Source organism: Anopheles arabiensis, chromosome 2 (assembly GCF_016920715.1).
Source record: "Anopheles arabiensis isolate DONGOLA chromosome 2, AaraD3, whole genome shotgun sequence".
NCBI lineage: Eukaryota > Metazoa > Arthropoda > Insecta > Diptera > Culicidae > Anopheles > Anopheles arabiensis.
This window is the reverse complement of record NC_053517.1, coordinates 62301162-62445340: the sequence shown is the minus strand read 5'-3', so window position 1 is coordinate 62445340 and position 144179 is coordinate 62301162. Positions and strand designations below refer to the sequence as shown.

Sequence of the window (144179 nt, the reverse complement as noted above, 5' to 3'; positions counted from 1 at the left end):
AAAAATAACATTTAATATGCAGTATACAATAATCAGTGATGTGAAACAATTAGAAAATTACTCCTATTCCACTCTAATTATGCAAGTACTTGTAATATAAATGAATGATGACGAAATTTATTTCCCATCTCGTGGGCGAATAATTGTGTTAGCATGCTGAAGGGTTATTATGTTTAATAATTGCCACTTTTTTTCTCATACGATTTTATGAGAAATGCATGAAATAATATTAGACATGTGAAAAAAAATACTTAATGATGATTTGGAAATAGTTTGTGGTTCGCTTTTTATAGCAAATGTTAAACACATTGTTATCGTTTGAACTGTTTCATTCCTCTTACAATCTGTAACTTGTAGACAGTACATTTTAAGTCTCATATAAGATTCGCATCTTACATAGGAATGCGCGAATAGAGGTCATTTATATACACCATTCATAAAACCCAATAATTTTATTGCGTTGTGAGCGGTTGGTGGTACAGTATAGTGAAACAAAATCCTCCAAACCAAAACTGCCATTTATCTATATATTCGACTAGCACTATCGACACAAACAAACCAAACATACTTACATAATTGTTAAGTAGATTAATAACATCCTTAATTACATGGTAAAGCGTTCCCAAATTTTTGTTTTTTTAGTGATACCACACTCATCGAAGAAAAAAATTTACAAATGAATGTATCATAAATTAAAATACCATATTTTAATACAAAATGCAGCTTAGTACAGCAACGTATATTTATCAGAATACTAAATCTGTATTTTTCAGTTTATATGTTACATTTGCTCAACTCCCCATATATTTCATTTTTGTCTGGTGATAGAGCACATACAGTAAGTACTGTACTGCTCAGTGCTAATAATAAATCTTTCGAATCAGAAAGTAATGTAAGTATCGCTAATTTTTCAAAGCGATAATCTTTTGTAAAATACTACCGGAAAATAAAAGTTATGTTTAGTCATCACGCATAGTGAATAATAATTATGAATTATTTGGCTTTAGATTTATTGTACAGCTCTGAGAAAAAAGAAAGATTAATCTTCAAGTTGTAACTGCTCTTTATTTCATTATTCCTCTATATTTTCTGAGCAATTTAAGCCATCAAAAATAAGGTTTTTCACAGAAATATGTAGTCCACATTCAATTTGTTCAGTCATTTCATTAAATTGTTTAAAATTTGATCTTGATATCAAAAGATATAAGATAACTGTAGCAGGGTGGCCACTCAACCGGGAAAACCGGGAATTAGCCGGGAATTTTATTTATCCGGGAAAACCGGGAAATCCCGGGAAATTCTCCAAAAAAAATCGGGAAATTATTACAAACCTTTGCTATCACTGTTTACCATCGTACTAAGTGCATTTTCAATTAATGTTGAAATATGTTTTGTATATTGTTCCCAACTTACCACAGACCAGCAACATCACACCTATGTGTAAGGACAACATTTTCCATTTCTCACATATGGTATTATATAATACCATATGTGCAATATATGTACTATACTTCTCATACGCACTGGTGCAATACTTACGTTCACCGATAATGGCTCTTGCATATTTCGGGTGTGGTGTGAATATTCGTTCTACCTTGCACTCGTCTTTTGTTATTCAACTCTCGTGAAGTTGCGGTCGTGTCGAATTTCACGGTGGATTTAGTGGGCGATCCCAATTTTTGAACATAACTGATAATTTTTGTCCCCTTTAGCAATTTAAGGTTACCCAATCACACATCGTCTGTACATTGGCATTTTGCAATTTGGTTTCGGGCCTCTACCTTCATTCCTCCCGGGTGACTGGGTTCCCACACTGGCACTGATGGTTGAAGTGGCGTCGCTTCTGCAGTCCTATCGTTGTTCCTTTGTTTTGTTATCACATAAAGTGCACTTCCCGTAAAACATATTCAAGAAAGTGTCCCAAAATTAAGAAACCCACTGAAATCTCCTGTATCTGTTCGTGAGGTCTATCTTCAGCGTCGTGTGAGTAACAGCAAAATGAATGGCTGCTATTTAACAGGAAATCCGTTCTTCGCAGATTTGTATGCTTTCTTCAGTGGCTGGTTGGTTCATGACTTCAGGTTACCCTTTTTTAAGGTTGTGTGATGACATCTGTTAATCAACAATTGATAACAGATGAAAAATATCTTTGCCACGGGGTAAAGTCTTTACACGTTAGTGTCATGATGCTAAACCACCAAAAAGCAATATTTTTAAAGCTTTTTTTGTCGTTTTTTCATCAGTTGTTTGTTTTGTGTTCTTTAGTACTATTGCTTATTTATTAACACATTAAAATACAAATTATGACAAACACTATGACACGTTAAAAAGGTGGTCTGCTCGTGTCCTGCACCGCACACACACCTCTACAAGCACAGTACAACTGTCATTGCGAGCCGTCTTGGTACAGCGGTACAGGCACAGGGTGGTTGCCAACATACCCCCTTCTTAATACTGCCGGTACGCTTCCATCCACGGTGGCGTTCTTCTGACACGCGAAGAGCGACGTGGAGGCTGCATGGGTAGAGATAATATTACGTCATTCGTCGCAACCTCAGAAGATTCAATTGGCTCCGGACAAACATTCACAGAAGACGGTAAAACTGAAGATGATAACATTGATGACGATGACGATGGCTGTGTTGATGTTGTTGCTGATGATGATGACTGCGATGCTGCAGTTGATGACGATGATGACGGTACACTCAAGGATGGTGCATCTGATGATATAGACGAATACAAGGACGGCTTAGGGTTGGAACAGGTATCAGGTACTGGTGATGAGGAACAACATTGACTAATACCCCAAGCATCTAACAATCCATTGAAGAACATTGTAGACTCCATTTCATCTTGTTGATTATTTGTGTTGTACCGATGACGCAGCTGATTTATGTGTGAACGGAGCGTTCAGCCAGATGTGGTTAAAACCTTAAATATCACACTTCCGATCTGCTCATCAATCACACCAGGAACCCATCTCCATTTGTTAACTTCATAAAGCTTCGCATATACAGGATCACCAGCGTTGAACTTTTTGGGTTTATGCTCAGAGGTATACGTGCTTGGCGAAGGTCGCAGTGGTGGTCGTAGCAGCTATAAGGTTGTGCGTATACTTCTGTTGAACATAACATCCGCTGGAGTTTTCTGGTTTTCTAACAGCTTATTAGGTGTACTCCTGTAAGTCAGCAAAAATACATCTAACGCTTCTTGCAACGAGACCTTCCCCTTCCTGATTTTGCTGAGTGCTCGTTTGAACGTGTCCACAAAATGTTCAGCCTGGCCATTAGACTGCGGATGGTACGGTGGACTTCTGATGTGCTCTATGCCATTACTATTACAGAAATCTTCAAATTCCCAGCTCGTGAACTGTCGCCCGTTATCACTAACGATAGTGTTCGGCATACCAAAACGAGAGCAAAGTCCACGAAGCATTTCTACTGTGGCCTTTGCAGTAATTCTTGTCGTTGAAATTATCTCAGGCCATTTGGAATAAGCATCGAACACTAGTAGAAAATACAAGCCATCTATTGGTCCAGCGAAGTCCATGTGGACTCTTTGCCATGGAGCGCTGCACTTAGGCCAGGGTATTGGAGCGTTATGAGGCTGAGTTTTCGCGGCAGAAGCACACGCTTTGCAAGATTTGACCATTTCAGCTATATCTGAATCAATCAGGGGTCAATAAACATAACTCCTAGCTATTGCCTTCATTCTTTCGATTCCGGGGTGCACATTATGCATCAGTTTCAACACCCGACTACGTAGACATGCAGGAACAATTACGCGTTCACCAAAAACTATACAGTTGTCGATCATTGAAAGGCCCTCACGCCTTGCGAAAAAACATTTCATCTCAGGACTTTTCACTTCCTTTTTTGGCCAACCATTCTGAATGAAGTTTAATAACGATCGAAGCACCGGATCTTTCTGAGTTTCTCTCATTATGTCGCAAAAAGCCAGATGTAAAGCATTTGTAGCACTCTGCAAAATAGCTGCTGTATCATTTTCTAGCTCAATGCTTGTATTAACATAATCTTTCTCTGGTTTTTCATGCTTGTTGATCAAACGCGAGAAAACATCGGCATTCCCGAATTTATCTGTTTCCACATTCTCTATATCAAAGTCATACAAGAGCAGAGTTAGTGCAAATCTTTGCAATCTATTGGCCATGTAAATGGGAATTCCTTTTTTCGATCCGAAAATCCGTAGAAGTGGTTGGTGATCAGTTTGCAAGCGGAAATGTCTACCAAAAAGTATGCGATGGAATTTAGTAACAGCATACACGACGGCTAAACCTTCGCGATCTGGTTGGCTGTACCTCTGTTCAGTTGCTGTCAGAGCACGCGATGCATGTTGTACTACCTTAACACTCCCATCTGGCAACCTATGGGATATTGTAGCACCAATTCCGATGGACGATGCATCTGCTGAAACAATTATTTCCAATCGCGGATCATAATGCATAAGTAGAAGATCAGACGACAATATATTTTTAAATTGTAGAAAGGCATGCTGACACTTCTGGGTCCAGCAAAAAACATTCCACTCTTTAAGCAAATCATCTAGGGGCTGCCTTAACATTCGCATGTTCCGCACAAACTTGCCATAATAATTGATCGCTCCCAGGAAAGATCTCACTCCTGAGACGTCAGTTGGAGGTTGAAGTTTTGTGATGGCCAAGATTTTATCTGGGTCTGGCCGCAACCCTGTTCCATCAAGCAAATGACCTAAATATTTTATTTGGGACTTATGGAAACTACATTTCTCAGCCCGAATGGTAAAACCATACTCCTGAAGTCTAACCAGGACAGCTTGAAGGTTCTTTGAATGGTCTGCGTTGTCTTTGCCTCCAACCACAATGTCGTCTAAATACGCAGCAACTCCTTCAAGTCCAGCCAACATGGTATCCATCAACTGCTGGAATGCTCCTGGTGCAGCTTTGATACCCGGCGGTAGCCTGTTATACCTATATAGGCCTCGATGCGTGTTCACCGTCAGCAATTCACGACACTTCTCATCAATCTCAACTTGGAGGAAAGCATCGGACAAGTCGATCTGACTAAATACGCAACAACTTTGCAGGTAATGGGTATTGGTGAGCCATCAATGCATTATTTAAACCGGTGGAATAATCCCCACAGATACGGATACATCCATTTGCCTTACGCACAACCACAATCGGCGCGGCCCATTCGGAATATTCTACGTGTGTGACGATACCTTCTCTTTCCAATCGTTGAAGTTCATCATCAACCGCTTGCAACATAGAATACGCCACTGGCCTTTTAGGGCGAAAAACCGGAATGGCTCCTTCCTTCAACACTAGCTGCACCTGTGTCTTCATGCATTTTCCCAGACCATCAGCAAACAACGCAGGATATGCCTCTTTCAGCTTCTCAGCATCCGTTACTGCATTCGCAATGCGCCGGCAGATTGATGACAATGGCACATCCCAAAGACCAAAAATGTCCATCAAATCCGCACCTAACAGCAACAAATCAGCTTCTGCGACGTGTATAACACACTGGTGGCACTGGTCTACAATCTTGGCTTCACATATAAAATTGCCTAAAAGCTTTAAGGGGTCTCCGGATGCCGTTTTAGCCTTTACCTTTGTAGGCTTTAATGGAGGTCTTCCTATGCGGATCCACTCCTCATGCGAAATAATACTGATATCGGCACCGGTATCCACCATCATCCGGACAGACAGACCATTTAGCAAAACATTCACGCTATTGCGGTTCATACACCTTAGGCTGTTAATGCAAACAGTACTAACACGCTTGCGATTTCGATTCTTATACCATCGACCTGCACTGGCACAGAAACCTTGTATATGACCGAATTTATGGCAGCGATTACATTTACGGTCCTTGTTGGTGCATTTGTTAGCGTGATGCCCTTCTCCGCATAACCAACATTTAATAAAATTTCTTTGTTTCTGACCATGAGGATTAAAATCGTTAGCTTTTACCTTGCCTTCATTGGATTTACGGTGATATGAATCTACACCTCCGGATTTAATTGCCAACACCCTTTCACTAGCTTCAGTCGCTATCATCGCACTATCTGCCTTAACGCGTACCAAAAGTTGGCATTCATTTGCAAGCTGCTCTAAAGTTGCACTATTTTTCTCCTCTATCAGCGATAAAAGCTTCAAACGTAAATCGCGATCACTCTCATCCTTTAAACCGCATACCATAACAAGGCACTTAAACTGATCTTCTGTCATCGAAGTATATTCAGCATCAACACACGCTCTATTCACACGACACGTGAATGCAAGTAAATCCTCCGAGCGTTGCTTTGTTATGGTAAGGCATTTGTATCGCTTACTCAGGATCGATTCTATTTTGCCAAATAATGCTTTTAGCTTCAACACAGCATCGGCAAAGGAGAGATCACGAGGAGGACGAGGCAAAATAAAGTTGCAGAAACGGTTATGCTCAACAACGCCAAGCAGACGAACGCGAGCTGCATCTTCCAACCGGGAAGCATCATGCTCGAACAGGTCTTCGTAACGGGCGTACCACGCCTCGAATGTAATACCCGCATCCGCATCGTACTGGAACTCATTAATATTGCTTGCAAGTGCATCTAAAATCAACTCAGGATTAGTAGGTTTGGTGAGTACCTGTTGATCTGGCTGCTGCTGCGAAAATGTTGCAGGATGCGATTGCTGCTGCTGTTGTTGTAGTAGTTGGCCCACCAATTTCATATGTTGTTCCATTTGTTTCTGCTGCATTTCCATCTGCTGCTGCAACAAATACAAAACGGTATTAAAATCATTCGCGGTGTCTGTCGTAGCTGCTTGGGTTGGAGCCGCTTGCTGCGATGGCGGGTGCTGCATAAAAGTTGCCGGAAAGTTTGCGCCATTTTGCGAGAGACGTCGTTCTTCCATCGTATGGTCTTCGGGGCTCAGCATTCTCCTCTTTTTCCGATGAATTTTGACGAATGAAATTACCGGTTATCGTTGGGATCGTTTTGTTCTCGTCGCCACTTTTGTGTTCTTTAGTACTATTACTTATTTATTAACACATTAAAATACAAATTATGACAAACACTATGACACGTTAAAAGGGTGGTCTGCTCTGTCCGGACGGCCAACGATCTCTCTTCGTAGAACGATCTGTCGATCGTGTCCTGCACCGCACACACACCTCTACAAGCACAGTACAACTGTCATTGCGAGCTGTCTTGGTACAGCGGTACAGGCACAGGGTGGTTGCCAACAGTTTGCTCATATAAAACTTCCGAAAATATAAAGAATAAGATCCAAAGTAGCCAAATTAGATCCACAAACGAGCACACGATTGAAAATTTGTTTGTACAAATTTGATAGAAATTTGTGAACCGGGAAAACTCCAAAAATTTCGAGAAAAACCGGGAAAAAACCGGGAATTTAAAATCCTGATTCGAGTGGCCACCTTGCTGTGGCAGCTTACGGCAGTGTAACTCAAGACGTGAAATTATGCAAAAAAGTGGTATAAAATAACTCAAACCACAATTATGATACAATGATATCATCGTGTTATTCATATACAAGGTTTCACGTCATTTCATAAAGTATTTTTCAAATTATCAAATAAAATGTGAATAGCTCTACATTTTTCGGACGATTTGCTGTCAGCCAATAAATCGGCAGGTTTTGTGATTAAGAGAACAAGAATAATAAACCAGTGAAACTATTTTTTTATGGTTTTATGGTTGCAAAATTAACTAAATTAAATTCTAACCTGTTTAGAATTTGATAATACTAGTAAAAATGGCCGGGTTACAGGGCTATGCAACGTTTATTGGTGGGCATATAAAAATTGCACTTCAATCAACCATTTTGTTTTTAGATCCGTTGTAAAATATTTCTGTGTGTGCTTATATTATTAAAAACATACATTGCAGTATATAGAATAATGATTGACAATTAGAGACAACTCAGACCTAATAGCGCTGCAAAATTTACTCTCCAATTTTCACCAATGGTGCGTCTGTAATCATCTAAAACTTTACACATAAAAGTGTCGTGTCATTGCTTTTACGCGCGCTCAAGAATGTGCCACACATCTGTAAAATGGATGGTTATGCGATCGAACATACCGACCACATTAAGGTCCTTGGAGTCATACTTGATTCAAAGTTGAATTTTGAACGGCATATAAATGAAGAGATTTCCAGGTGTAGTCAACTGCTGGGGTTCCTAATCCGTATGGCAAAATAATTCAAAGACCCAGTTTGTGTTAAGTCGCTATACTGCAGTATTGTTCGTCCTGTAATGGAATACGCGTCGGAGGTTTAGAAGCCAGCAACCCTACGACAAGCTGAGAGACTTAAGTTTGTCCAGCGAAGACTCTCGCGCTTCGCGATCCGCCATCTACCTTGGTCGCCAACTCCCACCATATAATTCGAGGCTCTTGCTTCTCGGTCTCCAACCATTCTCCGTTCGTCGCCGCATAGCGCAACAACAATTCGTGACTGTCCTGCTAACGAACAATATCGACTGCCCATCCTTACTCGGATACCTGAATTTGTATGCGCCCACCACCTCCCTATGTTCTCGGCAATTACTCTCCATGACTCGACGGCGAGTCCTGTTGGCAGTGTTGTAGCAATACCTCGCTAATACGGGGGTGAATCCGTAGCCTCTAGAACAGCGGTCGGCAAAGTCCGGCTCGCGAAAGGATTTGCCTGATTTTGAAAGATGGCAAGAAACGATTCGTACACAAATTACTGAAGATCTTCTAGTATACCATATTAAACCATCGTACTTTTTCAACTTTTTATTAAAGATACTGAACGGTCCATCATTTCATAATTTTTATGGTTTGCAACTTATTACTTATTTATTTTACAAATTAAATATTACATAAAATAGACGCGTTTACAAGACACGCACTGTACAAGATAAAACGGGACGAGCACGCGCTACGTCCGTCCGGGTCGGCGGATAAAAGATGAACAGACCGATCCCGAGCCCTTCATTCCCGAACTTAGTCGAGCAGCGCCGACAGGGTTGAGTAGCGGTGCTGCGCTCAGTTTTCCCAACACCTCCCCCTTTTAATTCAGCCGGTACGCGCTGAACCTACGAGGCAGTCTTCTACTCCTAGAAGAACGTCGTGGTAGTCGTGCCTGCTGGTGGTTGACGTCCTCGACACCCAAGGATGGATGTGCTGCTTCCCGAAACACAGGGGCTGCCGGAGATGATGCTGAGACATCCGGCTGCGATGTGGGCACAGGCGCTGATGGCTCGGACAAGGGAGTGGAGCTTTGTTCCGTGGGCAAACCCCACTCCTCTAACAGGATCTGTAGCGGCAGATTATCTTCATCCCGCTCTCCTTGTTTCCTAGAGACTGTAGTACGACGACGGAGCTGATTCACGTGGCGCCGAAGCCTCCGTTGCTCCGTTGTGATGACTTCGTACATTACGGTGCCGATGCTGCGGATGATCTCCCCTGCAATCCAACTCCATGAATTGCCGCGAAATGTTTTGGCGTAAACCAAATCTCCAGGACGCCATTTGGGGAAACCGCTATTCGCTGAAGACTCCCGTGATGGTGAGGGCCGCAGCAGATGATGAACCGTCCGCGTCGCCCGGTTGAACATGACTTCGGCAGGCGTGCGTTGGTCCAACATTGGATTCGGGGTGGAACGGTATGTTTGCAGGAACAGATCCAAAGCCTCCTCAAGCGATGCCTTCTCGATTCGAATTTTCTTCAAGGCCCGCTTGAAGGTATCCACGAACCGCTCGGCCTGGCCGTTCGATTGGGGATGGAACGGTGCAGTCGTGATGTGTTCAATGCCGTTAGCGTCGCAGAACTCCTTGAAGACTTCACTGGTAAACTGAGTCCCGTTGTCGCTGACCAGTGTGACTGGTGGTCCGAATCTGGCAAATATTCCTCTCAAAAGAATGATTGTGGAATGTGAGGTTATACTTGCAGTTTTCACGATTTCGGGCCACTTCGTGAAGGCGTCAACTGTGATCAAGAAGTATGCACCATCGATTGGTCCGGCGTAGTCGATGTGCACTTGCTGCCAGGGAGCTGATGGTTTTGGCCAGGGTGCTGGTGCAGACATACGTGGAGACTTTGCTGCGGCCTGGCAAGCATCGCAAGTAGCGACGCAGCCAGTGATGTCGTCGTCCAATGATGGCCAGTAGACGAAACTGCTCGCTATCGCCTTCATCCGCTGTATGCCTGGATGTCCCTGGTGGAGCTGCTTCAGGCACCTCGTCTGCAAAGCCGCGGGGATGACTACCCTCTCCCCGAACAAAATGCAGTTCCCAACGGTTGTTAAGGCGTCGTTCCGGCTGTAAAAGCGTGCCAGATCCTTGCCGAATGTGACGTTCCTTGGCCAACCGTCCGTGACGTACCGATATACGTTACGAAGTAAGACATCGTTGCATGTAGCCTTTTCAACTTCTCTAAAACGAATCGGAAAAGTGTTTAGTGATTTTATGGCTACAGAACTTACAGCTTCCTCAAGCTCATATCATCGATCATATATTTTGAGTCCGGCTTAGCATGCTTGTCAATAAGCCGGGATAGTACGTCTGCGTTGCCGAATTTGTCCGTTGGTATGTACTCGATGTGGAAATCGTACAGCTGCAATGTTAGTGCGAATCCTTGGAGCCGATTCGCTGTGTAGACAGGGATTCCCTTTTTGGAGCCAAAGATTCGTAGCAGGGGTCGATGATCGGTTTGAAGCCAGAAATGTCTACCGTACAGCATTTTATGAAAACGCGTCACCGCAAAAATGATAGCCAATCCCTCGCGGTCTATTTGGCTATATGCTGCTTCGGCTTTTGTTAATGCACGGGACGCGTGTTGAACCACTTTTGTTGACCCGTCTTTAAATGTGTGACTTACTGTTGCACCCAGTCCGACGGAGGAGGCATCTGCGGCTACGATGATTTCAGCTCTAGGGTCATAGTGAGTTAAAAGCAGGTCAGATGTTAAAATACGTTTAAATTTGTTGAAGGCCTCCTCGCACTGCTTCGTCCAGAGGAACTGGTTACCGTCCTTTAGTAACTCGTCCAGGGGGTACCTCAAATCCCGCATCCTGGGAACAAATTTGCCATAATAATTTATAGCACCCAAAAATGAGCGAACCTCCTGTATGTTTGTTGGTGCTGGTAAATTATTAATCGCATTTATCTTTGTCGGGTTGGGTCTGCATCCATTACGATCGATTATATGGCCGAGGTATTCGATTTTCTGCATCTTAAATGCACATTTCTCGGCACGGATAGTGAATCAAAACTCCCTTATGCGTTGAAGCAGATTGGCCAAATTTGTATCGTGCTCTATTTCGGTTTTGCCCCCAACGACTACGTCGTCCATGTAACCTGACGTATCGTGCAGACCGGCGAGCATCGTGTCGATGATTTGTTGAAACCCGCGGGCGCGATTTTTATGCCGGGAGGCAAACGGTTATAATGGTAAAGTCCCCGATGCGTGTTTATCGTCAAGAGAGGTCTGTAACACTCCTCGATCTCGACTTGCGAAAAAGCGTCCGACAAATCTATTTTGCTGAAATATTGGCAGTGGGCTAATTTCGCAAAAATATCGTCTGGCAATGGTAGGGGATACTCGTGAGGCTGCAACGCATCGTTTAGCCCGGTCGAATAATCACCACATATTCGAACGTTACCATTGCTCTTACGAACGACGACGATTGGAGCGGCCCAGTCGGAGTAATCAACCGGCGTTATTATTTTAGCTTTTTCTAGCCGTTCGAGCTCACCGTCGACTACTGCCTGCATTGCATATGCAACTGGCCGTTTTGGACGGAAAACGGGTCGACTATTTTCTTTCAGCTGCAATCTGATTTGCGCTTTCGTGCAGAGCCCCGTGCCATTAAAAACTTCCGAAAAACTTTTCTGCAGATTCTGAGGGATATGCGTGTGAGTAGAAATTGTAGCACAAAACGTATTCATAGGAACTGATGCAAGCTCGAAAAGATCCACTAGATCTGCTCCTAATAAAAGAAGCTCACCCGGCGCCACGCGAATGATCGCTGGTTTTGTGACATTATTTATTGAAACTGTTGATGAAAATTCCCCCAAAAGCTTCAGTTCTTCGTTAGAGGCAGTTTTCGCATTTACTGAAGGCTTCACCAATGATGGTTGCCCTAATTTCCTCCATGCTGTTTCGTCTATGACGGTTATGTCAGACGCTGTATCCAACTGCAGGAGTATGACCGTTCCATTGATGGATACATTGACGAATTTGCGGTTTGTTTGTACGCTGCACATCCTAACGGTATTAGTAGAAAAAAATTGATTTCTTCCCCGGCGAATACCTTTTCGATTGCGACAGCGATTTTCCCGATGACCAGCCTTGTTGCATACTCGACACTTTTGTGTAGCTTGCGGACAATCTTTTAAACAATGCAGTTCACCGCACAGCCAACAAGGATTGGACGGCTTATCGTTTCCTGATCGGCCATCGTGATTTCCCCAGCGCGGGCGTGATTCCTTTGCGCGAAAATTCGGCTTGTTCTGCCGATCGCCATTTTGTATTGCATACACTTGCTCTCCCTTTTCGCCCACAATCATTGCATTGTCGAGTTTTAAATTTGCAATACGGTTGCACTCCGCCGAAAGCTGCTCGAGTGTTACATCAGCGCGCTCTTCTATGCGAGTGAGCAATTTGAGCCGAAAATCTTTATCCGTTTCCTCCTTTAACCCACACACAAAAATGAGACACTTAAGCTGCTCTTCGCTCATCCCTTTTAGCTGGAAATCGACACACGCTCGATTGACACGACCCGCGTACACCAGAAAATCTTCGGAACGGGATTTATTGAGCTGCATGCACTTATAACGCTTACTTAGTAGCGATTCAGCCTTGCCAAAAATTGATTTTAGCTTCTCGATTGTGGCTTCTAGCGTAAAATCACGAGGATAACGGGGTAAAATTAACGTACCTTTCGTGCTCGATTGCACCCAGCTTACGCATGAGCAGCTTCACCTTTGCGGAATCGTCAATCCGTGCAGCATCATTGATGAATAAATCCTCGTACCGTGAGTACCAGGCCTCGAACGTGATTCCGGCTTCGCCTCGAAGCGGAACTCGGTGATGTTACTGGCCAATGCATCAAGGATTTGCTCCGGGTTGGGTGGACCCGGCTGGAGCTGCTGCTGTGTGTGTGATGCTGTTACCGGTTGTGATACCGGCTGCTGCTGCTGCATTAATTTTGTCATCAACTGTTGCTGCATTTGCTGCATTTGCTGTTGCTGTTGCATTTGATGTTGCAAAAGTTGCATTAATTGGATCATTGAGGGCTCACCGTTTGCGCATGAATTCGACAGCGATGGCGGGTGCTGGGTTGTGGCTTGCGGGAACGATTGCGCTTGCTGGCTTGTCGCTGGCTGGAACGATGGCGCTTGCTGGCTTGTCGCTGGCTGGAACGATGGCGATTGCTGGCTTGTCGATGGTTGGACTCCCGTGGGCTGATCCATGGCAGGAGCGTTGGGCAGGAGGGGCTGACCATTTACCGGTTGCAGAAACACCGGTCCCGGAACCTCGAAAGTCTTCGCTGCTCTTCATCCATCTCGATGTCTTCCGGACTCGTGTCCTTTCGGCGCCGTTTACGCGTTGACGGAATTTTGCACACGTATTACTTTACACTTTTGTCACTACTAATGTCTTTCCTTTTTACTCGTCGCCACTTTTATGGTTTGCAACTTATTACTTATTTATTTTACAAATTAAATATTAAATTAAATATTAAATATAAAATAAAATAGACGCGTTTACAAGACACGCACTGTACAAGATAAAACGGGACGAGCACGTGGCGATAGGGTTGAGTAGCGGTGCTGCGCTCAGTTTTCCCAACAATAATACTTTAATTAAAAGTTGAAAAGAACGATTGTTCGAACTCGAGGTCAATATCCCCGTAGCTTTTGCATGAAAAAATATGCCATTTTCGACTGGCTGTAGAAAAAAACTAGAAAATATAATTTCTTTACATTTACATCTGTTCAAAGGGAATTATTTCAGATCACTTGCACAAATATGTTCAAAACTTTGCGAATTGCCTTTCGTCAGTTATTAGGAATTTTCACCATGGTGGACGAAGACATGTATGATTTAAGTTCTACCTTCGATTTTCATCAATTCCTCCTAAGTTTTCGCTACAAAATTGTTAGAGTAGAGTTTTTGCATCACGTTGGCGTAAAAAAATCGATGGGACACAGGTGACGGATGTTGGACCAGTTTGCGGACTATGGTGTTATATCGAAATTCTGTCGAAATTCACCTGAAATGATTGCATTGAGTTTTTGCGTAATTGTTTGCCACTGCGAAGCCAGTGGATGCGATTTCTAATTCCTGATCTGTTTCTTCATGTTTCCCAGGTCCAGCTAACGCAGTAATGTAGCCACTTGACCTGACCCTCTGTCTTTATTTCAGCTTCATTTGAAACCTAAAAAATGAACCAGGGCTTTCTTTCGATGCTTTGATTGTTGCCTAATAGTGCCAAGATGTTGGCAACCAAAATGCCAAAACGGGTATTACTTATTATATACGACGTCCACAAACTTCCGCACGGAGTCCATTTTGGACGCTACGGGGTGCCATTCTTTGATCGCGCACGCATTTGATTCACATTTTTGGCCATCATGGTTAGAGTTCGACTGATAGAGGTGTCCAATTTTGTCTGCTAACTAATGGGATACTACTACTCAAAGTACAATTAACGTTTTGTTAGTGCGGGTCAAGATAAACCCATGCAAAATCGACAATTGTTGTTTATTTTTTAATGTAACCGTTATGTAATATTAAAATTATTTTAATACCACAATAAGACTATCGGAATGAAGGTTTTGATTTTTGTATATTAATTTTTTTTATAGTAGGTATTATCAATTTTAAACCATTCTTGGATGACGCAATTATACGAAAACAGCAATAATACCAGTCGTATTGTTTGATATCATTAACCAATTATTTTGTTTCTAAAACTATTTAATGTAATAATTAAATCACAATAATAGAAAACCCGCTTCCTCCTGGCCCGCGGCTTTAGATCATTTACTAAGTTTGGCTCTTTGCCTCAAAAGTTTGCCGACCGCTGCTCTAGAAGGTTAACATAGGCTCTCCACCCCCTACCCTTACTCAATACGTTCCCGTCGTACAGATGTCCCTCAATTATTCAGATGTCCAGATATCCAGATGTACAGATGTCCAATGTCCCTCAATTATCCAAGCTTGGGTATAAGGGGAAACCTAACCCCTTGGGCTGATGGATTGCATGGCTAAATTAAGAGGAGGGTAGATGATTGATCTTCATGACTCTAGCTGGGAGCGTCTGTTCTCCATGTCAGGAGCGGCTTCCCCCGAGCGTATGTCTCTTCCCGAAGGGGTGCGCTGGCTTCTTCCGTCTTGGCTCGCTGCAGGACTCTAAAAAGCCAACGAGCGTAGGCCCTACGACGAGACTGGAGGTTAAGGGATAGGGATATAGGCCTTGCAAGCCACCCTCGTAAAATCATAAACGCAACGAACAGTCAATATGAAGACGCACCGTATCGGACCAATCGATTCATTCATTCCCACGCACCAAAAAAGGACTTACGGTTGGAAGCTCGGGACATGGAACTGCAAAACCCTCTCATCGGATGTGAAGACTCGAATTGCGTTCGATGAGGTCTGAGCCGCGGTTTCGAAATAGTAGCACTTCAGGAGGTATACTGGAAAGGCGTGACGGTGCACCAGTAGTAATTGCCGTAGCAACTGCACGATCTACCAGAGCGGTGGAGAGACGCGCGAGCTCGAAACTGCGTTCATGGTTTTGGGGGCGATGCAACAGTGAATGGTCAGGTGGCGACCGGTCAACGAACGGATGTGCAGGTTGAGAATTCGTGGCAGATTCTTCAAATAAATGTGCATTCATTATAAATGTGCATAGTTCGCCACTCCGGAGCACCTATGACGAAAACGAGACAATCTATACGCAGCTGGACAAGGAGTATGACCGCTGCCCAAAACATGACGTGAAGTTCGTCATTGGAGACCTAAACGCTCAGGTCGGACAGAAGGAGGCATATAAACCAACGATTGGAAGCTTCACCGTCTTCCAGCATGCACACCGCCTTACCCAAATAACTAAGATACCAAAAACGCTAACAATTTCCTGTACTAAAAATCCAGTTGCATCGAACAAAGCCAAAAAACTGTCAGTTTGGTGGGTTAAACCACACATTTACAGAATCGGTCACTTCAATGTTTGTTACAGTCAGTTTTTTATGCACGGGTAATTCATTTGCTCAACATGTATCACCCAAAAATGTGTTTAATTGTGGAAAGAAAGCAATAAAACTTGTGTGGCTTCATTTGTTGTTCATTTGTTGTGTTACACAACACATATGTTACACAACATATTTGTGTAAGATGTGAATGTTTGTTTACTTGCAAATGGACTCTTTCATTTCGCTGGTCAGTGCACAGTTTATCTTCTTCTATATATATAAAAATCTCGTGTCACGGTGTTTGTCGCGAGCAAACTCCGAAACGGCTGGATCATTTTCAACGAAACTTTGCACACACCTTATGGTGGTATGAGAATAGGTTTTAAGACTTAAAAATCGTTCAGATGTTACACTAAACTTAATTTAAAAAAGATTTTCTAACTTCCATACAAAGAGAAGGATTGTTGTTGTGTTGTATACAGCACTTTGACACTTGGTGTTAGGTTTCCTGGCGGTTTACACTCGATGATCGGATCCTGAGGGGATACGGGCACGATACAACAATCCGAAGTAACAAAGCAATAATGGAATATTTGTTTTTTTTTTTTGTTGAATAACTAAGTTTGTCGGGCCAGCTAGTATATTAATAATATTGCCGAAGTTATGCTGTGATGTAAGTGAATGAGTTAAAGTAATCGATGTGTTAAAATCATGTTCAGCATATTGACCTTAGCCCGCACTTGATCCATCTTTTTCTCGTCAACATGTTTCGAAAAGGAGGACCAAGCGTGGGCAAGGTCAATACATCTTATTAGAACTGACAGCTCCAATTGTTCTAAAATTTGGTGGGTTAACGACTGAATCGACCACCACTAACCGACGTGGGTTTGAAGTGGCTTTACAGTGGGTTAAGGCCGATTTGGTTATTTGGGTAGTTACACCTGGCGACACCCGAGGGGTGATTCAAAATCCCAAATCGACCACGTTCTGATTGACGGAAGGCACTTCTCGGATATTATCGACGTTAAAACGTATAGAGGCGCAAACGTCGACTCGAACCATTTCCTGGTCATGGTAAAGCTGTGCCAGAAAATCTCTGTGGTTAACAACCAACAGAGTCAGCCCACCCCAAGGCTCGGAGGAACGGTGGAACGAGCCATCAGCACTGCAGCCGAACACAATAGCCGGCATAGCGAATAAATGAACTCTTTTTAACAGTCGTTTAAAGTTCATTTTGGTTAAACCGAGTTCATTTGTTGTTCATTCATGTTAACACTTTGATCGCCGGCCTGACGTCACAGTTTTTGAGTGAGCACGTAGCGCATGGCAAGAGAGCGATGAGAGCGACAGTTTCTCGTGCAATTGTTATCACTCTTTTGTTTCATTGCGATAAGCGGCGTAGCACATGTCGTTCTCGTTCTCTCTTTCCTACCTCTTTCGTTCTCAAGAGAATCACTGAGCGTCAGATAGAGAGCTGAGCGGTGAACAAAGCCGTCATGCGATTTCATATGACGCGGCGCTTAAAGTGTTAAAATAAACGACCGTCAAAACAGTTAACGACTGCTGGTTAACGACTGCTAACGATATAGGCAAACACTGGGAAAAATTCGAGCGGTATAATTAAACGACTGTTAATTTGTATCGCATACGCTCTTGACAGTCGTTTGTTTAACGGTGGCATAGGACCAGTCGTTAAAATTAACAAATGAAACAAAGCACCATCCGAGAAGAATGCAGCGCTCGCCCGCATGCTACGTCCCGCTGTGCAATGCGACGGAAATCATGGCGTTCGGAGAATTTTCACATGCCTTCTTTTTCCCTCCAAAGGGTAAATTTGTCAAGCAGCTTGTCGAGCTACCCGTCCCTGGTTCCGCCTCATACCCCTCGCCTGAGCGCGCTGTCGAAGGTTTGGATGTGTTGGTGCGTCAGACGGCCAATCGCTGTCAGCCGTCGTCCGTGCTTTTTCCCTCCATAGCGCTATCTCTTTCTCGCGTGTGGTCAAAGCTCATGAGTTGCTGTGGCGCTTAAAAAAACCGTTAACAAAAATTGCGGCGATGAAGTTGCATTTTCACAAATCAAACCCAAAAAGCGCAATGAGTTCAAACGCTGTCACGTAAAAATGACTAAGGAATCGCTAGTTTACGCTGGAGGGTTGGCTGTGCAACGCACAGAACCCTAATTCGCATTACCATGTTCATCCCGGCGCTGATTTTCATCAACTTTCCTTTCCGCCGCCATCTAGAACGCAAGCTGATTGTGAAACCGGTATACTGGAAAGTTCGCTGGCAGTCCCTGGGGCCTGCCATCGAACTGAACGTGTTTAGCATTAAACATAACTTTGTTACACTAAGCTTTTGCTTTCGTATGGTGTAGATTACACAGATATGCTGAGCTGTCTGCGCATCGGTGTGAGCCTGCGTGTGTGTGCACAACTGTCGCCAAATGTGTTTTCTTCCGGAATGTTATGATCCATCGGTCAGAGAAAGGAAGGTGTTCATGAAAGGCGGAAAGACGAATTGAGGCCCCTGTCAATGGTAACTGATGACCGGGAGGAGGGGGTACTGACACACAGCTGTTGGGAGATTGAACAGTATACTTAAATTGTCAGCGGAGGGAGGGAGGTGGGGTGGGCTTCGGCCAGGGGACCCCTGATCATCGGTCACAGGCCCTAAAACTATTGCCGGCATGGAGAAGGGGGTGGGGGGCAAATGGTTCTCCAACCACGGGGCCCTTACGATCATCTTTTCGGGGGCCCTTGTCGCGGTGTTTCATGACGGTGTTTTTGTGGAGGTTCATTCCCCGCGTATGCGTATGCACCGGGCAGAAGACAGTGTGGCAGTATACAAGTTGCCCGCTGGATAGGAGCGGTCCCGCGGCACCTTCATCATTCCTCACATCTTAACAGCATGCCCGTCATGGGTTCTAACCGCGTATGAACTGTTCGCCGTACCAAGGGCTGACTACCCGGCTACGCGCTACTCAAGACTTGAAAAGGCCGGCATGATCGCGTTGGCTATTACGCCAATAATAATAATAATAAGAAAAAAACTTAGCATTGCAGTCGACACTCGGGGAAGGTTTTTGTGTTGACTTTGGTGCTGCCGGGTCTACCGCTGTGGCCCGACAAATGCACGGAATGTACCCGACCAAAACATGAACCTACCGATCCGAACCCATTCCAATGCATTGCCGGTCAATCGGCGTCATGATAACTACTCCAAATCAACAAGCCACCAGATTCTGGCGTTGTCACTTGCGCCCGCTAGCTAAATTAGAAATAAATGTGCAACATATCACACGCACGTTTGCTTAGATTGTGTGTCTTTTTAATACCCCCAACAGCAGAGCCGATCGCAAAGATGCCAATGCCAATGGTTGTGTTGTCTCTCAGGTAGCGAGATCGAAAATGCATGGACTTTGTAACCGCAGCGGATGAAAATGTACGCATCAGAATCAAATAGTTTTGGGGTTTCCGCACGCACACACACACACACACACACACACACACACACACACACACACACACACACACACACACACACACACACACACACACACACACACACACACACACACACACACACACACACACACACACACACACACACACACACGCATTCGAGCACGCACGCACGCACACACACGCATGCGAGCACGCACGCACGCACACACACAGACACACACACGCATGCGACCACGCACGGACGCACACACACGCACACATGCAGGTACGCGTGCACGCGGGCACGCACCCGCGAAAGCGCGAACGCAAGCACGCCCTACGCTTGTTTTAAATAGGCTTCGTCACCCTCGATTGCCATGGACATCGAATGGTCTCATCAGCAGCGGCACGAAATAAAATAAACCATTAATACACCGATAACACTTTGTATCCCAATCCAGCTTCTCCCACAGCGTCTCAAGGTCACACACAAATTAATAAATGCCAACACCCACCAATAATAATACACAACCGCAATGCACATATATGAATCAACGCATCCCGTCAAACATTGCGAGGGTTGTGAATGATATCATCTGCTCGAAATCTTATGGTATTTTAAATAATCTTTGATTTTTATTCATGGATTATTTTTTTGCGGTAGTATTTCTCGAAAAGATCACTATTTAAAATTTTTAAAATAAAATGACAAAATTCAGGTGTTTAGTATGCTACAATTTGCAATGTTATACCTGCACTTGGGGTGCTATAATTATAACTGCTAAAACTAGCGGGTAAAAAACTGCCTAGGCTCGCAAGCTCTTTAATGCGAGGGCTCTGGGACGGTGAACTTGTATGGCGTGCGAGCCCTCGCGCGCCCTCGCAAATCGCTGTCAATTGCATGGCGGGGTATCATCTGCTCGAAATCTTAAGATAGTTTAAAAATATTGTAAAACCTCGAATTTTACCAATTTGAATTAAACGTTCAAGTTATAACAAAGGCACAAAATCGCAAAGTAGAAGAATAAACAGAAGGCTGAAGGTGTTGTCAGTACAACGATCTGTAAACGAATGATCTTTATTTTGACATTCAGATTATCGCACAGTTGTCACGGTGATGGTCATATTCTGATCCGGCATATTGGGCACTATGGTCTTATCAGGGGTCAAATCTCCAGGATATAACAATTTTTTAAAATATTTATTTTTTATTCATTTATTATTGTTTTGCTGTGTGATTTGTCGAAAAGATCACTATTTAAATTTTTGTAGATGTTTTCAAAATAAAATTTCAAAATTTAGGTGTTTAGTAAGCTATAATTTGCAATGTTATACCTGTTCTCTCGTCAAACAATGCGAGGGTTGCGAAAGATTTCATGTACTCGAAATCTTATGGTATTTTAAAAAATCGTTGATTTTTATTCAAGAATTATATTTTGTGCGGTAGTATTTGGTGAAAAGATCACTATTTAAATTTTTGTGGATTTTTGAAAACTAAAATGTCAAAATTCAGGTGTTTAGTATGCTACAAATCGCACTGTTATACTTGCTCTCGAGGTGCTATAATTATAACTGCTAAAACTAGGTGTGAAAAAACTACCAAGGCTCGCAAGCTCTTTAATGCGAGGGCTCTGGGGCGGTGAACTTGTATGGCGTGCGAGCCCTCGCGCGCCCTCGCAAATCGCTGTCAATTGCATGGCGGGGCTCTATAATTGTGGGGTGCTATAATTATAACTGCTAAAACTAGCGGCGAAAAAACTACCTAGGCTCGCAAGCTTTTTATTGCGTGGGCTCTGGGGCGGTGAACTTGTATGGCGTGCGAGCCCTCGCGCGCCCTCGCAAATCTCTGTCAATTGCATGGCGGCGGTTATATTAGTATAAAATAGCCAGAAACAGTCCGCACTCACATTAATACTCTATTGTTAGAATTAGTATTAAATTACTCAATCCTCATTTCGGAATCATTCCCCGACAGTACGTCGAATAAAGCACAGTAAAACATAACACAGTTTTGGCGACGAGGTAAAAGGTAAATGTGTGAAACCTCTCTCTAATCAGTCGTTCGTTTTGATCAACGTCGGATCAAATCGTTATCAGACGGTCAATAAGTCGATCAATCTTGTGTCTGAGATTAGTGCCTTGTAGTGTTGTGTTTGTGTGCAGAGGCAACTTAGGATGCCCAATGGGGAAGAGCCAAAGCCGTCAACGTCAGGCTTAAGGCATATGAAAATGGCAATGCCAATGTTTGGCCACATGGAACCGTTCGTCGTTGGTGAAAATTTCGACGAATATGAAAATCGCCTGCAGCAGTTCTTCATCGTGAACGACGTAGAAGAAAGTAAAAAAGTGCTGATAGATAGAGAGAGACAGGACGAGCGTGAAAGATCATTCGAGATGACAGGAAATGCGAATAAACGACAGTCGTGTTGGATTTATCAACGGAAGAGCATGACACCGTGTGTTACTTAATTTCTTGAATCCGAAAGGTTGCTTTAAATAATGGCGGGTTGGCCAGATCACGACAATGGCGCAGTTAGACGAATCTACGCATGGTAAATATAAGGATTTGGTTGGTTATTGTGGGTATTGCGTATTTTCCGAAACAAGTGAGAATATGGATGAACGTGGTGGGTATGTGTCAGTGACATAGTTTATATCAATGAAGAAGATACGCACACTAGCAAGTGTTGAACAATATAAACGATTTAGACGTTCCTGAAGGGGTCTGTAATAAAAAATGAAAAAAGTTACTTGAGGAACACGTTGTAAGAGATTAATGAGCATTAATTACAAGTAGTATTTACTATCAAAGTAAAACAAGACATAAATTAGGAACAATGAACAAAATAAAACACAAAATAATAAATAACTGTATGAACTAAGTCAACACTTCATAAATAAATCAATAAATTATGTCTTCTAAAATGTTAATAAGAAATAAAATAAATAAAGCGATTTGTAAAATAAAACAAAATATAATAAAACGAGTTAATACGTCACTATGATCCTCATGAGTCTAGCTCCCATCCAAGCAACACATATCAGCAACGATTAAATTACTCAAAGGCTAATATCGTCGAACTGGAGGAAAGAATATTTCTATTCGGTTCTACTTTTAACTGCTCCAACTTTCCATCTGTTGACGACGCTGTTCATGCCTTCACGATTTTCATGAAAGATGCTCTACAATCCTGTACGCCAATTATGCACCAGAAACGCTCTCCAGCATGGAGTAATAACAGGCTTATCATCCTCAAACGAGCCAAAAACAAATCCATTAGTCGACACCGTTTTTTGAGAAGTAATATCACTAGGGAAAATCGTAACAACGCTTTACATGCCTACCGTCAGTATAACCGATCAAGATACAAGCAATATATATCTTCAATCGAAATGTACCTTCTCCGACATCCCCGAAAATTTTGGCGCTTCATGGACAGCAGACGACGCTCAAACGTAGTTCCAAGCACAATCAAATATAATGATTCCGTGGGCACGTCACCCGAAGATATTTGCAACATTTTTGCTGAACGATTTTCCGATGCCTTCTCCACCCCAATTGTAAATCAAACGGTGATCTCAAGGGCCACATCTTACACACCTCTAAACATGATTGATTACACCATTCCTACGTTTGATATACGCACAGTAGAAAAGTGCCTTAAAAGCCTTAAACCATCTACAGCTCCTGGTCCCGATGGCATTCCGAGTTTCATCATCAGTAAATGCTATCAGTCCCTAGCACCTGTATTAACAAACATATACAACACGTCACTGAGTTCCGGTATTTTCCCACGCTTATGGAAGACCTCGTGGATGGTACCAATATTTAAAAAAAGGGATCGCTCATGTGCTTCAAACTATCGCGGTATCACATCACTTTGTGCGGTGTCAAAAGCTTTTGAGCTTCTGCTTTATAGCCCTATGCTCTCCGCTACATCGAATTACATTATGGATAACCAACACGGGTTCGTACCCAAACGTTCAACATTAACGAACCTCACTGAATTCGTTAGTTTCTGCAAACGTAATCTCGACTCCGGAGGTCAAGTGGATGCTATTTACACCGATCTCAAAGCTGCTTTCGACCCCATCTCACACGACATTTTAATCGCCAATTTGCACAAATTAGGGGTTTCGGAACAAATAGTTAAGTGGTTGCATTCCTACCTCACAGAACGCTCATACAAGATCAAGGTAAACGATCATACATCTAGAGAGGTGATTGGCACCTCAGGGGTGCCTCAAGGCAGCAATTTGGGCCCGCTGCTCTTCATTCTTTATATAAACGATGTAGGGCAATTGCTAGCTAAACACCGTTTTCTTCTGTTTGCCGATGACGTTAAGCTGTTCGCTCCTATCAACGATACCAATGACTGCATCAATCTTCAACACGCCATCAACCTGTTTAGCATATGGTGCCGTGATAAAGCAATGGTGCTATGTATCGAAAAATGTCGTGTTTTGTCTTTTTACCGTTCTCGGTCTTGCACACGATTTAACTACCAGATCGATAACATATCCGTTGAACGCACCGATACATTCCGCGACCTTGGGATCATTTTCGACACACGTTTAACATTTAACGATCACCTAGAGAATATAGTGTCTAGAGAGAACCAACTACTGGGTTGGATTATTCGATCAACGCAAGGTTTCCGTAATCCTATGACCATAAAAACCATCTACTGTGCCTACGTTCGATCTGTGTTAGAATATTGTTTTGTTAGTGACCCCTGTACCGAGCAATGGAGTAATCGAATCGAGGCCATCCAAAGAAAAGCGACTAGATATGCTGTAAGACTCTTACCATGGCGACAGGGCGATGTGTTACCGTCATACCATTCCCGGTGTCTGCTTTTAGGGATTCAGTCGTTGAAAAAGCGCCGTGAGATAGCTAAATGCCTTTTTATATCAGGACTACTTTATCACATTGATGCTCCTCCTCTATTAGCTACGATAGAATTTAACGCGCCATCTAGGAATCTACGTACACGTCAATTCATATCCGTCCCTCGTTATAGAACTCGTTTTGGCCAGTTTGATCCTATGTCAGCTATGTGTCGATCTTTCATAAATAACTTTGATTTATTTGATTTCAACATGCCACAGAATGTTTTTAGAGATAGACTCAGGACACAACTTACGTAATAATTTTATTTTTAAAATACATTTTCTATTCTTGTGTACCTGTTCTCCCCGATCGATTTATGTACCTTACATAGTCTATGAGCACTAATTTAAGTACATTCATGTAGGATCTTCAATATCCCGATGGATTAATCAATAAACATATAAACATATATATATATATATATATATACATATATATATATATATATATATATATATATATATATATATATATATATATATATATATATATATATATATATTGTAGCGACCTCGACTGTACCACAGTAGATGCCACGAGATCGACTGCGGAGATCTCGGCCGGCTACCATAGCAAATGGATTGAGGAGATAAGGAAGAGTGAGTAGCCGTGCGGATAAGAGCAACGACGAAGAGGCGAAAAGATGCGAGAGTGAGTGCGGATTAAGAGCAACGACGAAGAGGCGAACAGATGAGAGAGTGAGTGCGGGGTGCGAGGTGCGAGAGATCCAAAGCACAGATGCTTTCGGTTATTCGTAGATTAGCTGTAGGACAAAACGTGTGCGGTTTAGATTGGATAGGGTACAAGGCTAGCTGCGTTAGGAAATAAAGTGTGTAATTGTTCTAGCTGTATAAGTGGTTTTCTTGGTTCGTTTTGAGTGCGGTAAATTTAAGTGCTAATTATTTGTTGTTTTAGATAGTGTTGTTCTAATTTACGGTTCATGTGGTGACAGCGGAAAGCAGTGCGTTATTTAGCCTGTGTGGTGCGTCTTTTCTGACTGGTGAACGGTGCTATTACCTAGCTATTAGTGTTAAACATAGCGTAACGTTTACTTTTAATTTTTTATTTAGACTAAACAAAAACGAATACATAGAAGTAGATAAGTACGTAACTTTCTCCTTCTCTTCATAGAAGTAGCAGTGATAAAGGAGCTAGCATCATCGTTGCAATGGCGGCAGTGAATGATCGAGAGAGTCACTAAAAGTAGGGTGTGGTGTATCGTCAGTGTGGTTGTTTGCCAAATGTTATCACAATTTTTATATTTATTTAATTGATTTTTTGTATTTATTCATTTTATTAATTGATAACAATTATTGTTGAATTTTACTAATTTATTGTCTACTTTTTAGGTCATTCGAATCGTCGTACAATAGTTTACTTAAGTTTTGTATTGGTTAATTGTATGTAGTAGAGATAGAGGTAAAGTAAAATTAGTGATAGATTATTAGAGATATAGATTATAAGTGATATAGATTTTCAGTGACATAGTATTAGTGACATATTAGTTGGGTAGGGTCATTGACTTTGGCATGACCGAACGAGTTTTAGCACTTAGGAGTAGAGCAATCCAGGTAGCAACTGGTAGCTTAAATAATATAAATTATATCGAATCCAACAAACTAAATTCAACAACGATAAGTGAGGCCAGTTGCAATCACAAAGAACGAATCCGCAGGTTGAAGCGGGAATTACTTAACCAAAGTTTTGAGCTGGACAGGTTATTAAACGGCACCAACGCCAATATGGCTTACGAGTTCCCCATTGAAAACGCCATGAAGTTTATCCCTGATTATAATGGTGCGCCGAAGGAATTAGATGGATTCCTCTATCAGATCGATTATTTTGCTAAACAGATTCCTGATGGACATTCGGAAGAGGAATTAATTCGCATAGTAATGTTAAAATTGAGGGGTAACGCTGCAGGATATTTTAAAAGAATAGTGGCTGATACATGGGATGAGATTAGGAATAACCTCGTGAATGTTTTTGGAGAGCGTTTTCATTTGGAAGCCATTTTCCATGAAGTAGAAACTCTACGACAGGGGTTTCATGAGCCATATAGTTCCTATAAAGAAAGGGTTTTGATGTTAAAGGAACATATTATGAGTAGTGACACAAAGAATTCGGAAGATTCCTATGCAATTAAAAATTTAAAAATTCATTTTTTAGCAGGATTGAAGAATCCGGAATTGCAAACCTTAGCACGAACCAACAAACATTTAGATTTTGATCACCTTTTAGAATACCTTGAAGAAGAAGTTGTTCAGCTGGAGCACATTCACATGATAGAGGAAAGATTAAGGAAAACTGAAGCTTCTAGTATGAATGATGGAAACACACGTTATAACACCTATTCAGGAAACCAAGGAAATAGTTGGGAAAGAACTGCCTCAAGAATCGATGGCCCGCATTCCTCAAGGACATATGCACTGAGAGGAAATAATCAGTTTAATATGTCAAATGCCAGCATCAATGGTTGTGGCTCACCACAGCAGAACAGCACAACTAATTTTAATAGCTCCAATAATGGCCAAGGGAATTTAACGCAATCGTACAATCAAAATAATTTTTCTAGACAACCGCGACAACCAAATAATTTTTCAAAAAACGAATAGCTGAAGAACTAGATGATAGCGATGGAAACACTAGCTCTTCATTAGATAACAACAATTTTTATAACTTTCAAACTTTAGTCGAGCAAAATAATCTAGATAACGTTAATGGTGATACTGTTGCCTCTAGATACGAATCACTTGAGTTAAAGGTCACTGATGGAGGAAAATTTACTGTGGAAATACCCTCAGTTTACAAATTGTGTCAAAATATAGAATACATGATAGATTCTGGAGCATGCGCTAACGCTTTAAGTTGGGAATCAGCCAGGCAGTATGGGGAACAAAATATTGATTATGCGGACCAAAAAACATTTTCAGCGTTCAATGGAACTTTATCAAAAGCTATAGGTTCCATTTCTCTTGATTTACATGTGGGGAACTCATGCTACATTGTAAAGTTTTATGTTTTGGAAACCCTAGACTTTCCGGGAATAATTGGCGCTGAATTTTTAAGAACGCATCTGGGAGCGGTAGGAGAAAACTTTAAAACCATTTTCCTAAAAAGAACTACCCACAAGCCATCAGCTCTGGCCAAGACAGTTGTACAAATTTTGTTGATAATTTACACCCGGGCGTTGGCGAAACCAACAGCGAAGACATTTCATTTGAATTAAAAAATATGAATGTAAGACAGGAAAGTCAAGAGCTGCTAGTAAGTATTGAGGATAAAAACGTTGATTTCGATTTACTACAGTTGCGTAATAGCAAAATGATAACTGGAAGTGAGCGGCTAAGGGAAATAATGACAGCAATTAATTTAGAGCACCTAAATACTACAAGCAAAAACACAATGGAAAGCATTCTAGAATCGTTTAATGAGATTTTCTTCTTACCAGGGGATACATTAAGTTTTACGGAAGCAGCGACTCACGAGATCGAAACAAGTTCAAACATTCCAATATATAAGAGGCAATATAGATTCCCAGGATCCTTAAATAATATCATAGAGGAAAATATTGAAGAAATGCTTAAGCAAGGCATCATTAAACCGAGCAAAAGCCCGTGGAATGCCCCGGTATTGTGCGTTCCGAAGAAACAGGAGGAAAATGGCAAAAAATGTATCGTATTGTAGTTGATTTCCGAGCACTTAATGTTATTACAAAACCGTTCGTGTACCCAATACCTAGAATCGAGGATATATTGAGTAGTATTAGCAATAGTAAAATATTTTCCACTATTGATTTAAAATCGGGATTCTTTCAAATTCCCATAGAACCTAACGATGCACAGAAGACTGCTTTTTCTACCTTACGAGGGCATTATGAGTTCACAAGGATGCCTATGGGCCTGAAAAATAGTCCATCTACTTTCCAAAAGTTGATGAACGCTGTGCTCTATACCGTTCAACCAGTAAAGGCCTTAGTTTACTTAGACGATATTATTATTTTTGGGGAGACGGAAGAAGAGCATAATGCAAACCTGCTTAAAATATTCAATGCCTTGAAACAACACAATTTAAAGATCGAACCAAAAAAATGCAAATTATTACAAAGCAAAATAACCTACCTTGGACATACGATCAATGAGAAAGGGATCAAACCTACTTCAGCTAACATTGAAGCCATTGTGAATATGCCAAAACCTAAGACGATAAAACAACTGCGTTCGTTCCTGGGCACTATTAATTTTTATGGTAAATTTATACGTAACGTATCAGATATTCGAAAACCGTTACATGACCTTTTAAAAAGGATGTACCATTTATTTGGGATAGCAATTGTGATGAAGCATTTGAAACGCTAAAACAAACTCTTATTTCTGAGCCTCTACTGGTTCGCCCGAATTTCGAAGATGTTTTCGTTATAACAACGGACGCCAGTGACTACGCACTTGGTGCCGTTTTATCAAACGAAAGCACCATAGGAAAGCCAATCGCCTACGCTAGTAGATCCTTGTCCATGCCTGAGCGGCGTTACCATCCTATCGAAAAGGAGTTATTAGCAATTGTTTGGGCGACAGAATATTTTAAACATTACATATATGGACAGAGGTTCATCATATATTCAGATCATAGGCCTTTGGTTTCCATTTGGCGACTTAAAGAAAACTCTGCCGTTTTGACGAGGTTACGACTAAGATTACAAGGGATGAATTGCGAGATAAGGTTTAAAAAGGGAAAAGAAAATGTTGTAGCAGATTTTCTTTCTCGCCTTCCCGAAGTGAAAACGAGCGAGGTCAAAGAAGGATAAAAAAGAAGGTACACTGGCAGTCGTTACTCGACAACAGAAAGTAAAAGAGCAAACTAATGCCATTGGGAAAGAACGAAAGACTCCGTTATTAGAACAAGTCGGAGACTTTCCTAATAGTGAGGAGATGGCGACGGTGGATTTAAACAGGAGTAAAGAGGACGTCGAAAATGATTGGAAGGACTTATGCAATATGGGAATAGAGTATACATCTCCAGAACAGGAAGAATTGCGCAAGAAACGAAAAAACCAAGTTCAAAGCATAGATATAACGAAATTTAAAAATTATTCGTCGGATTCAGAGAGAATAGAAATCAAAAACGAGGAGATCAATACAGTATTAAACGAATTTCACGATGCTCCCCTAGGAGGTCACGTGGGGGTACGACGGATGAAAAAACGTATAAAAGAATTGTTTTATTGGAAGAATATGAATAGTGATATTGAGCGCTATGTCAGAAATTGCCGGTCTTGCCAAATTAACAAAATAGGCCGCTATAACAAGATACCCATGCAAATATCCACTACCTCATCGAGGCCATTCGAGAAAATGTTTATGGATATAGTAGTACTCCCCGAATCTAGTCAAGGTCACAAATATGCTTTAGTAATCCAAGACGATCTTTCGCGCTATTTATTGGCACTGCCTATGAAGAACCAGGAATCGGAAACGGTGGCCAGAACCTTTGTAGAAGGTGTTGTGTGTGTAGTAGGGTCACCGGTTCAACTCGTTACAGATCAGGGTACCAATTTTATGAGTAAGGTTATGAAGGACACGTGCAGAATATTAAAGATAAAAAAGATAAATACATCGGCTTATCACCCTCAGGCCAATTTGGTGGAGCGCGCAAACAGAGAACTTAAGATTTATCTGAGGTCATTTGTGCAAGGAAATCAGGAAACCTGGGATCAGTTGTTGCCATACTTTTCATTCGAATATAATACCAGTACGAATTCATCAACAGGATTTTCTCCTTATGAATTAGTCTTCGGACGGAAAGCTAGGCTACCTACGTCAGTGTTTAACCCGAATAGCGGGAAAATACTTTACGAAGATTTTTGCGAAGATTTAAAAACAAATTCAGCGAAATGCACTTGGTAGCGAAGGAAAATCTGGTAGACTCGAAGGAAAAACGGAAACTGAGATATGATAAAGATGCTAGGCAGTGGCAACCAATGTGGGGAGAATTAGTCCTGGTAAGAAACAACCCCACAGGAGTAGGTCAAAAACTACAAAGCTTATGGAGGGGCCCGTACGAAGTGGTCGACATTCCCAGTGACCAGACATGCGTACTAAAAAATGGCAAAAGGTTGGAGAAGGTACATAACAACCGACTGAAGAAGTTTAACGAATAGTAAGAGTGAAACGAAAGAGCAGCGGTAAGAGCGGAGCGTGACTGATGCTTCGGAATGTATATGTTATGATAGGATAGGATAGGTATACATTAATCTTCGGCTGCTACAACCCATTTTGAAATTAGGTAGGGTAGGTAGGGCAACGTAGGGATTAGTTCTAGGGTAGGTTACATATATATTATAACGTTTTCAAAAAAAAAAAAAAAAAGAACGATTACACAATTACACACTACTCTAATAAACCTTTTCAATCTTACTTCACACGCTATCGCAGAAGCACAACACGGCACGGACTGAAAGCGCGGAAACACATGACATACTGGTGAGCGGCTGCTAAAAAGAATTAGGCTCGAGGTGACAATGACGGATGAGGCCGGTAGAGAGGCTGCGCAATGGCGGATGAGGCCGGTAGAGCGACTGCGCAAAGAAAGAAGCGGCATGACCGGTACAACTCGGAAATCGGTGATTCGGTGATTCGGTGAATCTTGGAAGGCAAAAATCTCTATCTGCGGCTCGAAAACTTGGCGAAATTTATGTGAATGCGTAACGCGATGAGATTACGGCGCATACAGATACGTACATTTACACCACAATGAAATGTCAGGAATGGGGAAGAGACAGGAGCATTGCAAAGGGGCGCTGTTAACATGTTGGTGCACGATTCAGCTAGACGAAGGGTTGGCCTGTTTAGATGTGTTAAGAAGGTTAGGCGTTACCTTGAATCATGTACACGGAAAGACATGAATTGGCCATCGTATCGTCAAAGTAACGTAATGTCGCAGAAGTTGCGTGGAAGCGTTATTAGCTCATGCGTTGATAGCGATATCGTCAATAAGGCAGAGGTGAACCGATAGGGGCAACGAACGACTTGTTATTTGGTGCAAAAAAAAAAAAAAAAAAAGGGAAAAGCCATGTAGCGACCTCGACTGTACCACAGTAGATGCCACGAGATCGACTGCGGAGATCTCGGCCGGCTACCATAGCAAATGGATTGAGGAGATAAGGAAGAGTGAGTAGCCGTGCGGATAAGAGCAACGACGAAGAGGCGAAAAGATGCGAGAGTGAGTGCGGATTAAGAGCAACGACGAAGAGGCGAACAGATGAGAGAGTGAGTGCGGGGTGCGAGGTGCGAGAGATCCAAAGCACAGATGCTTTCGATTATTCGTAGATTAGCTGTAGGACAAAACGTGTGCGGTTTAGATTGGATAGGGTACAAGGCTAGCTGCGTTAGGAAATAAAGTGTGTAATTGTTCTAGCTGTATAAGTGGTTTTCTTGGTTCGTTTTGAGTGCGGTAAATTTAAGTGCTAATTATTTGTTGTTTTAGATAGTGTTGTTCTAATTTACGGTTCAATATATATATTAGTGATGGGCAGTTAATTGATTCCGTCTGGCTTGCACCCGACTCCGGGTCGTGTCGCGAAATGAATCGTATGACCTAACACTAATATATATATACAACAAAAATAAATAATACTTAAGTTAAGTATTATAATAATAAAAATAATAATAATCAAATAATGATGATCGATACAATATGTAGGGTTAGCCCACGTTCATGTTACACACGGTGGTAAAGGTTAAGTTTATCATCAGCGAACCGGTTCAGATTAGCGGTTTCCACCGTTTCTGAAGGGAGATCACACTTGATGGTGTGAGTAATGTCAAGCGACGTGGTAAAATGGCGGAAACGTGAATCAACGTGTTAACTGAACAAAGGTTCCTGATTACACAAAAGTCGCGTTGTTAATCTACTTGCATATTGTTTCATTACGGCTTGTCAATTAAACTACGAAGATAACATTTATAAAGTTGCAATTATGCCAAGAAACTTGCGGGATTCCGGGTGGTTGGTGGAGGATGACGTCGAGCATAGTGTGCGTTCGTCCAAACCAGGAATAGAGGAAGCTTCAGCATTTCCCTTACTTTCATTTACTTCGCTACAATTTGGGGAATGCAAAGCCTTAGACGGAGAGGAGGAAATTGACAAAATTTCCTTGAATAGATGGCGTGAGATCCTCGAATCGGGTATGGCATTAGCAGGAATAAAGGAAGATTCGACGAAGGCAAACATTTTTAAAATGAAAGCGGGCTCAAAATTGCTTGACATCTTGGACAACACATCTAATAAAGGCGGTCCTGATGCACTTACCCAGCCATATTCCAATGCAATGTATCGCCTTGAGGAGTATTTTGGTTCAAGGGATTATTTGCTATTCCAGCGGCAGAAACTTCGATCGTTGCCGCAGAATAAGGACGAATCTGACCTAAAATATGTGCGTCGTGTGTCAACTATTGCCAAACTATGCGGTTATGTTCATGACCAACTTGTCGAGACTGTAGCAGATGTTTTACAGAACCATGCCAGAAACCGTTGTAGCATATCTGCTATACAGAACTTATTATAATACACACTATCAGCTATAGACACATTGTAACACACTTCGGAAAGCCAAATCACATTATTGCAACACATTCATTATATTACATCTGCAAATCAATCCACACCATAGCAACATACCTAGACCATACCATCCATAGAAAAAACCATTGAGACATTTATCGAAAACAACCGAAACGCGCAACATAAGCAATTCAAGCGTTACTGCAGCAAAGTGGACAAACAGAGAACGCATAGCAACTTATTGCTAAAAGCGCAGTGTAGGCAATGATCGACGAACGCACTCGTTATTTGGCTAGAACTGTTGAAACTTTCCAGAACCTTTGTAAAAACACTAAAAACGCAGCATAAGCACAAAATTGACAGACACCTCACTCCAATATAATGTATAAATTGCACCTCATATCAATAACCTTTAATTAGGACAAAACACATTCCAAAACTAAATGTACGAAACTTATTGAGTATAAATAAAACCAATTCCGACCGTGGCAAGTCAGATTCGTTCGGACTGCCAAGATAGGACGTTACGCTTCCTAAAAACTTCGTGTACCAACTTATTTCAAGAGTTTAGTTATGTCCCCCTACCCAAGGTAAGGCTTCTAAACTCCAATATTTCCAGTAAGGGAAACTCCTTCCGGGTTTCCATGATCGCCTGGACGATCAAATCAGTCCACTTCGAATAGTTCGTTCCACCTCAGCTCATGTCAGTAAAGACTGACTCCCCGCAAAAACGGTGCACGACGGCCCCGCGTACGTTCGATCACATTACATGGCGACCGTGACCTTAATCTGCAATCGACAGGCAGAAGTATAAGCAAATTATTTTCAAGTAAAATGTGATAAGTACAACGGTAACGTAAAACGTAAGTGTCGTGTAACGAACCAAAAGTATTGTGACCATAACCGGCATTCGACGGAACGTGAGACAAAAGTGTCAAATGTGCATTTTTTTAGAGAAACATTCAACAACGCTGCTGGCACAAGTGACCCATATGTTATAAATAAAAGAACAGCCAGAAGCAAGTGCAGTGCAGAATAAAAAAAAAAAAACAACATTTTGTGTAGTGCAAAAGGAATGTCAAATTGATGAACATCACAGTGTTGTGAGAACTTACCCCAATGTGTAAAAACGTAACGCTTATGCGATCGATTTACCAAGTAGAGTAACCTTAAAATGGGTAACGACGCATCAAACCCTAAAGCTAATGTTAATGGTGATAATGATCTTACCATTATTCAAACACAAAATGTTCACTCAGAGCAGCATGAAACCCATGAGTTAAAACTAAACATTGTGCTGATACTTCTTGCTATCATACTCATGCAAAAAGTAATTAAAACCATTTTCAAAATATTGAAAACTCTAGCAAAACGTGATACAATCAATAACATACAACTGCCTATATAATGTAACTCATTTTGGTAATCTATACGATTCGTGGAGCAATTGATATGGGACAATAAAGTGCATAGCGAAACTACGGTTCACAAGCAGCGATTGAATGGAACAACCTTTCCCAACGTAGAAGACGAAAATACAAGACGAGCCCACTGCCCAATCTGGATTGGCAGGCAAGAATAGACAAGTGTCCCGACAAGACATCGAGCGACGACTAATCGACGACGTCATCGTAGAACTTCACATCAAACATCGAGTATGCACCAAATACCGATTAAACACCCAGCACCGGTATAGATTCAGCGTAGCATCATCATCATGAGTAGCGACAAAATGCACGACATATCCCGTTAAGGTATTGTAACTTTAGAACATAATTAAATAAGTTTTCAAGCTAGGAAATGAGTTCTATAAAAAGATTATATGAAAACATACAAAACAGGAACGATTACTATAAGCGATAGAATTGAAAATTTGAAACATATCTTTAAAAAAATACAGGACCCCAATCAAAGGACTTGTACGAAAACACAACTCAGAATACAAGCCGAGGAAACATTTAAAAAGATTCAAAAAGAGATAGAAAAAAATAAATTCAAATACACCTTTAACAAACTATTAGAAATAAGTAAAATTTCTAACGCACTAATTCATAATATCATTGCTATGAGCACATCAAAAACCAACGACGACTCACATAACAAGACATCTGATTGCTCAACAAATAGCTTAGAGGACAAAAATACCAACTTAACATTATTGACAACCAATAAGTTATCGTTCAAACTCTTAGCACAGACCATATCAGCCTTTCTACAACTCCATAAAAAATCTAAAATGGCTTTCGATCTTAATAGCGTAGGGTTCTCCGTACTCACGGGCATGCAAACGTTTGAGGGTAAAGCATCCGAATTGACTAAATTCATCGATACAGTCAATACAGTAAAAAGTATGATCAGTTCATCAAATTCTCTTATAGCAATCAACCTCCTACTCACAAAACTAGGAAAAGAACCTAGGGAATTGTTTAAAGAACTGCCTAAATCCTTCGATGAGATAATTGTTACCATCAAAGGAAGGTATACGAATACCATCTCAGTCGCCAAAATTTACAAACAATTATGCGACAGAAGAAAAGGTAAATTTGAAAATTTTAACACTTTTGCAAATAGCCTCAACGAATTGGCTGATCAACTGCAAACATCATATATTCAGGAAAACATGACACCCGACATAGCAAAGACACTAACACAGCAAAACGTCATAATAAAACTAAAAGAAGCAGGTATCAGTAGAGACAGCCAACTAATTTTAGACATAAAAGAGTTTTCAAGTATCAGCGACATGCTGGATACAGTGAAAAGGTATGAAAGAAAAAACCCGCCACATGAACAGAATAGTCGCACCACAAACTTTACACCGAACGCAAATCGTTCGACACAAGCGAAACCCCGATATGGCCCCCAGACCAACGGGACAAACAGAAACGCAAATGCATTCAAAGCGGCACACAGCAGGGTTATGCATACACAAATTCAAACCAACACACCCGCCAAGAAAAAAGAAGAGGAAGGGGATCGTTTTTTAGACGACGACCAAAACCAATACCCACAGTAGTTTTGATGACAGGGATAAAAACAAACAACTTCATAAAGGTTAAATTGAACATAGCTAACGGGAAAAACACAACATTGGTCATTGACTCCGGAGCTGAGGTATCACTTTTTAAAGCTTCAAGTTTAAAGAAACAAATCTAGTTAAAGAAAAACAAGGAACTCACACTCATAGGTATCACAACAGATACAATGAAAACAAAGGGATACACTCAAGCAACCATTCATTTTGGTGACAAAAATGTCGAGCATACATTTTTTATTATAAAAGACCTACCAACTCAAGCAGACGGAGTATTAGGAATGGACTTTATCAGTAAATTCCAATGCGACATCCTTTTTTCGACTTGGATGTTACAGTTCCGTAACGGAAATGATATAATTGAACACCCCGTTGATGACAGCATCAATGGAATTATTGAAATACCACCAAGAAGTGAGGTAATTCGCAAACTCACTTTAAAACCAATAACAGAAGATTTAGTCATTTTTTCTAAAGAAATAAAACCAGGAGTGTTTATCGGTAACACAATAATTAGCAAAACTGATCCAAATATCAAGCTTATCAACACAACTGAGTCAACAGCCTTTATTAATACAGGCACAATCAGACCACAAATAGAACCTTTAAAAATTATGAAATTTTCTTGGCAAATAATCATAATACCCCAGAAAGAACTAGAATAATTCAAGATAAAGTTCATATAGAACAAGTACCAGAAATAGCAAAAGAAATTTAACAAACCTTATTGCTGAATTTTCAGATATATTTTGTCTCGAAAATGAGCCTATCACTACAAATAATTTCTACAAACAACCAATAGAACTAATGGACAACATTCCATCATACATACCTAATTACAAACAAATCCATTCCCAAGCAGATGAAATTAATCAACAGGTCGACAAAATGCTGAAAAATGATATAATTGAACATTCAGTTTCAGCTTATAATTCGCCCATTCTCTTAGTCCCGAAAAAATCGATTGACGGAAGTAAAATGTGGCGATTAGTAGTTGACTTCAGACAACTAAATAAAAAAAATCATGCCGGATAAATTTCCCCTCCCTAGAATAGATACAATATTGGACCAGTTAGGTAGAGCGAAATATTTTAGCACACTTGACTTAATGTCAGGGTTCCACCAAATTGAGCTAGAACCAGCATCAAGAAGATTCACTGCATTTTCCACACTAACAGGTCATTATCAATTTACGAGAATGCCTTTTGGTTTAAATAAAAGCCCAAATAGTTTTCAACGCATGATGGCAATAGCTATGGCAGGATTATCACCTGAGCTAGCATTTGTTTACATCGACGATATAATCGTTAAAGGGTGCAGTGCACAACACCATATAAGTAACTTAAGTAATGTTTTAAACAAATTAAGAAAATGCAATCTTAAGTTAAATCCAGGAAAATGCTGCTTCTTTAAAACAGAAGTAACCTATCTAGGTCACAAAATTACAGACAAAGGTATATACCCGGATGACTCAAAATACGAAATAATAGAAAAATTTCCTGTACCCAAAAATGTAAATGATGCCAGACGCTTCGTAGCATTTTGTAATTATTACAGAAAATTTGTACAAAATTTTGCAAAAATAGCCAAACCTATTAATAACCTTATTAAAAAGGACGTAAAATTTGATTGGAGCAAAGAATGTCAGGAAGCTTTTGAAAAACTTAAACAAAATTTACTCTCACCAACAATACTACAATATCCCGATTTTACAAAACAGTTCAACAGTATAACAACTGATGCATCGGATACAGCATGTGGCGCTGTATTGTCACAAATAACTGACGGAAACGATTTACCAGTGGCATTTGCCAGCAAAAGTTTCACGCCAGGAGAGAAAAACAAACCAATAATAGAAAAAGAGCTGACAGCGAACCATTGGGCAATCAATTACTTCAAACCATATATATACGGTCGAAAATTCATTGTAAAAACAGACCACAGACCGTTAGCATACCTGTTTGGAATGAAAAATCCAACATCTAAGTTAACTCGTATGAGATTAGATCTAGAAGAATTCGACTTTGACGTGCAGTTCTTAGCAGGGAAAGCAAACGTAGCAGCGGACGCGTTGTCTAGAGTAGTTATTACCTCAGATGAACTTAAAGCTCAAACACCAACAAACATAATGTTAGCAACAACTAACAATATACAAAATCTTAAATCAACAATCCTCATGGTTAATACCAGAGCAATGGTTAAACAAAAAGAGGCTAAGAAAGTAACACCTCATAAACCCATCGATACCAGGTCTGATCAACCAACTATGTGGACAACGGATACACCATCCAAAACAAGGAAGCTTCTAAAAATTAGAACAAGCATTTCCGACAACAATATAACATTTGAAGTGTGCAACAGCACTTACAAGAAAGTCCTAGGGAAAGTTAACGCGAAAGCAGAAAAAATGGAAGTCAAGCTTTAGAGCTTGCTCTTCTCAACATTTGCAAAATCGCCAATAACTACAAAAACAAAAAGCTAGCCTGGTCTCTACACGACCAAATATTTAAACAGTACTCTCAGCAAATCCTTAAAGAAATCGTCAACAGAGTGATTGACAAGTATGAATTCATACTGTTTACACCACCTAGGTGGGTAGAAACAGAACATGATCGGCTAAGAATAATCCATGATTATCACATGACCCCTTCGGGAGGACACGTAGGCCAATTCAGACTTTACAGGAAAATAAGAGATACTTACACGTGGAAAAACATGCGCAATGATATCAAAAATTTTATCAATAAGTGTGAAGCATGCTTAGTTAATAAGGTAAACAGACACACTAAAGAACAGACAGTAATTACAACGACGCCTAACAAACCATTTAACGTTATATCTATTGACACAGTTGGACCATTGACAAAGACCAATAACAACTACAGGTACGCAATAACTATACAATGTGACTTGACAAAATATGTTGTAATAATACCTATTCACAATAAAGAAGCAAACACTATTGCAAAAGCATTAGTAAAAAATTTCATATTAACATTTGGAACTTTTATAGAGCTTAAATCAGATCAAGGCTTAGAATACAATAACGAAATCCTTAACAAAATAACAGAAATCTTACAAATTAAACAAACGTTCAGTACAGCATACCATCCTCAAACCATAGGAGCACTAGAAAGAAACCACAGGTGTTTAAATGAATATCTTAGAAGCTTTGTAAATGAGCACCATGATGACTGGGATGACTGGATTAAATTTTACGAATTTGTTTATAACACCACAGAACACATAGACACAGGTTATACGCCTTACGAATTAATTTTTGGCAGAAAAGCAAATCTACCTCAAGAAATTTACCAAAACAAAATAGAGCCCGTATATAATGTTGAACAATATTATAATGAAATGAAATTTAAATTACAGAAATCACACGAAATAGCACAGAAAAACCTTGTGAGCTCTAAAGAAAATAGGCAAAATATACTAAATAAAAATACTAACTCCTTAAAACTTGAGATAGGCGACATAGTGTACTTAACAAATGAAAATAGGAAGAAATTGGATCCCGTTTATATTGGACCATTTACAGTAACAAATATACAAGAACCAAACTGCACCATAATACACAAAACCACCAACAAATCGTCAACAGTACACAAAAACAGGTTAATTAAATCAAAAGAATAACTTCAATCATTTTATTATTTACGTTATTCTCCTAAAGGGAGGAGGTGTAGCATATCTGCTATACAGAACTTATTATTATTATTATTATTATTTATTAATCTTCAACGGGCCGTATGGCCTAATTAAGATGTAACAGTTCAATAAAAAAAAAATACATAGCAAAAACAAGATTTGCATCGCAATTCACTGCGGCCACGGCAAAAGCCGGAGACGTTCCTTGAAGCACTGAGTTGAGATGTCGAAGTCGAAGCAATCCGAGACAGTGTTGAAGACAGCCGACATGCGGAACATAGGGTCTGACCGACCAGCACTGGAACGGGGTTGAGCGAGCCGTAGAGTTTCTCTAGACCTAAGTGTTCGGGATGGTGCATAGATATCGACTCGATGCAACAATGGCGATGAGTCGATAGAGCCATTTAGCAATCCAGCGATGAAAGAACACTGTGCATTGCGTCTTCTGACCGAAAGAGGTTCAAGGCCTAGAAGACGGCACCGCGCAGCATACGGAGGAAGATTATTGCGATCCTGCCAGGGAAGTAGGCGTAGGGCATATCTCGTGAGCTTACGTTGAATCGCCTCAAGTCGAGCAATTGAAGAAGCGGTAGTTGGGCTCCAGACTACGCACGAATATTCCAGAGCCGAACGAACGATACAGTTGTACACAGCTTTGATGCACATGGGGTTGCGGAATTCATTAGTTGTCCGGATAACCACGCCAAGTAATTGATTTTCTCTGGCTACAACGTCATCGATATGCTGTTTAAAGTTCAAACTAGAGTCAAGCAGAACGCCCAGGTCTTTGGCATGATTCTGTCGATTAACTGCAGTGCCGTCCATGAAGTAGGTCCCAGTCACTGGGCTCCTGCATCGACTAAAAGACACACAGTAGCATTTCTCGATGCAGATAGTCAGTCCATTACGCTTGCACCACGAACAGAAAATTTCGATGCAGTCTTGCAGGAATGTACAATCACCTGTGTTGTTAATAGGCGCAAAAATTTTTGCGTCGTCGGCAAACAGACTGATACTGTCGGGAGGTAAAGCGAGGGTAACATCGTTGATAAACAATATGAAGAGAAGCGGGCCAATGTTGCTTCCTTGTGGCACACCCGAGCTGCTGACTATTTCTTTGGACATGTGCTTATCAATTTTCACGATGTATGTGCGATTAATTAGGTACGACTTAAGCCACTGTACGAGCGGGCTGGGAACTCCTAGCTTATCGAGTTTAGCGAGAAGAATTGCGTGCGGAAGAGAGTCGAATGCTGCTTTTAGATCGGTATAAATTGCATCGACTTGAGCTCCGGCATCAATTTGACTAGTGCAATAGGTTACAAATTCAACCAGGTTCGTGGTAGTCGACTTTTTTGGCACGAATCCATGTTGATACGGACTTAGGTAGCTACGGCATGCATGTAGCAGATTTTTGTATATCACTAGTTCGAACACCTTGGCAATGGCACACAAGGATGTAATACCCCGGTAGTTGATGGCATCTGTCCTGTCGCCCTTTTTGTAAATAGGAACCATCCAAGATTTCCTCCATGCTTTGGGAAAGTAGCCATTGGCTAGCGATGCATTGAACAATTTTGCAAGAATAGGTGCTACTGTCGTTTGACAGCGTTTCAGCACGGTAGAAGGAATTCCGTCGGGTCCAGGAGCGAAGGAAGGCTTTAGTTGCGCTAGGGCAGATAAAACGATCTCACTGTCGATGAAAGGAGTGCTCATGTTAATTGCTCCAGCCGGAGTGTTGACGAGAGCAGCATCAATGGTATCGGTATCATTCATGGCCGGTGAAAAGCAATCTGCGAAGCGATCCGCGAAGAGATTGCACATTTCATTAGTGTTGGCACTTGTTGCTCCTTTGTACGTAATGGATTTCGGTGTATGCGTGGATTTTGTTTTGCTGTTGTAGAAGCGCCAAAACGAGTCAGGCCACCTGCAGAGGTTGCGTTGAATTTTACTCAAATATCTGCGATATCGAAACCTGTTATAGCTGCAGTATAAAGAGTGCGTGTCAAAGTAGATCGAGCGAGATCTTTGGCAGCGGCGCGTTTGGTAGTGACGATAAGCAGCTCTTTTTACACGTTTGAGTCGTTTGAGTGTGCGGTCCGCCCAGGGGGGGTTAGGTTTAGGACGCTGAACTGGGACGCATACAACAAAAGCTTGCAGCATGAAGGACGAGAATGAACATACTGCTACGTCAAGTGAAATAAAATTGGAACAATGAAAGCTATTGTTAAACATTGATATCATGTCGTTCAGTTTCACATAGTCAGCTTTAGCAAAGTTATAACGATAAAATGCGGTTGTCGTCGAGTTTTGTCGAGTCGTCGAATTGCGTCGGGTCGACGAGTTAATACGTATATTGAAGTCTAACGCCGGATGGTAGGAGTCAAGAGGTACAAGCGGAACAACACTTGGAAAGACAGGCGAACACAATTTAGCTGCAGCATTGTTAGCGTAGAGCAGGTCAAGCATGCGTCCGTGCGAATTATTGATGTGATTAAGTTGCACTAATCCGTTAAATTTAAATCCATCCACAAAGGTGTTGTTGGCCAGTGAGCGCGCAGTTGGTTCATAGTGCGTGATTGATGAGTATGCTGGCGAGGACGAAGGATCAGCTGTGGACCAGCTTATGCTAGGCTGATTGAAATCGCCAATAACAAACAGCAGATCCGAAGGCTTCAGTGTGAGAGTGAAGCTGCTGATACAATCATGTAGAGAGCGAAGAGTCGATATCTCGGAGCTAAGCTGCGGTGGAATGTATACTACCATGACGTACAGATGTGCGTTATTACAGGCGACGCGCACACAAATATACTCGAGAGAACGATCACGGGAAGGTAATTCTATCGACTCGTATGCGTTAGAAACGGCTAGCAAAACACCACCACCGCGATAGCTAGAGCCGCTGAGAGAGCGATCACAGCGGTAAACAGAGAAGTTGTTGCTGAAGAGAAGAGCAGATGGAATGTTGTCAACAAGCCAAGTTTCCGTGAGTGCGATGAGATCGAAGTCAGCCTCCGATACAGCTAAGTGAAATTCTTTTGTTTTAGTACGCAAACCTCTAACGTTTTGATAATAGCAGCTTAAATACTCAGCGGTAGCGTTGTCATTGTGGCGGTTGGATAAAGCGGGTAAACGGTTAGTCAATTGAGCTGCGTTGTCAGAGCATGAGGCTTGGCGTGTTTGTTGTGTGCAATGAGCGGAACTTCGTCTTGTTGAGAAAAAAGCGATCGATTGTAGACTGGTGTAGGTGCGGAGATGAAGCACGGTGGTTTTGGGGCGGTCCAGAAACAAGTGTTGAGTTGGGTGCTTCCAAGGTATCATTCACCGGGGGGTGACACTGTTGTGATGATGTTGTTTCAGGATCAGGTGGAGTAGACGTGCGTGCGGCTAAACGGTGAGTCGTTGTTGGTGTGCGTGTGGTGTAGCGGTGTTCAGTACTAGTAGCTGGTGTGCGTGTAGTAAAGCGGTTTCGGGTGGCTATAGGAGATGAGGTTTGGTGGTCGTGTTGACGGGATTGAAAAAACTCACGTACACCGATACCGACGGGCCAGGTGGATGGTGTGAGTGCCGCATCTCGAAGGATAGCCGGGACCCTCACTTTGAATGAAAGCCAATTCATGCTGTCCACACTAACCCCTCTTCTCAGCAGGCAATATGCTATAACGTCATCGGTGGCTAAGCGACGCTTTACAGAAGCGACCACTTGTTCCACAGTGACGGCCGTTGATAAGCGGGATAGGCGGATCCAGATCCTATCTGTGAATGGCTCACGAGGTGCAGCTTGAAGCGGTGATGATAACGGATCGGTTCCCACCAGTTCATGCGGTTGTGTAGGTGCCGGCTGGACGGCAATCGTGGTGTTGGTGTATGCGTTTGGCGATGACGCGGCACAAAGGGTGTTGCCGCGACTGTTTACAATTTTGTTTACTCCAGGAGATGCCGAATCCTCGATTATACGCCTCCGCTTTCTACCAGTAGCTGGTCGAGGATCAGAGTTCCGATTGTGAGGCGTGGATGCAGTTTGAAGGAGGGTAAAACCACTGCGAACTTCGGCGACAATAGGCTCAACGAGCTTGCCAATAGCTGCTACAGCTGAGTTGAGGGCGGCTTGGAAACCGACCTGGGCGCCTATTTCTTTTACGGAACGGCAGCGCGGATTTTTATGCATGTTAGTGCAGCCAATGCAGCTCCAGTGCAGGTCGACATTGGACAATACTGCGTCAATCAGCTCGGGGGGCAATTTGCAACAGCCGCGGTGGAACGTAGCGTCACAATATGCACAACTGATGATGCAGCCGGTGGCCTCTAGCGGTTCAGCACACGAGAAGCAAATAGCCGCCATCGCGAAATCACGCGTAATCACAGCACAACACTGCTAAGCCGAGCAGGAAAAAACAGCAGGAAACCACAGTTGTGATGCAGGACTAAACAATTCGCCAAGACGAAGCGATGATGTTAAACAGTTTAATAGTCCGTAGAAAAGGCAACAATGCGATGCGACGCAGAAAACACAAGAGAATTATTGAAAAATCACGGAGCGCGACGGAAATGCGGCCGAACAATTAAACGTCAAACGTCAAAAAAAAAAAATAATAAAAAAAAAAAAAATAAAAAAAAAATTGTTGTGCAAAACATCAAATTTCAACAGTGAACATATTCCCTCACATTGCTATTTCGACGGTGTAGTTCTAATATTCCAATCTATACTGTTATAGAAAAGAATGGTTCAACACTGTTATAGCCTTTCCAGATCAATTAACTAAATTCACGTTTACTGGCAAACTACTTTAATTACTCTTGAACCCCCACATCTTTCAGATTTTGCTTCTAATTTGACATGTCCTTAATTATAACGTGGTTGTTCTTAATCAGCACCATAGTACGGTGATAGCATCACATGGTAGATATCGCCATCATTCTTGATAGATACAGTCAGAATCTTTTCAGCCCTCTTGGGCACGCTACAGTAAGCATAGTTTCATTGTGGATCATTCTGCAGTTGATGCTGATCCGGCTAAATGCAGTGTGCACGGTTGTCTCACCTAACGCGCAGTATGTTGCAGCCATGTTGCGCAATGAACCATCTCTTCCTTTAGTGCTTTGTTCCGGAAGGACATCCTGAAATAAGGAGTTCTTCTCACCCGCGAGCAAATCGTTACAAATTCAATTTTAACTTTCAAGCCATCAACATCCGCCGCTTTCTTCCTCGGAATTTCAGCAAGGCTTTTTAGCATATGGCCGCTTAGGGTCTTTCGGCTACATCCACCTCTTATTGTCATGCGTTTTCCTGGTCCCGACTCAACCAATATTGGGGAGTAGTAGATTTGAGGGAGTAGTAGATTTGGGGCGGTCTCGTCGTACGTGGTCGTCAACTCGAACGACTCAATAACATACCCGTCATGGGTTCAAGCCCATGGACCGTCCCCCCGTAGGAAGGATTGACTATCCGTCTACGTGGTAATGAATTAAGTCTCAAAAGCCTATGCAGGCCGGCATGTCCGCATAGGACGTTACGCCAAATAGAAGAAGATTTGAGGGAATGTACATGTTCGACGTCCTGGGTATAGCAACCCGTGTTACAGGTTATTCTGTACCACACTTATCTGCCGATGACGACGGTGTATGTAGTATTCGAGGTGATTAAGCACCAATATTGAGTATGGTTGGCTTTATGAATGATTGAATTAATTGGAATATCAACCATTTCACAATTAAGCTATTTTGCATAGTTTTCAAACATGTTTTTTTTAATATTTCTTTGAACATCTTGATTTATAATGGGAAGGGGTATGAAATGGGACACATTATCATCTGGTGGCTAATTTGCAACTTTAAATATTTAAAAAAATCATTATATCCAATACCATGTGATTTCGAATCGGTTTGTGTAAACAAAAAGTCTAAGTAACCATTGCACTCATTACTTGCGGGCTAGCAGTGGTGCATGGAGCAAGTCCTTTCGCAGCAACGCGCGTTGCTAAGAGAGCTCTGCTCTCACCGCTTTCTTTCTCTCTCGCTGAATGTTTACTCTCACGTCATTGCGGCGATTTTCGATTTTATATATAGTGAGATTCCGGTTCCTAGTGAATGTTTAAATTTTCCGTGCGTACCGGTGTAATTGGATTCTGGATTGAAATGCGATGGAGTAAGGTGTGGTGTCTTCCCGACAACCATATTGCCTGCATTGTGGAGGCAAATAACAACTATGTGCATCGTGGTTAGTTTGATTGCAACAGTTAACACAGATGCGCATACGTCTCACGGTTTCCCATCTTCGTTCTATTGGCATATTTTTAAATTCTTGGAAATCAGTGGCTCAATGATCATAGCCACAAATGAGGCATCTAAATCAAGATCTAGGAGGTGGATTGTTATAAGAGTTGTTTCGTTGCTGCGGTCGAGTATTGCGATTGACAGATTGAATATTATGTGGGAGCCTTTGAGAATTGTCTTGTTTCTTAGTGGTTTCGGCTGTTAGCATTATTCCTAACTCTTCCGTAGGCTTCAACCATGTGGCAAAATCTTTCAATGTTTTTATCTTATTTTTCCCAGTTTTTCTATTATCATCTAGGAGGTGCATGTACCACCTTTCCTTTATATTAGGTGGAAGTCTTTGTGCTAAGTCTTTCAAGAGGCGTTAGTCGTTGAGGTATTCTTCTTGATCCAGCGTTGCCATGTTCACAACAAGGTTGTTTAAGGCGTGCATGAAAGCTGTGATTGACTTCGGCCTTTGCATTGTAGGATTCTCTACGTTCATTAATTCCTTCAACAGCGCGTTGTAAATCAAATCGGACGCTCCAAATTCTTGCCCTAGACGCTTTATAATTAAATCGACGTTCTGCGCATCGAGCATTAATCCGCCTACGCACGTCGCGGCCTCCCCCTTTAATGATCTTTGCAGGCGAGTTAGATTTTCCAAATTGGAAAATTTTCCTTCCGAAGAAGTTTTATCATAGGGTAAATGTACCAATAGTGGTGCAATTTGTGGTGGTACTGATGTATTTTAATGGATTTAAAGTGTCAGGAAGGACAATTTCAGAATATTTTAACTCATAGCAATTGGAATATGTTTTATCTTCACAATCTCAAAAAATTTTACCATGAAATACATCAAATTTACGAAAAAATACATATTTTTGTGACTGCTTCGTTGTACCTATGATGGTGGTATGGTTCCTATAGTCGTCGCATTGTGTTTCTATAGTGGTGGTAAACAAAGATGCATCAAAAACGGTGTATAATATCAATGAAACTTAGTTTAGAAGCTGTTTTAGTATGAATAGCAAGGATTACTACCATAATATTGGTTTCTTGCGTAATTTGATCGTAAAAAAATGTACAAATTTGATTGATGAAACTATTGACTAAAGTACTGCATCACACCTGTCGTCAACCTACACCCGGAAGAGTGTGCTTGATTTGAATTTTTCATTCAACCAGATGAGCGAATTTTGGCCTGTTTTTGGTAAATTACCTACATAAAACTCATTTCTGTTGCTTATTTTAGTGAAAACAGTACGACATGTCAAAAATGTCGTCAAAAAAATCTAAAAAGACCTGTTTTTAATGATTTTATAACTAAGACCACTATAGGAACATGCCTGTTTTGTGTACCTATAATGGCACTATGGTAAAAACACTTAAAAATGCATAAATATTGTCAAAAGGCAAATAATTTTAGTAAAACAATAAGATTACATAACATTTGTGTTGAAAAACTAGTAATTGCGTAGTTATGTGGTCGTTTAGAACGTTAACAGAAAAATGAGTTTCGTTATGAAATCCCAAGGATTTTGGACAAATGTTGAGACATTTCACAAAATAATGGATATTTCGGTCACTAAGTAACGGAATGGCCCCATTTAACTTTTAAACCCTTTGTAAATGGCTAAAGAATATTTCACACTAACTTAAATAACTTAATTACTTTTAATTTGCCCTATGAACCGCATTTTAGAGCAATAGCACCACTATTGGTACTACCACCACTATAGGTACATTTACCCTAAATGGATTTAAAATGCGTCCATTTTTTAAAATCCCCGTCGAAAATCGGAAGCTCCATCAAAGAGTCCTTTGTTGCGCGCTCCTTCAATGCGTCAACCATTCCCCTGATAAGCACTTCGGAAACTGAGCTAGAGTTGTTTGCCGAAGCGCTTGTCGATGCAACATTCCCTTCTTGCGTCTCGCGTTTTTGTGGTTTATCTCTTTTCTGTTTTTTTAATTCTGTTTGTAGCTCTAGAATTTGCGCAGCTAGTCTAGCAATATTGGGGCTCGTTTCCTCCAAGTCGTTTATCTTGGTTTCGAGTCGCTTTTGCATTTCGACCTGCTTTTCTATAACTCGCAGCATTTCCGCGCGATCTTCCTTCATTTTGACTATCTCCTCCCTTAAATGCCCTAGCTCGTTTTCTTCCCCTCCCTCAAAAAGTACAATTTTCTTCTTAGAATTGGCCATTTTACTCACGATTTCGCAGTATTACGCTTCGCTGGTGTTACTAGGCTTGTAACAATGTTGACGTTACGCTGCCGCTGCTCTGCTACCGCTGCTCTGCTACCGCTGCTCTGCTACTGCTGCTCTGCTACTGCTGCTCTCCTGCTGCTGTTGCACTTCTCACTTGACCGGGAATGGCGTCCTCCGGTTGCTGCTCGGGCGGGTGGCCCTTCTTCCTTCCTCGTTGGCCGGGAATGGCTTCCTCCGGCTTTCACTTCACTGCATTAACCGGGAATGGCGTCCTCCGGATAGCGGCTTGGGCGGGTGGCCCTTCTTCCTCGTTGGCCGGGAACGGCTACCCTCAGCATTCACTTTACTGCACTTCAATTCACTGCATTAACCGGGAATGGCGTCCTCCGGATAGCGGCTTGGGCGGGTTCCTCGTTGGGCGGGTTCCTCGTTGGCCGGGAACGGCTACCTCCGGCATTCACTTCACTGCATTAACCGGGAATGGCGTCCTCCAGTTGGCTTTTCCTTCCTGCCTTCCGTGCCGGGAATGGCGTCCTCCGGCGGGCTCGTGCAGAGAGTGAGGTCCAGGATCTTCTTTCCTTCTGGGCCGGGAATGGTCCTCCGGCTGGCACGGAACCTTCTCTTGCTCTGGGTCTTCAGGTAGAGTTACTTTCCTCTCTGGAGCCACCAATGTTCCCAGCACGTCAGGGCAATTAACCCGTAACGGTGCTCTCGTCAAAGCGAGGACGATTGGAAGCAACTCTGATCTTTTCGATCCCAAAGCCAACCAAATAAATAAGGCTTATTTGTTTGGCTGTGAGAAGTTCAATTTATTGCTCATTTTTAATGCGCGAGCCCTTCTCGCAACGCGTGCTATTGTAGCGATGCGTAATTTACACTTACGTGAGAAGGCCGGCCTTACATTTTTCTTTACTTCCTGAACTAACTTAGTTTCCTAATTAATTAATTAAACCTAAAATTCTACCTTACTAATCCTTAAATAACCGTATGATCCAAATTAAATTTCCTTAATTCACTTAATCCGATTTGTTAGCACGTTTTTGTGTTGACTGTGTTGGCTGCGTGAAAAATGTAAACACAACTGCTGTCACCGAGCGACCGAGATATGTAGATAAACCAAGTTAGAAAAGGTGCCGCTAGGTGGCGTAAAGGTTGTTATCAACTGAAAGAGGCAAACATATACATTGCGAAAGAGATGAAGAGACAAGATCCAGCCTCCGGTCATACACCCCATAAAGGTCGAGCATAAGGGCATAGACAGGAAACGGCGCGAAACTATTGCCAGTAGCAAAAGCGAGTGTGACCGGACAAGTTAAAAATATAGAATTTGCATCAAACGTTAAAAATCATTTTCTTATTTCAAACACCCGGAAAGAAATTGTTACCGAAGTAACACGATTCATTTCTTACTATCAATTAATCCAAATTAAACCTAACGCTCCTACGCTTATCCCTTATTTTACTTCCTATGCTCTCTATTGTCGCTTACTTCCGTAAGCAAGTTAGGATACGCTTACGCACGCATCTCAGGCATTGCTCTTCCGAGAAGAGCAATGCGAGAGCGGCGCGCCGTTGAGCCGATCCTAGCCGTTCGCTCCCCAACGGTCACCACCCAACGGTCACCAGCACTCAGAGATCCGCTGAGATTGATGCTGACTTTGAAGCTGAGTTGGCGAAATGTCTCAGCACCCGAAGTAACCCGAAGCCGAAGCGAACCCGAACAGAGTTCTGTACGAACCTTCGTTTAATTAGCCCCCTCCCCCTTTTTTGCCAGGATTTCTTTCCAAAATGATACAGTGCACACAATTATATCAAAACAATTCTGTTTATTGAAATTAATAACATTAATCTAACTTTTACAAAAATCAAAAACACATGCACTACACTGAACAACACTGAACTCAATTTAACATTAACGCACATTATTTAAAAACATTGTGAAATATATTCACGAAAAGTGGCTGGCTGTGATATTTGGAGGAAATTTGAATAGGAAAGTGTACACCTTTATCGCTGGTCGGTTTGCAACTGTATATTCGTTTGTCCTTTTTTGTATATAATAATTCATGCAGTTCATAGTTCATGCAGATCGAGCAGTTTCTAACGTCGAGTAGTTTATAACCTAATCTTAGTTTCCTAACGCTTTGTTTTATGCAATTCAAATTTATGTTCGAAAATAATTATTCTAATTCCAACATTCCCGGCCACCAAAGAAGAACTTCTTTAAATTTCATGCAAAATATAAATCCAAAAATGAGTTCAAAAAGAATTCAAAAACAGTTCGACTCTTGAACCTGACGCTTATCTCCTATCATACTGCTCGTGTGTGTAGATGTGTGAATGTGTGTTGCGTGTATCTTGTTCTGCCATGAGTGCGAAATGTAAACAATGTCGCGTGGCTTGCCGCTGCGCGTTACTCAGTGCCAGTGGTTTCCTTCTGCTCTAAGTTGCTAATTACGTCCGGATTAGGCAAAACTGCCAGACGATTAGCTGCGCGGACGATTTGCTTCCCTGAAGCAGTGCGCAGTGTAACGACGCGAACAACATCGTCCTTTCCAGGGTGTACTGCAACGATGCGCCCCATCGGCCACGAGGTAGGATGTACATTGTCTTCCTTAATAATCACCAGTGTATTTTCTTTCAGAACCGCTGATTTCCCGTTGCAATATTTGGCTCGAGCTTGTAACTGCTGCAGGTACTCCGGATACCATCGAGCCCAAATGGTTTGCAGATGTTTTTGTACCAACTGGTATTCCCTCAAATAGTTGCTCGGTGTCTCGGTGTAATCGATGATTGGTACCGCTTGCAGATTGCCACCGACGAGGAAGTGTCCCGGTGTCAATGGTTCCAAGTCCGACGGCTCATCGGATAGAGGTGTAATTGGTCGCGAATTCAAACATTGCTCTACCTGGGCAAGTAGGGTAAGCATGCTCTCCTGTGTGATGCTTGTTGTTCCTATTGTTCTGACTATATGCTTTTTAGCTGCCTTCACCGCCGCCTCCCATAAACCTCCAAAATGTGGTGCTCTTGGTGGGATAAACTTCCACTTCATATGATTCATCGCGCACCAATCAAATATAGCAGCTCGATCGTGTTCGTCGCTCTTTAGCATCTTGTAGACGCGATTCAGCTCATGTGCCGCTCCCTTAAAGGTGGTTGCATTGTCGGAATGCAGTTCACTGATTTGACCACGACGTGCAATCAAACGACGAAGTGCATTGATAAATGCTGTTGATGTTAAATCGCCAACCAGTTCGATATGTACCGCTCTTGTTGAAAAACATACAAATATGGCGATGTATGCTTTAATCGGACTTCTGTTGCGTATGGTTTGTTTTATATAGATTGGTCCGCAATAGTCTACTCCGCATACTGAGAATGGTCTTGTTGGTGTGACTCGTGATGTTGGCAAATCGGCGATACTTTGCTTAATAAGTGTGGGTTTGGCCTTAAAACATGCGTGGCAACTGTGGTACACAGACTTGCATAAATTGCGACCGCCAATTATCCAAAAGCTTTGGCGTAGTGTTGTTAAAAGCAGTTGTGGTGCAGCATGCAGCTTACTCAAGTGTATCGAAACAGCTAGTAGTGCGGACAGTGGATGTTTCGATGATAATATTACCGGGTGTTTTTCTGATTCCGACAGATGTGCGTTACTGAGCCGGCCACCAATGCGCAGAATACCTTGCGTATCTATGAAAGGGGAAATCCATTTCAGTTTGGAGTTCTTCGGAATCTCTTTGCCCTTCTGCAGGTGTTGTATCTCCTCGGAAAAGGTGTCTTGTTGCGAAAGATAACACAACTTGAGTTCTGCCGCCTTGAGTTCGTCTACAGTGAGCGGTGGGATATCCTTAGCATGGACCTTGTTTCCTACGCGGCGCTTTGCGTTTTGTATAAAGCGCAAACAATGTGCAACAACTCTTTGCAGTTTGTGGTAGATCGAAAATCGTGAGAACAAACTGTTTCGAAATTCGCAGATTAATGCTGTGCTTGCAACCCGTGACGATAGTCTTTCTTCTTCTGCGCTCTCATCTTCGCTTGGTGATGGTGTGTTCTGTGGCCATTCTTCCGAGTTGCGTGCTAACCAATGTGGCCCGTGCCACCAGCGCTCACACACTAGCAACTTTTCCGGCGTTAAACCTCGCGAAATGTCGTCTGCTGGATTGTCCGAGCCTGGAACATGCTTCCAGCATTGTATTCCAGCCGTGTGCTGAATTTTTGCAACCCTGTTTGCAACGAAGGGCTTCCATCGATTTGGTGCTGAATTCAGCCAGTGAAGGACAGTCATGGAATCGGTCCAACAGATGGTGGTAGCAGAAATTTTCAGTGATTGCTGGACTTTCTCGTAAAGAAGTGTGGCTAGTCGTGCTGCACATAATTCCAATCGAGCTATGGAATGTGAATTGGATAACGCAACGACCTTTGACTTGGCTGTTAGCAGCTGCACGGTGACTCCTTCCATGCTTTCAGCCCGAATGTAGCAACAAGCACCATATGCTAGTTGTGATGCGTCAGCAAAGATATGAATTTGCAGACTTGTTGCCGTGCATTGCGATATGTACCGTGGGACTGTCAAATTGCGTAGTGAAGATAATGTAGAGTGAAATTTCGACCATTCATGCTGTAAGTGCGATGGTAGCTCGCTGTCCCAGTCATATGCCTTTCCATGAATCTTGAGAGCCCATAGTTGCTGCATGAACATCTTTGCGATGATGATCGTTGGGCCCAGTAGCCCGAGGGGATCAAATATCTTGGCGATATATGACAAAATTAACCTTTTCGTCATGCTGGGTGTTGTAGGTGGTATCTCAATACGAAACCGTAGTGTATCAGTTGCCGGTTCCCAAACGATGCCTAGTGTGGATACTTGTTTCGAGCTCTTCCACTCGTGCGAGAGTTGTACCGCCACATCTTCTGAAGGAACGTTCTTCAATGCTTCGGAGCGGTTCGATGCCCATTTCTTCAGCGTGAAACCAGCTGAATTTAGCATGTCTGAGATTTGCCTTTGTATAACGATTGCTTCGGACAAATCATCGGTACCCGTTAGCAAATCATCTACGTAAAAATCGTTCATGACCGCGTTCATTGCCAAAGGATACTCTTCCTTGTGGTCAAGAGCAATCTGTTTGAGGGTCCTGGTTGCCAAAAATGGAGCAGAGGCTGTGCCGTACGTAACCGTCTGTAGCTCAAAGGTCGATATAGGATCTGCAGGATGTTCTCTGTACCGGATGCGTAGATAGTTACGGTCATGAGGGCTATGTAAAATTTGCCGATACATCTTCTCTACGTCTGCAGTGAGAGCAATGGCACGAGAACGAAACCGAAGGATAATCGATAAAAGATCTTCTTGAACGACTGGTCCCACTAAGAGTTTATCGTTCAATGAGTAACCACTCGAAGTCTTACAGGATGCATCGAACACGACACGCACCTTCGTGGTTGTGCTTGACTCTTTAACGACAGCGTGATGTGGGAGGTAGTAATGCTCTACCGAATCGTTTGCAGGACTGGTAAGCCGCTTCATATGCCCCAAATGCTCATATTCTTTCATAAATTTCACATACTCTTCTTTCATTTTAGCATTGGTGTTCAACCGCCGTTCGATAGAACGCAGTCTGCGATCGGCTATTTCCTTCGACTCTCCTAAAACGATATTAGGGTTGGAGTTAAATGGCAAACTAACGACATACCTTCCACTTGAGTTGCGAACAGTTGTTGCTGCGAAATGCTTCTCGCAAGCATTCTCCTCAACCGATAGCACAGGATCCTCGGCTATGGTTTCACTCTCCCAGAACCGCTGCATGGTCTCCTCCAGTGGGGTGTCGTATGCAGATAGATGGCACAGCCGCGGACCGACTGACGAATGATGAGTGTTGCCGGTGACAACCCAACCAAAGTGGGTTTCGACCAGCCACGGTTTGCCTCTACCGATAGAGCACTTGCGACCGGTGTGGAGCTCCCAGAACGTATCGCCTCCGATGACGATGTCGATTTGCCCCGGACTGTTAAAGGTGCTGTCCGCCAATGCCACGTCCGGCATTTTCCATGAAGAGACGTCCGTTGGTGATGTAGGGATGTTTGCGGATGGCGTGTCCAGAACCAAGAAAGTCATCTCCGTTGCGAAGGGTTGTGTCTTGGACTGAACGGTAGCGACTATGGAACCCTTGATCTGCTGTACTGCATTGCCGATGCCCGATACAGCAACGTTGACCCTTTTGCGACTCGTCAGCAGTTTCCGTGCGAACTCCTCAGCGATGAAATTAGACATGGATCCCGAATCCAACAACGCCCTTGCTTCATGGGTGTTCCCGTAGTCATCCTTGATCTGGATGTTTGCCGTCGCCAGAAACACATTGTCTTCATTCGACTGAGCTGACAATGTTACCGTTGCGGGTGGAGCATAGGGTGGTGAATGATGTAGAAGTGTGTGATGACGCTCACGACACGTGCGACACGAATAATCTGACTTGCACGCTCTAACCTGATGATTGCTGCTCAAACAGTTCCAGCACAGCCGCTTCGATGCGACGACGTCCCGTCGCTGTTGGACCTCCTTGGCGATGAACACTGGACAGTTGCGCAGTGTGTGGTCTTCGGAACACTCCAATGGACACTTCGGCTGTTGGGTGTGCGCAGTCGATGCAGCAGGAGCCGAGCGAGATGTAGCTGCATTCGCGATGAATCTCCGTTGCCCTGGTTGACGAATGAGACCGGCCACCTTGATACCACTAGCTGCTTGATCCTTCACGAAGTTGTTGGTCGATTTCAAGATTTGGATACGATCTTGCACGAAGTCGATCACATCCTTATATTTGTCCGTCGTGAAGTGCACGGAATGTTTCTCCCAAGCCAACAATGTCTCTCGATCCAACTTCATCAGCAGCATGTTTGAGAGGGGTGTGTCCCACGAGTCAACCGGTTCGTTCAGCTTTTTCAACCCGTTGACGAAGCGGGTGAATTCATCCACCAGGTGCGTGAGCTTGTCAACGCACACCAATTGCACTCCCGGAAGGTAGTGCAATTTGCGATAGTATTCGCGAATCAAAAGACGAGAATTGTCGTACCGTTTAAGAAGCGCCGCCCAGGTAACCGAATAGTTGTCCGCCGTTAAAGGTGTATGCTCGAAGGGTACCGCCGCGTCCCCCTTCAACGATGACAGTAAGTATTGTAGCTTCGCGATAGATGGAAGCTCGGCTGAAGCGTCGATCATTGCGATGAAGCGATCTCGGAAAGAAAGCCATTTTGTGTGATCTCCGTCAAATGTTGGAAGTTCGATTTTGGGCAAACGTAAATTTGGCGCGTGGGGTCGACCGAATGCAAGCGTTGAGGAAGCCAAGCCCGTTGTATCGTTGAGCGAACCTTCTTCCTTTGGCTGTCTTTCCCGTAGAAATGATTTTAGCTTGCGACAGCGTTCTTCAATGTCGATCCGTTCCATTATGCTGGCTTCGACCGCTTCGTCTTTATCTTCAAGCTCTTCCAGTTTCGAAACTGCGGTGAAAAACTCTTCCTTATGTTTCGCCAGATCTTCTAACACCTCCGGAATCTGCTTGGCATCATCACTCGAATATTTCGCCTGGAACCGTTCCAGCGATTTTATGTTCTCCAGGGCGATCCTCTTTTTCAGTTGCACTGCTTTAATTTTCTTATCCATTGCACAAAGAAAATACTGCGATATCACACGAAAATAACGAACAAAGCGATGGCGCGAAATTCAAAATGATGGCGTGTAACCGACCGTTGCCCTTGATGCGGGGCGATATGCGATGGCGGGAATTGTCACGGAATGACTTGCACACTTGACGACGAATACCGAATTCCACTCTTGATGCAGAATGAAACTTATTTCTTCTCCGTATATCACGATCCGGTTCGAAGGACCAAAAATGTGAAATATATTCACGAAAAGTGGCTGGCTGTGATATTTGGAGGAAATTTGAATAGGAAAGTGTACACCTTTATCGCTGGTCGGTTTGCAACTGTATATTCGTTTGTCCTTTTTTGTATATAATAATTCATGCAGTTCATAGTTCATGCAGATCGAGCAGTTTCTAACGTCGAGTAGTTTATAACCTAATCTTAGTTTCCTAACGCTTTGTTTTATGCAATTCAAATTTATGTTCGAAAATAATTATTCTAATTCCAACAAACATACTTTGCACACTCGTACAATGAATAAAATCACAAAATCGTCACAACACTTTCTGCTCTTCTTCACAGTTGCGTCAAATTCCTTTCGCTACACTGTACGGGCCAAAAACACACAAAACGACACAGCCACAGGTTTTGTTGTCTCCGTTCACCGTGATACACACATGAAATGGAAGAAAAATGTTATTAATTAGGAGCGGGGATGTTGGTTGATAATTTTAATCACTTTTACTTACCTCAAATTAAACAAAACTCCATTTTTCACGGGGTTTATCCGCTGACCTCCAAGCGCTGAAACATCACACAAGGACCAACCTCACTGAACTGAAAGTGAAGCCTACTGCGTTAATGTGTGTATGCGCTTCTACCAAGCCAACCGCGCCGTACTGCGTGTGTAGCCAAGAGCGTGTGTGTGTATATTTGCACCACTGGACACAGAGCACAAATCTCACCGCACAGCAGAGCGTCTGTCGCCAAGTGTATGCATGTGTGTATTTGCACCACTGAATTCTGAAGTCCACCGCACCGCACCACACAGCGTGTATCGCCAAGTGCGTGGCTGTGTGTAGTATCACCGTCGACTGCAGAAAACTACCTGCACTAGAACAGAGCGCTGGTGTGGCCAAATGTGTGCATGTGTGTACTTGCTCCACTGAAAGCCGGTATCGCACCAGATTTCGGGTGTCGCCTCCCCCAGGACAATCGCATGGCAATCGGATTGAACGCGCAACATTTTCCATACAATCCGTAGTGTTGCGTTTTCTTCGCGCCAACTTTGCCTGTATTTTCAATGAGCCAAGCGATTTTACCCCCTCCTACACGCATTGTATCCTACAGCACGCTTGACGCGGCAACGTTCACCACATACACACACACATCTCCACACTCAGGGTACGACATCTTCCCTGTTGCTGTTCTGGACTCAGACAAAATTTGTGTTTCTACACTTATTGTTAAAAAAAGTAGTAGCTCTTAGGATCTGAATTTACAAACAAATATCAAAATGTTATGTTCTGCTAATGATATTGCACTAAATTTAATTGCACTACATTAAGTTTTTACATATCTTTCGTAAAAGTTCGTCAGAGTATGAAAATGTCGATTCAATTTGTCATGAATAACTTGAATTTTAAGATTTTCGCGCATAAAATTATGACGCGCGCTGTCTGTGCGGCGGCGTAAGTCGCTACTCGTATAGCCGTCTCGCTTCTTCTTGTGTGTGCTTTACCGTTGCTCACCGCTTCAAGAACATTGCTGCTCACACACACGTCAGTCTGTGGCAAACAATTGGAGGGGGAGGATGTGTCGGTTTGCTCCAGAAATCGTGTGTGATTTTGGTGTTCTGGATTTGGTTCCATCACTGTTTGTTTTGGTGGAATTGAAAAGGTAAGAATCATCAACCGATGTAAAAGTGTGAGAGTAAGATGATGCTGATGGTGACTGATGCTTTTCTTTGTTTCTTTTCCTGCTTTCATCCACTGATGGCGTCGAGCATCGCCGAGGATGTGATCGAATGCGGAATATTCTAAACGAGGAGCTTCATTCCGGATTTTGTTTGCAATAAGGTAAGTTATGATAACACACAAAGCATACCAAAAAAGAGTGAGTAATCTTATTCTTAACTATCATTTCTTCAACAGCGCTGAACTCATCCTCCAGCTTACAACGAACGGTCAACGGATGAGGAAGGAGAGGAGGGACGGCAAAGGTACACGCAAAAACGTGCACACCTCAGCCTTGTCGGAGAACGAGAACACGGGAGGGGGAGACCGGCAACGTAGGTTCTATACGTTCTTCATTTACGCTCCCTCGTGCGTTCGTGCTTGCGTGCGCGCGCGCGTCTATGTGTGTGTATGTGTGTGCATGCCTGCGTGCGTGGCTGTGTGTGTTTTTGCCGCTTCGCTTAACGAGATCCTACGGGATCACCTTGTGAAAAACACCAAGAGAGGGGGAGGGGTAGGTGTATGTGTATGTGTGTGTATGTGTGCTTGCATGCGTACGTGGTTGTGAGTGTGTTTTTTGCTGTTTCGCGATCTCCTACGGAATCAAAAGGGGGTAGGGGGGAAACACGAGGGGGGGGAGGAATGAGGTGTGTATTTGTGTGCTAGCCTGCATGCGTGCGTGGCTTTGTCTGTGTGTGTTTTTGCGTTCGCGTTCTCCTACGGGATCACCTTGCGAAAAACACCATGGGGAGGAGAAGGTGTGAGTGTGTTTTCTCTTCTTTGTCGTTTCGCACTCTCCCGTGGGTCTCCTTGTGTGCGTTAGTTTTTTTGTTTTTTAAGAAGAAAAAAAATACTTCGAAAAATACCAGTGGGGAGGGTGTGAGTATGAATGAAAGAATGTGCTTAGAAAAAGAATGTAGAAAATAAAAAAAATATTGAACAACGGATTCGTAAGTGTGTTTGAACTCATTGCTATCCGAAAAAAAGCGCGAGGGGGCTCTTGAAATGTAGTACACATGTATGCAACATCTATCGTGTCGCCGCGACGGTGTATCTCGCTCAATCCGTTAAGGCCGGGCTACATTGACCGTACTCGCAAGTGTAATTTCGATTTTCACTAGCGCATCTGGCGGCGGCTGACCGAAGCATTTTGCCAAACAATTTGGAGCCGCTTCAAAAAATATGTTATTTTTCCATGTTTTTCACTTAAATTGAACCAGAAAAGTTTTAAAAAAGGTAGATGCATATATTCTACACGCATTGCATCCATTTTCATGACAAAAAACGATGGAAAAACTACTTATTTTTGATATCCGGCATGACCATTCCCTCGATGAATAAAAAAAGCTTCCACCAGCCGCCGCCAGATGCGCTAGTGAAAATCAAAATTACACTACGAAGTACGATCAATGTAGCCCGGCCTTTAAGCCTAAAAAGTGCTTCTATCGGATCGTCTAATCGGGCGCCATTTAATCAATCCGTTAGCGAAAAGTCGCATGGATTTTGGTACCGGGGCTTGTGCGAGCGTGTGTGTTATTGTCACAGCACACTCGTTCGTCATTTTTTTTCGTTTTTTCGCTTGAGCCACTCGATTTCGTTCTTCGCTGATTTTGGCAGCGCACGAAGGGGGTTCGGTTTCAACTTCCAACAACAACAACCACACGAGGGGGCTCGTGGATACTCACGAAGGAAAAATCACTCAAAATAGAGCGAGAGACAGATAGAAAAAGCGAAAGGTCAATATAAAATCTTCGGCTTTTGACCGTTGGGTCATTCCTAGCTTGCCCTCTCCTTCAAACATGCCATTCTGCTACGTTTAGCCTCTCTCTCCCATCCTAGTCTCCTGAGAGCGGCACATCGTTAGACCAGAAGAGTCAAACTATTAGGGGGTGGCGAACCACTACCGGGCTATCACAAATATTATATTTTCGTCAGCGACACTGATAAAAGGCAATTAGCAAAGTATTGAATTGATTTGTGCAAGTAAGCTTAAATAATTACCTTTCAACTACTCCACGATCCTAGGGATAATCACCTGCTCTACGCGGACTACACCAAAATCCAGGGACCAGACGACCATCGCATACTCCAGGCTTCACTAGAAGACTTCGATAATTGGTGCACGCGAAACTTCTTAACCATTTGTGTTGATAAGTGTGTTACCATCACCAGCCGTTCGCGCTCTCTAGTGCATTTCGACTACACGCTAAACGGACAAACTTTGCAGAGAGTCAATTGTGTCAAGGACTTGGGTGTTCTCGTTGACGCGAAACTCACGTTTGAGCAATACCTTGATCAGGTTGTGACGAGATGCAGCCAATTGTTCGGTTTAGTCGTTAAAATGACTCGCGAGATCTCTGACCCAATCTACGCCAAAATTCTTTATTGTGCTATTATTCGGTCAGTGCTGGAGTATGGCAGCGTTGTGTGGTGGCCCTCCTCTGCTTGAGGGATTGCGCGCTTGGAGTCCATCTAGCGTAGGACTACCCGTTTCACGCTCCGTTCGTGGAGCAGCAACAACGACTACACAACAAGGTGTTTGTTGCTCGGGTTACCCCAACTCGACGACCGAATACGAAATGCTAGGCTGGCTTTTATCGTTGGACTTCTCGGTAGCATCGATTGTCCGGCATTGCTCTCGTCGATACAGCTATACGTGCCTGCAAGAACCCTCCGCCCTCGGGCGATGTTGGCCATCCCAGAGACAAGGACCGCCTTTGCCTCCCGAGACCCGTTTTTGCGTATATGTCTTGCTCTGAATGCGGCATCTGATGCGTATGAGATAGCAAATGTGAGCCGGCATGACGATAGCAAATGTGTTGAGTCGCATTAATTTGCTTCGCGCATCTCACCAGAATCTTTAGCGTCCCTGTTATTGTTGTGTAAAGTGTGTGACTATATATGTTATATTGTACTCTTACATATATCAAGTGGGCTTTTGAGGTCCGTCGATCATTTTAATAAATAAACAAAATAAACAAATAAACTATAGGGGCCCAGTAGAGGGATCCTGAGAACCCCCTTGGCAAACAAACCATTAAAGTGTGTTTGATTCAAAACCTAATGCATATTGTTGCACACCCTCCCCCCCCCTTCCTCCCCGCTTTTAACGCTTAGGGCTCCCAACACTCTAAATCCACCACTGACTTCGACAAGAGCCACATCGTACCGATTTCATGCAATAAAAAGCTATAAAGTTCAACTATGTTCGGTACACGTTCTTAACAAGCCTTCAAGTTCCATTACAGGGTTTTCCATTCCAATTAACAACTGTCCACAGTCAACTAGCAATCCTCGATTTGAAAAACACGAATGTCTACCACTTACAAACAAGTCAAGCCGTTTTTGGTACACTGTCCATTTCAATTTCACAATTGTCGTCTTCGAAAACACACGTCAGATGCGGCACGGGTTTGGCTGGAACGTGTATCACTTGTCTGTAAGAATTGAACCATGTTGTAAACAGGTCTTGATTGAATATCAGAATATGGGAAAGCTGAGCAATTTGGACATGTTAAACAGTTTTATCATTTGGTTTTAGTTATTCTTGGATCGTTACAGTTTTTAGGTTATTTTGGGAAGTTGTAATTTTTTTTCACTGACTACAAGTAAAAGCACCGATAAATGTCAAAATTTCTGCATTGTGTTGAAAGATTAAAGTATACATAAAATGCCTAACATGTCCATGTTGCCCAGCTGTCCCAACTACAAGTGATACACGTTCCAGCCAAACCCAAAACAAAACGTGCCGCATCTGACGTGTGTTTTTGAAGACGACAATTGTGAAATTGAAATGGACAGTGTACCAAAAACGGCTTGACTTGTTTGTAAGTGGTAGACAATCGTGTTTTTCAAATCGAAGATTGCTAGTAGACAGTGGACAGTTGTTAATTGGAATGGAAAACCCTGTATAAACCATACACATCAGGCTAAACAGCTGCAAAGTTCCTGAGAGTACCGAGTTAAAAAGTTAAAAAGCGCCATAGTTCTGCAAAGTACTTCTTGTCTCTTTACACTTTGACCGCCGGCCTGACGTCACAGTTTTTCGAGTGAATACGTAGCGCATGGCAAGAGAGTGATGAGAGCGACAATTTCTCGTGCGATTGTTATCACTCTTTTGTTTCATTGCGATAAGCGGCGTAGCACATGTCGTTCTCGTTCTCTCTTTCCTACCTCATTCGTTATCAAGAGAATTGCTGAGCGTCAGATACAGAGCTGAGCGGTGAACAAAGCCGTCATGCGATTTCATATGACGCGGCGCTTAAAGTGTGTAAAGTGTTAGCCACAAAGTACGACATTGGACCGATTTCTCGTTAAACAGCTTCAAATCAGCTATAGAGTTCGAGCTGGCTATTTGGGAATTAGCGTAGAATAGCGTAGGCCCGCGTCTATCAACTTGTTGCGGCAACATTTGTTCAATGGCAACATTTATTGATTTTTCTGTTTATTTAAAAAATTGTGCACGTATTTCCTCACAAAAACATTTTAATATTAAGTTTAAATTATGTTTTATCCGTTTTGATATGCAAACAAGTCCGAACATGTTCCTGCAAACAATACATAAACATGAAACAAATCGATTGGTTTCTTTTGCAACAAAAATGTTCCCGCAACATGAGTTTGACAGTTCGTCCATACACAGAAAACTTTTTTTTACTGAACTTCAGTAAAATTTTACTGAATTTTTTTTAACTGAAGTTTCAGTAATCCTTTCAGTAAAAAGAATGTTTACTGAATCATTCAGTAATGTCCGGTGCTCACCAAAATGACAGCTCGTTTACTGAAATCCCAGTAAAGCCATTCTCATATTACTGATTTTTCAGTAGTTGGTAGCGATTAAAAAATGACGAAATACTTCTTTTAAATTGAGTTTTTATTGATGCGCAGATATTGCCAGTCGCTCAGTTCATATTAATACATGTTTCGTGTTGTTTTATACAGTTTTTATACTGTATTTCACCGCCGCAAGTGTAGATGGTTCAATAAGCGCTCACAGACACCACGCAATTTCAGCAAGCACAGTGGATTGTAGCAAGTATTTTAAACACCAACACGGCTGCCAATTCTTTTAAATTAATCCCGTAAGCCGAAATATCACCTGAAATTTCACCAGGGTGCCTGTAAGCGCCTACAAAATCAACTTTTTGCACATCACGAGCAAGTAGGTACCGCATTGTTTTGTTTTGATGTTCTAACTGACAGGTTGATTTGACAGAATGAATTGCTGCATTTTCAGTAATTTGTTTTACTGATATCCATTGAAACGACTAATTTGACACTTATTTTACTGATTTTCAGTAAAATGTTTATTACTGAAATGCATTCAGTAAATTGTTTAGCCGAAAGTCAGTAAAAACATGACATTCATACTGAAAATCAGTAAAATATTCTATTACTGAACCGTTTCGGTAAAAAACTTTACTGAAGCAGGATGAGAAAATTTGCTGTGTACGATTTGGCAACAAAGGTCCCGCAACATTTTCATAGACCCGGGTCGTAGGAAATTTAGTAGAATTTGTATTGTGATTTTGAAAAATATGCAAGAAAATGAGGTGAAAATACGTATATGAATAACAAATAAGCATATCTTCCCAAGCGACAAAATCGACATGCTTTCTCGCTCTCTCAGGTTTACTGATCTATTGGGTAGAATGAGAAAGCATGTCGATTTTGTTACTTGGGTTTATTTTTAAAAAATGTGTTGAGACATTTTTAAGGCAGTTTTGCACAAGTTCACGATTTAAGTAACACTACCGAAAACTGGTACTGTTATGGCCCAACGTGTGCGAACAGACAGCGTCCACGGGCCTGCCCACGCCCGAATGCAGAGCCGATGGCAAACGATTCTATCTTACCCATTAACATGAGAGGGACAGAGCTAATACCCCGAACGTACCCGAAAGGTATGCATGCTTCACTCATCAGGATCTAAAGGCAAGGACAAGGCAAAAGAGACACAGAAAAATTTCCTCACGGCTACACATGTCCTTTTGATGCGTTGTCTATGCGTCTCGCTCGGTATCACAGCGGCATACGGCAGGTAAGCAGTACAAATGCTGCTACCTGATACGCACACATATTTATCGAACACAACTGTTCGGTTCGGCTCGGTAAACTTCACGAGGACGCCGGAACACAAGGGCGCAGACATTTTCATGATTTTGTATGACTTCGGCTGTTTTGGACCATACGTTTAGGCGCAGGCAACCTGCCTAACACATTAGGCCACTCACCGACGACAGGCAAGGGTCTTCGTGTGATGTGTGAGTGTAGGAGGTCGGGTCTCTCGGGAGAATGAGAGGGCATCAAGCGGGAACCGAGCGGCGGTCGGGCACTCGGTACGGACAGGCAGAAGGGCAACGACAGTATCAGTGAATACACGGTTTTTACCTACATCGTAAGCTTAAACCCTTCCCGCGTTGTTGGCCGTTGTTGAGTAGCGCAACATATCACAACAGTGGCGACGAGAGTAAAAGAAAAGAGAGACTATTTTATTCCAAACAAGTATTTATTTCTTTTATCGAACCCGACGAATTTTAATTTGCGTGCTATTTGTTAAAATTGTGTCGTTTATGGAACTCTAAGTGTTTTATATTGTGTGTATCGCGCTAATAAGACGGGACAATTTCGCGTAAGCGTAGAAGGATGTTAAACCCGGACGAAATGATGGAGGATGAAGAACATCAACGTTTATCGCAAAATTGGGGAAACGCGGGTTTTAGCAACGGGCAGCAACAACAGCAACAGCCATTGCCAAACAGTGCAGCGTTACCAGCTCAGCCACAGTCGCAGAACATGGCCGGAGCGCCATCGCAGCAAGGTGCATCGACCTCGAGCCCGGACGCTGGGCTTTCGCAGATGATTCAACTATTGCAGCAGCAAATGAGTCAGCAACAACAGCTTATGACGCAAATATTGCAATATCAACAGCAACCGGCAGCACAGTTGCTACAGCATCCACAGCAGCCACAGCATCCACAGCCTCCGCAACAAAGTTCGACACCGACAAACCCCGAGCTTATCCTCGAAGCTTTAGCAAGCAATATAAGTGAATTCCGGTATGATGCAGAGTCGGGAGCAACATTTAAGGCATGGTTTGAGCGGTATGAAGATCTGTTTCTACGGGACGCTTCCCGACTCGACGACGGTGCAAAAGTAAGGCTCCTAGGACGTAAGCTGGGCACCGTAGAACATGCACGTTATACCAGTTTTATTTTACCCCGCGCACCCCGTGACATGTCATTCGATGAGACAGTTGAAAAATTAACGGCGCTTTTCGGCAGAACAGAGTCTCTACTAAGCAAACGCTACAAGTGTATGCAGATAGCTAAATCGTGCAAAGAAGATCTGCTCACGTTTGCTTGCCGTGTGAATAGGGCGTGTGTCGATTTTGAGTTCGCTGGGATGAATGAGGAGCAATTTAAGTGCCTTATCCTGGTTTGCGGGCTTAAGGAAGAAATCGATACCGACATGCGCAATCGGCTGCTTGCCCGCATTGAGGAGAAGAATGACGTTACATTGGAGCAACTATCGGCGGAATGCCAGCGTATAACTAATATAAAGGTGGATAGCGCGTTGATCGCTAATGATCACGGAGAACGAGTGTTTGCGGTGAAAAACGGTGGCCAAAGATCGCATCAACAGCAGTTTTATCGGCAGCAGTACCAACCTTTCGGTCAACAAACTCAGACACATCCCTGAGGAAGCACCATGTATTTACAAAAGCCAACGAATGCGTGCTGGTCGTGCGGTGGTCCCCATTGGAAGAGAGAATGTCCATATAAGTCACACGTATGCACGGATTGCGGAAGATATGGACATCGGGAAGGATATTGTGAAAGAGCAAATCGATTTCAGCGACAGGACAACAAGAGAGGGAGCACACAAGTTGCAACGCGAGTCGTAAACGTAAATGTGTGCAACGTAGAAGCAAGGCGGAAATATGTGAACGTGTTGATAAATGGAACACCTGTTAAGCTGCAGCTCGATACGGCGTCCGATATCACAGTGATCAGCGAGGGGCTATGGAGGGATGTCGGACAGCCTCCTTTGATGGCAGCAACTGTAAAAGCGAAGACAGCCTCGCAAAATTATCTGCAACTAAAGGGTGAGTTTGATGCATCAATAACCATCGCTTCTAGAACTCAACAGGCAACAATCCGAGTCGCACGGGCCAACCTTTTCCTGCTGGGAGCGGACGTGGTGGAAGCTTTTGAGCTCGGATCAATCCCGATGGACCAGTTCTGTAGTAACATCGATGCTGTCAAATTATTTGTCTGCAAACTGCGTTATTAGCATGGATGAGCCAACCCGATCCAGCAGCGTTACAGATAGTTCACGTTAGATGGCGTGGGTTGGTCTAAACACATATATACATAGGGACAGGCACAACGACAGGCACGTTACATGGCGTGAGCTTGTCTTAACACATATATACATAGGGACAGGCGAGATGAGCGGCATTCAGTCGCAAGAATTCATAAAAGCCAGTAATAAATTTTGAACTTTGTTTACAACGAATGTTAAAAATATTACTATTTTACTTTCCTATCGAAATTTTGCGACAGATGCGGTGAGTACACCTGAGTCAGTATGGGAGAAGCGTTTTCCGACAGTTTTCAAGGGCATGGGGCTTTGTTTAAAATCGCGCATAAAATTGGAAATAAAAGAGGGCAGTCACCCTGTATTTCGTCCTAAGCGCCCCGTGGCTTATGCAATGCTACAGACTGTCGATGAAGAACTGGACCGTTTGGAAGCCCTGAAAGTCATTACTCCCGTGGATTACTCGGATTGGGCTGCCCCTATAGTGGTTGTACGGAAGGCAAATGGAAAAATCAGGATTTGCGGTGATTACTCGACAGGGCTGAATGACATCCTACGACCACATGAGTACCCGCTTCCACTGCCAGAGGACATTTTTGCTAAGTTAGCCCGATGCCAAATTTTCAGTAAGATTGATCTCTCCGATGCTTTTCTTCAGGTGCAGATTGATGAAAAATTTCGCCCGCTGCTAACAATAAATACCCATCGTAGGCTATACCACTACAACCGTCTACCGCCCGGCATAAAAATAGCCCCAGCAGCATTTCAACAACTGATTGATACCATGTTGGCAGGAATAACAGGAGTTTGCGGCTATATGGATGATCTCATAATTGGAGGCATGTCAGATAAAGACCATGATAATACGCTAAATCTTGTACTAAAACGAATTGAGGAATTTGGTTTCACATTACGACCTGACAAATGTGTGTTTAAAATGTGTCAGATTAAATATCTCGGGCATGTAATCGATGGCAGGGGAATACGTCCTGACCCTGAAAAGATTAGCGCTATACAGAATTTACCAGCCCCCACCGATATTGCCGGAGTTAGATCTTTCCTAGGGGCAATTAATCATTATGGAAAATTTGTTCCAATGATGCGCGATCTAAGATTCCCCCTTGATAATCTTCTAAAGAACGAAAAACAATTTAAATGGACAACAGAATGCGAAGCAGCTTTCAAGAAATTTAAAGAAATACTGTCATCAGAGCTGCTATTAACACACTACGATCCTACGGCAGAAATAATTGTATCAGCAGACGCTTCATCCGTTGGAATCGGAGCTACTATTAGCCATACATTTCCAGATGGAAGCGTTAAGGTTATACAGCATGCTTCACGAGCGCTGACCAAGGCGGAGTTTAATTACAGTCAGATTGATCGCGAAGGCTTGGCCCTCGTTTATGCAGTTACCAAGTTTCATAAGAAGCTATACGGCCGTCATTTCAGACTCTAAACAGACCACCGTCCCCTGCTCCGGATTTTTGGCTCGAAGAAAGGCATTCCCGTCTATACAGCTACCAGATTACAGCGATTTGCCCTGACCATGCAGCTGTACGACTTTTCTATTGAGTACGTGCAATCAGGACATTTCGGGAATGCAGACATCCTCTCGCGGCTTATAAGACACCACGTGAAACCGGAACGCGAATACGTAATCGCCAGCCTTAGCTTGGAGGAAGATATAAGGTCAGTAGCAGTGAATGCAATAATTAATTCCTCTCCTCTTTGTTTTAGAGACGTAGAACAAAGTACGCAATCGGATTCTTTGCTGCGAGAGGTTTATCGTTATATACAAGAAGGCTGGCCGCGTGAGACTAGCTACGGCTCGGAATTAGCGCATTTCCATGACCGCAAAGAGGCATTATCGACGGTTGAAGGGTGCATTTTGTTCGGGGAGAGGCTGGTTATACCCGCAGACCTGCGAACACAGTGCTTGGAACAGCTCCACCGTGGTCATCCAGGAATCCAACGGATGAAATCGCTTGCGCGAAGTTATGTGTACTGGCCACTGATGGACAATGAAATAGTACAGTACGTAGCTACTTGTGAACTATGCGCAGCGGCTGCCAAGTCACCAGCTCAAGCAATACCAGCACCGTGGCCGAAACCTTCCGGCCCTTGGCAACGACTACATGTGGACTACGCTGGGCCAATTCAGGACGCCTACTTCCTAGTAGTGGTGGACGCGTTTTCCAAGTGGCCAGAAATTATAAAAACTTCCACAACTACTACACGAGCTACGGTTGCCATATTACGAGGATTATTTGCACGTTTCGGAATGCCCCTTACAATTGTGAGTGACAATGGGCCGCAATTCACAAGTGATGCATTTAAGGAATTCTGTGAGAGCCGCGGCATTCAACATATAACTTCGCCACCATTTCATCCGCAGTCCAACGGACAGGCAGAGCGGTTTGTAGACACCCTAAAGCGCGCATTAAGAAAGATACAAACAGGAGACATGTCTATAGATGAGGCGCTGGACACTTTTCTGCAGTCTTATCGTACCACGCCTAATCCGGCGCTTGAGGGGAATGAAACGCCAGGGGAATTGATGGTTAAGTTTCCCGTAAGAACCCACCTCGATCTTTTGCGCCCGCCAACTGTAATTGAAAGGGAAACTAATATCGTTTATGGAGGATTTATGCCAGGTGACGCTGTTTTAACAAAAGTGTATGGGCGAAATTCATGGAGATGGATATCGGCTGAAGTGATAAGTAAGTTGGGGAACGTCATGTATCAACTAAAAGGGTCAGATGGCAGAATGCTCCGAAGACATCAAAACCAAATGCGGAAGCGAGCATCGAAGGACATCCCTCAGATACTGCAGCCAGGTAGCGAATCCATTCAACTACCCATTGATGTTATACTGGATGAATGGAAACTTCCGTTGGTGAGCGATGAATTACCACTAACCGATACGTCAGGAGGATCGTGCTCGGACCCTCTCCCTCAACCACTCTCCCCGGAGCGGACGGCACCCCCGGAGACCAGTACTACCATGTTACGTTCACCTCGTCGGTCTTCAAGGAATAGAAGACCCCCGCGATGGTTCGACGCGTTCGTGTTTTAAAGGGGGAGATGTTATGGCCCAACCTGCCTAACACATTAGGCCACTCACCGACGACAGGCAAGGGTCTTCGTGTGATGTGTGAGTGTAGGAGGTCGGGTCTCTCGGGAGAATGAGAGGGCATCAAGCGGGAACCGAGCGGCGGTCGGGCACTCGGTACGGACAGGCAGAAGGGCAACGACATTATCAGTGAATACACGGTTTTTACCTACATCGTAAGCTTAAACCCTTCCCGCGATGTTGGCCGTTGTTGAGTAGCGCAACATATCACAACAGGTACAGTTACCCTATTAGCTTTTGAATTTGCAAAACTGCGATCTCCCATACAAAATGTTTGGTCCTACCCCGGGTAGGCGGTCGTAGACAAATAAAAAAAATCAAAAACATTTGATTTTTTTTCAACGCAGTAGTGTACAATCTGTTCCCGAGTTACGCGGTTCTCGATTTCGCTCCAGCGGTAATCGCTACTGCGGGCGTACTTGCGGAAAAATCAAAATTGTTTGATTCTGTCGCATGCGGTTTCATACTGTCACCCGCTGCGGGTGTCAAATTCCATACATTTTCAGAAAACGCACACACGCCCGCATCACCCGGCTAGCAATTGACGTTTAATACTATGGCGAGGGGTGTTGAAACGCATGGAGATGTTGAAAAATATTAGATGTTTGCATGTTTCTTGTGCCTCTAATACTTTAAAAGTTCGTGCAGTGCTGTGAAAAGTAAATAAAAGAAAGAATGAATCTTGTGTGATAAATTTTTTGTGTCATTTGAGGAGCGTTTTCGAACAGGCTAAAGTAAGTTCAGTTTATCGCGTTTTTATAGTGCTGCGTAGTGGCGGATTAAGGGTATCGGGGCCCTAGGCGATAATACGAGTTCAGGTCCCCTTGTAAATGGTGAATGGTGCTCTGGGGGGGGGGGTGTTGGTAGCGGCACTAAACTTGCTGTTTGGAGATATAAGTTGGGAAGTTTACAACACTAAATTTGACATGCCGATCCCTACGATCATCAGTCACATGCTCTAAAATATTAGCTGAGGGGGGGAGGGGGGGGGGTACAAAGGATTCGCCAGCATCGGGGCCCCAACTCTGTCCATACGGCATACTATAGACTAGCGATCTACGAGGCCCCTAAATCGGCGGGGCCTCATGCGACCGCCTAGTCCGCCTACTGTTAGACCCGATTATCTGGTGCTGCGCATTGTATTGAGTCCGAAATCCTTCAGCGTTGTGTAATTAACTGGAAATGTGGTTTTATTGCTGTGTTTTTGCTCCTTGGTCGTTTCACCATCACCGTGTTGTTCACATCCTGATGGTATCGGAATGTACGCTATTCGTAAAGCGAAAATACTCCTGCGTGTGATAGAAGTGAAACAACAATAGCATAACTACACATTGAATGCTGCCTGCAGCCTTTTATATCAACAGATGACTCTGGATAACAAAACAGCAGCTTTCTGTATCTTTACGGTTTTATTTGCACTGGATACTAGCTGCTGATTATCGTCTGTGTTGTTTGCATTTTTGTGACGATAGCAGCTTAAAGAATATTCAATAACCAAAGGTTGGCATGTTCTGCACACTTTCATCCATTATATTTATATTCGTCTTATACAGAAACAAATATATGCTCCGGTAGCCGTTGAGTCTGATGCAACAGTTCTCGTCAACAGTTGTTTGTTATGGACATCGATCATGTTGGCTGGAGGACGGATCACGAGTGGAATAGTGGCAGACGGATGACAACTGGAACAGTTGAAACATATTCTATCGACGATGCAACAGATTGTGTCGACAACTATAGTTTCTGCCATCCATAATTATTCGCGCTAGGCGGCACTGCACTCCACGAGCACCGGAATCCAATACAGTTGATGGTGCAGCTAGGAGCACATGTTAGTTTATAAATCGCCAACTGAAGATGTTACTACTTTTTAATTGCTTCTATTCGTCAATTCTTCTATTCAGCAATCGACTACAGAAAGCCAAAGTAATTTTCGAAACGGACCCTACGATACCGACCATACGCAATGCCCTCGGACTACTCTAAAAATGGGCTCATGAAACGTACGCATTCTAAGCGAAGCTGGAGCCTTGAAAAAACTTGATGATGCCCTAGCCACACTGAGCATGGACCTCGTAGCTCTACAAGCCGGAGCCGGCTCCGAAATTTTCTGGAGCCGGTCGGAGCCGTCTCCGGCTTCGGAGCCGTTTTGTCCATCACTACATAATGCCCTTGTAGTTGTTGCAGTCCAACCTGTCTTCCTTCTTGTATATGGGGTAGATGATGCCGAGATTCCAATCACAAGGCATCGATTCACTATCCCACACCTCAGTAACCATTTGACGAATCTCGTTTTCTAGTCTTACACCTACATTCTTGACCAATTCAGCTGCAATTCCGTCGGGTCCGTGTGCCTTGTTATTTTTCAGCCGAAGGATAGCTATTTCGTGTTTCTTCTATGCTAAGTGGTAGTAGCATGACACTATCTGCTAGTGGCGCTTCTAGCTTTTCGCTAAGCTGGTCGTTGAGTAATTCATCAAAGTACTGAGCCCACCGCGAGAGGACCTCTTGCTGGTTACTGACCAGATCTCCATCCTTGTTGCGACAGCAGGTTACCTTAGGTGTTGTTTCGGTGACCTGCTATCGCTTGGTAAAACTTTCGTGTCGGTCCGTACGCCTCTCTGGTTTGCTCGAGTTCCCGCATGTTTTGCTCCTCGAAAGCATGCTTCTTGGAGCGGTGAACTCGTTTCTCTTCGCGTCTGAGCCGTGAATATTCCTCTGCGCATGCCCGCGTTCTATGCCGTTTCTGCATTGCTCGGTATGCAGTATTCTTACGTTCGGTCACTTGTCTGCATTCATCGTCGAACCAACCAGATTTGGTGTTGCCACGACGTGGTGAGAATTTCTTGCACAGTTTATTATTTTTGTTTTTAGAGCGTTCCTCCTCTCGCTTGTAGTTTGATATCTGTTTTCTGGTGGTAGAGACTCTTCTAAAGCGGCTTTGAATTCCTGTTGGATAGTAATGTCCCTTAGAGATTCCGTGTTGAGCCGAGGCTGCGTGTTTTCTCTGCACTTATTGGCACGGGGGCGGGTGATTCTACAACATATCATCAACCAAGTAGTGATCGGAATCCTTAGTGGCTCCTCGATATGTTCTGACATTTAATAGACTCGACTGTCGTCGGCGGCTTAATAACACGTGGTCGATCTGGTTGAGGGTTACTCCATCCGGGTGCGCCCATGTAACCTTATGGATTTTTTTGCGCGCAAATTTGGTACTTCCAACAACCAGATTGTTCGCTGCGGCGAACTGGACTAATCTACTACCATTATCGTTACTGTGCTCATGCAGACTGTGACAGGATGATTATGAGATCATGTCTGGGTCACGCATCTATGGTTCTAGCGAGGCGGCCGTAAAACAGGTCCAACTCCTCATCCTCTTTTTCTTCGGTAGGGATGTGAACGTCCATGATTGCGGGTTTCAACCGGGGACCTACGGCGAAACCCGTTCCGAGCACGCGGTGGCGGTCGTGGCAGCTGTAGTATATGTCGTAGCATTGCTTACCACGCCTGTTGTGCACACCGTTCCCTAGCCACCGAATCTCTTGTAGAGCTACGAGGTCCATGCTCAGTGTGGCTAGGGCATCATCAAGTTTTTTCAAGGCTCCAGCTTCGCTTAGAGTGCGTACGTTTCATGAGCCCATTTTTAGAGTAGTCCGAGGGCATTGCGTATGGTCGGTATCGTAGGGTCCGTTTCGAAAATTACTTTGGCTTTCTGTAGTCGATTGCTGAATAGAAGAATTGACGAATAGAAGCAATTAAAAAGTAGTAACATCTTCAGTTGGCGATTTATAAACTAACATGTGCTCCTAGCTGCACCATCAACTGTATTGGATTCCGGTGCTCGTGGAGTGCAGTGCCGCCTAGCGCGAATAATTATGGATGGCAGAAACTATAGTTGTCGACACAATCTGTTGCATCGTCGATAGAATATGTTTCAACTGTTCCAGTTGTCATCCGTCTGCCACTATTCCACTCGTGATCCGTCCTCCAGCCAACATGATCGATGTCCATAACAAACAACTGTTGACGAGAACTGTTGCATCAGACTCAACGGCTACCGGAGCATATATTTGTTTCTGTATAAGACGAATATAAATATAATGGATGAAAGTGTGCAGAACATGCCAACCTTTGGTTATTGAATATTCTTTAAGCTGCTATCGTCACAAAAATGCAAACAACACAGACGATAATCAGCAGCTAGTATCCAGTGCAAATAAAACCGTAAAGATGCAGAAAGCTGCTGTTTTGTTATCCAGAGTCATCTGTTGATATAAAAGGCTGCAGGCAGCATTCAATGTGTAGTTATGCTATTGTTGTTTCACTTCTATCACACGCAGGAGTATTTTCGCTTTACGAATAGCGTACATTCCGATACCATCAGTGTTGTATTTCACTCGTATATTTGTACTTCTGTATCTTTTCCGTTTGTACGCTTCTCCCGACGCTGCTCCAGTGGCGCACTTTTTTCCCGTTCCCCTGTTGACAGCCGCTGTCAGCCAACCGCTACCAGGTTGGTCCATTTGGTGATGTTGACATTTCGATGGTTATGACAGCTCTTCCCTCCGAAATAGTTATTTACAGTAGTAGCCTTTGTGGTGTTTTTGATACTCCTTGCTGATCGCCGCAGTTTTGCTTCCGGTGGTATTTCCGCTGAACATGGAGCCTCTGATGGAAAACTCATTGGTGGAGGGTTGGATGGTTGCGCTTGTACTATTGACCTAGATCCACAATCTGTCATTAGTTCTGGTGTACTGCTATTTTTCGGGATGGTATTAGTTTCTGATTCCAAATTATGCGAAGTAGTCTCTCTGCCTTGCCAAGAAGTGTTCCTATTTATGGGTTTTTGCATACTAATACCCACAGCGCGCATTTGATCGATGTGACGTCTCCAAGTTCGTCCATCATCTAACTCTATTTCATAATGCAGTTTACCTAATCTTGCTGTTACTTTTCCGAATTCCCATTTGTTATTTTTAATGTACTCCCTTGCAGCTACTCTTTGTCCTATTTCAAAATCTTTAGTTTTTATGATTTCTCTATTGTTCGAGTTTGAAGTTGGAATCATTATGTCAATACGGCTGCGTATTTGCCTTCCAAATACTAACAAAGAGGGCGAAAAACCAGTGCTAGGATGAATTATTTTTCTGTAAGACAATAGAATATTGCTCAACACTTCTGGAATTTCTGTACGATTACACTTTACTGCCTTCAGCTTTGATTTTAGTGTTTGAATAAAACGCTCGGCCTGTCCATTTGTCGCTGGATGGTAAGGTGCACTAAATTTATGAATCACCCCGTTTAGCTTTAAAAACCTGGTAAATTCCGTTGACGAAAATTGAGTGCCATTGTCGCTAACCAAAACCATAGGAATTCCGAATGTACTGAATATTTCCCTGCAGGCATTAATTGTGGTTTCGGTAGTCATGTTGTTGACGACACGGACCTCAGGCCATTTAGAGAAAGCATCCACTAAAATAAAAAAGTAGCTTCCCATGAAAGGACCAGCATAATCCACATGCACCCTCTGAAAAGGCCCTTCTGCTTTCTCCCAGCAATGTATCGGTACTTTTGGTGGGTTTGCTCTTGTCTCTTGACAGGGTTGGCAGTTATTTACAATATTTTCAATTTCTTTGTCTATGTTGGGCCACCAACAATAACTTCTTGCCAAAGATTTGATTCTAGAGATCCCAAAATGAGAAGAGTGAAGCTCCTGTAATACCTTTTCTCTTAATAAAGGCGGAATGTAAACTCTACTCCCCCGCATAATACAATCACTTTGTAAATCGAATTCATTTTGATCAATACCAAAACAGTGTTTCGGTAAAATTATTTTACCCGTTCTGAGGGCACGCAGTAGTTCTTCAACATTTGGGTCTACAGCTGTGGCTTTTGCCAATTCAGGAACTGTTAAAGGCAATGTTTCGATTACGTTGATCTCAACTAAATCGGAATCCTCTATTCTTCTATAAGAATCCTCTGACGGTAAAGGCAACCTTGACAATGCATCGGCGTTACAGTGGTTTACAGATTTCCTGTGACGAATGTTATAATCAAACCCTTGTAAAAAAGCTGCATAGTGCTGCATTCGCATTGCCGACATCGTTGGTAATCCTTTGGATTCTGAAAATATCTGTGATAAGGGTTTGTTGTCCGTTACCAGAGTAAATTTCCGTCCATATAAATATTGGTGAAATTTATGCACTCCGAAAATGATTGCGTAGGCTTCTTTGTCGATCTGAGAATATCGCTATTGAGTTTTGTTTAAAGTTTGCGATGCGTATTGTAATGGCCTTTCGGTTCCATCGGCAAATTTATGGCTAAGGACGGCACCTACCCCGTAGGTGAGGCATCTGTAGCTAATATGAGAGGAAGGTTAGGATCATAGTGTACCAGTACTCTCTCCGTTTGCATTTCCCTTTTTACCTGAGCGAATGCCTTTTGGCAATGCTCGTCCCAAACGTATGGTATTCCATCTTTTAGAAGATTGTTTAAAGGATAGTTTACAGTACTTAAATTTGGGAAGAACCGTCCGTAATAATTTACCAAACCTAGAAAAGATCTTAATTCATCTACGGATTTCGGAGCCGGCATGTCCTGTATGGCCTTAATTTTTGTATGTAGTTTGTGTATGCCATGTTTATCAACTAGGTATCCACAATATTCTATTTGATCTGCGAAAAACTCGCATTTAGCTTTGTTTACTTTTAAATTGTACTTTCGTAATCTTTTTAGTACTTCTTCTAATCTTTTTAAATGGATTTCATCGTTTGGCCCTGTAATTCTAATATCATCAATAAAAGCAGTTACTCCTGGAATGTCCTGTAGAATCTGTTCGATTAACCTCTGAAATATTGCTGGTGCCGATGCCACCCCGTACATTAGTCTGGTAGGGCGGTACAATCCTTTGTGGGTTGCTAATGTTAAAATATCCCGACAATCGGGGCTTACCTCCAATTGCAGATAGGCTTGGGAAAGGTCTAATTTAGAAAATTTTTCCCCGCCTGCAATATTTGTGAACAATTCCTCAACTGTCGGTAGTGGGTGCTCGTCTACTAATAGGTTTGGATTAACCGTGATTTTATAGTCACCACGTAATCTTACATTACCCCCTGATTTTTTTACTGGCACAATAGGTGTAGCCCATTCAGAATGATCCACTTTCTCTAGAACGTTTTCCTCAACTAACTTATTGATTTCATTGGTTACAGCATCTCGGACAGCAAATGCGACAGGCCGCGCTTTGATAAAAATAGGTTTTGTTTCTTTGCGAAGAGTTAATGAAGCTTGTAACCCTACAATTTTGCCTATTCCTGCCTCAAATACTTCCGAATATTTTTTTAGTAGAGCTTCTAGTATTGAGCATGGAGTGAAATTTTCCTTTTCACAATATGAAACTTCTTGACTGGTATGCATAAATTTATTCAAATCTAACTTTATAGTTCTCATCCAGTTACGTCCAAGCAAAGGATTTCTGTCGGATTTTGTGACAAGCAATGGCAAAGGAATTTCTAAATTTTTAATTTTTGCTCTCACTTCGATCTCTCCAAGAACGTTGATAACACCGTTGCAGTAACTTTTCAATTTTACATTGCTTTTCTTCATCAATGTGTTAGGAAAACAATTTAATCTATCCCTGTTACTTATTAGTGATACTGGAGAACCCGTGTCCACCTCGAAAATAAGTTTTCTATCAGAGATTTCCATTTCCAGCAAAAACTTACCCGCCAGATTTTGCACTGCTCTCAGGTTGAGCACATCCACAACGTCATCGTCACAGGCAGGAAGATCAGGCTCGTACTCCAGTGTGTGTACTCCTGCTCGTTGTAGTTTTGTACGACACACTTTATCCAAGTGTCCCATTTTCTTGCAGTAGTTGCAAATTGCATTCCGGTGTCGACACTTATCCGCAAAATGCTCTTCGTTTCCACACCGATAGCAAGCTGTTTTCCTTTGAACCGTTGTTGGCTTGCTCTTCTTCTTGCTCGTGGTGCTGATGTGCTGAACTGGATACGCTGCACCGGCGCCGTGTATTTCGTCTGCGCCTCGATTTGACATTTCCATACTAAAAGCTATGTCCTTCGCTTTAGCCAATGTTAAGTCGCGCACCTCGAGCAACCGCGATTGGATCGCACGGTTTTGGAGTCCGAATACAAATTGGTTTCTCAAGGCTTTGTCGAGGTAATCCCCAAAATTGCATGTTTGTGCTAGCTTCTCCAATTCCATTAGATACGTAGACAGTGTTTCGTTTTCAGCTTGCTTCCGATTTGCAAACTTGAAATTTTCCAAAATTTCTAAAGGATTTGGGTTGAAATGCTCTTGAAGAATGGAAACAATTTCCTGGAACGTTTTAGTTTGCGGTTCTGCATTCTTTAACTTGTTGCACAACACGTCATAAGTAGCACCACCCATATAATGGAGAAGGTAATCACGTTTGTCTTCTTCGGAAACTCGATGGATTTTTGAAGGCAATTTGCAACCTTTCCAACCATCTCTGAATTTTGCAGTTTGTTGGATCAAACGGCTCAAATGAGAACATTGTAGACATATTCGTAACAGCAGTAGTTATCCCCCGGACCGAAACAGACAGAGCGGTACCTTCACCCACACTTGAGCCGGGCACCGATGTGCTGGATGTAGTAGAACTGGATGCCTTTGGTTTTACCGCAGCAGAATGGGCCGTAACAGAGCCTCTAGTAGAAGTGTTCGAAGAAATAGGCTTAGCAGTAGCAGAATTGTCCGTAGCAAGGACGCCAGTAGGAAGGTTTGAAGAAGAATCGGCCGTAGGTGTTCCGGTACTGGCAGATTTAGCAGCAGCCCGTGTGGTGACAGAAGCAGCAGGAATTTCGGTCTTCTTTGACGCCGGATCCATGAAAACAACACAAGCTTAGTTTGCTTAGGTATAATAACGTGGTTTTCGTACTTCCTCGTCGCCAATTTGTTGTATTTCACTCGTATATTTGTACTTCTGTATCTTTTCCGTTTGTACGCTTCTCCCGACGCTGCTCCAGTGGCGCACTTTTTTCCCGTTCCCCTGTTGACAGCCGCTGTCAGCCAACCGCTACCAGGTTGGTCCATTTGGTGATGTTGACATTTCGATGGTTATGACAATCAGGATGTCAACAACACGGTGATGGTGAAACGACCAAGGAGCAAAAACACGCTATTTACGGATTTCCTCGATTGAAACTTAATTGAAAAAGTTCTTTTGGTCCTTTGTGTTAAAACCGTCTCCGGAGCCGTTGAAGCGGAGCCGGCTCCGGAGCCGTTGGTGCGGAGCCGGCTCCGGAGCCGTCGGAGCACCGCTTGGCATACCAACCGCACACCGTTTGTGACTACCGATCTGAACAGGTGTACTCACGTGTTCATACGCAACGAATGCTGTGGTCGAATGCTGCTCATCGTCTCTATCTTTCTCGTCCTCAGCTGCGGATGATAGTAAGGCAATGTGTGAGGTTGTCAGAAGGTCTTTTCCCCCGTATGTACTCGGCGCTCTTCGAATGTCAAGCACATGTCTCGGCGTGCCTTCCACCTCTACAGTGTTTCTTGATATGACACCAGTCACTGTGCCAGGCTTCCATTTGGTTGTACAGGTTACTTGGGGTGGCTTAACGATTACCGAATCTCCTGGCTTGAAAGGGCATTCCTCAACGCCTTTTTCTGAAGGCTCTCGAGGTTTTGCCGAAGATTGTCTCAATTTGTAACGGAAGATGGCATCTGCTGGCGATTCCTCTCGACTACAATCCGACGCCAGATTGTACCAAAACACAGCCTGGAGAGGTGACGTCGCACTTCTGGCAGCTATTATTTTAATTGTTCGATGGTTACGTTCGACAATACCATTACCGGATGGACGATAAGCTGCTCTATATCGCCTCACTACATTCCAGTTACTACACAGCAGTTCGACATAGCTAGAGCGGAATGCCAATCCGTTATCCATTAGCAATTCATCAGGAGGTCCTCTTTCACGAAATACTCCTTCCAACACCTGACCTATTTCTGAACCACTTTCTGTTTTTATCTCACGCCATATCGCAAGTCCTGGTCCACAATCTACTATTGGGGGCCTTCACGATTCTAGTTAGTTTTTTGTATGGAGTTTGACAGTTGGAGGATGAAATCATTTAACTACTCCATACAAAACCACACAAAAACTAGCCTGCAATTTTCAGACTAGATTATTCTAGCCACAAAGCTAGAATTAGATTCGAGTACCTGCTCGAAAACCTGCTCGGTGTTGGTTACATTTATCCCAAGGTGCATTAAAGAGATCACGTGGTGAAATCTAGAATCAGAGTGTATGTAGTCCAGGTGGTCTCATAGCTTTTTTTTATAATCAATTTTGAATTTTGATCACTTTTTGACAGAATGAGTGAAAACTTTTGCTCCAACGAGCTTTCTAGAGGCTTGACGAATACTCAAAACACTCTTAAAATCATCATTCAAAAGTAGAAGCGATAAAAATCAGCCTTCTAAATTGGGATTAGATCCTTGGGATAAGCCCACCTGCATATTATACTCACTTAGATAGCTGCTCGAAAACTGCAATACAATGCAAACAGCTGACAGGCTGAAATTCAGCCTACGAACTTCAAACGGAAAGAGCCCCATTGTAAAATATGCGCTAAGGTCTTCGAGCTCCTGGTGTACGAACCTCTCCTCGCATCTGCCTCGAACTACATTAGCGCAGCTCAACATGGATTTGTCCCTCAGCGTTCAACCACCACCAACCTGGTTGAGTTCGTTAGCCTCTGCCACAGGACCATCGATGCCGGCTCGCAGATCGACGCAGTCTACACGGACATCAAGGCTGCCTTCGATAGCGTTCCGCACGCCTTGCTGCTCGCAAAGCTCGAAACGCTTGGTCTGCCTGTGCAGCTGCTGGCCTGGATGCGCTCCTATCTTGCTGGTCGCACATACTGCGTGAAGATGGGACCCCATACGTCGCACCGTTTCGATGCTTCTTCGGGGGTGCCGCAGGGGAGTAACCTTGGACCGCAGCTGTTTGTCATTTTCCTGAATGACGTATCACGGTTGCTCCCTCCTGACGGCCACCTACTGTATGCAGACGACGCGAAGCTGTTCCTGCCTATCCGTGACCGGTCAGACCAACTCCGCCTTCAAGCCACTCTAAGTGCCTTCCAGTCATGGTGCTCTTTGAATGGTCTTGAATTGTGCGTCGAGAAGTGTGTTGTCGTTACGTTTGCGAGAAAGCGGTGCCCCTTAGTGTATGACTATGCGTTAAATGGGATCTACCATTGGTCGCAAAAGCTGTGTCACGGATCTAGGAGTGCTCCTTGACGAAAAGTTGAGCTTCCACGACCAGCTAGAGCACGTTGTCACTAAGGGTAACCAATTGATCGGCTTACTAAAACAAATAGCACGAGACATCACTGACCCGATTTGCATCAAGACGCTATACTGTGCTTTGGTGCGACCAGTGTTAGAATACGCTTCAGTAGTATGGTGGCCTACAGCTGCTCGCCCCCTAGCTCGTTTAGAGTCGATCCAGCGCAAATTCACGCGGTTCGCTTTGCGCTCCTGGAGTGTCCAACTTGACTATGAGGGACGCTGTGCGTTGCTTGGCATCGAGACGCTGAAGCAGCGGAACTGCAACGCTCAGAGGCTGTTTGTCGCGGGACTTCTTGACAATCGGATCGACTCGCCCGCGCTTCTTTCGAGGCTCAACATGTATGTCCCGCCGAGATCGCTCCGAGCTAGATCGCTACTTGACGTGGAGGAACGCCGCACTCGCTTTGGCTCCTCTGATCCGTTTATTCGTATGTGCCGTGAGTTTAATGTTATTTGTGATCGTCATCAACCTGACATGTCGCGCACCGCATTGTTAAATAGTATTCGTGTCGTGCGACCTTTTACATGTTAATTATGTTACTTAAGACTAAGCGTGACAAATGAATGACCGAAATGTGACTATGTTATAATGAATGAATGTAAATGAATTCGCTTCAAGTGGGCCACTTGCGGTCCGTTGAATTTTAATTAATAAATAACAAATAACAAATAACAAATATTTACTTGATTCAAAGTGGGTTACGTCTACAGCCAAGCGTTGCCATATTCTTTTTACTTCGAGATCACCTTGCTCGTGTGTGGTCGGTGCTGGGTCGATAGATTGACACTGTATGCATTCGCGTACGCGCTGCGATATTTCATTTCTATGTACTGTTGGATCTACCAGTCTTGCCAGATAGATTGAACGATCTACGCCAAAATGATGATGTTCATGCAACCTCTTCATATGCCACGTGTAACTCACGTGTGATCGGTTTAATGAGCCATGATTTTTTCACTCGCGTCAAGGCATCCGCTTTGTTCTTTTCGGACTAAACAAAAATCACGTTCATCTCCAGTGCATATTCGTTCATGAGTTCTCGTATTGTGCCCAAACGTCTTCTGATCAACATCTCTGAAGCACCAGAAACTTTGGCTCTTGGTCCCAAATCACAGGCCGATCGAAGCCAGCTAACTACAGTAGCCGAATCACACATCACTTTTAGCTTACTCAAGCGCCATTTTAGTGCAAGCTTGATTCCCCTCATCACCGCGTCTAGCTCCGCAATGTTAATATGGCCAGCATCTGTTTCTTTTCGCAACCAAGCTGCATCTTCTACTATCTCGCCACCTATTTCCAAGACTACACCGTATGCTACAGAGCTAGCATCACACCAAACAATGCCTTCCACAGCATCTGGTGGCACCATCCAACAACCTCTAACCGGATCATCGCGTTGCACTCTTTCTAATATTTCCCGTAGGATCATCATTGCCTGCCCCTGACAATGGTTTTTCGAGTAGCTGCAAGCGACGCGCAACCAATTAGCCACTGGGTAGTGTCCCACCAGGCGTCCACACACAGAGAAAAATTCCCTCCTCGTCAATTCGTGATCAGGGAAAGTCGGCAAATCAGTCCCACGACGAAACAACACTTGCCTTTCGTTCTCGCTAAGTTCTAGCCCAAGAACTCGCCTTCCATGCAAATGTACTGGTGGCTTCGCTTCTAGCCCATACCGCTTCAGGTGGTTGACAACTTCGCATGCCGAGACCACACTTTCATCCACAATAATATCGTCAATGTAGCTACCAGTGCTTCGTCTGATTGTGTCATTTTGAGATAATACATATTCAACTATTTTACCCATGATTTTTGGTGTGCTACTCAACCCAAAGCCCAAGCGTGTTAAGCAATAAGATCGGTTTTTGAAACATACGTGTTGAAAGTTCCAGAGGCTAGGATCGATCCGTACCTGAAGATAGGCAGATCGCAGGTCCACCAACTTTAAGGGTCCCTTCATACTCCGCCACCTTCGTTTCATCGCAGGCAGGAGCATCCAATCCAGGGTTCGATCGAACAAAGCTTTTAAGTTCACGATAGTCAAGAACCGGTCTAATCTTGTTATTGTTCGGTTGTTCTATTGCCATGCGTGGTATCCTACCGTATTCCTGTGACTTCCATGGTCACAGCCAACCATTCTCAATCCATGTTTGAAGCTCTTTATCGAAACGATCTTTCTTTACAGGATGTTCAACGCTGTCGTAACTAGCGGTAGTGTTTCTCAGCATCGCAGGGTCTTTTTTCCATTTCCACCGTGCAGTCCACTCTTTCCCATCAAAGAGTATCGTATCGTATCATGCATCGATGAATTGGCTTCACCACTAGCATCCATTTTTAATAATTCACTTCGCACTGGTTTCTTCCCTGACCTATGGAAAAAGTCATGGATATTTCCCGTTTACAAAAAAGGCGACAGAACTTCCATCTCAAATTATCGAGCTATTTCGATGCTATGTGCTCCCAGTAAGCTGTTCGAATTATTAGTCCATAAACATATAATGCATGGTGCTATTAACATATTTACACCTTTGCAACATGGCTTCCTACCTGGACGCTCCACCGTCACAAACCTAGTGCAGTTCTTGCATTTTACTTACAAGCAGCTAGACAAAGGGTTCCAAGTAGATACTGTTTACACTGATTTTCACTCTGCTTTCGATAGCGTCAATATCCATACCTTGACTAGCAAACTTTTAAAACTTGGTTTTCATATCAGCATAGTTAGGTGGCTGAATTCGTATCTGTCACGTCGTTCAGTACGTATTAAGATTGGAGATTGCATCTCTAGTGAATTTAGCAGGGTCTCTGGTGTTCCTCAAGGCAGCATTTTAGGGCCTCTATTATTTAATCTCTTTATTAATGACATTGTTTACGCTATACCTGACTGCCCGGTGCTACTGTACGCAGATGACCTTAAAATGTACTTTCCTGTGCGTAGTTCTATTGACTGTCTCCGATTACAAGGCTTTCTTTCTGTTTTTAACCTTTGGTGTTCCTTAAACTGTTTGTCACTCAATGTTAGTAAGTGCTCGGTCATTTCGTTTACTCGTGCGAGAACTCCATTATGTTTTAATTATATTCTTTCTGACACTTTATTGCCTCGATCTGAAACTGTTAGGGACTTAGGCATTATATTAGACACGAAACTTGTTTTAGACAAACAATTTGACGACGTAATTGCTAGGGCTAACAGGACTCTTGGACACATAATTAGAAGTAGCAAAATGTTTCATGACCCTCTCTGTTTAAAATCACTTTACTGTTGCCTTGTTCGTCCTTTGATTGAGTACGCTTCAGTTGCTTGGTTTCCGGAGCAAGTCACTAGAATTGAGAGGCTTGAGAGGATCCAGCGAAAATTTACCCGGGTAGCTATTAAGCGGCTTCCGTGGAGACATAACGACGTGCTACCAGCTTATCATACGAGGTGTCAGTTGTTAGGGCTTGAAACTTTGGAAAAGAGAAGAATGGTTGCCCAAGGAATTTTTATGTTCAAACTATTAACCGGAAGAATCGATGCACCTCTATTGCTAAGTCATGTAAATTTGTATGTCCCTACTAGACCTTTAAGAACTCGACAATTTTTAATAACTGACTTTCGTTATCGTCTTTTCTGTGCTAGGGATCCGTTGTTATTAATGTCCAAGAATTTTAATTTATTTTCAAATTTTGTAGACCTGTCCTTTAGTGTACCGAAATGTACTAGCGTCATTCGAGATTGCATTACGTCTAATTTTAGGAACACATAGTTTATAAGACATTAGTTTTAATTGTGTATGTAGGCCATGGAGGCTCGATACTCTATAATAAATAAATAAATAAATAAATAAATAAAGCTCGCCTCAAAATCTCTATCGTCTATTGGCACTGCTCATTACGCTCATTACACTACGTGCTTACTCATTACGTGCTCATTACACTATCATTACGCCACCGAACAATTCTATAGCGTCCATTCCAAGCACTACATCAACGCCATCGACCAGCTTGTCCAAAACAAGACACTCGATGCGGGCTGACATTCCAGAACATTCCACCAGTATACGTGCATAACCTTGGCAAGAAACCCTGTCTTCATTAATTGTTACTATCGTTGCGAGCGGTCCAAACGCCGTAGATGTAGAGAACCGGGGTGAGATGATCGATTTTCCACAGCCAATGTCGATAAGAGCCTGCGCTTGTACACCGTTTAAAGCAACTCGAACAATAAGCAGCGCCTCTAAGCATGTAGTGAGAGATCCGCTGGCGCCGTAGAACTCCCTTGTCCGTTTCCCGCAAGGCAATAACGCCGAAAATGCCCTACCTGACCACACGTCCAGCATAGAGGTGGTTGCTTTGGAGTTTTACACTTTTTTGCCGAATGCTGTCCCCTGCATCGCGGGCATACCTGCATTGTTTCTCCTTGTCGTTGCTCTGTATACCGCCAGTTAACAATAGCTGCTGCCGCCATGTTTTCGTTCACGCGCACTCTTTCATCTGTTTGCCGCTTCCCGTACTCGCGTCGCATCTAGAGAAGAGATCGCGTCCCATCTAGAAGCTTCTCAGTGTCGGTCAAAATTTCTGTCATCGCATGCAGCGCGCTTCTGACCGACAAGGGCAACCCGTGGCAGTATCGTGCACGTAACACCTCGTCGCCTTTGATGCCTGCGTCTTTTATTAAGCGGCATAACTTTTGGTGATACTGTTCGGGTGGTTCGCCAGCCCACTGTGCGCCAATGAACGATGCGTAAGATTCAGCCGGATCCGGACCAAAGGCTTTTCTAAGCGCCACCTTTATTGCCTCTGAATTTTTCTTCTTCTCATCGCTCAAGCGATCGTACACCAGGGCCTTTCCGCCATCTAAAAACAGCGGCAACAGTTCTGCAACAATTTTCACTTTGCGCAATTCTGCAGCCCTATCGAAGCGATCCAGCCATCCGACGATATCACCATCACCTGTAAAGGACTTTACAACATCCACAAAGCGAATTTCTGCAGATTCCACCATTTTGTATCAAAGGCCGAAATAGCTTGTGATATAGAAATGATAACCACACCGTTTGGTTGTCTTCTGTCTAATGCCCGTTTATTTCTTCTTCATGCGGTTTGTCGCTTTGACAGATTGGCGTTGTCGGAGCTTTAGATTTTAGCTTATTTATGGCATCACCGACATTTGCTGGTAATGAAAAAAAAGTTTTCTTATGTTTGTTGTGATATGCTACCAAGTCGTGAGAAGATGGTTGCATTGTTTTAGATATATCTTGTATGAATCTATAACAGTAGGTGAACATACCCTTGAATCTCTGCAGACCTATTGTTTCAACACCAAAAATGCATTTAGAAGTTTTGATTTTAATGTCGTTTTGTGACAGACGTTGTAAGACTTCTTCTACGTGTTTCTCATGTTGACAAGCATCTTTGCTTGCGATCAAAATATCGTCTATGTAAACGAAAACATAACTCAAATCACTAAATATTCCATTTGTGAATCTTTGACATTTTTGACTTGCATTTCGAAGACCAAATGGCATTCGAGTAAATTCAAACAGTCCAAAAGGTGACAATTGCTGTTTTAGAGATATCCTCCTCAGCTACTGGAATGAGATGATACGCTTTGACTATGTCTAACTTCGAAAAGATACTGTAACCATTTAAATTTAATGTAAAATCCTGAATATGAGGAATTGGATTTCTATCTGGAATCGTTATAGCATTTAATCGACGATAGTCTCCGCAGAGTCTCCAATCTTGATCAGGTTTTGCAACCAAATGTAATGGAGATGAAGCTGATAAAGGTGACGGACGACAGATTCCTAAGTCCATCATCAATTGAAATTCTACCTGAGCTGCCTTATATTTCACTGCGTCTAGACGCCTCGGCTTTGAAAAAGGCAGTGCTCCTCTGGTGGTGATGTAATGTACCACTGAGTGCTGAACTGATTTGCTGTAATTCGGTGGAGCAGTTAGTGATGGAAACTTGTCCAATATGGTTTTGAACTTTCCATTTACTTGAAATAATTTTGGCGTCGGTGTATCGACACTAGCTATTGATCCTTTTGAAAAGAGACTGGTCAGAGGATCGATCAGTTTTTTGTTTTTTAAATTCAAAAGGATTCCAAATTTTGCTAAAAAGCAGCTCCAATTAGAGGTCTATTGACCGCAGCGAGCACAAATTCATGCTAAAACTCACGTCTCAACCCAAGGGAAACTTTTAAATTTTTTGTTCCGAAAGTGTCTATAGTGCTTCGGTTTGCGGCTGAAAGTTTATTAATTGGTGTTTTAGTTATTTTTCCGAACATATACTGAGGAATAACTGAAACATCTGCCCCTGAATCTATTAAATAAGTAAGTGCACTGAGAGAATCATGAACGAAAAGTCGACAGGAATGTTTACCAATTGAAACTTTCAGGGTTGCTCCGATACCTGTCAATTTCGAAGCAATCTTTAGTTTTTTTCATTAGATTTCCAGAAAAACGGTTTGACACAATTCTCTTATTTCAGATTGTAGAATAATATGAAATATCTCTTTCTCCTACCGAAATCAAAGCTACTTCTATTTGCTTTGGTAATCGCCCTAACCAAAGTCTTTTAATGAAACTTGTTGACACTTCAGTACTACCAGCGAGTTGTGACATTTTCCTGAAAAAACTGACGGGTCTCCCATCTACGCATGAAAAACTAATCGTGAAATACGTTGTTCCTCGCTAGCAGAAAAACGTTCTATAAGTTTGACTTTTAAATATTTATATCTATCTTCAGCAGGAGGATCTTGAATAATGTCCATCGCCCTCTCGAACGTCTCTGGTGCCATGGCACTCAGCAGGTATATGCATTTGGTTTGGTCTCTGACAATGCGAGCGGTTTCAAATATTGCTTCCGCTTGTATGAACCATCCTACTGGAGAGCTAGCCCAGAATTGTGGCAACTTAATTGTTGAAATTTCCCCAGAAGCAGAGGCAGTAGTGAGTTCAAGCTTTTCGTCTAATGACATAGTAGCAATAATTTTACAATGTAATATGCAGAAAAAGAAAACTGAATGTGGGTAACTAAAATCTAACTGAATCTAAAATCTAACGATAAATGCAGGGATAGTTTAATGAAATCACCAATCGCCCCTAGTCCTTTTTTTTATGTAAACCTAGCTCATCGAACCCTATTGCATATTTAACATAAAAAATAATTGAATCTAAAGATACATTAGGTTAGACAAGCGTTTACGCATTATGAAATCGAAATCATTTCAAACGTTGTGCTTATACTAATTTTGTTTCACTTTAAATCACGCATGACATAATGTTACGCACCGCACCATATATTTTCAATTCGAATGTGGTATTTTAATTTGGAACGGTAAATGTTGTGCAAAAAAATTGTAATTGTTATTTTTTTTAACTAGACGCATTTTTACGTAATGCACTGCACAATGTCTGCGCCCACACGCACGGTCCAAAACAGCCGAAGTCATACAAAATCATGAAAAAGTCTGCGCCCCTTTGTTTCGGCACCCTCGTGAAGTTTACCGAGCCGAACCGAATAGTTGTGTTCAATAAACATGTGTGCGTATCAGGTAGCAGCATTTGTACTGCTTACCTGCCGTATGCTGCTGTGATACCGAGCGAGACGCATAGACAACGCATCAAAAGGACATGTGTAGCCGTGAGGAAATTTTTCTGTGTCTCTTTTGCCTTGTCCTTGCCTTTAGATCCTGATGAGTAAAGCATGCATACCTTTCGGGTACGTTCGGGGTATAAGCTCTGTCCCTCTCATGTTAATAGTGAAGATAGAATCGTATGTCATCGGCTCTGCCTTCGGGCGTGGGCAGGCCTGTGGACGCCGTTTGTTCGCAGGCAATTGCTCACTATTGTCTTATTCCTGTTCTTTATTTGGCAATACTCGTTTACTCACATGATACCTGTAGAGAACGCTGCAACTGCCGATGGCCGTGATGTGAAGCTGATGATGTGGATGTTCGTACCGATCTTCATAAATCGGTGTGGCGACCGGGACCAGTATGTGTGTTGCAGAATCAGGCCTCTCGTGCCACTAGCTATGGCGATGCAGCGGAGTAAGAAGGAACGGTGGCGTGTCGATAACTGCGATCGTCTATTACCGCTGGGTACGGCGATGATGAGTAGAATTAGTTGTCCCTTATCGTTGCCTCGACGGTTATTAGTGGCGATGACACCTCAAGGTAGATGCGAATACTGCTTCTCTCTCCAAATTGCTTTGTGTATGCGGTGGCTGCGCCTCGTGGTCGGCGCGAAAATTGCTTCTTTCTCGAAAATTGCCCCCGCGATGGCGGTACCTCGTGGTGTGCGAGATGGCTATTTTCGCGATGGCGGCACCTCGTGGTGGGCAAAATGGTTACATCGCGATAGCGGGTCTAAGACGAGAGAGTCCTCTTCACGATTATGGCAAACAAACGTAGCGTTTCGCTCGATTGCGCGGTACGATTTTAAACGGCTGTAGTGTAGCCGCGTTCTTATCGAATTACGTCATTTAGGTTCGTTAAGCTAGATTCGTTAAGTTAGATTCGTTAAGTTAGATTCGTTAAGTTAGATGCGTTAAGTTTAATCTGTAAGTGTTAGTGTTAATTTGTATAAAAGTAATTAATAAACCCGAGCGGAGTCTCTTTTTCCGTTTGGACGTTCGACTGAACACACGTCCGTAAACCTACAACATTCCACGGCCAACAAAAATAGCGGCAGGCTTTTGGCGTAAGGTGTAACCAAAACGCTCGAGCTGTACTCGTGTCGTACAGGACTGAACTAGAGAGCACACTTTCTTTCTTTCTCTCTCTAACCCAAGTAAACTACGTTAATAATGCCAATGTGTGGCGCGTTACCAGCGAGATATCAATGATCGCGTGAAGAATGGCATACACTTTCTCCGGTTTTAACTTGTGCGGCACCATCACTATATACGATCACGTTTTGACGGAACTTATTGATCACGTCGGGGTCACCAATGCAGCGGGTTCGCGGAGCTTTGTCTCGCGGCTGTATCGTTACCAAAAGAAGGACTTTATTCTCACTTCCTTCTATTTTTATAAACTCTCCTAATCCTCTATCCTAATGTATAAACCTAACCAAGCTATAATAATCCCCAATTATTATGGGATCAAGGTTGCTACAGGTACTTACCACCGGGTCTTGATTCAGCGTTTGTGATGGAAGAAATATTTAGAACCAGCCGTTTAAACAATTGAACCATTTACTACATCGCGCTTGGCGATATTATTCATGCAATAAGAATGGATCTTCTTTAACGTATGATTTTTGTCTAGCATCACAGGCGTAAGCATCCGCGCAATGAAGAGATACCTGCTTACTGCTGAACATTAAAAATATGTGTGTTATAAGAAAGCAACAGGTTTTTGATGAATATCTTAGAAACTATTCATCGTATCCAAAAACGATCTTGAAGAGTTAGATTCAGCAACTCAAAATACATGTAAAAAAAGTTTTTCATATTTTTTTTATTACGGGTTCAGAAACTATTTCAGATGTTCAAAACTCAGAACATCGAAAGAAATCGATGGATTATATTAATCTTAGCATTGCGGCTTTTTTGCACCGTTCCTTCTGAAAATATTATCTATTTAAACCTTAACGTGTCTTAAGTGTATAAATTTACCAAATCAAAGATACTTGGCCGTATCGGGGAGTTCGTTCGTTCCCGGGAACGTTCGCCGCGACGCTCATTTTCACTCTTTTCATAGCCCTCTATGATCAAAAATTAGAAAACCGTCTAGGTTTTGTTCTGTCCAGTCTAGTGGTACAACCCTGGTCACTCATGAGCAACGAACGTTCTTCGACGAACGAGCTCCCCGATACGGCTGACTATTATTCATTACACGATATGAGCTCGGAGTTATTATTTTAAATAAAACTGAAAAAATGGTAAAAACAATAACAAAGGAAACATATATTGCATAGAAAATACAGTAATCAACATCATGAGCATGAATCCCACCGTGCAAAAAACCAGCGCATCCTTTCCTCAGCATCGTTTGTATTCGACTGACCAAACCATGGGGAATTGTTCGGGTCTCGTCAACTGAACGAGAAAGCCCCGCTGCTTCCTATCTTCATCGATACATTCGCTCCGCGCACACACACATCAACACGCGCTGTGTTTGAATCTGTAGAACTTGATGCAGAATGCATGCTTTCTTGCACTGGCACAGAGTAAAAGGTTCGAGCGACTTCGGCTTTAACTGTTGGGACGTGCTATATCGTGAGCAGGCCAACAAGAAAGAGAGACAGAGAGAGAGTCACTTGGGTTAAGAATCAATATCATTATGCGAAGTGTACCGAGAGATAGCAACACAAATTGAGATTAAATCATCACTGAATACATAAAAACTAAAGTTGTAATTTAAAAAAAAGTTTTTCTAAGTAAATAATAATAAATCATACACACATGAAAAGATTAGAGAGTATCATTATTATAAAATTTACATATTGTCAAAACAGTTAACGACTGCTCGATATCGCATATAGGCAAAGACAGCAAAAAAAAATCGAGCAGTATAATTAAATGTCGTTTGTTTAACGACGGTTTAGGACCAGACGTTAAAATAAAGAAATGAACTCAATGCGTTCGCCTTAACAAATTCGAGCAATTTTAAACGTCTCCCTGCTAAACAAATTCGAGCAGTCTACGAGCACGCATCAGGCCTCCCGCCATGCAATTGACAGCGATTTGCGAGGGCGCGCGAGGGCTCGCACGCCATACAAGTTCACCGCCCCAGAGCCCTCGCATTAAAGAGCTTGCGAGCCTTGGTAGTTTTTTCACTCCTAGTTTTAGCAGTTATAATTATAGCACCCCAAGTGCAGGTATAACAGTGCAAATTGTAGCATACTAAACACCTGAATTTTGTCATTTTATTTTAAAAATTTTAAATAGTGATCTTTTCGAGAAATACTACCGCAAAAAAATAATCCATGAATAAAAATCAAAGATTATTTAAAACACCATAAGATTTCGAGCAGATGATATCATTCACAACCCTCGCAATGTTTGACGGGCCACTTGCAACCCTCGCAATGTTTGACGGGCTCGCACTCCATATAACTTAAAAGCTCCAGCGCCCTCGTATCCCGCCATGCAATTGACAGCGATTTGCGAGGGCGCGCGAGGGCTCGCACGCCATACAAGTTCACCGCCCCAGAGCCCTCGCATTAAAGAGCTTGCGAGCCTAGGTAGTTTTTTCGTCGCTAGTTTTAGCAGTTATAATTATAGCACCCCACAATTATAGAGAGCAGGTATAACATTGCCAATTATAGCTTACTAAACACCTAAATTTTGAGATTTTATTTTGAAACAATCCACAAAAATTTAAATAGTGATCTTTTCGACAAATCACACAGCAAAACAATAATAAATGAATAAAAAATAAATATTTTAAAATATGTTTAAACTATCTTAAGATTTCGAGCAGATGATACCACTTGCAACCCTCGCAATGTTTGACGGGTATTGAAGAAGTTTTTTTTGCAGTTTTTTCGCTCTCAGTTTCATCGAGGGAATAGTCGTGCCGGATCCCAAATTTAAGTAGCTTTTCCACCGTTTTTTATGCGAAACTGGCTAAAATACTTGTACAACGTATTTATTGATTTTTGAATTGAAAATAATTGTTTTTTAATTGAAAATAATTGATGTTTATACAAATAATCTCAAAATGCGTGTTTGAATTTGCAAAACGATGCGAAAGGCATCTTTTTGCGCTTGTTAAAAATAACATCGGTGCGGTGAATCAACAACTTTTGACAGCTAAACTGCATCTTGAGCGTATGAAATTGTTTTGCTGACATTCGATTCTGACTTGTAAAACCCTGTATTTTGTGGATGATATTTACAGTAAAACAAATCCTTTAAAGTAATAGGTGGATGAAATTAAATATCATCCACAGATTATTATTCAGGTCGATCTGTCACAGGGACATGCAGAAATAAATTGCTCCTAGTTAATAATCCATTGCTCGTAATCAAAAATAGATGATGCTAGTCAAAACCTATTGCGACGGTACAAAAAAAGTATGCCGCTAGTCTAAATTCAATTAAAAAACCAGAAAGAAAGTGAAATTATTTCTTTCCCGATGCCGGCTACTACTTCCAGACGACCAACTTTTGTACCGCGACATATTTTTGCGAACTCTTTATTCTAAAAAAAACATTCTCAAGTTTAGAACAAAATTAGGAGCAACTGTGTTTGTAGCGGGTTTGTGAGTTTTTCACAGACGAAACAACCCAACTTAGCCATACTTTCGTGCTAAAACATCTATCAAAGAAAGCGTCGCCAAACATTGTTGCAAAAGATTTTTTGGGTCGTCTAGACATGATAATGTGGTATTATATGATAATTCTATACATCTAGCAAGAGGATGCACCCGCGTTTGGATGCGATGATGAAGTATCATCACTTTGATTTGATTGACTTTCATATCGGTTCTGCAAGGTAGATAATGCGGATAGCAGTCGATTGTTTGCCGCATCTAAGGCTGCGATTTGTTTCCCTTGAGCTTCAATTACACGTTGTTTGTGAGACAAAACTAAAGACATTTTGTATTGCTCTTGTCGCAGTTCTTCCTCCATGGTCAGCAATCTGAAATCAAAATGAAAAAAAATCGTTAGATTTTTGGCTCCTTTAACATGTTGAGTGCAGTAATGTTTAATGTTGAATGTCTTAAGTCTTTTTAGGCCATCCACAAAGACAAAGGGAGCGTGGTAGGCCCAAATTGAGATGAAAGGATGGCGTGGAAGCGTCCGTCATTACGGCCGGGATAACGGCTAGGCAGACGAAGGCGCAAGACCGTGAGCGGCTTCGGACACTCATCCACGCAAACAATGAGACCCCAAATTTTGAGTGATGCAGGCCAAGGGGTATGAGGAAGCTTGAGGAAGCACGGAGAAGCGCGCTGCGATGAGAGTTCGCATTCTGTTTTACACGCGCGCTTCACTAACACCAATACAAATACCGTGCTTTGACGAGCCGTCTGTGAATGTGTGTGTGTCTTCTTTCAGCGAGCTCACCAACTTGGATCTGCTCGTCACATCGTGTTGTCTCGCTTACACTACAGCATCGAACCATCGCTCCGTATGTCCCCCCTCCTACGCGTACAAAACCACCAGTACAGCGCGACGCTTTGTCGGAGATGGTTGTGCGCGTTTGGTTCTAAGTTCCGCGCGCAGTGTTTGTGCGTTGATGCGCATTTCGTCTAAGTCTCGTGCGCCGGTGTGTTTTGGTGAAGTGTGCAGTGAATAAACAGTGTGCACAGACGCACATGCAGTGCGTGGATCGACAGGTAAGAATTTGCTGAACAGAGGCAACGCAGATTGTCGACAAGTTTCCCGCAGCCTGGCTCGACCCGGTATGACGTCATTCGTGAGTATGAAGGATTCTAAATGTGTACTTTAGTGTGTACTTTATGTTTCAATAAAGTGTTTAATGTAATAAAAAATGACAGTGTTTGTGTTTAGTTTTAGAATAAGTGCATGAAAGAAAACGAAAAACGAAAGAAACAACTATCTTTACATGTGTTGGTAGCATGGCTCGAAAGAACACAAACACATTGAGAACTGCAGAGCGCACCGTGCGTTACGGGTGGGGAGGGGGAGGGCTCGTGCGAGGGTGTAACTCATTCGTCGAAGAGACACTGTATTTCGACAGCGTAACTCAAATCACTCAAAAAATACACTCATTTTGCCGGACGGGATGAGACAGACTAAGACCGGAAAGCAGTTGTAGCGCCGGATAAGTAAGTAAGTAAATAAGTATGTAGTAAGGTTTTATTTTATGACATATTATTTTAGCGAATTTAGAACAAGACTATTTTTTAATGAACAGTTTTGTTACTCATTTTGTAATAATAATACCTTACACTGGCATTGCCTATTGGTGCATTTTCCTTCTTCTTTTGCCCAGACTCTCCAGCTAGCGTACCAGGGCGTTTCGAGTGTACTAGTTACAGTTCGGTTCTAGAGCTCTGAGTGAACTGATGTGTTTAGAGAGAGAGAGAGAGCGATCAAAAGTGTAAGTCTAATACATCCGTCATGAGGAGCTTCGCTTAGAGTGGACTTCTCGAAGATGGCTGAGAAACCAACATCTAAGGAAGTAATGGACTTCATCACTTCAAAACTATGCTTAGCACAAGAACAGGTGAGTCATATTCACCTACGAAAAACATCCACTTGCGCCTATATCGACGTAAAAGACCATTGTCTGAACCAGAGACCAGTCTCTGAAGATTGTGGAAGAACACGATGGTAAGCATGCCCTTTTGTGTCAAGGCACACAAGTATTCATTCTCATAATTTTTTATTTTTTAATTTTCTTTTAGTTTATTTTATTTATTTTATTTTCAAACTGCCACATCTGCGACATCTCTCCCCGAATTGCAATTGAAAAAATTAAATACCACTTTCAACGCTATGAGAAAGGGCTCCACATCTCTAAGGATGTTGGAAAGAAGAAAAACGGGCTTTCAGTCTACCAAACGGACATCGCTTTGTGAGGATTGTGATAGCAAAACCTCTCCCTTCGTACATAGAACTACAAGGTGAATCCACGCTGGCCACACACAGAGGTCAGAAACCCACATGTAGATGTTGTGGGCAACACGTACACCACAGTATAAAGTGTAACTTAAATCGCCGGCTAATAAGTCAAACAAACGACATTAACCATCGGCTATAGGGACTGATAGGGGATTGATAGGTCGCGGGGCTACGGGGCTTTCTCAAGCTGAGAAAACATTCTCAAGCACTCATTTAAGTTTCTCAAGCACTCAAAACTTGTTCTCACACGCGAGCTCGTGGCCGTTGTCATTTTTTTCTCATTCTGAGAAACTGATAAAGCCACTGAAGCTTTATTTGGAGCTTTAAATAGAAAATATGTTTTTGATCGCATTTTTTTCAGTTATAAACTTTGAATACATTTTTTAAAGTGATAACCGAAAAACAAATAGCACAATTGACTATATTTCAGTTAGCCGATCGCTGCATCGTCAACATTCTCAAAGATTCTCAAAGATTCTCAAACCGATTTTGTGCCGAATCAACAAACGTTTAGAACGTAGGTTTCTCAAAGGCACTAATGAGTGCTTGAGAAAATGAGCGTTGAGAAACCCCATGGCCCCGTGGCCATACAGTTGTGACACGTTCCCTACATAGAACATCTTATTCCATACAAAACGGGAAAAATTTAGTTCCAGTTCTGTTCCCACCTTGTGAGGCAGAACAGAAATGGAACAACCCCAAGCGAGTGAAAAAGTCACTTTTCGGCTGTTTTTTCGATAGATATTTCGTGCACGATTTGACAAACGAAACAGTGTACGAGATTCAGACTTTTTTCGGCACATAACCACAACAGCGTGCAATGGCATATTTGCTATCTTCATTTCACGTCTAGCGTTAGACATTTTGAGGTTAAATAGTTTTTAAATTGTTGGTATTTATATGAAAGATACGATACGAAAGAACACAACTGATTTAAATGCAAACTAAACATAGTAGTCAAAAAGAAATACACATAACCTGCTTCAACGCTTAGCTTGGAGAGCGAAATGTTACGAATGGAAGAACCACACATACAATCATATATTGCTTGTCAAATTATGAGAGTGTATGAGTTATCGTCCGAAAATTTCCGCTTGGGAGGTAACCGAGCTGAGAGTCACTCACTTTTGCTGAGTGCCCCTATCATTACCACGAAAACAATGAGACCCCAAATTTTGAGTGATTCAGGCCAAGGGGTATGAGGAAGCTTGAGGAAGCAAGGAGAAACGCGCTGTGATGAGAGTTCGCATCCTGTTTTACAAGCGCGCTTCACTAACACCAATACAAATACCGTGCTTTGACGAGCCGTCTGTGAATGTGTGTGTCTTCTTTCAGCGAGCTCACCAACTTGGATCTGCTCGTCACATCGTGTTGTCTCGCTCACACTACAGCATCGAACCATCGCTCCGTATGTCCCCCCCCTCCTACGCGTACAAAACCACCAGTACAGCGCGACGCTTTGCCCGAGATGGTTGTGTGTGTTTGGTTCTAAGTCCCGCGCGCAGTCTTTGTGCGTTGGTGCGCATTTCGTCTAAGTCTCGTGCGCCGGTGTGTTTTGGTGAAGTGTGCAGTGAATAAACAGTGTGCACAGACGCACATGCAGTGCGTGGATCGACAGGTAAGAATTTGCTGAACAGAGTCAACGCAGATTGTCGACAAGTTTCCCGCAGCCTGGCTCGACCCGGTACTTTGCAGTATGACGCCATTCGTGAGTATGAAGGATTCTAAATGTGTACTTTAGTGTGTGCTTTATGTTTCAATAAAGTGTTTAATGTAATAAAAAATGACCGTGTTTGTGTTTAGTTTTAGAATAAGTGCATGAAAGAAAGCGAAAACAACAAGCTTTTGATGTGTTGGTAGCATGGCTCGAAAGAACATAAACACACCGTGCTGCAGAGCGCACCGTGCGTTGCGGGTGGGGTGGGGGAGGGTTCGCGTGAGTGGGTAACTCATTGGTCGTAGAGACACTGTATTTCGACAGCGTCACTCAAATCACTCAAAACATACACTCATTTTGCCGGGCGGGTAGACTCCGTTCGCCGCGACACCCAATCGGCACTCATTTGCACTCATGAGATAGTGACGGCGCTCACTTTTCATTGATAAATCCGTTCGTTCCCGTTTGTACGGTTTGCGTCGCGGGTTCTTGTTTTTAAGCTCATTTTGAAGTGAATGACGAACGGATTTCGGCGAACGGAGTCCATGCTCTGGCCGATCAACATCCAGCAATAATCGGCCGTATCGGCGAGTTCGTTCGTTCCCGGGAACGTTCGCTGCGACGCTCATTTTCACTCTTTTCATAGCCCTCTATTGTCAAAAATTAGAAAACCGTCTAGGTTTTGTACTGCCCAATCTGGTGTTACAACCCTGCCCACTCATGAGCGACGAACGTTCTTCGACGAACGAGTTCCCCGATACGACTGATAGAATTGTTCGGAATTATGCGTTGACATGTTCGGTTATACTGTAGAGCTGTCACTTTCGTACCCCTTGGACTGCAACATGCATCATTCTCATCAGAAGGTAAATAAACGGTTTTCGAAAAAATAGGCTTATTTCAACTAATTGATGTATTAACACCTTAAGCGCCACGTCATATGATTTCAAATGACGGCCCCCGAAAACCCTGTATTAGAAAACCCTAGAGAGATTCATGACTACATACCAAACATTTTAAACAGCTTTTCTCAACAGAAGAACAGATCTAAGACTCTAATTTTACATGTTCTTCTAGAATTCCAGAGAATTGTGAATTAAATCGAACTATAACAAAAACTTTGCCGGTCTCGTAGTACAGTCGTCAACTCGTACGACTTAACAACATGCCCGTCATGGGTTCAATTCCCAAATAGACCGCGCCGCCATACGTAGGACTGACTATCCTGCTATGGGGGGGAATCAATTAGTCACTGAAAGCCAAGCCCACAAGTGGGTACAGGCAGGCCTTGACCGACATCGGTTGTTGAGCCAAAGAAGAAAGAGAAGAAGATAACAAAAGAACTAACAATGAAAGACATTTACGATACAATTCGAAATTCACCAAAAAACCGTAGCCCAGGAAAGGATGGGCATTCAGGGAGATGGGCTTTAATTCTCTTCTATGCCCAATTCATACTTCATAAGGTCCGAATAGAAATGACAGTGCCCAATTGAGGGTTTGCGTCACCCGAAAAAGTATTTATGGCGACCAATAACATTTTGACGATGCCGGATGGGCTAGGTAAACCCTGTATTACTCACAACAATTTTGCAATCCTTAGTTAAAGTCATTCATTAAACGCCAATTTACGTTTCGCCCATCCATGCTAAGTTGCACCACGTTATTTAAAAGAGCTGACATTCTTTCTGTACACTATTTCAATTAGTTAAATACATCAATCAGCCGTACCGGCGAACTCGTTCGACGAGAAACATTCGTCGCTCATGAGTGGACAGGGTTGTACCACTAGGTTGCCCAGTACAAAATCTATACGGTTTTCTAATTTTTGATCTAGAGGGCTATGAAATGAGTGAAAATGAGCGTCGCGGCGAACGTTCCCGGGAACGAACGAGTTCACCGGTACGGCTGAATAGCACCTGTAAAATCCAAAAACCGCTGACCCTAGATAATGGCTTTCCTCCTGTTCGTTATTTACGTTCTAAAATCTCACACTGCAATCCATCTGTTGGCGCTGCGACACTTAATTTAATGTTTCAATGTTTCAAACCAATTGTCAAATCCAAGAGCTTTGTATTAGTGCAAAAAAGAGCTATGCATCGACCTGTATCCTATATGGACTAGAATTATGAAATAGGGAAATTTTGTGCATCCTATCTCTAGCTTGGCAGCAATTTGGCTGTCTGGAATCATTGTCTTAAACAAATTCGCATTAGCACCTGGTATTGAGGAGTAATGAACGGCCATAGTCTCCAGAGCGCAGAAAATTTCTTGCATAGCACATCAACCGTTGTCGGTCAAAGCCTGCTTGTAGCACTAGTGGGCTGGGCTTTCAGTGACTTATTGGCTGGTATTATTGAATACGTTCGTAGCGGCGGCGTACGTCCAGACACTCATTTCCTAACGTACTAGATGGTTGCTACAGTTATTCACCGCGGCGTTGTAGTAGCGGGCTCAAGAAATGTGTTGCCATCCCTAGGATTTCATGTGAGCGCCGTACGTTTCCGCTTCGAACGAATTCAATAATACCAGCCATTGATTTACCCATAGCAGAATAGTCAGACCTATATATGGGAACACGGTTTATTTGGGGCTTGAACCCATGATGGGTATGTTGTTAAGTCGTACGAGGTGACGACTGTTCCACGAGGCCGGTAAAAAAAATCAGCTCTTGTAATTTTCTCGTTTAGCATGTAGCTGTTCAAGACGTTGGAGGCTTTGGAGCGCTTATTATCTGTGAAGGTGGAAGAAACTAAAGCTGTGATTTAGGTAGCCACTTCATTGGAAGTGAAAAAAGCGAGGACAGGTGTTTATCAACGATTTTATCTGTAAAAATAATGAAGAATAAAGAAACTGTGCAAAAAATACACTATTTTTGCTTACATAGCGCTACACCCTTTTATAAAACCATATTTAAACCTAAGCTGTGGCATCTAACGTTGCGTTACCGCAGGGCTTCTTGAACATATCAATAATATGCATCTTTGTAAAAATTAATTATTTTAAAGATATATATTTGTTTGGAACGCCCTCAATTTGAACCAAAAGCTATTTCAAGGCTGTGCCATAGTAAACAAGACGTGAAAAGCGTCTTGATTGCCATTTGCCTTTTTCAATTTTTCATGTAAACCATGAATTTGTTTATCACAATATTAATATGGCTGACACATATTGGACGCACAAATCAAAATCATATAAATATAAATGGATTCCATTGTCTTAAGATCAGAAGAACTTTTTTGATCACAATTTCAGTCGATTTGTAGTGCTATATGTATGGCTAAGATAGTTTTAAACAGCACATAGCTTTAGGAAGCACTTGTGCAAACTAACAAGTTTAAATATGCAAACTATGCAAACTAACAAGATATAAGGCGGAAAACCGTTTTGCGTTAATAGCATATCTCAGCTAGAGCCTGTATAATTTGTTCCAAGTTACCTTCATTCAAGACATAATATGCATTCAACAAGATCTGTTGATCTTGTTTCCTTAGACTCAAAAAAACAAGTTTTAAAACGTGCTTAAGAATACGTTTACAGGATGTTTATTGCAACCATCTTATAATTTTTATAAGCCAGTGTTATATGCGTCGTCAGAACGTTTTAAAAGACGAACAACATTAAAGATTACTAAGTATGTTCAAAAAAACAAAGTTATTCGCGAACGCCACATTTGTTCTCGATGCGTATTTTGGACAGGCAGCGCGGTCGCGAGCTAACTTTGACTTTCTCACTATGCAAGTTGGTCTTGTTCTTCTACTCGCGAGCTATCTTGTTCTTCTCGCTACGTATTGGCGCACGTACGACTCCGATCCAACTCCTACTATTGTTAGTCCGATTCCGACTCCGGCAAAATGGAACCACTAGATCTGCCCGGAATTAGAGTCGCCCAGAGTCGCCCAGAGTCGTCCGGCGTCGTCCGGAGTCGTCCGAAGCCGTCCGGAGTCGTCTGGAGTTGTTCGGAGTCGTGGAGATTATCACTGAAAAGCGTGATGGACGTTGTCTGTTTTGTTGGGCAGAACTGAAAAGCATATTGATTGTATTAGTTCGAATAGTCTGAGGCCATCCGGAGTTTTCATCCGGGGCAGTCATGAGTCTTCCCGAGTCGTCCGGGTTCGTTCGGAGTCGGCTGGTATCACAACCGGCTGGAATCTACGATCGGACTATTCGTTCTCAAGATATTACGTTCGCGATACCAGCTATCAGCCGGCATAGCGAATAAATGAACTCTTTTTAACAGTCGTTTAAAATTCATTTTGGTTTAACCGAGTTCATTTGTTGTTCATTCCTTTTAAAATAAACGATCGTCAAAACAGCTAACGACTGGTCGATATCGCATATAGGCAAACACAGGAGGGAATTTGGAGCAGTATATTTTTTTTTTTTTATAAATGTTTAAACGACTGTTAATTTGTATCGCATGCGCTCTTGACAGTCGTTTGTTTAACGACGGCATAGGACCAGTCGTCAAAATTAACAAATGAACTCAATACGTTCGCGATGCTAAATTCTAGCAATTTTTAACAACTCTGGTTAATTTTTAACGACTGTTAATTTATACCTTATCTTTCGCGAAGCCAGCTATTGATGTTATTTTTTTTAAACGCGCACCCACTACTCTAACTTAGAATTCAAAGCAAAGTGAAATTGACAGGTTGAATTTGGCAAAGATGAATGATGAATATTCCATTATGATATAAATAATGATAATGAAATGTCGATGTAATGATATAAAAAATAATTATATAAACAACGTAGAAATATAACATAAATATAAGAAATACATATACACCGGACATCTTTCCATTTAGTTATATATACATATAAAGGGAAGCGGCGTATATATTTATTTAAATATATATTTATGTACATGTTACTTCACTTTTAAGAATGTGAAATTTACAAGTTTATATTTAAAAAAATATCTTGAAAAATTGAAAAAGGAATAGAGCAAATTGTTTGTTTTACTTAATTACACTCATATGTGGATCACAAAAATTGAATTAATTAATAACACACGTGCATGTATATGCTTACTAGTTAGGTTATCGTTATACGCAAATTTTATAAATTACATTTTAATCATTACAGTGAAGCGCCGTTTATCCGGGTACCTTTTATCCGGCTTTCCGTTTATCCGTGCTGTTGAGAAATGACAGTTCAATACAAAGGTGACATTGCGTTCTGAGGAGGGTATTTGAAAAAGCGGTTATAAGAGCACATCGTCTTAACAAAAAACATTATAAGTCATGGCATATTTCAAATATTTTCAGTGGAAAAACATGAATTTAATAAAAACTGCGTTATTTTTATCAAAAAATAAGAAAATTTTCTAAAACCTAATGAGGAATTGATGATAAAATATATCATTTGACTCATTATTCGTGTTATTTGCTTATCCGGGCGATGTCAAGCCCCGAGAAGCCCGGATAAACGGCGCTCCACTGTACTTAGTTTATAATTATCTTTCTGATAATTTAAAAAAACACTGATGTTTGTTTTGTGGGCCGGTCTGGTGGTACAGTCGTCAACTCGTACGACATAACAACATGCCCGTCATGGGTTCAAGTCCCGAATAGACCGTGCCCCCACACGTAGGACTGCCTTTCCTGCAATTGTAACAATAAGTCACTGAAAGCCAAGCTCACTTCACTAAGAGGATACAGGCAGGACTTGAGCGACAGCGGTAGTTGTGCCAAAGAAGAAGAAGATGTTTCTTTTAATTTAAACCGCTTTGAAAACTTCAAGATACAGTCACTATCCGACATACGCTATCGTACGGATCCGAGTACAATAGCGCATCTCGAGTTTTCGTGTATAGCGGATTTCTATGGAAAGAGAGTTTATACTACTGGTTTCAGGGTCGATAATTTCAAAACAAAAATTTAGAGGAATCGCGTATTGCGAAATCGCGTTTATCGGGTATCGCTTACTGCGGATGATTGCTCTATCTAAATGAACGAAGGTCATTTGCATTACCTGACTCAAAAGGGAAACCGGTTTTTGTCCAACAGCTTTCCGTCAGATTAAAGCTACGGAAAGCGTTTGGTTTTACGGTTTAACTACTAAATACATATTTTTAAACCACACGAATTGCATGTACTTATATTCTGAAAGGATGTTTTGAAACTATTTACTTTAAAAGGCCGGGAATATAAAAATGCACAGAAATTAGAGAAACATAACATAAATGCTACTTTGCATGACATTGCCAAAAACATTTAAAGATACGCCACACGTATAAATAATTATAAATTGGTACGATACTTCTTGCGTTTCGCGTTGCAGTTTGTTTTGATTTGTTTTGCAGCCATGCAGTGTGTGTGTGTGAGAGAGAGAGACAGTGTGTTTTTGCGTGAGTGAGTGCGTGCGTGCGTGCGTGCGTGCGAGCGTGCGTGCGTGCGTGCGTGCGTGCGTGCGTGCGTGCGTGCGTGCGTGCGTGCGTGCGTGCGTGCGTGCGTGCGTGCGTGCGTGCGTGCGTGCGTGCGTGCGTGCGTGCGTGCGTGCGTGCGTGCGTGCGTGCGTGCGTGCGTGCGTGCGTGCGTGCGTGCGTGCGTGCGTGCTTGCGTGCGTGCGTTGTTTGAAATACGTTTCTTCTCCCTCGATTGGCACGGGCATCGAATGGTCTCATCAGCAGCGGCACCAAATAAAATAATCCATCAATACACTGGTAATACTTTAAATCCCAAATGAACCAGCTTCTCCGGCATCGTCTCAAGGTCACACACAAATTAATAAATGCTAACACTCACCATATACAATACACAACCGCAATGCACATATATGAATCAACGCATACACAACAACACCCAATCAGCTGGCGGCGAAAGGCACGGGCTGAAACTCAACAACTGCTCGAATTTACGCAACGGGTAGCCACAGGCTGCTAGACTTCCCCTACCTCAGTGAGACCCGTTTCTGTGCTCCATCGGATGCGATCCCAAGTGACATTTGTTCTAAATTTTTAACCATGATCTGCTCGAATGTTGCTCGAGATACCAAAATATGTGGATTTTTGTATGATAAAACATGTAGAATGTGTCAAAATTTCGTTTGTGCGTGCGAATGACCTTCTTTTATTGGATGATGAATGCGTCCAAATTGTTTAAGATTAATTTGCTTTAATATTTGACGAAAAAAGAAGGTACTTTTTGTACAGCGTTATTTGGTGAAAATTTAATGATTTTTTGTATAAAATGACTATACGACCAGTAATAAGAATTGGATACGTAATTTCCCAAAGGATAGAGAAGAAAGCATCGAAAAATACACTTCACCGTCGATTTTAAAGGGCTTGTTATAAAAATCCCTTAAACTGGTGCAGTTTAAGGGAAGTTTAAGGTGCCAGTTTAAGGGAAATAGCTCGAAACCCCGATTTTAGAACTCGAAAATGTCAATTGGGATTTTATCGGAAGGCCTGTCAAAATTTTATATGGGATTTGACAGATAACGTCGGACGTGCGATTTCGTCGTACGACGGAATCAAATTTTTTTGATTTCGTCGGACGCCGCATCCGATTTTATCTGTTAAACTAAATGTGTGGTGTTTTGTAGGAACAATCTCAAATTAATTTTTCATAATCGTTATATTATTCAAATCATCCAATTAATCGCAATATTATACGAAAAAGCGTTTGACAGCACGTGCGATAAAATCGCATGCGATGGAGCACAGACACGGGCCTGAACATGTATGTTTGACAGATATTTTCTAGTAGAATATGCCGCGTGAGAACGCGGCTATTGAACAATTACCGTTCAAATAGACATACAGCGACATCGTGGCGCGCGATAAAAAGTAGCTCAATTTTGCAAAAAAAATGAATCATTATTCGAAATTTTGAGCTATTATTCGTCGCGCGCGACGTTGTCGCTCTATGCTCTAAATGCTCCAGAATTACTTCTCTTAACGAGTAAAATCTCGAATAAGAGCAATTTCATTTTTGTTCCCGATAAGAAATCGTGATCATTTCGAGAATTTCAATACTAAGAATCATTAAATATCAAGTTATTTCTAAAAAGGGCATTATATAGGTGTAGACAAAAATAACCAAGATACCGAAAACGCCATCAGTTTCCTGTACTAAAAATCCAGTTGCAGTTACAAAGCCAAAAAACTGTCAGTTGGGTTAAACCACACATCTGCAGAAGCGGCCACTTCAATGTTTGTTTAAGTCACTTTTTTTAAGGTCAGAGCACAGTTTATAAATTTATAATATTGCCGAAGTTATGCTGTGATGCAAATGAATGAGTTAAAGTAATCGATGTGTTAAAATCCTGTTAAGCATATTGACTCTAGCCTCCCCTTGATCCATCTTTTCCTCGTCAACATTTTTGGAAAAGGTGGGCCAAGCGCGGGCAAAGTCAATACATATGATCGGAACTGACAGCTCCGATTGTTCTAAAATTTGGTGGATTAACGACTGAATCGACCACCAGTAATCCACGTGGGTTTCAAGTGGCTTTACAGTGGGTTAAAGCCGATTTGGTTATTTGGGGAGGAAAAGTGTAAGTGACACATTACACTGTTTTCCGAGTCATTTTCTAATGTGAACGGCATTATGCAACAATCGCGAGAGGTTTTTTTAACAGCACAGCACTCATAAGTAATGACAGCTGTTGAAATACATATTATAAGTTTTGAATAATGCTGTTCACACCGTACCGGGAAACAGTGTAATGCCCACTACCAAACCAAAACTCACAAAGTCATACAAAAATCTAAAAAATCGGAGTGGGCCGTCAGCGCCTTGACTCCACGTCCAGATAACTCTTTTCAGATCAGATAGCGGAGCTAATAACTTTGCTGTGCTAATCGACAGGTGGAGTAAGCGAGATGGAGTATCAGTTTAATCACTCCATTTCCTTGCTTCTTATTTCACAATATTGGAGGCGCTTTTCGGCTACGGCCGTGGAAGTGTGCAGAACGTGTATTTTAGCGTTTAGTGTACACTGGTGGACATAAAAGAAAAAAAATTTGTTTCATTCTTCCATCAGTGGTCAAGGTGAAAGGTTGCTATTTAAAAATTCCACAAAATCATCATGGGTCGCGGAAAACACTGCACACCAGAGGAGCGAAAACACATTCAGGGGCTATATCGTGAGAACGTGCCGATCAAGACAATCTGCAAGGCGTTCGGCCGTTCGCGGACGTTTGTGGACAATGCCATTCGTAGCGAAGCTACGAGTAAATCGACAGGTCGTCCGCGAAAAACAACGGCCGACGTTGACGCGCAGATTGTTGAGATAATCAAGGCGGATCCTTTCAAAACTTGCGCTCCAATCAAGCAGGAGCTTGGTTTGCAAGTTTCGGCGAAAACGGTGTCTCGCCGTTTACACGCCGCTGGGTTCTGTGCCCGGAGACCGCGGAAGGTTCGTAAGCTGCTGCCGCACCACGTAGAAGCGCGCATTCGGTTTGCCGAAGAACATTTAGCTGCATCCATCTTTTGGTGGAGCAAAATCAGTTTTTCGGATGAGTCCAGAATCAATCTGGATGGTTCGGACGGCATTAAATACGTCTGGCGCCTTCCTAATCAGGCGTATCATCCGAAAAATACGATAAAAACCCGAAGTCACGGAGGCGGCCACGTAATGGTGTGGGGTTGCTTCTCCTGGCACGGCCCGGGTCCTTTGTTCCGTATCAACGGGACACTGAACTCGGAAGGGTATAGAAAAATACTTAGTCGTAAGATGTTGCCATACGCCCGACAAAAATTCGGAGACGAAGAGCATTACATCTTTCAGCATGATAACGACTCTAAGCACACATCGCGAACAGTTAAATGTTATTTGGCAAACCAGGATGTGCAAGTTCTACCGTGGCCTGCGTTGAGTCCTGACCTAAACCCGATTGAAAATCTGTGGTCAACTCTCAAGCGTCAGCTTAAGAACCAGCCTGCACGTTCAGCCGATGATTTATGGACACGCTGCAAGGTTATGTGGGAAAACATACCCAGTAGCGAATGCCGTAAGCTCATCGGCGATATGGCCAAACGCTGTCAGGAAGTGATAGCGAATAACGGTCACCACATTGACCGTTAGAATGTGTTTTCGCTCTGTGGAACACCGCAACACCTCCTCCCAACAACCACTTAAACAGTCCTTTTCAGGGCTACCAAATATTTCTGACAAGAACTATGTCTTTCGGTCACAGAAAAAAGTTCCTATTTTTATGTCCACCAGTGTACCTTACTAAGAACCGTGTGTTTCACAAGTCTGAGTGTTCTTGCATGCATTCTTGATCTACTGGCTCGTGAAGGCGAGAATTTCGATACTTAGAATTGTTCAATGCATTACTGTTGCCATATAATCCATATATGCATTATACTCCCTATATATCTGCACTTTTCTTGACCTATTTCTTTTTTCATAAACATGTATTGAAAATACCCTCCCGCATAACGAGTGATTCATTGGAACGGATTACTCTCGTTATGAGGGGTTCGACTGAATATGATTGAAAAGTCAATCATACTTAAACTGATACGTACCTTCCTATTATGCTTCGAATTTTACTGTCGCTTTGCTGTGTAATTGCTGGCAGTTTATTGGCATTTCCTTCTGCTGGCTCAGACATTTCTAGTTTTTTCCGCATGGAGTCTAATGATGCCTGTAGTCTCTGAATTTCTCTCTCACACTGCTCAACTGATTTGTTTGCATTCCGTCGCCTTCTGGTGTCATTTTCGCGGAAAATATTTGTATGGGTTGTAGTACAAATGCTAAGATTATGATGCTGCGCTGTGTGCTGGTTCGAGTTGAAAGTTTTCGTTTTTTCACTTTCGGTTTCGTCGGTAGAGCTATCTGATAGTGCTCGTGCACACTCTATCGATAGACGTCGATGAAAGCGGCTTTGAAAACTTTGATTTCTTTGATGGTTTGTCAAAGCAGTGTCGACACCGCTATTTCCAATGATATCCGATACATCATCATTATCATACTGAAACGAAAATGTAATATAATTATTTGTTTATCTGTTTAAACATTATTAGTTGTTATTCCGCATAATACAAGAGTCACATTCGAAACAACCCTAAATGGCTGAATACGTTGGATGTATTGGTAATTGTTAGATATCATAGTATACAACAGGGGTCTCCAAACTACGGCCCGCGAGACCCTCCCGTGCGGCCCGCAAAGCTCAAACGTCGATTTCGATACGCCCAAGTCTGACAGTCGGTCTTTCTATTCAGAACGGATGAGCATGAAAGAGAGAACGAGAACGACATGTGCTACGCCGCTCATCGCTTACTTCACTGGAATAAAAGTGAATTCTTAATGCATAAGTCTACTGCGTGAATGTGTGTATGCGCTTCTGCCAAGCCAACCGAGCCGTGTGTCGCCAAGTGTGTGCATGTGTGTATTTGCACCACTGAATTCTGAACGTCCACCGCATCGCATGAAACAACGTGTATCGCCAAGTGAGTGGCTGTATGTAGTATCACCGTGGACTGCAGAAAACTACCTGCACTAAAACAGAGCGCTGGTGTGGCCAAATGTGTCCATGTGTGCACTTGCTCCAGAGCCGGTATCGCACCAGATTTCGTGTGTCGCCAAGTGTGCACGTGTGTGCTATTGCCACAGCACACTCTTTCGTCATTTTTTCTTCTTTCGCTTCGATTTCGTTCTTCGTCTGATTTTAACATACATGCAATACAGGGTTTGCAGTAGCTGTTTGGTATTTCGGTTTTAGTTTACCCACCATTTATTGTTTGCTCAATGTTTTTTTCTATGCGTTCTACGATTTTATAGGATGGTGCCAAGAGTTTAGGAACAAATAATGTATCAAATAAAGGCAAACACTCATTAAATTGTTAAACGAATCATAAAAAATCAGAGAGCATTTAAAACGGAAACAAATAACGATTGAGAACCCTGTAAATCCAATGATGTGAGCTTCTTCGATAGTTCTGAACTATTGTTTGGCTACGAATGAGAAAAGAGGGAGGGCTAGGAGGAAGATATGATGAGTTGAGGATTTCTTGATATTTTTTGTTATCACCGCAGTTGTCATATTGATTTTGAGGCCGCCACTTTCCAAAAATCTTTCGAAGCAATCGACAGTAATCTGCTATCAGTCGGACTGGGAACTCTTGACCGTACAGAAAATTTACATTTAAATTGGTCAATTGGTTAATTTCAAGACCGAGAGCAAGAAAAGAAAAATTGTTGAAGAGTGTCGGCAATTTCAAGAAGAATGGAACATAAAATATTTTTTTGCAAAACATGGTGACAAAGCGCTGTGCGTGATTTGTAACGAAACTGTGTCAGTAATGAAGGATTATAACCTGCGTCGCCATTACCAAAGCAAACACGAGGATAAATATGGTCAGTTGCAGGGAAAAGAACGCAACGAAAAGTTTTCTAAGTTACACCACCAACTTTCATCGCAAAAGGCTCTGTTTTGCAAATTAGCCAATGAAAACGAATCTTTAACTAACGCCAGTTACAAAGTGGCATATATTTTGGCTAAAAGAGGTAAACCATTTACTGATGGTGAATTAGTGAAGGAGTGCATGTTGGAAGTGGTCCAAGAACTGTGCCCAGAAATGATAAAAAAATTTACAAATATATCACTGAGTCCAAATACCATGGCTCGTCGTGTCGAAGATATTGGTGAAAATATTATGAATCAAGTTAAAACACATGCAACCAATTTTAGATATTTTTCAATAGCAAAGGACGGATCGTTGGATATTTCATCAACATCCCAGCTTCTTGTGTTCATCAGAGGAGTGGATGAAAACATGAAAGTAACACAAGAATTGGCTGCCTTACATAGCATGTATGACACTGTTACCGGGGAAGATATTTTCAACAAACTGCTTAACACTTTTTCAGAGTACAATTTAGAATGGAGTAACCTAAGTTATGTAACTGTTGATGGAGGAAGAAATATGAGTGGTACTAAGAAAGGTTTGGTAGGCCAAGTGAAAGAAGAGTGCAAAAAAAGAAAAATTCCGCAGCCTATGTTTGTGCATTGTATGATTCATCAAGAAGCGTTATGTGCTAAATATTTAGATATTAGCTGCGTTCTTCAACCAGTGGTTAAAATAGTTAATTTTATTCGGTCACATGGTCTGAATCTTCGACAATTTAGAAACATGTTGAAAGATAATGATGCAGATTATCAAGATCTACCTTATTACACAGCAGTGAGATGGTTAAGCTGTGGAAAACTTTTGACCAGAATGCTCGAATTAAGAAAGGATGTAATGGAATTTTTAGATGTCAAGGGCAAACAAGAACAATTGCTACGTGATGAAAACTGGATATGGAAATTGGCATTCGCTGCGGACATTACAAATCATTTAAATGTATTGAATCTAAGACTTCAAGGGCAAGATAATCTTATTTCTGACCTATACACGCATATAAAAGCTTTCAGATCAAAGCTCAGATTGTTTATAGAACAACTACAAAAAAAAAATTAACGCATTTTCCGGAGTGTCAGAAATTTCAAGAAGAAACAAACGTAGAGTTTCCAGTTGACTACGCTAGTTATCTTTTACGTGAACTACAAACCCAGTTTAATGATAGGTTTGCTGAAGTAGAAGAAAAAGCTTCAGAAATAAGAATTTTTCAAAATCCATTTGAAGCTGTTGTTGAGGATTGTCCCGATGAGTTGCAAATGGAAATTATAGAAATGCAAGCAAACGACTATTTGAAGGACAAGTTTAAAGAAGGTTTAATTGAATTTTATAATTTTTTACCAAAAACCGATTTCCCAAAGATAAAGGATTTTGCCTGTCGATATATTTCGTTGTTTGGAACAACATATTTGTGCGAACAAACATTTTCACGTATGAAATATGTGAAAAATAGCTTAAGATCAAATATGACAGACAAACATATGGAATCAATATTATTAATAGGAACGTCAAATCTGAAACCTGAATTGACAGCGATAACAGGATCCAAGAAGCAATTCCATCGCTCGCATTGATATACTCATTAGTAGAGTGGAATAAACTTACATCAACATATAAAAATGAAAATAATATGAAAGATAAAAATATAAAGTGAATTCGGATTTGGATTGCCCATAAAACATAAAAAGATGTGTTATTTTTTTTTCCTCATGCCAATCCCCCTCCCCCCCCCCCCCCCGACACAATTGATATTTTTTCTAAAGATTAACTACGATTGGCCCTCATCCACGATGTTTGCCCCCTATGTGGCCCGCTCACCAAAAAGTTTGGAGACCCCTGGTATACAACGTTGTGTTGTTCCATCTACAGAACAATTTAAGTTGTTTCAACCGTTTATTTAAAATCACAACAATAATATCATAATATCTCAACGAAATAAATGAAAAAAATAACAATAAACGGTCAATACAAAATTGAACTTACCTGCATCAATGGATTAGTTCGCGGCATACGCCTGCATCCTAATCGACATCCAAATAAACCGGAAGAAGCTTGATCATAATCGTTAGCATTGCTTATCGAAATATGATTTCGGTCTAAAGCTGATACGTTTCCCGTGGTTAACGAATCAATATCATTAAAGTTTTCTGATGTGGTATTGCTGACTCGTTCATCGTCGCTCGACTCACTTTGTATGCTACCACCACTTTTGCGGATACCATGTATAGCTTTTCTTTTATGTCGTGAATGATGATTAGTTCGATTTATTCCAAAATACTCTACGGGATGTGCTAAATCGTTGTGTTCATCAATTCCAAGGCTGGTGCATTCAGTTGTTTTGCTTGCAATCGGACTTTTACACGGTGACAAGACATCGTACGAGATATCAACGTAATTGTTGTTTAAAATTCTGTTCACATTGCTTTGTTCATTTGGCGTTTTACGATCGTAATAGTGATGAATGGTTCCGTGTGATGTGACGAGCGGGTCGCTTTTATTGGATAGCTGCATGTTAATACTGGATACTGGTAAATCTGCTTTGGCGATTGCTTGATCATTCATGCATAATTTTTGACTTGTTCCTATATTGTAACCAATAAGGGTAGTTGTTAATTTACGTGATGGTGGTGCTCTATTAGTAACTAGACTATGTTGCTCGCCAGTTGATTCTACCGGGCTTGAGCTCGTCGATTGCGTAGGGATACTTTGATAGCCGGAACTACATTTGTTCGAGATTTGACTAATAGACGCATTGCTACCGTTGGAAGCTATATTTGTTTTGGTATTTGTACCACATGGATCGCATCCACCACGGTTGGAAACACTTTCGCTAAACGAAGTTTGATTTTGTTCATCAGCATAATTTAACAAATCTTCCAAATCTTCTAGACTCATTGGCATTTTGGATGGGTTGAATGTTGTTGTCGACTGACGCGGTACAAACGAAGATATTGTTGTGATATTAGAAGCTTTCAGCGCAGGTGCTGGGTAGATATGTTGAGAATATTGCTGTTCTCGATTTGTATCATTGTGCGGAATACCCAAATTAAATGCATTCTTATCCAAGTCGCTAAGATTAGAGCCTGGACTTGTAAGACGTTGATGAGACCCTTCTTGAATTCGATTGTTAGCGATGTAATGACAACACGATATGTTTTTTAATAATGGCGTGGGACTTTTCCTGTTTATTGGATTTGTGGGATCGATGTCAATTTGGATAAGATTCTTATTGGTTCCATTTAACATTGAATTTCCGTTGACATCGTGATCGTACCCTACCGAGTTACTGCTCTCTGGATAAGTATTTTCGCGAATGGAAACGCTTGTCGTATAATTGTTATAACGTGGTAACGTATTGGCTCTAATATCACCTTGTAAATTATTCGATTTTTCTTTTTCGTTTCGCAAACTGTTCGTCATCAGGCTGTTCACGGCACCGAAAGATGTAGCTCCTGTAGATGAATAAGTCCGTAAACTACCACTACAGATGATGTTCGAGCCATATTGGCTATTGAAATTAAGCTTGCCCATTGCACATATGTCATCATTTTTATCTGTGGCATCTTTGTGCAACTGTTTTGTGTTATTGACTAATGAGTTAGTAGAAGTACTCGTAGAATAATGCAGAGAAAAACTAGATGAATGTGTCGACGGTTGAAGAGTATTTGACGATTGTAAGGTACATTCGTTTTTGAGCATTTTTGGGTTTCTCTTCGTGGAATATTCTTTGGATGACATGTTGGCGGAACCAGCACTTGGAAGAATGTCTTCTTTTTTTGATAGTAAGTTTTCTTTGACCTGAACAATGTGCGGTTTTCCAGTACAATATTGATCTGCATTTAATGTTGTGCAATTTACTTGCTTGCAATGCGTAATCGTCGCAAGAATCGCTGGTAGTGGCTGAATTTCATGTTGTTTATCAGCTGGTAGTTTTAGCACTATTTCGTACAGTAAGCTATGCAAAATGGACAACTGTTTACCCTGATCGATACATCCAGACCAATCCATAAAATTGTCTGGATTAATAAAATTGGAGCACGATATGTCGTAAAGAAACTGCTTCATACGTGGTGCTTCTTGTTCCAGAAAATCGTTTAAAAATTCCATAAAATTTTCTTTTCCTTGAAAGCGTGTGAAATTTGCCAACGTTTGGAGTGTCTTGGCAACAAGGGTCAAATTTCGTGTTGCACGCGCTGATGGAAGCTCATTAGTGATGTTAAACAAGCTAGGTGACATAATGGCTGGACATAAGAAACGTAGAAATATAGAAGCGCTTATTAAATTGTCTGCCATGTCTTCGCGATCCAAATCATGTAATCGTTCACGAAATGTTGCAAAACAATCTCGTAGCTGCTTGGGAAAATTCTTACTACTCTCAGCAATTGCTATCCACACGGATTTAACAGTTCTTCGAAGGGCCTGCTGTTGACGCGATAACGATCCATTCACTTTAGTTGGATCTACTTCGCAATCTCGATCGGACGCAATTATTTCCGCTATTGGAATAGACAACGTGTCCTGTAAATATTGCTCTCCGATGAGCTTAAGAAACGCTTCCATACTTTTCGTGGCTAAAGAATTGCCGCGAAACGTTAGCCTTTGATCATCCACTCGCAATAAATCTAACGCAACCACATCAGACAAAAATATGGCAGCCATTCCTTGAGAATGCATTTGAAGTACCAATGCTTGTCCAATATCTTCTTTTGCTTTAACTCCGATGATTGGTTCAATAACTTCGCAAATTTTTTTGTAATTTTTTTTCAAAAATTCGTGAAATTCTCCGTAGACATCCAATGGCATAATATCAATCGATTGGTATCGACATTTGATTCTAAGTGTTGGTGCCGGTTCTTTGGATGGGCTCTTTATTACGTTGTCCTGTTTCTCCATCAAAATTTGATACCAATCTTCGGAAAAAGTTCTCGCTGCAACTTTTTCAATGGGAATGACTACCGATCCAACAAGCACATGTTTATCTTTTTTTTTTTTCTTTTCTGCTTCTCGATACACATTTACGGTGATAATGCTTGCTTCTGGAATATCTGGGAAATCGAAGTATTCACCCCAAAAAAGGAGATCTGCTCGCAATTTGACGGATGTTCGACCGTACAACGTTTTATCGATATATATCTCACAAAAGTAACGCTTTTTTGGTGGCAATGATTTTGCTTCATAAACCCACATTTTCAATGAATTATCTAGTCGTCGCCGATTGTCTTTGTTTGGAGAGATACATTTACGCAAGCTATGTATCCATATATCACGTTCTTGGCGTGTCCCACAGCTGTAATATCGCTCTTCACGCGAAATACCTCGCACTTGAAAACAATGGCGCCTGCCAAGGACAGACGAATGCACAGGAACCACTTCGATAGTTCCAATACAAGCTAAATCAATGTTAGACATTACTACGTGAGTGGATAGCAGACTTTCGTGTGACCTAGAACCTCTGATACCTCCTTGTCCACGTTTAGAACGTTCTAATTTAATTACAGATTTAGTCCGTTTTAAAGGAATAGATCGAAAGGATCTGAAAAAAATATATATTAAGAAATAAGAATTATTGTTCAACAACAATATTTGTACTACGTGAATAACCTTTTAGAGAAGAAATTTGTAAATCTTGATGTTGACTCTCCCTTTTGACCCATAACAGGTGTGCTAGGTGCTGATCCTCGACGACACGCCTTTTCATACGATGTGTCTGAAACACAAAGAAACAACATAAAAAATCATGTTTTTTAACGTATTAAATTATAAAGTAAGATAAAATAACAGCTGAATAATAAACAATACAGGGTTTCGAATTATATAAAGCAGTAATTAAATCACTTAGGGGAATGTTACAAGCATGCAGAGGAAGTTTGCAATCAGCCAGGGGAGTGTTGTTGTTGTTAGTATGGTTTAGAGAGGCTTTGGCTCCTGCGGAGTTCTTTCGCCTCTAAGTCTAGGGGAGTGTTGCAATCGACTAGGGGAATTTAGCAAGCATTTTACTGTGGAGCTGTCGCCAGACTGTAGGTGCCGCCGTAAATCCCTTAAAATATTTTCGTTAATTTTACTAATGTTTGATGTTACATTATGGCTCAGCAGCTGGATTTATTTAGTTTTGTCATGTGTACAGCTGAATGCTACACGAAAAAAACTTTAAATGATGTTTTTGAGAAAACATCATCTGTATCTATTCGATGCTTTTTACTCCGGCACCCACAGTCTGATGACAGCTGCACAGTATGCTTGCAAAATTGCCCCAGTCGATTGTCACGCTCCCCTATATGATTGCAACCGTTTTGCCGATTGTCCCTACTGATTTGCACATTTCCCTAAGTGATTGAACTATTCTCTTATATGATTCGAAACCCTGTAATTGTAGAATACATTGTAGCTTTTGTAAATCGAATTCTTTATAACAAGAACAATGCAGTAATCGCAACACTTTTTTCAATTTGCTTAAACTTTCTGCCGCTGTTTCTTTTTCTATGTAAAAGGCACGCGATTACGCGACAGTGATTACGCATCAGAGTCCAGTTTCTTGGTCCTCTATAATTATGAGAAACAATTACTGAACCTTTATATCAAAATCGTAAAATCAAGCCATCTTCCCTGTTTCTATGTGATGATTTACTAGCCAAGCGCAAAATTGAAAAATTCCCAACAGAAAAGAAAAAAGAAAGAATATAAACAATAAATTTGATAGTAATAATTACAATAATAATAATCATAGTAATAATAATAATAATAATAATAATAATAATAATAATAATAATAATAATTACTATAATATTGATAAATTAGAGAAAACCATTTTCCTATAGACAGTAAATAGCTGTTTGCGACTCGCGAGCCATGCTTTGTCGAGATCAAAGGAAATATTATAATTAATTTTCATTTAGCATAAGGAATTTGAATTCATGTTGAAGTGTCCAGGTATACATCATTGAACACAGATGGTAATACCTCTATACGTAGGGCTGACTATCCTGCTATGGATAAATTACTGAAAGGCAAACTCACTAATAGTTAAGGCAGGCCTTGGCCGACGACGGTTGTTGTGCCAAAGAAAAAAGAAAGAAAAAATATAAAGAGAAAGTAAAATATACCTCAATAGATCCAGGTAGACAACGACTGTTGTGTCGAAAAAGAAATAGAAATTTTACACACGTCGTTCTGATCGATCAATTATAGATATGAACTCATGTTTGCGTTTAGATCACGAGGATTGACTCAAATTTCTTTAAAATATAAGAACAAGTTTCATGTTTACCTGAATGTACAGCGTTTTCTTCCACTTTCTCGTCTTTACATAAAATAAAGATATCTCTTATCATATGATCTAATTGTGCAGGCTTTTCCAATATACGGCATAGTCGAGCGTATTCTAATTCTTTGACTGGTATTCGAAGCAGACTTGTGTTACAACCGCTTTGATCAACACATTTAGAAGTAAGGCTTTTCAGCAATGAATTGCTTCTCGAAAGTTTGGTGGAATGGGTTCGGCGTATGAAACTGATAGATTTTGTAGGACTAATCATATAATCCATGGCAGGTGCGGGTAGTTTAGAAGATAGTCCTGCAATGCTACTCGATTTTTTACTATCGAACGTGCTCTTCGGTGGCATTGAATTCACAAGAAATAAATTCTGTGGCAACGTCTTGGATTTGTCTTTTGCCGTTAGTATTGAATTGTCTGACATTGTATTGGACTGTTCTCTTCTAATCAAATCACATACGATTCCACTGCGGCTTGCGAGGTTTTCTACCGCGATACCATGATCCTTTGATAGATTGGATAAGATGTTGCTTCGGCTTCGAGATTTTCCCAACCGAATCGGTGTTGACGTATTCGATTGAAGGCGACGAGAAGTTTGTTCCTCATGGCACTTTGTTTCGTCATCGTCTATATTTACTCTAGCGTTCAAAACCACACCATAGCGTTTTATTTTGTTTTCTTGTTCACTTTTACATGCCGCATGGTTCAAATTGTCATTAAATGAATCATTCAAACTCCAAGCAAAGCTACATGCACTCAGGTCCGGTTGATAGGTGCTCTCTATAGAAAAGTGCTGGATATTCTGCGTGCACTCTTTTCTACAGAAACTGTGGTTTCTGCGATCTCATGTATACTTTCAATTTCCTCAGATGTTTGGGTCAATGGTACATAGAATGTTGATCTTCGGCGAGAAGATTCCGCGGTGGACGAGAATAATGCGTCGGAAGCCATACGTAAAATTCCAAAACTGAATTTACTTCAATCTTTTCGTTCTGTCAATAATTATGATAATGTATTTCGATTTTATTCAACTAACATTTGTTCGTTTTGTAAAACAAAGGATTCCTGTTGATTCAAACGATTCTTATAAATTGAATCCGACATTTATGTTCGACGATAATACAATTTATTTTTCGTTTTAAATCATGTATACTCTGTTCGCGGTTGCATATGCTTAAAAATAAAACAATTTTTTTGAAATTGATTGAAATGATCGACACCCAAAGTCACCTAACATGATGAGTGCTATGTATTCAACTTGAATTGGTTTAGCTGAAACTGGAACACCCACACACATACAAACACACTCGCACACACCCGCACACGCAAATACACACAACCACACACACATTTATATATATATATTTATATATATATATATATATATATATATATATATATATATATATATATATATATATATATATATATATATATACATATATATATATATACATATATATATATATATATATATATATATATATATATATATATATATATATATATATATATATATATATATATAGTGTATAGCCTACATCATCAGCAGACTTGAGTCATGGATAATGCGTAGTTGGTCAATGAAGCTCCACACAAAACAAGGAATGCAATGCACAACACGTAGTATGTATAAGCAGTCTCTATCACGGCTTATCTTGAAATATTGATAATTGGTTGTTTGATAAAACATTTACTTGTATTCACTGTTCTAACAACGCATTACGCACAACAATAGCCATATATTGTATTATTTGTAATACATTACGCACAACAACTGACTCGCGCACCAAGTATGAAGTTTCTCTTTCTCTAAGCTAACTGTGAGCATTAAGAAAGCAATCCCAACCAACAAAAGTGACATGCTATCTTGCTTTAAATCGTATAACTGTGCGTTAAGTAGAGCAAGACAAAATAGTTCGTTTGCTGAATGGGATATGCTTTCGTTAGCTATGCTGACATATTTCTATCGTTCTCTCCGTTTCTCATTTCAATTACAGGCGACCCTCGAGATACGACCACTTGACTTACCATGATTGCACGATTTTGATTTTGACATTTAAAAGTACAGTCTGTTCCCGATTTATGCGGTTTCTGCGTTCCCGACGAATCCGCGTAACTCGAATATCCGCGTATGTCGAATTTCACGTTTTTTGACTAAAATACTATTGATTACTCGGAGTTTTTATTTAATTTAGTTCTTTTATACACTTTATCATTTATTTGAGATAATTCGTGCAGAAAATTCTAATATTTCTGGTTTTTAATGGCGGTTTCAATTTGTTAGCCAAAATGTCATTTATACCTAACTTGAAGCAAATTGTACTGATTTGACATTCCAATCGTTCAATCGAATCGTTCCAATGTTGAGCTTTGCGGGTGATTAAGAGATGAAACGGTACTTGGTGGAACCATAAAGCTTTTTAACAAGTACACGGTACTCTTTGAAACTTTGCGGCTGATTCCCAAGCGCCACAGATTAAGCTTAACCGTAGAGTTGGCAACCAGATTTACACACGTAAGTTGGCAACCGGCATACCGGGTATTCCACACGTTTTGACGCAAAACATTAACGATTTTCATAGGTAAACAATGCTTTCTATATTTGCTGTAAGCAAGTAATGCCGACCATATATTCTCTTCTATTTCAATTATTCATTAAGTTTTTTTCTTTCATTTTATTATAAAAATAACGGTCAAAATGAAATTTTTAATCGCTTGAATTTGACTCGAAAATAAGCACAATACGAAAAGAGGAAGAAGAGAAACGTCATTCTCCATACAAAATGTATGGAATACCCGGGTATGCTGGTTGCCAACATACGTGGTAAAGTTAAAAAAATCAAAATAAAATACTTACAGACTGTTTAAAATTACAACTTATGCACCAAAAAATCAGAAATTAAAAGTTGGGAGGCTACGGAAAATTTCAGGTCAATAAAAGCAATGAATCAAAAGTTATTTCACTTTAAAGTTTAAAAAAAAATCCGGTTGCCAACTTAAAGGTTAATCGATATTTTGTTTAAGAAGCACGAAATAGGTACATAAATCAATTAGAATCATGAATTTTAGCATTATTATCATAGCAATGGGTCACAACTGCGCCAAATAGCTGTTTGTTTACGCTTTTTCGCGAACGTCAAATTTTGTCACTCTTGTCAACTTTTGTCAACTTTATTTCCTGGCTGCTCCAGGTTACAACATTTTGACAAAAGCTCAAAAAAGTGACAAAAGATCACGTTTTGAAAAATTTGTCCGCATTTTGTCACTCTCATGGCCTTTCGCCTATTGGTTTGCTCAATGGATGGCGTATTACAACTTATCCCAAATAACCAAATCGTCCTTAAGCCACTGTAAAACCACTTCAAACCCACGTGGGTTTGTGGTGGTCGATTCAGTCGTTAACCCACCAAATTTTAGAACAATCGGAGCTGCCAGTTCCGATCCGATGTATTTATCTTGCTCACCCTTAACCCACCTTTTCCAAAAATGCTTTGAGGAAAAGTTTGGTCAAGGGTTGGCTAAGGTCAATATGCTGAACAGGATTTTAACTCTTCGATTAATTACATCCATTCACTTACATCACTGCACTTAAAGTTCCGCAATATTATTAGTCTATAAACTATGCACTGACCAGCGAAATGGAAGAGTTCGATCGCAAGTAAACAAACACACATATTCACATATTAAACATGAATGTTTTACAACAAACCAACTTAAACACACACGTTTACTTGCTTCCTATGCTTAATTAAATCACATTTTAACACAGGTGAAACACGTTGAGCGAAAAAATTATCCGTTCATAAAAAACTGACTTCAACAACGTTGAAGTGGCTGCTTCTGTGGCCGTGTGGCTTAACCCACAAAACTGATAGTTTTTTGGTTTTGTTTGATGGAACTGGATTTTTAGTACGAGAAATTGGTGGCGTTTTCGGTATCTTGGTTATATGGATTGTAATACGCCATCTATTGATCAAATCATTGAAGCTGTGGAGCTTTCATTTTTTTCTATGGATATTCAATTTTCCAGTCGTTTAAGCATAATCTGTGGCGCTTGGGTGGTTTCGCATTGAAGTTATGCATCGCTACCGTTCAAATAGACATAGAGCGACAACGTCCAACGCGACGAATAATAGCTCAAAATTTGGCTCTGTGTATATCAAAGTAGCTAATTTGACTCTGTCAACCAACTTGTTTTATATTTGAAAACACACAAAAATAGGTTAAAATGTGTTCAAATCTATTTTTGCGTCTTGTATTAATCTGGCTTATAAATAAACTAGATAATTCCCATATCACCAAAATACCGAAAACACGTACTAAAAATCCAGTTCCATCAAACAAAGCCAAAAACTATCAGTTTGGTGGGTTAAGCCACACGGCCACAGAAGCAGCCACTTCAATGTTGTTGAAGTCAGTTTTTTATGCACGGGCAATTTATTTGCTCAACATGTTTCACCTGTGTTAAAATGTGATTTAATTAAGCATAGGAAGCAAGTAAACGTGTGTGTTTAAGTTGGTTTGTTGTAAAACATTCATGTTTAATATGTGAATATGTGTGTTTGTTTACTTGCGATCGAACTCTTCCATTTCGCTGGTCAGTGCATAGTTTATAGACTAATAATATTGCGGAACTTTAAGTGCAGTGATGTAAGTGAATGGATGTAATTAATCGAAGAGTTAAAATCCTGTTCAGCATATTGACCTTAGCCAACCCTTGACCAAACTTTTCCTCAAAGCATTTTTGGAAAAGGTGGGTTAAGGGTGAGCAAGATAAATACATCGGATCGGAACTGGCAGCTCCGATTGTTCTAAAATTTGGTGGGTTAACGACTGAATCGACCACCACAAACCCACGTGAGTTTGATGTGGCTTTACAGTGGGTTAAGGCCGATTTGGTTATTTGCGACTATTGGGGTCGCCCATTCGCTTCTCTCTACCTTAACTAGTATGCCTTTATCCACCATGTTCTTTAATTCCTCTTCCACTGTATCTCGAATAGAAAATGGAAGAGGCGGCCTCTTCGCTTTAAGAAACGTTGGGTTTGCCCCATTTTTCAAATGCAAAGATGCTTTGACACCTTCTATTTTTCCTTTTGCTTCCAAAACTACTGCAGGAAATTCGTCTAATATTGCTTTTAAACCATTTTGGGTATTCGATGATTCAATAATTTTATCCACTGTGTACTGTTTACCATGCAAGATTTTATTCCAATCGTAATTTAAGGCTCTCATCCATTCGCAACCGAACAATGGTTGCCTTTTGCCCCCAACTATGAACAATCGTAGTTTCTTTATTCCTTCTTTTGTCTTGATTTACACTTCAGCCATTCCTGCGACAGAAATATTCCCACCGCAATAACTTCTTAGTTCTACGTCCGTTTGTACGAGCTTGATATTTTAAAGATATTTCTCTTTGTCCTGTTCGTTAATTAGAGTAACTGGTGAACCACTGTCTACCTCGAACTTAATTGGTGATTTTCCAATTTGTACGTTAACAAAATTTTTTTTTGCTGTCTTTCACATTATCTACTTGGAAAATATCTATTTTATGAATTTGATCCTCTTCTTTATCCTGACTGTCACTATCCTAGCATTGGTCCACGAGATTTGCTGTCCTACTCACTCGTTTCTTATTGTTCATCCCATGTGCTTTCCCCACTTTGAAACACACGCGTTGTAAATGACCGACCTTCTTACATAACGCACATACTTTCATTTTGTGTTCGCATTTATTCGCTAAGTGGGATGAACTGCCGCATCGGAAACAATACCGCTTGATTCTTGGCGCTGGATATCGATCCATAAAGTTAACTGCCTGAGCCCGTTGGGCTAAAATTTCGACACCGTCGTTGACTGTTTCCATCGAGAATGCGATTTGCTTTGCTTTCTCGAACGTTAAGTCTTTTTCGCCTATTGACCTCGCGCGTATCATTTTGTCACGTAACCGAACACAAACTGGTTTCGCAGCCCTTTCTGTAAATAATCACCAAACGCACAGTTTTTCGCTTCACGTTGTAACGCCGCCACGAACTCGGTGATGCTTTCTGCTTCCTTTTGTGTGCCTTGTCGGAACTTTCACAGCTCTACCATTTCCAATGGTTTGGGGTCGAAATGATCGTCTAACGCGCTGACGATCTGGTCGTACGTTTTCGCCTCCGATTCGTCCGACGAGAGTAAGTCACACAGCACGTTGTAAGTCTCACTACCCATGTAATGCAGGAGCGTCTGCTGCATGTCCGCTTGATCCACTTTGAACACTTTAGCAGCACCAGCAAACCGCTTCACCCATCTTTGATGGGTTTTCAAGTTGACTTCTCGTGCACAAACGGCTCGATATTAAATGTTGCCATTATCGATTCGTTTTTTAATGTATTGCCCGCCTCGTCGCCAACTGTTATAACCACACCATCCATTCACTTGCAAGGCTCAACGAGAAGTGCCGGGTTTTATTTCTCATTTCTCTCCGTACAGATACATGCTATAATATGCTATAATCTAATCTAATCTAATCTAATCTATAATCTAATCTTAAATCTACAATAATGGATGTTGTGGGCAGCCGTGCCGACCCCTGGACTTGCCGTGGCAGTTGCGCTGCCACCGGTCAACGTTCAGGAGGACGACAGTGTGTCACGCACACTGTCGCACACACTAAGCAGCGCAAGGCTTAGTGTGTGTCGAGCGCACAATGAGAGTGTGTTAGCGAGCCGATCGAGCAGGAGCTCTCGGCAGGCATGGACAGGGCTCGGTGCGGCTGGTGCGCGGCCCCCGTACGAAATCGCACGTCCGACGTTATCTGTCAAATCCCATATAATCTCGTCCGATAAAATCGCATCCGATGAGCGTTGCCACGCGTCTTAGGGTGGTGGCAACGCTTTTTCGCATGCGATTTTATCGGACGGCCTGTCAAATTTTTATATGGGATTTGACAGATAACGTCGGGCGATGAAATCGCCGATCTTTTCGTTTCATCAATATTTACCAGAATGGACGTATCGCTTGTCATGTGGGCAGTTGCTCCTGAATCAAAACACCACAATCGTTTATCAGGTGTTTTTCCGGTAAACAGACACAAGTCTTCCCTATTGACTGCACAATTTGCGTTTTGGTTAGTTGTGGATGTGTTGTTTCTTTTATCGGCCATTAATTTACGACATTCTTTACGGATGTGTCCATCCTTTTTACAATAGTGACACTGCTTTCGTTTGTTCTTTTCATGTTTGTTCCTGTCTCTGCCAGACAGTAGCGCCTTCTCCTCATCCGAACCATCCGCACGACGTCGTCCTTCGTCAAGCAGTTTTCCCTTTACGAAATCCACTGTAAGGTCAGCATCCGGCCTACTCTCCAACGCAACGATCAAACCGTCGTACGATCTTGTCAGACTGGATAGTGTAGTAGCGTGTCCGCTGCTGTCGGTCGTCGTAGGCCGAAAATACACGGACCGGAATTTCGCGGCCGCGGAATTCCGCCTGCTGTCAAATCCATATAAAAAGTGTCAACGGCAACTTTCTCGAACTGTAATATCCATACATTTTTCAACAAGCGGAATTCCGCGGCCGCGAAATACCGGTCCGTGTATTTTCGGCCGTAGATGAATAATCTTGTCAGTCGTGTCTTCGTGCGTCTCGTCCGTGTGTGTGTCTCGGGGTTCGACAACCCAATTAACAATTTCATAAGGTCAATGTAAACGCCAAAGATGTATACATAAAGTAATATGCTACAATCCCCCTTTTTATAAATATTTATTTATGTATAATCATAATGTGGAAATTCCATGTTGCCCTTTATTTGTCCTTTAGGTGTGTAAAATCGATTAAATTGTAGTCACTTCGATTTGGCATCCTGATTCGTTCGCTTTTTATTCTGTTCTAATGGCAGCTGTCAAAAATAACCTAATGCTAATATACACGTACCGTGACATCAAGTAGCGTTTACACGTATATACATTTTCCAAACTTTTACAACTCGGCCTATCCTGACAAATAAATTGTCCTCAATTCGTTAAACATTCTCATCATGTAGTGTCGCATCACATAATTCTGGGGCAAGATCAGCATCTGGCGCAATCCAATGTCTAAGCTTATCAGACTCAAGTATACCATCATATGGGATTTGAGTATGTTGGAAACCATCGATATCTCGAATTACATAACGGTCGTTCGGAAGTTGTTTGTGAACTATGTAAGGACCTTTGAACTTGGCAATAAATTTCTTGTTAGAATTTGCTGAATTATCGACGTTTCGAATAACAACAAGATCCCCTTCCGCAAATTCTACCGCTGGGTTGTGTCTTTTGCCAAACTGAATCAGGTTGATTTCCTGTGATCTTTTTATATTTTCAGAAGCTTCAGAACGAATAGTTTCTAAATTTCTAGAAGGTTCGTTTTTGTTATCTAGATACTCTTTGAATTCGTTTATAATGGTACCACGTTGTTCGACACCGAATAACAAAACCGAAGGAGCAAAATACGTTGACGAGTGTGTTGTGTTGTTCAGCGCATATTCGACTTCAGATAATTTGGAACACCAATCTGCATGATCCACGGAATCAGTAATTTTGCTTAACATGGGTTTGATTACTCTGTTAACTCTCTCAACCTGACCGTTGGCTTGAGGGGAACAAACGGCATTTTGAACATGTATTATGTTACGATCACTGAGAAACGTTTTAAACTCCTGAGATGAAAAACAAGTTGCACGATCACTCACTATTCGTTTGGGACGGCTATAATAGTTAAAATATTGTCCCAACACAGAACAAACCTCCCTTCTCAATTACATTGCGTACACACCACCATCAAGTGCACGTCTTACATATTACTTTGTTACAACCGGTTTAAGATTGGTTTGGGAAGGACACAATCTAAACACAGGCTGCAACGGTCCTGGGAAGTTGTTAAAGGTAACTTCAGACCTTTCTACCGTGAGAGCTGGCAGACTGCCGTGGTTTTCGGCACTGGTTGGAAAAATGGCCGAAACTCGAACAATTGTAGCATCGCACCATTTCTTCTCGCCCATTGGCTGGTTTGGTGTTGGTTTTCAGCATCGATGTAAAACGGCTTGAAGATTGTGGACGAGTGGGGGATGACGGTGGTTCACGCATTTGGTAATGCATCTCGCATCGGTTTACATGATCAATCAGATCATACACATCACGATATTCTTTCGCCACTAAGTTGTCATACATGGGATCGCGCGATAGTCCTCGGATGATGTATGTTATAATCGCTGCGTTACTCACGTTCCCAGTTGTTCCAAGGGCATGTACACGAAAGATGTAGGCGGCGTAGGACTCATCATTCCTTTTGAATGTATGCAACAGCTTCTTGTGAATAGCAGCTTCATTATGCGTGTCTGGGAAAGCTTTTCCCATTCCTTCGGCAAATTCTTTAAACGATGTTACAGAATGCCGGAAACCACTGTACCACTCCTTTGCAGCGCCAGTTAGCTGACTGCTAGCGTACATCAATGTCATTTGGTCGGTCCAACCATAAACTTCAGCACTGTGTTTTACCGTTTTTATCCACTGCAAGAAACTGGCACCCTCTCCAACATCGGAATAATCTGCTTAACCTCTTCCGGATGAAGCAATCTAGCTGTATCGGAGTATTCACGACTTTGGCTCTCAAGCGCTGCTAATTTGTTCCGCAGTTCAAGTATCTCACATTTTTGCTTTAGGAGCACAATTTCTGCTGCAGCTTCGTCGTTTTCTTTGATCACATCAGTTTTCATGATCTGGGTGACGCTCTCTTCTTTACTTTCGGCAATGGCTGCGTTGCACATGGTGTCGTTGGAATCGCCATTTTGTTGCGAGCTAGGGTACGCTTCCTTATAGAGAGCACGGATCTGCATCAGTGTTGCCGTACATGGCACGGTTATTTCGGCCGACTGGAGTGCGCACAGCATCTCATCCTTAGTCACTCTCTGGTCATCTACGGACATTTTGGGCTCAATATCCCACTTCTGAGATGTAAAATCGATTAAATTGTAGTCACTTCGATTTGGCGTCCTGATTCGTTCGCTTTTTATTCTGTTCTAATGGCAGCTGTCAAAAATAGCCTAATGCTAATATACACGTACCGTGACATCAAGTAGCGTTTACACGTATATACATTTTCCAAACTTTTACAGGTGTAACATTTATAACGGTAAATGTATCATAGTGAGAGAGCTAATATGATATGTAGTCACGATGTCTTAGGCCCGTGTCTGTGCTCCATCGGATGCGATTTTATCCAAGGTGGATTTAAAAATATCAGGTGGTGGACTCTAGTGCATTTTGACAAATCGTCACTTGACGTAAGGTCCCCAGGATTCAAACTTTGTTTACATTAATTAAATTTGTTCATATAATTTATCTACCCCATTTTTTCGAATAAATATTCTTTAAAAATATATTTTGGACTTTGTGAGTGCTTATTTAACATTGAAACATACATTAAAGTGTGTTATTTTGTGTTATTCTGTGAATTTATTCTCGAATTCTTTGTGTTTTCGACATTTTTGATGATAAAAATTAAGATATCATTATTTTTTTTTCAATTTTTACATTAATTCCTCATTATCTACGAGCCGCATGGACAATTTACTTGAGATTAGAACTCATGCTAGCATGATTTTAAATTTCTTGCATAAACAAATCATCAAATCTTTTGTTAATATATTACGTTTTTTCGATAAAATCAATAGACACACTAAAATGCACATATTAACAAAGAAATCTGTTATATTTGCTAAGCTTTGTGTGCGGAAACCAATGGTCAACGGTTCTAAAATGACGTAAAGTCCCTCAACTATGGCGACCCCCCAAAGGCCCTAATCCACCACCTGATATTTTTAATCCACCTTGATTTTATCGGAAGGCCTGTCAACATTTTATGTGGAATTTGACAGATAACGTCGGACGTGCGATTTCGTCGTACGACGGAATTAAAAATTTTTGATTTCGTCGGACGCCGCATCCGATTTTATCTGTCAATCTAACATCAGGAATATAAACTCAGAAAAGAGTTGATTTTACAAGAAATGTTAGCTCGAAAGTAAACAAACACAATCTTGTTAGAGCCATGGCGAATTCACGTGTTGATGATGAAAAACTTATAATTTTGGTACAGGAGCATCCTTTTCTTTGGGATCTTTGCGATTCGAGGTACAAAGTAGTCATGGGAAAAATGATTCTTTTTAAAGATCAGGTGCGGTCCAGTTCGCTCAGTGAAATGAACTGAACGCGTGCGGTGATTCTTTCGCACGCCCGAGGTGCAGTATGTTTTTAAATATCGATTTTATGCTGCAAGAATGTACACCCTATTTTATTTTTTATTTTTATATAGTTAGATTTACAAGCAGAGAAAAAGGAAATCAAAGTTGTTTTAATGCTCAACTAAACATTAAATTTATCACGATTTGTTTAATTGTCTTATATCATTATTTATTTTGTGTTCTACTCGTTTAAAGTATTTTTTATAAAAATGTAAATTTATCGCCGTTCAAGACCACGGATTCATAAGACTCATTCAATTAATCGTACAGTAAAAAAAAAATCGCCGTTCAAGACCACGGATTCATAAGACTCATTCAATTAATCGTACAGTTAAAAAAAACTATGGTTAACTTTAGTCCATGCGGAGAATATTTTTCATAAATTCAAAGCCGACATGGGGTGCTTCTAACATATGTAAAATTACCTGCGGTTTCGGTTTGGTGAAAAAAAAGACTACTAGAGCGAGAGTGTATCGCTATTTTGCGGAACGGGAAAGAAGACACGGGAAAGAAGATAACAGAAGCTTTCTCGTTCTAGTCAACAAACTATCAGATCGAAAAAGCATGCTGATTTTCTGAGTAGGAGAATGAACTCCGCACCGCGTGCGGTGGTTTGTTGCACACTTTCATGATCGATATATTTCCGGGAGAGTTTCCGCACGGATAATCGATACCGCACCGCTAGCGTGCGGAGATGTATCGCACACTTTCATAGTCGATAGGGAGAGCGTCCGCACGGAGAATCGATACCGCACCGCTAGCGTGCGGAGATGTATTGCACACATTCATAGTCGGCGCGGAGAACGTCCGCACAAAGAATCAATACCGCACCGCTAGCGTGCGGAGATGTATCGCACACTTTCATAGTCGATAGGGAGAGCGTCCGCACGGAGAATCGATACCGCACCGCTAGCGTGCGGAGATGTATCGCACACATTCATAGTCGGCGCGGAGAACGTCCGCACAAAGAATCAATACCGCACCGCTAGCGTGCGGAGATGTATCGCACACTTTCATAGTCGACAGGGAGAGCTTCCGCACGGAGAATCAATACCGCACCGCTAGCGTGCGGAAGAATCATTACATTTATCTGGCGGTGCGGTACTCGTTCACTCAGTGTAAAGATTGGATTGAATCATTCAGTTCTGATTCATTTTTCCCATGTCTAGTACAAAGACAATTTTTTAAAAAAGAATACATGGGATATGATCGGAAATCAGCTTCAAATAAACGGTACGTATTATCTTCATCTTGAACGAAAGGGAGCAAGAAGCTTTGCTATCGAGGATGGTCGGGCCTAACACGGTGTTTGTAAAATTGTCACTTGTTACATGGTTTTGTTAGCGACATCCTAAACCCGGAAGCAACTACATCCGAAATCCTAAAGCAATAACATCCGAAAATGTCCAGTAGAGAAACTGGAATAAAGAAATACCATCTGCACATTCTATGACGCCGGCAAATGGAAATGTGTGATGTTGAGTCCCACTATCCTAAGCAATTCAGAGCATTTCAGACGCATTTCGCTGGCAGGTGTATTGGTAATAGCAGATTATTTCATTTATTTTATGTATTTTTAGCCTTAAAGCCCCTGCATGGATTCTTGCATGAGGGACCTAATTTCTATACTAATTTCAAATATCACATCCCTATAAACATAATTCCATGCAACCCTACCGTATCAATTCATGCCAGCCTACCGAATAATTACCGCAAAACTCTTATGTACGAATTTGTGTGTTCTCATACCATTTGTTCTATAAAGAAGTATAGTTCATGAAATTGCTCCGGATGAAACTAAAGATAGATGTTTTTGATTGCACTTTTTTATTAATAAATTTCACTTTTTATCCCACATGAAATTTTACGAGCCAGTATTGAAAGTAACATCCGAAGAAATGGTGATATTTTGAAAGAAAATGCATTGTATTATTAACACCACAAACTATAGGAAAATTTCTGCACCACAACCAGCCATTTATCAGGAAAATGGCATCAATCATTAAAAAAAAATCATTTTAAAAGGTTTTTTCAGTAACTATTTTGAAAAAAGAAAAAATTGAGAAAAATATATTTTACCGAAACATGTTTACGTATTATAGATCTATTTCTAGCATTATATTATATCAACCGATGTGATTAAAGAAGTAATTTTTGAAATCTCTTAAATCCGTTGCCTGGTGAGATGAATGGTTGTTAGCTCTATTATAATTGATATCTGAAGCCCTTGTGTTTTTAGCTGGATTTGGTAGTGGTTCTTTAAATTCCATACAAATATTGTGTAACAAACATGTTGTTTGGACTATTAACGTGACATGCTCTGGAGTTACTTGTAATTCTGTTTTTAAGCATCGCCATTTAGCGACTAGTATGCCAAAAGCACATTCAACGCAACGTCTTGCTATGCTTAACAATTCATTGAAATGAAGTTTGGCTGGATCTTCACTATCTGGGTAGGGACGCAGTAAAAAAAGTTTTCAATGGGTAGCCTTGATCGCCAATGAGCACGTGAGGCACATCTTGTCTAGTGCTAGGAAGTGGCTTGGGAGGAGGAATATTCAGGCGATTCGACTGTATTAGTTGATACAACGTTGATGACTTAAAAACACCACTATCACAACGACTCCCATATTCACCAACATCAACGGCTATAAATTTGCTATTGGCATCAGCTACTGCTTGCAAATGCAAAGAAAAATATTTCTTGTAATTGAAATATTGAGTACCGGATTTTGACGGTGCCTTCACCCTTACATGTTTGCCATCGATGGCACCAATGCAATTAGGAAATTTCCATTTGTTAAGAAACTCTCTTTCCACTTTGTTGAAAGCTGACGTTGTTGGAAAAGGAATGAACTCTTCGTTCAATGTCTTCCAAATTGCTTCACATGTTTCATAAACAATTGTACCAATCGTATTGTGAGCGATGCAGAAAGTGAACGACAGTGATTTGAACGGCAATCCTGTAGAAAGAAATCTGAAAAATAGAAGAAAAAAACATTGTTTAGACATTGATATTAAATCATTTTTCTAGTGTAAATACTATTTGATTTGATTATAGCACTACATAATGCAGATGCGAACGTATAAATTATTAACTGAAATTGTAAATTCCTTTAATATTTTAGGTATCGTCGCCAAAAATAAGTGGATAAATTTACGCGACACATTCTCGCGAAAACTCGCTGAACTAAATCAGCCATCTGGGTCGGGATATAAGCATGTTCGATGGAAGTACTTTGAGCAGATGAGATTCCTGAAGGAAACGCTTACATCCCGACCCAGATCGGGAAATTTGGAAGAAGTAGAAGGTATATATGAATATAAAAATGTTTGAATTTAGATATTTGTAGTAACTAGCAATTTTCTATTGCTATTTTTCTAAACAGCCACTGCTCCGGAATATCTCGATGAATACGTTTGTGAAGACGACTTATTTGAAACGGAACCAGTTGATAATTCGTTAAAGGAGGCAACCGGAAAAAAACGGCACAAGATGGTGTTGTTTTGGAGGAGTTAGTAAACTTAGAGAAAGAGAGACATAATATATTAAAAGAGCATAAAGAAAAAACTGGCAACTACCATGCTATGATGAGTTTTGTTCCTCTTCTGGATTCGTTGTCAGAAGAGGATCAAATGGATGCTCGTGAGCAAATAATACAATTTGCTCATAGGGTTATTCGTGAAAAAAAAGGATATTATAACTAGTTAAATTAGTACATTACTAGATGCTTAACAAATTATTATGAACTATTTTTATGAACTAAAACTAAGACAAAATAAAAAAAAGTTGAACTATAGTGGAACAGTTGTTATCGATTACTTTTTTTTTTTAATATAGTTAACCATATAGCTCTGCTATTGCCACGTGTTTACGCGTACGCCAAGTAACAGCAACGCAACATTACTGTGCGGTGTACCCAGCAACAGCAACCAGACTCCTGCGTGTCGACGCGCGCATTCGGCCAGCACTTCAGTAATACTCGATTGAACAATCTATCCTGCCAGCTTGTCCACCAGGCGACCAGCCTGTCAGCTTGACAACCCGCCATCCCGCCAGCCAGCTCGCCATCGAGCCAGCCGATGTCCAGCCAAGCTGCCACTCAGTTAATTGGGTTTTGTCCAAGTTTAGCATTCAACGAAAAAGTTATTTTAAACAACCACGTCACACGCTCGTTTACGTTATTTTATATCAAAATATTTGAAAATAAAATATAAATAACATATACCTGAGAGTTACCATCAATCGTTCTTCCGGAGAGATATATGGAGTATGTGTAGGCAACTTGGCGATGAAAGGTTCTATCTTTCTCAATATAAAGTAAAATGTTTTTTTCGACATTCTCATATACTGGAAAAACTTGTCTTTTTGTTTCAATAACTCGGGAAATAACACATAGTACTGTCCATTTCGCTTACGATGTTTCCACAGATCGTTGGTTTTATTGCGCCGTTTCTTTAGTAAGATGTAACGCAAAGAGAAATTCGTACTCAACATGACCTCAGTGTCCGAATCCGAATCCATCTGCAAATAAAAAAAAATAAGAAAAAAGTTTAGCCCACATGAAAATGATTGATGGTTATGATAATTGATTCGTAGAGCGCCGTTATGCTCAAGAATAAAGTAAAAGCAGTAGCGATTAGAAGCAACAGAGATACCCGTTAAAATTAATATTCTTGCTCGACCTGGATAAGTTCTTCGTTTTGATAATACTCTTTGTCATTTAATTCCGAAAGTAGTTGCGCTGAGCTCTGTCCTCTAGGTGGTGCACTGATAACGGAAAACGTATTGGTGGGGAAATTTCCGTGGGTATCAAGTGTATCGGCAATATTTGATAGTGTTCAAACGTTACAGAAGGTATCGTAATTGACCCAAAGGCTTCTCCTTAGCTTTGTGCAGCCGGAGTTTCTGGACGGCTCCAACAGCTCCGACAATTCCTTTTCCGGACGGCTCCGACTACTGATTAGTAGTTCTGGACAACTACGGACGGTTCCAAGTTTGGAGTGTTGAAACCTACCTTCTGCTTCCGATTTTCGCGGAGTTATTCGGAACCGATTCTGGATTTTTTTTTATGAATTTGCGTATCACCCATGTGTAATACCCTTGATCGGAGGAAGCAAAACATCCAGCCGCATGATGGAGTTGGAACTGATCTGATCAGAAATTCTCATCGTGGAATGGTGGCCAACAAAATCAACGGCATCTAGAACTCAAAAGAAGTTGGAAAGTTTATTTCATGAGTAACCAAAATGATTTTACCTGCGGTGGAAAAAAACTAGATGCTAGAGCCATTATGAACCACACTGTTCTAGATTTCATTGCACAAAACCAAATGCATTACTGACCAAACATAAAAACAAAATATCTCAAACTTACAGTACATTATTCTAATAGTTAACTTACGTTTAAGACACTTCTATTTACAGTCAATGGAACAGAACAGTCTTTGTTTAGTTAAACGAATAGAACAGCCTTTTCTTTGGTTTGTTTATTCTTCGATAATGTTTTAATTTCCTTCGCCAAACGTCAAACTCAAAATCGCAATGCGAATCGGAAGAGCACAGACACCATTTGCGATTCGCATTACGATAAAATCGCATCCGATGGAGCACAGACACGGGCCTTACTGGGGGTTGGACCACCCGTTTGGATGAACCAGGCTCTGATAACGTCTTAGTCGAAATGCTACTCGAACCAAGAATTTTATCTGCAGATGAATCTGTCCGCAATAATCCGCTTGAAGAAGCTTCATTTATCTTTTTGAGATGTGCGGAGCTTGTCTTGTATTCTTTCCCTGTTTCCTTTGATTTAATAATTGTGTCTGTACCTGTCTTATGACGGACGATAAATTCTTCGTTACTGAACTCCGTATCTAGTTTGTTCGTTTTCCGTATTCTCTTAGCCAACACACACACTTCCATGAATCGGCTGTAGCAATCGATTACTACTAGGAGATGTTGTCCTTCTGGGAGAGGACCGAGAAAATCTAAGGCAATTGTGTGCCAAGGAGAAACAGGTAATTTACTTCGTTGTAAGGGTTCCGGAGGTGCTGGTGCCCCTACAAGTGTACAGCCTCGGCAATTCTTAACAAATTGTTCCACCTGTCCATCCATCTTTGGCCACCAAACATGAGATCTTAGATGATTTTTCATCATAGTGATGCCTGGGTGTCCCTCATGGCCCGTTTTCAGCACATTATCCCCTAAAGCTAATGGTACGATAATCCGATCTCCTCTAAGAAGAACTCCTCCTAGCTCACATAATTCATTGGCAATCACACGGTACTCGATAGGTAGCTCTTGTGTTTTTCCCGTGTTCAATAACGATAATACTTCTTGAATTTCTACGTCTTGTCTACTTTCTGTTTCTATATCACGCCAGTTCAACGCTGAAGAATTTGCCGCATGAGTAGCCACTTCTCTTACGAATATTTCTTCTGATGGATCGAATGGTGTCGCATTTTGTACTGGAAGCCGAGATAATGCATCAGCTACATTATCTTTCCCTGGCATAAACACGATCCTATAGTCGAATGCTTGTAAACGCAATACCCATCTTTCTATGCGCGCACACGGTTTTGATCTTTTCGAGAAGAGATAGCTTAATGCCTTACAATCCGTGAATATGTCAAATTCTTTTCCTAGTAAATAATATTGGAAACGTTCAACGCCCCAAACAATACCTAGTGCTTCCTTTTCAGTCTGACAGTAACGATGTTCTGTGTCCGTTAATGCTTTGGAAGCGAAGCTGAAAACACGATGTTTGTCACTATTATCGAACTGAATAAGGATAGCGCCCAATCCATGCGGACTAGCGTCGGTCATTATGGCAGTTCGGTCCTCGACTTTATAAAATCCCAAGTTATCAATATTCCCCATTGCTTTCTTTATGGCATTGAATGCTTTTGCGTGTTCTTCTGTCCATCAAAATCTGGTGTCCTTATGTAACAATAGCCGTAAGGGTTCATGGAGGGTGGCTAGCATCGGTACGAACTTATTCATGTAATTTGCCAACCCAAGAAAACTACGAACTTCTGTTTCACATCGCGGTTCACGGAACGATAGAATAGTTTGAATTTTGTTTCTTGATGGCATAACTCCCACTTGATTAAGACTGTGTCCTAAAAATTCTATCTCCGATACTCGCAATTGGCATTTCTCCCAGTTCAATTCTATTCCACGGTTTTTTAATCGACTAAGAACCTGCATATGATAGAAAAGAACCATTTATTCAATAAATTTGTTACATTCAATTCAATTCAAACATTCCATTACCTTATTCAACCGTTCATCATGCTCCTGCAAATTTTGACCTTCAATTAGCACGTCATCGAGATACCAAATTGTTCCTTCGCAACCAGATAGACGGGGCGACTATGGGCTTCGAACGACGAGATCCGTTCGCCGCGGTTGTCAGAAGGCGCTCACTTGGCGCTCAGTTTTAAAATAACGTACCATTGAGAGACCGCAAGAAGCGCGCGAAAGAATGAGTTCTACCTGCCGGGGTCGAACGTTCCCGTTTGTATGGGGAGAAATCCGCGAGGTTTTGCGCTGCGGATTTGGAACGAATGTTGTTTTCAATGAAACATTTTGCTTCAAATTTTGCTTTAAATGATTGAAGTGAATTGAGCTTAGAGATATGTAACATTTTGAAAATGTTTTGTGATCTATTTCCAATAAAACAAGTTTTCATCAGGTTTGAAAATTCATATAAAATATATCGGAATATAAATATACATACAAATATCTATAATAAAAAGTTATATAAATATAATAATATATAATATAATAACAATAATATATAGATATATATATATATATATATATATATATATATATATATATATATATATATATATATATATATATATATATATATATATATATATATACATATATATATATCTATATATGTATATGTATATATATATATATATATATATGTATATGTATGTATATATATATATATATATATATATATATATATATATATATATATATATATATATATATATATTTATGTATATATATATATATATATAAATCTATATATTATTATTATTATATTATATATTATATATATATATATATATATTTATATATATATATATATATTATTATTATTATTATTATTAAATTATATAAAATATAAAAAAAAAATATCGCAAAACATTTTCACCATGTAAATAACGTTTATAACTCTTTAAAATAAAATCAATCAGTATTTTTATACATTTTTTAAAGTAAATCCAATCCTGTCGTCCCTCCTTAATTTGAAATAACTTAAATTCAAATTTATAGAAAGTGAGTAAAGCTTCCTTTTAATTCATAACAAATCATCCAATAAGGATGTAACGAATGAAATCCAATACCAACGACAAAGAAAATCAAAATTCAAAACTTCACCATCCTTGAATCGTAGATATAAACGTCTTTAAATGCTTGACAGTTGTATCATATGATTCTCATTCTCTCATGAGCGTCGAACGGATTTCGTCGTTCGAAGCCGGTACTCGCCCCGAGAGTCTCATCCATCGCCTTTTGAAATAACTCTGGAGCAGTTACCAAACCGAACGGCAGCCGCTTGAAACGGTACAACCCTCGTCGGGTTATGAAAGTTGTCATGTCTCGCGAATCCTCGTCTAATTCGATCTGAAGAAATGCTTCCTTGATATCAAGTTTTCTCCACAGCTGTCCGCGTCCTAATTTCGCCAAAAATCGTCCACCGAAGGCGAATCGCTCATTGACTCTTCTGAGGTCAAGACACAAACGAGGCTCTCCTGACTTTCCCACTACGACCAATGGCGAAACCCATGCTTCCTTCCGATCTACTGAATTCGTCGCATCGGCTGATGGACCGGGATGATCTGTGGGTTCATCTTGATTTTTGCTGTTATGCCCTTCATTTTTGGAAACGGATCTTCTTGCACTCTGTTTATGTCTAGCCCGACTTTCAAAATACCTAGTTGCTTAGCCGTCTTGTCACCCAGTACCCGTCCGGCAAAATGAGTGTATTTTTTGAGTGATTTGAGTGACGCTGTCGAAATACAGTGTCTCTTCGACGAATGAGTTACACCCTCGCGCGAGCCCTCCCCCTGTTACTCACTCACCCACGCACAATGAGAAAATGAGTGAAATTAAAGAAAGCAACGATGCATACATTTAATAAATGTACCGTCAACTGTTACTGGGTGGCTTCGCATCGTTTGCCGAATTTAGTAGAACTGAGGTGGATACTGTCTGAAGCGGACTTTCGACACTTGATCGTCCAGGCGATCATAGAAACCTTTAGAGGTTTCTACTGAAACGTTGGAGTTTGAGTGTCTTACCTTGGGCAGGGGACATATCTAAACTCATTTAAATGAGAACTCGATAGATTCTGGATAAAGGTATCAGTCCTCATCCCGACAGCCGACAACGATCCCACCTGCCATGATGCGGGTTGGTTATTATTTATACCAATGAAAACGGGTTTCTCACATTTGGTTCCGGGTTGTATGTTGGAAAGTTATTGTTTTCACTAAGCTAGTTACGTTTGTCTTTTGTTGACAAGAACAATGGTTCTTGTCACTAAGTTCCTGTTTTGGGTTTAATGCTTCTACTGTTCCTGCTTTGGGTTATAAAGCATAAACTGTTCCTGCTTATTTTGTACGTTTCGGGTGGTTCTGTTAAATGTGTCACAATTGTTTTTATATGAACGGTGTGGCCTGAGCTCTTCCGGGTGTGTATGGTATGATCTGATTTACTGAGTGTGTTATAATGAATGTGTTACAATAGTGTGATTTTGCTTTCCAATGTGTGTTACTATGTGTCTATGGCTGATAGTGTGTATTACAATATGTTCTGTATAGCAGATATGCTACAGTGGTTTTGTACGCGTAGGAGGGGGGGACATACGGAGCGATGGTTCGATGCTGTAGTGTAAGCGAGACAACACGATGTGACGAGCAGCTCCAAGTTGAGCTCGCTGAAAGAAGACACATACACATTCACAGACGGCTCGTCAAAGCACGGTATTTGTATTGGTGTTAGTGAAGCGCGCGTGTAAAACAGAATGCGAACTCTCATCGTAGCGCGTTTCTCCTTGCTTCCTCAAGCTTCCTCATACCCCTCGGCCTGCATCACTCAAAATTTGGGGTCTCATTGTTTGCGTGGGTAAGCAACGTTGTCCTTTTTCTACCTCAAAAAACTCCGCTTGAATGCGTTGGCCCCCTACAGCAACCTCCGCAACAAAAGTGCCTAATATTGTGAGTGGTTTTTGGCTTCCATTACGCCCTCGTCAATTGCTCGTATTTGACGTGCAGTCGGACCCTTCTCCATAAACTTTCGGCAAATTTGTTCAAAATGAACAAGTTTCTTACAATTTCTACATTCCTTCCCGCGAGCAGGGCAATTGAAAGATGCCGCAAAGTGTCCTACACGTCCGCAATTGAAACAAGCCTTTTCAGTACACCTGTTTTCAACTTGTCTGGATCCCTTGTATTCCGCTCTGGGATTTCCTTTTCTTCCGCCGTGTTCGATTTTAAACACTTGCTTTCAGATGATGGTCCAGCTGCCATTTCAGCTATTTGATTCTCTATGTTCTCTTGCGCAACTCCCATGCCTTCGATTTCCGAAAACTCCAAATTTTTCTGCAAAATTTTCCGTCGGACTTCATTGGAAGAACATCCTTCAACTACTGCATCTGTTAAGTAAATGTCCCGCAGTGTTGAGGCTACTTCTTTGCTGTACTTGTCAAATCCACACTGAGATGCCTGTTGTTTTAAACGAATCAAATATTCCGCAAAACGTTCACCAGGTTTTTGTTTCATCATTCGCAGGTTGCGTCTCTCCGTTGTAGCTTGATACTGCGGTCCGAAAAACTCGTCCAATTTTTCAACTGCCTGGTCAGCGCGGTTCCAACATAACCAAAAACACATAATCATGGTCTTTTAAATTTTTAACACTCGCTGTAGTGCCGGTCCTCCGAGATGTAGTAGTTTTGCTTTTTTCTCCGTTTGGTCCGTTACGTTGTACGCTGCAAAGTAGCATTCCAACGCTTCCTTCCAAATTTTCCATTCTGTTACGAGTTTAGCAGTTTCGATTTTATCGCACAGGAACATTGGTACTGGTCGCATTTCTTGCATCTACAAGAACAAAAACGAATAAAACACAAAACTAAATAAATCTTGTGTTCATCAACCAGAAACTTAATTACTGGTGTCCAGGTCAGTCTTAACATCAACTGTTAAATCAATCTGCAACCACAAATATCTTTCCTCTTCTCGAGTGCTACCAACTCTAATGATTCAAAACCCACATACTCCTAAAATTCTATCCATCGTCTCTGTATTTCCTGAGAAAATTTCCCGAACATTCCCGAAATTACCGTAGCATGGAGAATTTTACTATCAATTTATAACACTGGGAATATCCATTGTTTTTTTTCAGCTCTTTGCGCCTGTAATAAACATGGAGAATTCTCTTACAATTCACGCATTTTATCTGGAGAAATCCATTGATTTCCGCCAACTTCCGTTTTCAAACGATGGAGAATTCTCTTACGATTCTCGCTCTTGTCCTGGAGAAATCCAATGATTTCCGCCAACCTCCTTTGCACAAACATGGAGAATTTTAAAACAATTCTCGCACTACTTCTGGAGAAATCCATTGATTTCCGCCAACCTCCTTTGAGCAACCCTGGAGAATTCTAATTCAATTCTCGCACATTTCCTGGAAAACTATTAGTTTTCGCCACTTCATGTTGGTAAGAATGACGCTTTACCTAATGATGATGCTCATTTTAACTTTTCACAATAGAATAATCCATATTATTCTAACCTTTCCACGATGGGTTCGATGACATTTTGTGTGTTAGCGAAAGCGACGCTTCACATAACCACACTTTTTTCCCGCTTATTGTTCCAAACTTGTCCATTACGATTACAGCTTCATTATACACTTTTTCACGTATAAAACTCTTAACTTTATTCACTTTAGCAGAAAATTATATATTCCTCACCTTTTTTCCTTGTTTTCTGCGTTAATTTCCAAAATCCTCGTCGCTAATCCTCGTTAATTTCCAAATTCCGGCATCTTGGAAGCAAACATTTAGCGCATGACATCCCAAGTGCCACAAATCCACTAAACGACCAATAAACGGCTTCTAAACGACTCAAGTTCTCTACCTAAACGGAATATAGAAAGACTTCGTTTAGCAGACGGCAAACGACTCATGCAATCTAAAAATAGCGAAAAGGCTGGTGGCGCTCTCTGTTGGTGGGATACCCCAACCAGTTGAGCTTCATCGCTTGGAGGAGAGCTTTCTCATTTCCTCTGTACTGTTGTATGGTTTCGCATTGAAGTTATGCATCGCTAGAACTAGAACGGCGATACAATTGTTTAAATACTAAACTCCAACCGAAACCACCAGTACTGAAGCAAGTGAGACTTAAGTAATGGTCGTTGGTGTTGATGCCCACGTATCTGACCACATGACCATTCATATAGATTTTTGCTCAGAAAGTTAGAAGACTATACATGATAAGATGAAACTTGTCGAAACACATTGCAAGAAAAGGATAGCAATATAATGATGATGTAATACGCCATCTATTGTTCAAACCAATGAAGCTATGGAGCTTTCATTTTTTTTCTACGGATATTCAATTTTCCAGTCGATTAAGCTGAATCTGTGGCGCATGGGATGGATCTTGCTTGAAAGGGAGGATCGCTCGTAATAGCTCTTCAGTGCGTCCCACATTTCTTTTGCCGTAGTCGTCTGCATCACATGAATGAGTTGGCTGTCGTTCAAAGATAGGCCAATCAGTACTCTTAATTTCCTAATAATTATAGATGCAAGAATAAAGTTGCCGGAAGTAAAAATAATATCAGACACGACAACAGAAAGCACGATAGAAAAATTAAGAGAATTCTTTGCTACATTTGGGTTACCAGCCATGCTAGAGTCAGACAGAGGTACACAATTAACATCAGAAAGTTTTCAAACGTTCCTAAAGAAAAACGGAATTTTAAACAGAATGGGTGCTCCATACCATCCGGCAACAAACGGTCAAGCAGAGAGGTTTGTTCAAACATTTAAACAGAAGTTGAAAGCGCTATCATGCTTTAGACCCGAGGTACACCTACATTTACAAAATATCTTATGGGCATATCGTAGGACGGCACATCCCAGTCCCGAGAAAAGCCCTGCTATGGCCGTTATGGCAATTAAAATCAAAATTGGACCTAATGATTCCCGGATCCGAACAACATACATCAGATAAAGAGAGAGAAAGAACAGTTAGATCATTTGATGTGGGTGATAGGGTATCAGCCCGTGATTTTATGTCCAATAATGAGAAGTGGAGGTTTGGAAAAATATTAGAGAAAATAGGCACACTCCATTACAAAGTACAATTAGACGAGGGAAGGGTATGGAAACGACATATAGGTCAGTTGAGCCCCGGACCAGGATTGCAGTGGGAGGAGAATAATCTTAACTCACAGCAAAGAATAGCTTTCGATATGTACCCTCCAATAACAGAAACAATATACCCCAAAACATCAGCACAACCAACCAAAGAACAAGAGACACACACCTAAACGAGACTCCAACAGATAGCACAGAATATTTACGTAGATCAACAAGAGTAAGGAAAGCGCCTCAAAGGCTAAATCTATAATTTCCTTAGGGGAGGAGAGTTGAAATATCCATTATTATAGATTTAAGATTAGATTATAGGTTAAATTAGATTAGATTAGATTATAGCATGTAACTGTACGGAGAGAAATGAGAAACAAAAACCCGGCACTTTTCGTTGAGCCTTGCAAGTGAATGGATGGTGTGGTTGTAACAACTGTATTCGATAGAAGGGTGGCGATATCACAATAATAAACATCAAAAAGCTATAAAGTTCCACCAAATTCGGTACGCTTCTTAAAAGGCCTTCAAGTTCCATCGTGAACCATACACATCAGGCTAATCAGCTACAAGGTTCCTGAGAGTACCATGTGCCTGTTAAAAAGCTCCATAGTTCCGCAAAGTACCATCTATCTCTTAATCAGCCACAAAGTACGACATCGGAACGATTGTTTGTTAAACAGCCCCAAATCAGCTATAAAGTACGAGCTGGCTATTTGGGATGAGTAACCCAGTTTTAACGTAAACAAACAACTATTTGGCGCAGTTATGACCCATTGCTACGATAAAAGTGCTAAAATGCATGTTTCTAATTGATAGGTACATAACTATTTCGTGCTTCTTAAAGAAAATATCGATGATTTTCAGATGTTGGAGGTTTTTGTCGTTCTTCTGTATGTTTTTGGTGCGGTCACGAGAAAAGCTCTTTTGCAGTTGACAAGCAATTTTGACAAAGTTGAATTTTTTTCAACATTTTGTCGCCTCCGTGGCCACGCGCTATATGACGACACCTCCTTTCTACCCCCTTTGCTCGGCACCGTGGCACAAGGAAGCTGCTTGGGCGCGTTTTAGAATGATCACCTGGAACTGCTGTTTATCTACTGCGAAAGGCGAATTCAAGCAGCGATCTTTAGCTTGCTAAAATTTACTGCTTAAGCAATTCTGGCTATTTGGCAGGGCATTTATTGAATATTCGTCTTTCAATTTTCAATTTTCGTCTTTCAGAAGTAAAAAAAATGTTGGAAAAACAAAGTAGACCATAGCATATACGACGGGTATAAAAGAAGCAGCTAGCTTCAGTTATGTAGTAGTTTAGTATAATAAACTGTAGAGACACATTCTAAACTAATTAGGTTATGGGCTCTCCACGTCTCTAACTAGTGTGTCGCGGATATAAAAGGGACTCATTGAAGATAATTTTATTGTTCGTGGTCGTGTTCATTCCGGTCGATATTATCGAAGTACTCTGGAAAAATCAACATGGAGGAAGAACGAATGCAACGCGTGTATCTTTTTGATGGAACGAATTTTTCGAATTGGAGTTTTCGTATGGAATTATACCTGGAAGAATTGGGGTTACTCCATTGTATCGAAAAGACTCTGGAAGAAGAAGATTTTTTTCAAGTGAATCCGACGACAGTTATTGAAGCGCTAAATGAAGAAAAACGGCTATAACGGAAGCAACAAAATGCGAAGTGTAAATCGGTTTTAATTCATAAAATAGCCGATAATCAACTGGAATATGTTCGAGGAAAAACATCTCCAAGAGCAATTTGGTTGACGTTAAAGGAAAATTTCGAGAAGAAAGGAGTTTCCGGAGTGTTTTACTTGCTGAAACAGCTATCTACGATGAAGTTCGATGAAAAGCGAACATTGCAAGAACATATTTTATCATTTGAAAAGCTCGTCAGGGAACTTGAATCGGCTAACATCAAGTTGGATAAGTCGGTATTAGTATTTTTTTGCTACAATCGATGCCGAAATCATTTGAACATCTGATTACGGTATTGGAAACGTTGCCGGTTGTACAGTGCTCGATGGAATTTGTCAAAGCACGTTTGCTGAATGAAGCCGTTAAACGACAATTCAACGTGGAAACAGTCGAAACCAGCACAGCCTTTTCTGGAAGAGTTGGAAAACCTGGAAATACTGGAAGATTTGTTTTCAAATGTCATGCTTGCGGAAAACCTGGTCATAAGCGTATAAATTGTCCGGAAAACAAAGGAAATGAAAGACACGTAAAGGCGGAAAATCAGAAGAAGAAAAGTACGGCACATTATGCGGAAAACCAAGACGACACGGCGTTTATAACTGGTGATGTGAATTTAGATGAAAATTTCCAATGGATACTCGATAGTGGTGCATCGGAACATATGGAAAACAACAAAAAGTATCTGCAGAATATTCGAAAACTGAATTCACCGATTTTTATAAATGTGGCCAAGTCAGGAGTATCACTAACCAGTGATGTAATTGGAGATTTGAAGATATTTGTGAAAACTCAAGACAAGCAGTTGCCATATACAGTACACGATGTATTGAATGTACCTGGACTTTTTGCGAATTTGTTCTCCGTGAAACGATTCGTTGAACGAGGAATGGAAGTAAAATTCAGCGAAAATGGTGCAAAAATCATGCGTGGATCTAAGGTTTTGTGCACTGCAAGTCGAAAAGGTCGATTATATGAATTGGCTATTTCAACACCAAATATCGAATCTGCCATGGTTACTGATCCTCAAGATTTGCTGACAATATGGCATCGTCGGTATGGTCATATTGGAAACACGGGTCTAGTGAAGCTCATCCAAGCTGAAATGGTTGAAGGAATCGACAACTGTGGAAATGTGAAACCGCACGCAGGAGTCTGTGAATCGTGTATGATGGGAAAACAAACAAGGCTACCATTTGAAACAGTTCCTCGACCTCGATCATCGCGACCATTGGAATTGATCCATTCCGATGTTTGTGGACCGTTCACATCAGCTTCCTGGGATGGTAAGAAGATGTTCGTTACCTTTATTGATGATTACACACATT

General features: G+C 41.5%; 8 protein-coding genes, 2 long non-coding RNA genes and 1 pseudogene across 15 annotated transcripts; 4 read left to right on the top strand and 7 right to left on the bottom strand.

Annotated features, from left to right (window-relative positions):
• Positions 1-8759: 8759 nt before the first annotated feature.
• Positions 8760-17453, bottom strand: LOC120895934 (uncharacterized protein K02A2.6-like). The gene is made up of 2 exons (XM_040299672.1): positions 12754-17453; positions 8760-12563 (listed from the first exon to the last, which is right to left on the bottom strand). The coding sequence occupies exon 2, from the start codon at positions 12548-12550 to the stop codon at positions 11321-11323; it is 1230 nt and encodes a 409-aa protein (XP_040155606.1). The 5' UTR covers positions 12551-12563; positions 12754-17453; the 3' UTR covers positions 8760-11320.
• On the bottom strand, positions 9052-11051 carry LOC120893313 (uncharacterized protein K02A2.6-like). Its single transcript, XM_040295121.1, has 3 exons — positions 10860-11051; positions 10465-10595; positions 9052-10414 (listed from the first exon to the last, which is right to left on the bottom strand). The coding sequence occupies exons 1-3, from the start codon at positions 11049-11051 to the stop codon at positions 9052-9054; spliced, it is 1686 nt and encodes a 561-aa protein (XP_040151055.1).
• Positions 17454-25033: 7580 nt separating the features above from the next.
• On the top strand, positions 25034-31940 carry LOC120896352. 2 transcript variants are annotated; one of them, XR_005738421.1, is made up of 4 exons: positions 25034-25563; positions 25654-25725; positions 25872-25941; positions 30954-31940. It is a non-coding gene; the product is annotated as an uncharacterized LOC120896352 (long non-coding RNA). The 2 variants fall into 2 exon arrangements; XR_005738420.1 differs by having other exon boundaries at positions 25034-25725.
• A 10882-nt stretch (positions 31941-42822) lies between these two features.
• Positions 42823-44141, bottom strand: LOC120897822 (annotated as a pseudogene).
• A 6492-nt stretch (positions 44142-50633) lies between these two features.
• LOC120896734 lies at positions 50634-55907 on the bottom strand. The gene has a single exon (XM_040301114.1). The coding sequence runs from the start codon at positions 55882-55884 to the stop codon at positions 50647-50649; it is 5238 nt and encodes a 1745-aa protein (XP_040157048.1). The 5' UTR covers positions 55885-55907; the 3' UTR covers positions 50634-50646.
• Positions 55908-57773: 1866 nt separating this feature from the next.
• Positions 57774-58770, top strand: LOC120893921. Its single transcript, XR_005738160.1, has 2 exons — positions 57774-57946; positions 58022-58770. It is a non-coding gene; the product is annotated as an uncharacterized LOC120893921 (long non-coding RNA).
• Positions 58771-64468: 5698 nt separating this feature from the next.
• On the top strand, positions 64469-65524 carry LOC120893302 (uncharacterized protein K02A2.6-like). The gene has a single exon (XM_040295110.1). The coding sequence runs from the start codon at positions 64469-64471 to the stop codon at positions 65522-65524; it is 1056 nt and encodes a 351-aa protein (XP_040151044.1).
• Positions 65525-66402: 878 nt separating this feature from the next.
• On the top strand, positions 66403-67631 carry LOC120894887 (uncharacterized protein K02A2.6-like). Its single transcript, XM_040297743.1, has one exon. It carries the CDS (start codon positions 66450-66452, stop codon positions 67602-67604), a length of 1155 nt encoding a protein of 384 aa, XP_040153677.1. The 5' UTR covers positions 66403-66449; the 3' UTR covers positions 67605-67631.
• Positions 67632-73900: 6269 nt separating this feature from the next.
• On the bottom strand, positions 73901-77735 carry LOC120897523. The gene is made up of 2 exons (XM_040302480.1): positions 77012-77735; positions 73901-74008 (listed from the first exon to the last, which is right to left on the bottom strand). Exons 1-2 carry the CDS (start codon positions 77697-77699, stop codon positions 74001-74003), a joined length of 696 nt encoding a protein of 231 aa, XP_040158414.1. The 5' UTR covers positions 77700-77735; the 3' UTR covers positions 73901-74000.
• A 15033-nt stretch (positions 77736-92768) lies between these two features.
• Positions 92769-118394, bottom strand: LOC120906782 (ras GTPase-activating protein raskol). 5 transcript variants are annotated; one of them, XM_040318793.1, is made up of 6 exons: positions 116472-116580; positions 116222-116238; positions 114809-114914; positions 111191-114740; positions 107330-107775; positions 92769-93230 (listed from the first exon to the last, which is right to left on the bottom strand). In XM_040318793.1, exons 3-6 carry the CDS (start codon positions 114859-114861, stop codon positions 92999-93001), a joined length of 4281 nt encoding a protein of 1426 aa, XP_040174727.1. In that variant the 5' UTR covers positions 114862-114914; positions 116222-116238; positions 116472-116580; the 3' UTR covers positions 92769-92998. The 5 variants fall into 5 exon arrangements, with proteins under 5 accessions (XP_040174727.1, XP_040174718.1, XP_040174734.1 ...); XM_040318784.1 differs by lacking the exons at positions 116222-116238; positions 116472-116580 and adding an exon at positions 118175-118394; XM_040318800.1 differs by lacking the exons at positions 116222-116238; positions 116472-116580 and adding an exon at positions 118250-118394.
• Positions 118395-129838: 11444 nt separating this feature from the next.
• LOC120897778 (protein ANTAGONIST OF LIKE HETEROCHROMATIN PROTEIN 1-like) lies at positions 129839-132753 on the bottom strand. Its single transcript, XM_040302866.1, has 2 exons — positions 131971-132753; positions 129839-130718 (listed from the first exon to the last, which is right to left on the bottom strand). Exons 1-2 carry the CDS (start codon positions 132264-132266, stop codon positions 130187-130189), a joined length of 828 nt encoding a protein of 275 aa, XP_040158800.1. The 5' UTR covers positions 132267-132753; the 3' UTR covers positions 129839-130186.
• Positions 132754-144179: the final 11426 nt, after the last annotated feature.

What these genes read in the sequence shown, in the direction of transcription:
- LOC120893313 (XM_040295121.1), bottom strand. Translation starts at nt 11,051, where the DNA reads ATGCGGGATTTGAGGTACCCCCTGGACGAGTTACTAAAGGACGGTAAC. An exon ending in CCGTCGGACTGGGTGCAACA is followed by an intron (nt 10,596 to 10,859) that starts GTAAGTCACACA and finishes CTAACATTGCAG; the next exon opens with CTGTACGATTTCCACATCGA. An exon ending in GATATGAGCTTGAGGAAGCT is followed by an intron (nt 10,415 to 10,464) that starts GTAAGTTCTGTA and finishes GATTCGTTTTAG; the next exon opens with AGAAGTTGAAAAGGCTACAT.
- LOC120895934 (XM_040299672.1), bottom strand. Translation starts at nt 12,550, where the DNA reads ATGATTGTGGGCGAAAAGGGAGAGCAAGTGTATGCAATACAAAATGGC.
- LOC120896734 (XM_040301114.1), bottom strand. Translation starts at nt 55,884, where the DNA reads ATGGATAAGAAAATTAAAGCAGTGCAACTGAAAAAGAGGATCGCCCTG.
- LOC120893302 (XM_040295110.1), top strand. Translation starts at nt 64,469, where the DNA reads ATGTTAAACCCGGACGAAATGATGGAGGATGAAGAACATCAACGTTTA.
- LOC120894887 (XM_040297743.1), top strand. Translation starts at nt 66,450, where the DNA reads ATGGGGCTTTGTTTAAAATCGCGCATAAAATTGGAAATAAAAGAGGGC.
- LOC120897523 (XM_040302480.1), bottom strand. Translation starts at nt 77,699, where the DNA reads ATGGGTGGTGCTACTTATGACGTGTTGTGCAACAAGTTAAAGAATGCA.
- LOC120906782 (XM_040318764.1), bottom strand. Translation starts at nt 116,901, where the DNA reads ATGTCAGACAATTCAATACTAACGGCAAAAGACAAATCCAAGACGTTG. An exon ending in AGAAAACGCTGTACATTCAG is followed by an intron (nt 114,915 to 116,471) that starts GTAAACATGAAA and finishes TTTGTGTTTCAG; the next exon opens with ACACATCGTATGAAAAGGCG. An exon ending in ATTCGAAGCATAATAGGAAG is followed by an intron (nt 100,861 to 107,329) that starts GTACGTATCAGT and finishes TATGCTTTTCAG; the next exon opens with TTCTGCCCAACAAAACAGAC.
- LOC120897778 (XM_040302866.1), bottom strand. Translation starts at nt 132,266, where the DNA reads ATGGATTCGGATTCGGACACTGAGGTCATGTTGAGTACGAATTTCTCT. An exon ending in CGATTGATGGTAACTCTCAG is followed by an intron (nt 130,719 to 131,970) that starts GTATATGTTATT and finishes TCTATTTTTCAG; the next exon opens with ATTTCTTTCTACAGGATTGC.